At 44.0% G+C, this 144179-nt stretch overlaps 1 protein-coding gene across 2 annotated transcripts; it reads left to right on the forward strand.

Annotated features, from left to right (window-relative positions):
* Positions 1-7287: 7287 nt before the first annotated feature.
* FMR1 (fragile X messenger ribonucleoprotein 1) lies at positions 7288-97763 on the forward strand. Of its 2 annotated transcripts, XM_073543588.1 has the most exons (16): positions 7288-7671; positions 26761-26813; positions 29301-29394; positions 29523-29555; positions 46027-46098; positions 46256-46404; positions 58365-58458; positions 61231-61347; positions 62717-62887; positions 62998-63076; positions 76746-76855; positions 80556-80642; positions 93404-93599; positions 93753-93929; positions 94385-94467; positions 96005-97763. In XM_073543588.1, exons 1-16 carry the CDS (start codon positions 7420-7422, stop codon positions 96164-96166), a joined length of 1929 nt encoding a protein of 642 aa, XP_073399689.1. In that variant the 5' UTR covers positions 7288-7419; the 3' UTR covers positions 96167-97763. The 2 variants fall into 2 exon arrangements, with proteins under 2 accessions (XP_073399689.1, XP_073399690.1); XM_073543589.1 differs by lacking the exon at positions 29523-29555.
* Positions 97764-144179: the final 46416 nt, after the last annotated feature.

A 144179-nucleotide genomic window follows, 5' to 3' on the forward strand; every position in this document is an offset into this window, starting at 1 on the left:
GAACAAAAACCAGCGTTTCATGAATTTCTTTTGGGGGGGTGCGTTTACACCGTTCCGCGTGCGGTAAAATTGATAAAGCGGTTTTATTCTTCGGTACGGTTACAGCGATACCTCATTTGGGTCGTTTTTTATGTTTTGTCGGTTTTATGCAATGAAAACTATTTTATATAAAAAATAATTATTTTTGCATCGCTTTATTCTGCGAGCGATAAATTTTTTATTTTTTCGCTGATGATGCTGTGTGGCGGCTCGTTTTTTGCGGGACAAGATGACGTTTTCAGCGGTACCATGCATATTTATATGCGTCTTTTTGATCGCGCGTTATTACACTTTTTGTTTGGCGGTATGATGATAAATCATTATTTTTTGCTTCGTTTTTTTATTTTTTAAGGGGTTCGCTAAAGGGGTTTTATTAATGGGACAGTTTTATAGGGCGGGTCGTTAAGGACGTGGCGATACCTAATATGTGTACTTTTATTGTTTTTTTTTATTTTCAAGAAATGGATTTGGGGGAATATTTTTTTTTTTTTGTAATTTATTTGGCGATTTTTTTTAAAATTATTTTAACACTTTTTTTTATTTTTTTTTTACTTTATTAAATAGTCCCAGGTGGGACATCGCTGATCTGTCACATCACAGATCACTGTGACAGATCAGCGATCTGTCACAGGCAGTGCTCAAGGCTTCCTCATGCCTGCGCTTTGCAGGCACTGAGGAAGCCAACTTCCTGCAGGCCCCCGTCGCCATCTTGGATTCGGGGGCCTGCAGGAAAGGAGCCCCCGGCAGCAGCGCTGCACATTGCGCTGCCGTGGCGGGCTCAGGGAAGCACGGAGGGAGCCCCCTCCCTGCCGATGCTTCCCTTTAACCCCCGGTACACCGCGATCATGTTTGATCGCGGTGTGCAAGGGGTTAACGTGTCGGGGGCGGTCCGTGACCGCCCCTGACACATTGTGCCGGGTGTCAGCTGTGATAAGCAGCTGACACCCGGCCGCGATCAGCAGCGCTCACCACGTGGGCGCCGCTGATCGCGGTAGACGTACTATCCCGTCCATGGGCATAGGGGCCCGGGTCCCATGGACGGGATAGTACGTCTGATGTCAGGAAGGGGTTAAATAACAGAGGCCTCTTGGTAATTGGCTGGGGACATCATAGGCAGGTGCACACTGATTCTATAAGAACCAGAGTGCCAGTGCCACCCTCCTATTCACACAGCCAGGAAGTATGCAGAGCACGCAAGAGGCATACAGCGTGAAGCTGGCAGCAGACAGAACTCACAGCATGGCCCGGAGTAGTGAGTAAGGCTGGTGGGGGATGGGAGGCCATGCAGTGATGCCGGCAGGGTTGTTACATATGGACTGCATCGGGGAAAAAAAAAAAAAAAACTTTCTTGCAAACAATATTTTAAGGAACTAACATCAATTTAACTTGCCCATTAATTACCAATTTTTTTTGGGAGGAGGTCAACTTTTCCGGATAGCAAGGATCCAACTCACAAATTATTTTCTCCCACAATCTTCTGTTTTTAGTAAGATCACTATGCGAGCGGTCGCTCAGGTCCCATATGGAAGGATTTGAGTGCACCAACGCTATCAGAGTCTCATTTTCAATGTCCAGGGGCTCTTTATCTACATCAAGGTGTCTTTTTTATGGCAGCTTGGACTATGTAAACACAATTTTTTAAAAACAAATCAGAGTGGATGTTCATATTGCGTTTATATATCTGTTTCAGCAATTACATGCCCTTAGACCACTATATGTTTTAACCCCCCATTTTAACTGCAAAATTTTTGGTTTTGGATTTGTATGGTTTGGGTTTTTTTTCTTCATAAAAAGTTGATTTTGAGGGGTTCGCTGCATTATTTGTTGGTTTGGTTTAATGTTATTTTGCTGGAATACTAAACTGGATAAAAAAATTGTATAAAAATATAGACTTTTTGTGAAAATTCTTACCACTGAAACAGGAGGTGATGCAACACGCCGAGGCATTTTTTGCATTTACCTTTTTGCTCTGTTTATTAGCTTGTTTTTTTGGGGTGGCCTGGTTTTCTTCTTTGGCTCTGAAAAATCCTAAAATGTTAAACAGACACATGATTACACTATGCAGAATACCACACCGAGCGGAACTATAATGTAAAGAAGGATTTCACATAAAATGCACATGAAACCCTTCAGTACAATAGAGTGCTATTCAACTTTTTTTGCAAATATTTTTCAAAATGACATAACATTACCGTTTCCAAGGAGGTGGTGGCAGACACGCTGCTGTGGGTAAATCCCTCAGTATTTGACATCTGTGTACGTACAAAACCATATATTTATAGATGACCTCATAGATGACCTCACATCTGACCTAATAATTTTAAGGCCAGAGAACCTCTCTATACTAACTTGGGTTGGAGGCAAAGCTGTAACCACATGGGAACATCTCTAACAATTTCCGGGTATAAAGGAATTGCCTCATGCACAGTCAGTTTTGATGAACGGTTGAATTTTTCTATTTCTTTGAGAGCAAGTGAAACATTTTGCTGAAATATGGTCAATCTGCTTGCTATAAGAGACGGAGTGAAATCTTTTTCCTTGCGGCAACGCTTTGCCTGCTCCATGTCATCCAAATACTTGTCAAAGTCAAACTCATCTGATGAGGATGAAGATATGGCAGCAGTAGCACTGTCAGGACCCAAGTCTTCTTGCAGTCCTCCTGTAGGCCACTCATCCTAACTGCGACCTCAGTCAGAGCTTCTTTTCCTTTAGTAAGCTGTTGATCATCAAGCAGTATACAATGACTTGGGTCCACATAAACAGCTGCCAGAAAAATTTTATTTTCCAATAGCTGTGTCTCTCTCCATTTCATTGAAGCAGAAATGCCATCTGCGATTAAACTTCTTCTTTGGGACAGGCAAAATAGCAAGTTCTTCCACTCCTTTATGAAAATGCCAGGAGTTAAATCCTCAGCTTGTAATTTTTTAGTCACTGTAAGGCTGGTTTCACATTAGCGTTGAAACAACGCTGCGCACTGCGTCGGTAAACCCCGCCCCAATCCGGCTCCCTGCCCGCCCCATCCGGGATCACCGCCTACTATCACATTTGCACGCATGCGATCGGCGCACCCTATCTTTAGCATAGGGTGCGCAGATCATGCGCTGCCAGTGTGAAAGTAGCGTGCTGCGCACTTTTGACCATGCGCGCCGAAATGCAACATGTTGCAATTCTGCACGCACCGTCAAAAGTGCGCAGCACGCTACTTTCACACTGGCAGCGCATGATCTGCGCACCCTATGCTAAAGATAGGGTGCGCCGATCGCATGCGTGCAAATGCGATAGTAGGCGGTGATCCCGGATGGGGCGGGGCTTACCGACGCAGTGCGCAGCGTTGTTTCAACGCTAATGTGAAACCAGCCTAAATGGGTGATTAAGCAATTCCTTCAATTCAGCCACCTGTGTCTATTGACCTTCATTTAGGGTTACCAGAGGGTTCGTCATATCTATAAGAAACGGTTTTAGTTCAGGCAATCGCTCAATCATTAAATAGGTGCTGCCCCACCGACTGGCTTGATCGACAATTGCCCCTTTCCCAGCACGTCTCTTCAAGATGGAATCAATTTTAGGGGTTCTGGCGGCAATAACCAATTTCCTCACTTTTCCAATCAGATTTCCAGCATGTCCCTCTTGTAGACTATTGGCCCCGTCACACACAGCGAGATCGCTGATTTTGTGACGCCAGCGATATCGCTGTGTGACATGGATCAGCTACCGGTCCCCCTGCCGGGTATCGCTGATTGCGCTCGAACGTCCTGGGCCGTTTTTGTTCATTGGGTTGCGTGCTGGCCAGCACGCATCGCTGCGTGTGGCAGCGAGAGACCAGCGACGCTGGTTTTCAAGTTAAACAGCGGGTAACTAAGAGCCGCGCGGCTTAGATACCCGCTGTTTACATTGGAAACCAGCTTGCTCGCTGGTCCTGATCGCTGGAGAGGCTGTCTATGTGAAAGCTCACCAGCGATCAGCTAAGGATGTCCCATCAATCCCATCCACGTCGGATCGTTGGTGGGATCATTGGGACATTGATATGTGTAACGGGGCCTTATCTCTTATTGCCAGCTGCAGCGTGTGCACAACACAGCGCATGTGATGAATATGAAAGTGTTTTGAAGCAACTTCAACAAGATCATCTATTTCTACAGTATAATTTTGCTGGCCTTCTGTTTGTTTGTTCCTCAGTTACATGAACAGCACTGTGGCCTTCCATCTCAAACACACTGAATCCTAAATTTTCTTCTAGCTGTTGTTCATTACTCTCATTCATCAGTTTAATTGTACTTATGTTAGAAGCATTGTCCGTTACAATAGCAAGAACCTGTTCTTGTGTGAATGTAGCCTTAGATCAGGAATAGAACAGCCATTTATAGGGCATTTCATAACTTTCCCAAATTCCCATGAAAAAATATTCCGCACATTCTGCATTGAACTACTGTACCCAATTTATTATATATTTTAGGAGTCGGTCCATTTTATACCGACTCCACAGCCCTGCCCCCTAGTGTTTAAAAGTGGAAAACCGCAAACTTTAAAGGGAATCTGTCAACTCCTAGGACATATATTACCTATTAACCACTTTGCGCCGGAGCCCATTTTCGCTTTTTCGTTTGTTCATCACTCCATTCTTCCCAGAGCCATAACTGTCAATATGGCCATGTGAGGGCTTCTTTTTTGCAGGATGAGTTGTTCCTTTAAACGACACCATTGGTTTTACTATATCGTGTACTGGAAAATGGGAAAAAAAATTCCAAGTGCGGTGAAGCTGCAAAAAGAGTGCAATCCCACACTTTTTTTTTTTTTCCACCATGTTCACAAAATGCTAAAACTGACCTGACATTATGATTCTCCAAGTCATTACAAGTTCATGGACACCAAACATGTCTAGGTCCTTTTTTAACTAAGTGATGAAAAAAAAATCCAAACTTTGTTAAAAAAAAAAATAAAAAATTGTGCCATTTTCCGAGACCCGTAGCGTCTCCATTTTCCGTGATCTTGGGTTGGGTGAGGGCTTATTTTTTGCACTCCGAGCTGACGTTTTTAACAATACCATTTTGGTGCAGATACGATCTTTTGATCACCAATCATTGCGTTTTAACGCAATGATGAGGCGACCAAAAAAACAAAATTTTAGCGTTTTTCATTTTTTTTCTCGCTACGCCGTTTAGCGATCAGGTTCTTTTTTTATATTGATAGATCAGGCGATTCTGAACGCAGAGATACCAAATATGTATGTTTGTTGTTTTATTTTGAATGGGGCAAAAGGGGGGTGATTTGAACTTTTGGATTCTTTTAAAAATTTTTTTTTTTTTTTTTTACTTTTGGCATGCTTCAATAGCCTCCATGGGAGGCTAAAAGCTGCCATTGCTTGATCGGCTCTGCAACAGAGGCGATGAACAGATAACTTCTATGTAGCAGAATGACACACTTGTTATGAGCGCCGACCACAGGCTGGCGCTCATAGCAATCTGGCATCAACAACCATAGAGGTCTCAAGGAGACCTCTGGCTGTCATGCTGACACACCGTTGACCCGCGATCACGTGACGCGGGTCACCGGTCAGCGAATTTCCGGCCCGATGGTCGTAAGCGCTTGTTAAATGCTGCTGTCAGAATTTGACAGCGGCATTTAACTAGTTAATGCTGCTGACATGTCCCAGCTTTGAGGTAGGATCACCTCCGGAGCTCACTTCAAAGGGGGAGATGTGACTTGCACAGTGCTAGTACGGCGCACGTCGTGAAGAGGTTAATATAGGCATGCAGGTAATCGTTTAACATTTCTACCTCTATGCCTCATGTTTCTGGTCTGGTTCTTGAGTAATTTTATAGCTTCTCTTTATGCTAATAATTTCTTCCAGTCTCTGGGGCGTGTGGTGCCTGGCAGAAATCTGTCTCCGGTCCTCATTGTAACACTACCCCCCTCCCATGCACGTCAGTTCTGGCGCTGGAATCCCGTGCCTGTGCCCTTGCACTACCTCAAAAATCCATACCTCTTCCTTCTGTGCAGGCGACTTCCGCTCCAGTGACCTCCGGTGTGCGCACCGATAAGGTGCTCTCCCCACTCCCACCCTGCATAGTCATTGCTAGGAACCATGTGTACATGGCGATGAGGTTAAGTGCACACGTTGCAGAAAATTTCTGCTCACAAACCTGAATCCCTTCCCAGAAACCACACCTATTTTTCCGCGGCGGTTTTGATGCGTTTTTTTTCCGCAGCGGTTTCAAACCGCATGGAAGCCAAAACCGCGGAAAAATCCGCAAAATTAATGAGCATGCTGCGGTTTTTACTGCGATGCGGTTTTTTCGCGGTAAAAGACGCATCAATGTGCACAAAAAGTGCAAAATGCATAGAAAAGACTGGGAAAACCGCGGTAAAAACCGCTAAAAAAAAACCACTGTGTGTGAACACAGCCTGAGTGCGCAGGGAGATAATTGGGAAAGCACCTTATGGTCATGCATGGCAGAGGTCACAGGAGGGGAAGTGGCCTGCACGTGTGTGTGACCTCTGAAAGCAGCGCCCATGGATCAGGGATGGGTTTCGAGGCTTGACGCTAACGGGAGGGGGTAGTATTACAATGAAGGCAGGGATTTCTATCAGCACCGCACGCCCCAGAGCCCGGAAAATTCATTACCAAACAGAATATCACTTCTCCACATCAAGACCATTAGTATGGGCATGCAGGTAGGCCACGTGTATCACCTGTATGCCCATATTAATAGGGGAGAAACAGCCATTTCCTTTAAAATTATTTTCACCGTATTAAATCGGTATTTTATACCGTATTAAATCAGATTATTTTTTTTTTACATTTTTCTATTGTTTCTTTTATATCACGTCCTCTCCAAGGCAAATAACAGGTGTGCCCACTCTCCAGAAGCCATGGCTATGGGGGTCCCAGGGGCCTGTGGGGCAGGTCCTGCTCTCGGATTACACCCTGAAGGTCATCACGGGAGGCCGCGACTATCAGACCGGGGAATTGCACTTTCAACAGTTGCCCACCGAGGCCTACGTCGTACATCGCGGCGGGCCATGCAGCACAGCGTACCGGGGCACACAGGCCGTTCCCGGCGTCCTCGCGTTCCTTTCCCGCCGCCAGACGCGCTCTTCAGCCACACCCCTGTCTGCTCCCTCACCTCCATGGCAACCCCCGGCAGAACGTCCCACCCCCCCATACCTGACGTCATCCGCGACCCCTCCACACACTCCGACTATATAAATAAATAACCAGCGGGGGTGTGCGATCTGATTGGACGAGGCCAGCGAACGTCGCCTTGCTGTTGGTTCCAGCCGCTGTCTATCGGCGCTGACGTCACGGAGCCACTAAGTTAGGCTGCGCCCGCTGTTTCTGAATGGGCGTGCTCGCGGCCTCCGTCACGTGATCGCGTTTTAATGTTTACATTCGAGGCGGGTGTAGGGGGAATCCTTTCGCCAGACGGGGGCCCGTTTCGGTTTCACTTCCCGGGAGGAGGCGGAGAGGGGACGGCCGGCCAGCGGGGCTCATGCTGCGGTCCAACCACTGACGAGAGGAGACAGAGGCCTGGAGGGACCGCCTTATCCGCAGCCAGTGACCAGGGCATCGCGCCGAGCAACATGGAGGAGCTGGTGGTGGAGGTGCGGGGCTCCAATGGAGCCTTCTACAAGGTGAGGCCTGTGCATCCCCGGCGTCCTCCGCGGGCAGGGATCGCGCTCCCGTGTGGCTCCAGGCCCGCAGCTGCACATAATGACTTGCACACTTCCCCTCCCTCCATTCATATGCCGTGCGTGCAGCCGGGCACCGACCCTGCCTCCGGTCTCCTCCCGCCACCTCCGGTCTCCTGCACTAGCACCTACCACTTAACCCTCCCCTTTTAGGTTGTCCGCATATATCCTGTCATTCTCTATACTGGGCAGGGCATGATGCCTGTAAGGCTTTACCCACTGGACTTAACCCCTTCATGGCTAGTGGGATCTGATGGTTTGCCTCCTGCATGTGCAGACATATTTGTAGCCATGTATGTATCTGGCCCTGGGAAAGTAGGGTGACAGCCAATATGGCCGCCCCGGCTAGGTAGTGGCCCAGCTCTGCTCCCACTACCACCATAAATGCATCCTGCAGCTCTAAAGTTGGGGCCTGGAACTACATTTTCTGGTGATTAAAGGGTCCCCATGTTTACAATTTTTTGGGGGGATAAGGCCTAAAAGGCATTGTCCGGGCAACATCAAACTGCTCAGGACACAGGATGTGTCAAAAATAAATCCAGCCCTGCTCACCTCCCTGCACACCTAGACTCGGTGCGGGGTCAGGAAGCCGTGACCTTGCCAGAGCGCTGCTGTGATTGCCTGCATCGGTCAGGTGACTCTAAGCAGCATCAGATGGCGCTGCGTCCGCTAAGCGTTCGGTGGACTGTGGGAACACTGACATCCAGGTGACTGCCGGGAGGTGGCGAGGGCTGTCTTTGTCATTTGTTACATATCCCATTAAAATTGGTACAGTTTTATCCCTTTAAAGGGGTTATTTATTTCTGGGCAGCCCTATATTACAGAGGTTGTTTCCTCATCATCAAAATGTAACATTGCAAAGTGCTTGTTATTAAAAATCCTCTTCATTTTCAAGAACAGAGGGATATTTCATTTTATAGTTTACTACTGGTTGCCCAGGTTACCAGGCATCTCTACCTGGTATCAGCAGTGGCTGATCGCCTTCACAACCAGCGCAGTACTTCCAAGCTCTGTCCTAGAGCTTGTAAGCACGGTCCTGAAGACGGCAGCATCCGGCAAGCTTCAGCGCCACTGCTCTCTGATGCTGCGGAGGCTAAGCTGCCTCATCCAGCAGCGTTCCGGCCGGTGGCACAGTGATGACACTCTTCCCAACTATTAATCAAGCAGGACCGCACCGTCCCTGGCAGGCTGGAGGACTGACGGCAGGGTGGCGGTGTGCTCCGGAGTGAGGACATAGAACAACCCTTTAAATTGCTTGTTTTTGATGACACTTGAATAACAAGCACAGTCCGCGGAAATCAAACAGACCCCAGTGTAGTCAAAGCGGCCCTCCTGCTTCACCTTCTGCTTTGCATCTGTTTTCCAATGGATTCGTTGTCAAAATGAATTCCAATTTTCTGCTCATAAGATGGGAACTCCAGAGGGAGCTGAGTGTTAGTTGCCTGGGTGCCTTCCGTTTTTCTGTATGGACAGCAAACCTACATATTATATTCTACTCTCAGCCCTACCGGTCTTGTGATATTAACTAGGGGTCACTGGTGGGCTGCAGCATTCTCAGTGTTGTCTGAGTGGAATAACAAAAAAGAGGATGCTACACCTGATCAGCAGTCACGTGACATTACTGATAGGTGAAGACCGGCAGAGCCATGACTCTGGTTCAAGGGAGAAATATGTGTATACATGCTCCTCTCTTGAATCGGAGCCATCGCTCTGCCGGATATATATATATATCACTATCCTATCACTGGACGTAGTGTTCTGGAAAAAGTTGCAAAAATAAGTTTTTATATATATATATTTGTTTATTTATTACACTTTTTTTTTTTTTTTTTGTAACTTTTTCCAGAACGCTCTGTCCAGTGATAGGTTGTTCTGCACATCCCGCACTGGCGCTGCTCTGAGCACTGTGTCCAATAGAGATCTTGTGACATTGTCGTGTGAACGCTGCAACCCATCAGCAGTGGACGAGCAGCACCAGTCCGGGATGGAAGTATGTTGTGTTTTTTTGATTTGTGTTTTTTTTAATTTATTTTTTTTATTTGAGCTCATTGGGTCCATTTACGAAAGGGTTATCCTGTAGGGGCCAGACTCTTTCAAGGGAATCCTTTTATCATTACACTTGTCGCTTTCAAACATTTCTAAATAATTCCTAAAAGACGTACCAGTGACAGGGTAAAAGTACCCGGCCATCAAACCACTTACAGATTACATATTCTGGTCATCAGGCTTCCTGTGGAATAAGTAATGCCAATGTACAGCGACATTATTTTACTTTAGTCATTTCTGAAAAGTGTAAAGTGACTGTTCAGTTGTTACTAACATTGTTTTAAGAGTCTGCTTATACTTTGTACCTAGTACTGTGAGTGCACAAGGGTGATCTTTTCTGAATAGTCTGTAGGCCTGAGAACCTCATGATCATCTCCCTATCAGTTGTGGTTTGGTTTGGTTCATTTATATGTTACTAGGCCTCTACAGCCTACCAAAGCTACAGTAAATATTCATTTGCAAAAAATCTTAGAGTAACTTTTCTTTTTCTTTAGTTAATGCTTTAAAGAGGTTTTCCGAGACAAAGTTTGTTGTATAATTGCAAACTATCCTTCAATCACCCTCCCGGGGACCATCAGTGAGCTTTCACCACTGCTCCCAGAGCCTGTTCTTGTCTGCAACTCTGATGTTACATCCACAGTACTGTATCCAACCAGTGAGAACAGCAGCTCGAGCCAAGCTACATGTCGCCACTTTATGCCACAACGCACACCAGGAGCAGCAGTGTTGACTCATCGCTGGACCCGGGGAGGGTGAGTAATGATTGTTTGTTTTTTTACAGTAAACTGCATCTGAGGACAGAAAACCTCTTAAGGCTATGTGCCCACGTAGCGTTTTATTCCGGACACTAAAAACCGGACTCCTTCCCAGAAATCGCGCGTTTTTTTCCACGTGACTTCACTTCGATTTTGCCGCGATTTTCGCGTGCGATATTCAAGCACCTTCCAAGCGATTTGAAGCATCGCTTGGAAAGTGATTGACAGGTTGGTCACACTCGTCAAACATAGTGTTTGATAAGTGTGAGCAGCTTTTTACTATTGAGGCCGCCTATGCGGCATCAATAGTAAAAGATAGAATGTTAAAAAAATATAAAAATCGGGGTATATTTACCTTCCGACGTCCCGCGCTGCATTCCCGGCCTAAGCGTTCCCAGTAATGCCTTGCGAGACCTGTGATGACGTTGGTCTCGCGTTACTATAGCGATCTCGCGAGACCACGTCATCACAGGGCCTTGCCGCAAGGCATTACTGGGAACGCTGAGGCCGGGATGGCAGCGCGGGACGTCGGAAGGTAAATATACCCCAATTTTTTTATTCTTTTTTTTACAGGGGTATGGTACCCAGGGCCTGGAGGACAGTCTCCTCTCCTCCACACCGTGGGTACCAACCGCACATGAGACGCTTAACTTCCCGCATGGTGGGCATAGCCACATGCGGGAAGTAAGCGATTCTCATGCATTCCTATGGGTGCGGAATCACGGCAATTCTTTGCGATTCCGCACAAAAGAATGACCATGCTGCGATTTTTTTTCTGCGATGCGATTCCGCCACGGAAAAAAGAGCAGCATTAGCACAGCATGTGCGGATTGCCATAGGAATGCATGGGGGGCGTTCTGTACACGATTTTTAAATGTTTTCGCGCCGAAAATCGCGGCAAAAACGCTTAAAAATCGCTACGTGGGCACACAGCCTTACTGTAACTTTTTTATTTCTTTTTTTTGATGCTTGACTAGCTGTTGGTTAGAATATGTAAAGACTGAGGAATAATATAATTACCGTATATACTAGAATATAAGTCGAGATTTTCAGCCCAAAAAATTGGGCTGAAAGTCCCCCTCTCGTCTTATATTCGAGTCATATACAAAGGGGGTCGGAGGGGGCGGGGGTGTCAGGTCATACTTACCCGTCCTGACGCTGGGTCTTGAGCCCCCAGCTTCTCCCCGTGCTCTCTCTTCCTGCCTTCAGCGGTCACATGGTGCCGCTCATTAAAACACATGAATATGCGCATATTCATGAGTTTTAATGAGCGGTACCACATGACCGCTGAAGGCAGGAAGAGAGAGCACGGGGAGAAGCTGGGGGCTCAAGACAAAGCGTCAGGACGGGTAAGTATAGCGATACTCACCTGTCCTGCGTCCATGACTGCTTGCTGCTGTCTGTCATCGGTCAGTGACTTCAGACAGCAGAGGGCGCGGTGACGTGGTTAGTGTGCGCCGCGCCCCCTGCAGTCTGAACGTCACTGACTGATGACGTGGCAGATAGCGGTGAGCAGCCATGGACGCAGGACAGGTGAGAATCTGACACCCAGCGACGGAGAGGTGAGTATGTAATTTTTTATTTTTACATGCAGCAGCAGCATGGGGGCAGCATATGGGGGAATCATCTATGGAGCTTCTTATGGGGGCAGCATATGGGGGAACAATCTATGAAGCATCTTATGGGGGGCAGCATATGGGGGAACAATCTATGAAGCATCTTATGGGGGCAGCATATGGGGGAACAATCTATGGAGCTTCTTATGGGGGCAGCATATGGGGGAATAATCTATGAAGCATCTTATGGGGGCAGCATATGGGGGAATAATCTATGAAGCATCTTATGGGGGCAGCATATGGGGGAATAATCTATGAAGCATCTTATGGGGGCAGCATATGGGGGAATCATCTATGAAGCATCTTATGGGGGGCAGCATATGGGGGAACAATCTATGAAGCATCTTATGGGGGGCAGCATATGGGGGAACAATCTATGGAGCTTCTTATGGGGGCAGCATATGGGGGAACAATCTATGGAGCTTCTTATGGGGGCAGCATATGGGGGAACAATCCATGGAGCTTCTTATGGGGGCAGCATATGGGGGAATAATCTATGAAGCATCTTATGGGGGCAGCATATGGGGGAATAATCTATGAAGCATCTTATGGGGGCAGCATATGGGGGAACAAACTATGAAGCATCTTATGGGGGCAGCATATGGGGGAATAATCTATGAAGCATCTTATGGGGGCAGCATATGGGGGAACAATCTATGAAGCATCTTATGGGGGGCAGCATATGGGGGAACAATCTATGAAGCATCTTATGGGGGCAGCATATGGGGGAATAATCTATGAAGCATCTTATGGGGGCAGCATATGGGGGAACAATCTATGGAGCTTCTTATGGGGGCAGCATATGGGGGAATAATCTATGAAGCATCTTATGGGGGCAGCATATGGGGGAACAATCTATGGAGCTTCTTATGGGGGCAGCATATGGGGGAACAATCTATGGAGCTTCTTATGGGGGCAGCATATGGGGGAACAATCTATGGAGCTTCTTATGGGGGCAGCATATGGGGGAATAATCTATGAAGCATCTTATGGGGGCAGCATATGGGGGAACAATCTATGGAGCATCTTATGGGGGCAGCATATGGGGGAACAAACTATGAAGCATCTTATGGGGGCAGCATATGGGGGAATAATCTATGAAGCATCTTATGGGGGCAGCATATGGGGGAACAATCTATGAAGCATCTTATGGGGAGCAGCATATGGGGGAACAATCTATGAAGCATCTTATGGGGGCAGCATATGGGGGAATAATTTATGAAGCATCTTATGGGGGCAGCATATGGGGGAATAATTTATGAAGCATCTTATGGGGGCAGCATATGGGGGAACAATCTATGGAGCTTCTTATGGGGGCAGCATATGGGGGAACAATCTATGGAGCTTCTTATGGGGGCAGCATATGGGGGAATAATCTATGAAGCATCTTATGGGGGCAGCATATGGGGGAACAATCTATGGAGCTTCTTATGGGGGCAGCATATGGGGGAACAATCTATGGAGCTTCTTATGGGGGCAGCATATGAGGGAATAATCTATGGAGCTTCTTCTGGGGACACCATATGGGGGAATAATCTATGCAGCATTTCCCACCCTAGACTTATACTCGAGTCAATAAGTTCTCCCAGTTTTTTGTGGCAAAATTAGGGGGGTCGACTTATACTCGGATCGACTTATACTCGAGTATATACGGTAGTATTTAGAATGCTTATGAAATTGCCCTTAGATGGGATAAGTGAAGGCTATGCTTCCAGCTTTCATTTTATTGTTTCTTTTTTTCTCGAGTTATGATGCTGTTTACATTCCTGAAGGCCATTTTATATGGGCCAATAACTTGTTCTCAATCATTGACCGTGCTCATTTATGGGCTGATCAATGTCGGCAGCATGTCTCCTGTTGTAAAGCAGGCGTGATCTGCCAGCCATATGCAAACTGTCCGGGGCCCTAACGATTATATTACCTGTCGGTCATTCTCCATACATTTGTATCGGCTTGTAAGAGCACTCTTACCGACTTGTTATTTTGTAGATCGAGGGTGTGAAATCTGAACATGTTTAAAAGCATGACTTCTTAGGGTTTGCTCACATTTGTCAGAAGGCTGCACTGCTTAGAATTTACCTCCCTTCCAAAACAATTCATATGATTGTGTAGCCCTTAAACGATAAGACACTTGTTCCATTTCTGACCCCAAAGTTCTCCAGCATAAAGAAATTGTGTTTTAAAGTAGTGACTGATAGTTCATTGGGGCTTGAGGATGCACGAACAGCTCCTCAGCCTCACTCTGTATTTCCCACCTCGCAGCATCCTTCTCGGGCCGATGGACTGGTCAGGGGCCTTGTACCAGAGCAAATGACCTGTAGAAGTGCAACATTGTTTCCCAGTGCACTTCCAGACACCACTTCAGTTTGCTGTTTGTACTGGAACAGTGCTTTGGGGTTTATGAAGGGATGGATTGGGTTATCCTTTAAAGGCCTACACAGTCTGGTTACTGATTTGTTCAGATCAAAGACATCTACTTGCTCTCTTGGTATGATGTTGTCTTATTAGTCGCTTAATATGTGTATTTCCAATGACATAGTCTAGGTTAGAAAGTGAAATCATATTATTCTTCAGGTTCATGGCTACAGGAAGAGGTTTTAGTCCGAGTTTTTCCAGGTCCTACTACAGAAATGGCTGCCGGTATCAATGTGCATCAGATCCATCAACCTTGGAGTCATATCCAGAACCGAGTGGTTCCTGCACCAGTCGAACAGATGTAGAGTCATCATCAAGGCTTCCATGTGACCAAAAAGGGCCCAATGAACGCTGTGTACATATGCTTCTCGAGAGGGGATCAGAGGCAATAATAGATACCCATCATTCATATAGTTCTCGTTAAAAGGATTAACGCTAGTGATGCGCGAACATGTTCGGATAAGAGTTTATCTGAGCATGCTTGGGTGCTAACAGAGTGTCTTCGGCGTGCTCGAATAATATGTTGGTGTTCCCATAGCTCCATGTCTCGCGGCTGTTATGCAGTCACAACACATGCCGGGATTGTCTGGTAGGCAGTCACTGCATGCATTGCACCTGTCGAACAGTCGTGAGACATGCAGGTGCGGGGACTCTATATATTATTCGAGCACACTGGAGACACTTGGTTAGCACCCAAGCATGGTCGGATAACATCTTATCCCAGCACGTGCACTGGTTGCTAATTATCAGAAATTACAAGCTGTAATCATTGACTAGCCGCCCATTGGTTGGGTGCTGAAAATGTGACCCCCATCTAACTGATATTTCCCCATCTAGCTGATTTTTCCAGCCTAGTCTAAGAGTGGGCCAACAATATTATAGTGTCACCAACTCTCCATTCAGATGGGAGTTCCGTGCTCAAGGTTAACAATTGTCCAAGTGGTTGGACCGATCCACAAGTTATCACCTACACTTTGGATAGGTGATAACTTTTAATCGTGGGAAGGGATTTTTTGGGCTGTGTGCCCACGTTAGCATTTTTTAAGCGTTTTTGAAGCGTTTGTCCTGGTCAAAACGCTTCAAAAACGCATAAAAGAAGCATCCCATTCATTTTAAATGAATTCCGCACTTTTTGTGCACATTGATGTGTTTTTTTCCACACAAAGAACGCTTAGCAGTCAAAAACGCAGCATGCTCATTAATTTTGCGGAAAAGTCCACGTTTTTGCTATTTTCTATGAGTCAGAAAACGCGCGGAAAAAAACGCATCAAAAACATGCGGTTTTTAAGCAAAAAACGCCCGGAAATAAAACTCGCGGTTTCTGGGAAGGTGTCCGGTTTTGAAGCAGAAATTTTCTGCATACGTGGGCACATAGCCTTACAGATTTCCTGATTTGAACAGAAAAAACTTTACTGATATTTGATGCAAATTTTGCAACAAAATCTGTATTTGTAAATGTGGACTTTGTTGCATATACAAAGCTTTTCTGAGAAATTTTGCCCTAATCGTTGACATCCAGGTGGTTTAAAATCCATGCCTTATGTCTGTTTTCATTTTTTTATTTTTATGTAACTTGCTGCTACTGTAATATGTTGCGGATTTTCTGCTCTGAAATCTAGACCCGAAAACCCTCAGCATTTTGCCGTCACCCAACCCTAACTTAATATTGACCTCAGCATATTGTGAGATCTAATTTCTATTTCCGAGTTTGGCCAATAAATAGGTGTATCGTGAATTGTAGAGTAAGGGTCTCTGATGTGCTGCATGTCTGTGCCAGGGATATTAGCTTGCCAGGTGTACTGTATATGTTAAGTAGATGGGCTTACTTTAAAGGTTGCTTGGTTCTGCACATCACTTAAATGGAAGAACATTGCTCTATTCACACCTATTTGCACGGCCAGGCCCACTTTTGACATCTAGTGTTCCAATTAAAGGTGCAGGAATTATTACTTCTTTTATCCTTATTTGAATTAAAGGGCCTTGCAGAAGATCTGTAGAGCGTTCCTTTGGGTGACTTTCTGTGGATTGTGTATGTGGTCTTTTTTTTCTTTTCTTACCTATTAGAGCTTACAAGATTCTGAAATCGATTTTCGTTTCGGTGGTACTTAAGATGCGTTGGGCAAGTTGATTTGTCAAGTTTGATTACACTTTCGGCAAATTTAAGAGCATAATTGTCAGATCAATTTTCCCATTGTGTTCTCTTACAAGGTTTCTGGAGAATTGAGAAATATTTTCAATGTTTCTGTGCGCTCCCGTAATCATGTCATCCATCTGTGCATGCCTTGTGCAATCTCTTCTCTCTCTTTCTTGCTGTGTTATCTCTTTGTCGGGATGACTACTTTGCTCTTGCAGGTAGTAAAAGCAGCTTTCCCCCATTGTATAGAAAACGTCCCACGTCTTTCTCCATAAAAGGGGTTTCCTGATCCACGTTGTGTCTGGGGAGCCGGATTCACGCGGAGAATGAATGGGGTGCTGGCCAACATGTTCACAGAAGTGAATCTCGAGAGCTGTCCACATCCGTGGCTACCTCTCCAGTTGACTATCTGCCTAGATGCAGAGGTCATTACAGCAGACAAGTAGGGGGGGCCTGTTCCAAAGACAGAAGTGGGTCCCACCTATTAGACCTGCATCTATCAGACAGCTGGCAGTTATAACATGGCAGTTAGACAGGGCAGGAGACAGGTAAGACACATAAATACATCTCTTCCCTGTACATTTGGGCAACCCCAAATATTTACCATAGGCATTTGTATAATTTATATCCTGGCCATTCACTGCCCTGGCATTAACTCTCTACACTCCATCCATATTGGCCCCTCACTCCTTTCCTCTCCTATGTATAGCACCTACACTCTTTTCACATTGTTAAATTGCACAGATCCATTCAGTCCCACCATTCAACATCAGAGACGCTCTCACAAATCACTTAACCATCTGCTCACTCTTTCTGTCCTCCTCCTAGTCGCAGGAGACATCGCTCCCAACCCTGGTCCTCCATGTTATAGAAAGTCAAACCCCCCAACTGCTACACTCAGAAACCCCTCTAATCTTATTAATATTCCCTGCATGCCATCTGTCTCTCTTAATTGTGCACTTTGGAATTCTCGCTCAGTGTGTAACAAACTCTCCTTCATTCATGACTTTTTCCTTTCTAATTCTCTTAACCTCCTGGCTCTTACTGAAACCTGGATCCAGCAGTCAGACACTACCGCTGCTGCTGTGCTTTCATACGGGGGACTACACTTCTCTCATACCCCAAGATCAGACAATAGAGCAGGTGGAGGCGTTGGCCTGCTCCTATCATCAAAATGTACCTTTCAGGTTATCCCTCAAGTACCCTCACTTGTCTTTCCTTCTTTTGAGGTCCATGCCATCAGACTCTACACCCCCTTCTCCATGCGAGTGGCGGTGGTATATCGTCCTCCCGGCCCCTCCCATCAGGTCCTGGATCATTTTGCCACTTGGCTTCCACATTTTCTCTCCTGTGACATCCCTACCCTCATCATGGGCGATTTCAACATCCCCATTGCTCTTCCCCTCTCCCCATCTGCTACTCACCTTTTATCTCTAACCTCCTCGTTTGGCCTTTTGCAGCTCACTAATTCTCCAACGCATGAAGACGGGAATTCCCTCGACTTGGTCTTCTCTCGGCTTTGTGAAGTGGATGATTTTGCAAACTCCCCTCTCCCGCTCTCTGACCACAACATTCTTTCATTCTCTATCAAGAACTGGCAGGCTGCTCAGGTCACCCCCACTGCCCATATTTATAGAAACATACAGGCCATTAACACCCAGAAACTTATGAAGAACTTGCACACTTCATTGGCCCCTATCTCCTCCCTTTCATGTCCTGATTCTGCATTGAAACATTACAATGAAACACTTCAAAGTGCCCTGGATGAATTTGCTCCTCCTATACATAGAACACCACAACACAGACGGCGACAACCCTGGCACACCCTGCAAACACGTTTCCTGCAGCGGTGCTCCAGGTCCGCCGAACGTCTGGGGAGAAAATCCAACCTACCCGAAGATTTCATCCATTATAAGTTTATGCTTCGAACATACAACACTGCCCTTCACCTCTCAAAACAAACCTATTTCAACACCCTCATCACCTCACTGTCCAATAACCCGAAACGTCTCTTTGACACTTTTCATTCCCTGCTCAATCAAAGAGTGCAGGCCCCTACCACGGAGCTTCAAGCTGACGATCTGGCGAATTACTTCAAAGAAAAAATTGACCAGATCTGACAGGAAATTATCTCCCAATCACCTCATACCATGCACTGTCCTCCCTCCCCCACTGCATCTAGCTCACTCTCTGACTTTGAACCAGTCACAGAATAAGAAGTAAGCAGGCTCCTTGCATCTTCTCGCCCAACCACTTGTACCAGTGACCCATTTCCGTTACATCTACTCCAGACCCTTTCCCGTGCTGTCACCCCTCACCTAACTAAAATATTTAACCTCTCTCTTCTGGTATCTTTCCCGCCTCATTTAAGCATGCCATCATACATCCACTACTTAAAAAACCATCCCTCGACCAAAACTGTGCCGCTAACTATAGACCTGTTTCTAATCTTCCCTTCATCTCTAAACTCCTGGAACGCCTGGTCCACTCCCGTCTTATCCGCTATCTCTCAGAAAACTCTCTTCTCAACCCTCTCCAATCCGGTTTCCGCTCTTTACATTCTACTGAATCTGCCCTCACTAAAGTCTCTAATGATCTACTAACCGCTAAATCAAATGGTCATTACTCCATGCTAATTCTCTTGGATCTCTCTGCAGCATTCGACACTGTGGATCATCAGCTCCTCCTCACTATGCTCCGTTCCATTGGCCTCAAGGACACTGTTCTCTCCTGGTTCTCCTCCTATCTCTCTGACCGCTCCTTTACTGTATCTTTTGCTGGCTCCTCCTCCTCTCATCTTCCCCTTACTGTTGGGGTTCCTCAAGGATCGGTTGTAGGCCCCCTCCTCTTCTCTTTGTATACTGCCCCTATTGGTCAAACAATCAGTAGATTTGGTTTCCAGTTCCATCTCTATGCTGATGACACCTAATTATACGCTTCTTCTCCTGACATCACGACGGCCTTTCTAGAAAACACCGGCAATTGTCTAAACGCTGTGTCTAACATCATGTCCTCACTATATCTGAAACTGAACCTGTCAAAGACTGAACTCCTTGTGTTTCCTCCCACTACTAATGTACCTATACCCGACATTGCCATTTCCGTGTGTGGTTCTACTATTACTCCCCAGCAACATGCCCGCTGTCTTGGGGTCATACTTGACTCTGAGCTTTCCTTTGTCCCCCACATCCAATCACTGGCTTGCTCTTGTTATCTGCACCTCAAAAACCAATTCTAGAATTCGACCTTTTCTTACTTTTGACTCTGCAAAAACTCTTACTGTTTCTCTTATTCATTCTCGTCTCGACTATTGTAACTCCCTTCTAATCGGTCTCCCTCTTACCAAATTCTCCCCCCTCCAATCTATCTTGAAAGCAGCTGCCAGGATCATATTCCTCGCCAATCGTTACACCGATGCCTCTACCTTGTGCCAGTCATTACACTGGCTACCCATCCACTCCAGAATCCAGTACAAACTTATTACCCTCACCTACAAAGCCCTCCATGGCTCAGCACCACCCTACATCTCCTCCCTTGTTTCAGTATACCATCCTACCCGCGCCCTCCGTTCTGCTGATGACCTGAGCTTAGCATCCTCAATAATCAGAACCTCCCACTCCCGTCTTCAAGACTATACACGTGCTGCGCCAATTCTTTGGAATGCACTTCCCAGGTCAATACGATTAGTCCCCAATCCCCACAATTTTAAGCGTGCCCTGAAAACGCATTTATTCAGACTGGCCTATCGCCTCAACATATTAACCTAATCTATCCCTGTGTGGCACAGCCAAAAGTTTTTTTTTTACCATAACCAGGTTCCCCGCATCATGTTCCCACATGCTTTATGCATCCATTAGCCCTCTGCATCCGTACTACACTTAACATTTACACTTACACTTAACATTATGGCTGGTCCATACAATCAGGGCAACTGTTACCACCCACCTTTCGTGTCTCCCCTTTTTCCCTCATAGATTGTAAGCTTGCGAGCAGGGCCCTCATTCCTCTTGGTATCTGTTATGATCTATGTGATTATTGTTATGCTGTAATGTATATTGTCTGTACAAGTCCCCTCTGAAATGTAAAGTGCTGCGGAATATGTCAGCGCTATAGAAATAAAATGTATTATTATTATATTATTATATCAGACATTCTTAACATATCCTGTAGATGTGTCTGAAGTGAGAATACCCTTTTAACATTGATTAACAAGATGTTAGAACTGAGTCTGTCAACGCAAAATACCCGTACAACCCAAGCACAGGCGTTTGGTGCACCCTTGGTGTGGCCGAGCACTTCAGTTCACCTTCCCACCTACTTGTTTTCTATCCTTCGTCCTCCACTTGCTCCTTTAAAGGGAATCTGTGAATCTGTCACCCCATTTTCAGCCTATAAGCTGCGGCCACCGCCATCAGGGGCTTATCTACAGCATTCTATAGTGTAGATAAGCCTCTGATGTAACCTGAAAGAGAAGAAAAACAAGTTAGATTACTCACCGGGGGTCAACAGGGCAGATATAGCATGCCTGTGCAGGAGCCGCGGCAGAAGTAAGAAGGAGGACTTCATCGCTAGAAGATGGGAGGCGTCGGACCAGACCGCAACACCAATCGGACCGGACTGGATCCCTGGGTGAGTATAATCTAACTTGTTTTTCTTCTCTTTCAAGTTACATCGGGGGCTTATCTACAGCATTACAGAATGCTGTAGATAAGCCCCAGATGGCAGTGGCCGCATCTTATAGGCCAAAAATGGGGTGACAGATTCCCTTTAAAGCCAAACTTGTCAATCTAGGAAGAGAAGGGCAGTAATAGATGGAAAACAAGAAGATGGATGGGATGGTTCACCAGACTATTTGGCCACACCAAGGGAACACCGAGCTCATGTGCTTGGATTGAACAGTCATTTTGTGCTAACAGTCCCTTTAAAACTGCAGTTACTTTTATTTTACATGTAAATGAGAAGAAATTACAGATCTTAAAAAATAGATGTTTTGGTGTGAGCTGGGGTTTTGCACCATTTTTGAAGCATCTAATACGTTGAGAATTAAAGATGTACACTAGTTTTTGATTGATGACCTATCTTTAGGATAGGTGTCTGATCAACAGGGGTCTGACACATGGCACCCCCACCGATCAGCTGTTATCTGTGGTGAGGTGGCCGGCAGGAAGTACTCACTGTGGGAGCTGGCCGTCTTCTGGTAGTGGCCTCCTATTGATTTGAATAGCCACTACCAGATGACGTCCAGCTCTGCAAGTGAGTACTTCTGTTTGGCGGCCGACACCAATAACAACTGATAGGTGGGGTGCCGTGTATCGGACCCCTGCCAATCGGATATTGATGACCTATCCGCATGGGGAGTACAATCTGCCTGTGAATACTGGCATGTAAACAACTACCTATCGGCAGACAAGTTTCAGATTGGTGGTTATTGGATGCCACCAATAATTATGGGCAATCATATCCTAGGCTAGGACACAGCAGATATATCCTCCTTTTGTTACTTTTAAATTCATTTTTCACAAAAGAACCCCCCCCCCATTAGGCTACTTTCACACATCCGGTGTGTGGGGTCCGGCGGCGTGCGGCGAAAAGCCGGGCCGCCGGATCCGGCCTGCAGCGGTGACACCGGATGTGTATGCGGCGTCTGATACGGCTCGGACATGATTTAAAGGAGCCGCAGGAGGAACATATACACCGGTGGACGAGAGAGACAGCTGCTGAAGGGGAGGGGAGAGGGGGGTGGAGATAGAGAGAGACATGTGGGGGTTAACACTCAGTGTCCAGGCGAGAGAATCTCTCTCTTGCCGGGCACTTGTGGGGTTAACCCCACAGAGAGATCTCTCTCACCCAGACACTGAGTGTTAACCCCACAAGTGCCCGGTGAGAGAGATCTCTCACAAGTGTCCGGGTGACAGAGAGAGTCTCTCTCTCTTGCCGGGCACTTGTGGGGTTAACATTCACAGAGTCCGGGCATGCGCTGTGGAAAAAGCCGGTCCGGCGCTGACAAAAACCATTGCAGAGAATGTTTTGTGCAGATGCCGGACGGCTAATTTTTGCCGTGTCTGGCAACAACCGGACACGACGCATAACCATCCGGCATGATGCGGCGACCATGAAAGTTTATGGGACAAAACCGGATCTGGTGCTGGATCCGGTTATTAAAAATGTTGCCGCATCGTGCCGGATTACAAAAGCCGGATGTGTGAAAGAGGCCTTACTGCACCATAAATGCGTTTTCTAAAAATTAGACCTTCAAGATATTCAACACAGTAAGCAGAGCTAGCCTAGGTATATTGTTAAAGAGGATTTCTGTGCTGAAAAGTCTGCATGTGAAAGCGGTTCTGCTGAATCATGACTGTGTGCAATGTGCACTGCCAGGATCCCCCTGAATTGGCAGCACAGTTGGGCGGTCACAGACTACATGTATGTGATTCACCTGCTGCTGGTCACAATCTAACTAGATTCTTCTCTGCGTTTCAATAGAACATTGGGAGAAGCGGCTGAGACTCGAGTTGCATGTGTGCAAATTACATACAAGCAGTCACATGACCGCCTATTAGCTCTGTGAATGCAGGGGAATCATGGCAGTGTGTACATTGCACACTCATGATATGACCGTCGCATAGAATACCTACAGAATTTTCTTTTCAGCGTAAAATCCGTTCTGCAAGACACAAAAAAGAGCTATTGTTATACCCACAGACAGCGAGGTGCAGTCCATTGGGCGTCTCTGGTTTTAATCCGGCACCTCCTCTCTTCTTACGATCGCCATCCCCCTTTCCTGCTTCATGTGGGTGAAGCATCTTATGTCATCCACATAGTATCGCCCATTGCGCTCCTGCGCAGTCGCACTTCTCTCTGCCCTGCCAAGTGCACAGCAAAGTACTGTAGCGCCCATACACCAGGAAAGGCCAAAGAGATGCTATAATTTGCAGAAGAAAATGTGTGTATATAGTTTTTACCATTATTTGTACATCTTATTTAGCACTGTTGTGGAAAAACCCTTTAAAAATGTCACTTTTCAATAAAGTGAGATTGTGTCTTGTTAATTTTATTTTTTTTTTTCAGTTTTCTTTTTTTATTTGTTTGCATTTTAAATTGCTTTCTTTTATTTTTTTGAGTGTGTGTGTGTATATATACAGTTGTGGCCAAAAGTATTGACACCCCTGCAATTCTGTCAGCTAAGGCTGGTTTCACATTTGCGTTTTTTAGCGCTGGAAAAAAACGCATATGTGCGCATGCGGTTTTTCCCCTATATTTAACATGGGTGCGCATACCTGCGCGCTTGTAAGCGCATGTATGCGATTTTCATGCGCTGCGTTTTTTTGGGGTGTGCGTTTGGATTTTCCAGACGCAGCATGTTGCATTTTTTGGCCCTGCAAAAAAGCGCATGCGCACATATGCGCACGTTTTGCGCTAAAAATGGCCATTATAGCCTATGGATGCGCATATGTGCGCACTGTCATGCTCATGTATGCGTTTTTTTGCATATGCGTTTTTTTTTTTTAACCATGGAATTTAGGGGTTTGGGTTAGAGTTAGGGTTAGTTAAGGGGGTTTAGGGTTAGGGTCAGGGTTAGGGTTGGGGTTTGGGTCAGGGTTAGGGTTAAGTATGGTTTGGTTAAGGGTTAGGGTCAGGATTAGGGTTAAGTATGGTTTGGTTAAGGGTTAGGGTCAGGGTTAGGGTTAGGGTCAGGGTTAGGGTCAGGGTTAGGGTTAAGTATGGTTTTGTTAAGGGTTAGGGTCAGGGTTAGGGTCAGGATTAGGGTTAAGTATGGTTAGGGTCAGGGTTAGGGTCAGGGTTAGGGTCAGGGTCAGGGTTAGGGTCAGGGTTAGGGTTAAGTATGGTTTTGTTAAGGGTTAGGGTCAGGGTTAGGGTCAGGGTTAGGGTCAGGGTTAGGGTTAGTTAGGGTTTAGGGTTTGGGTTAGGGTTAAGTATGATTTGATTAAGGGTTAGGGTCAGGGTTAGGGTCAGGGTTAGGGTTAGTAAAGTCATGGTTTGGGTTAGTGTGAGGGGCCACCCTTATGTTGGAAAAAAACGCAAACACGGTAAAAACGCACTAAAAACGCATAAAAACGCTGCGTTTTTTTCATGCATGCTCATAAAAATGCTTGAAAAAAACGCAGCAGTTGTATGCTTTTGTATGCGTTTTTTCAATGCGTTTTTTTGCGGGAAAAACGCGCTGCAAAAAAAAGCAAGTGTGAAACTAGCCTTATACTCAGCTTCTTCCTGAAAATGATTGCAAGCACAAATTCTTTGGTATTATTATCTTCATTTAATTTGTCTTAAATGAAAAAACACAAAAGAGAATGAAGCAAAACATTGATCATTTCACACAAAACTCCAAAAATGGGCCAGACAAAAGTATTGGCACCCTCAGTCTAATACTTGGTTGCACAACCTTTAGCCAAAATAACTGCGACCAACCGCTTCCGGTAACCATCAATGAGTTTCTTGCAATGCTCTGCTAGAATTTTAGACCATTCTTCTTTGGCAAACTGCTCCAGGTCCCTGATATTAGAAGGGTGCCTTCTCCAAACTGCCATTTTTAGATCTCTCCACAGGTGTTCTATGGGATTCAGGTCTGGACTCATTGCTGGCCACCTTAGAAGTCTCCAGTGCTTTCTCTCAAACCATCTTCTAGTGCTTTTTGAAGTGTGTTTTGGGTCATTGTCCTGCTGGAAGACCCATGACCTCTGAGGGAGACCCAGCTTTCTCACACAGGGCCCTACATTATGCTGCAAAATTTGTTGGTAGTCTTCTGACTTCATAAAGCCATGCACACGGTCAAGCAGTCCAGTGCCAGAGGCAGCAAAGCAACCCCAAAACATCAGGGAACCTCCGCCATGTTTGACTGTAGGGACTGTGTTCTTTTCTTTGAATGCCTCTTTTTTCTCCTGTAAACTCTATGTTGATGCCTTTGCCCAAAAAGCTCTGCTTTTGTCTCATCTGACCAGAGAACATTCTTCCAAAACGTTTTAGGCTTTTTCAGGTAAGTTTTAGCAAACTCCAGCCTGGCTTTTTTATGTCTCGGGGTAAGAAGTGGGGTCTTCCTGGGTCTCCTACCATACACTCCCTTTTCATTCAGACACCGACGGACAGTACGGGTTGACACTGTTGTACCCTCGGACTGCAGGGCAGCTTGAACTTGTTTGGATGTTAGTCGAGGTTCTTTATCCAACATCCGCACAATCTTGCATTGAAATCTCTTGTCAATTTTTCTTTTCCGTCCACATCTAGGGAGGTTAGCCACAGTGCCATGGGCTTTAAACTTCTTGATGACACTGCGCATGGTAGACACAGGAACATTCAGGTCTTTGGAGATGGACTTGTAGCCTTGAGATTGCTCATGCTTCCTCACAATTTGGTTTCTCAAGTCCTCAGACAGTTCTTTGGTCTTCTTTCTTTTCTCCATGCTCAATGTGGTACACACAAGGACACAGGACAGAGGTTGAGTCAACTTTAATCCATGTCAACTGGCTGCAAGTGTGATTTAGTTATTGCCAACACCTGTTAGGTGCCACAGGTAAGTTACAGGTGTTGTTAATTACACAAATTAGAGAAGCCTCACATGTTTTTTCGAACAGTGCCAATACTTTTGTCCACCCTCTTTTTTATGTTTGGTGTGGAATTATATTCAATTTGGCTTTAGGACAATTCTTTTTGTGTTTTTTCATTTAAGACAAGTTAAATGAAGATAATAATACCAAAGAATTTGTGTTTGCAATCATTTTCAGGAAGAAACTGAGTATTATCTGACAGAATTGCAGGGGTGTCAATACTTTTGGCCACAACTGTATGTGTGTGTGTGTGTGTATGTATAATAGATGTAGATAGAGAGATATATATATATATCTATCTATCTATATCTTTCCTCCAAAGTGTGCAAAACTGTCTCCAGGACCAGATGTTTTGGTGTCCTTGATCATGGGGAGTAGTGGTCTTTTGGATAATTTTGACATTTGTCGACAATGTGAATGCTCCCTTATACTTACATACTACAATTCCTGTTGTACTACAATTCCTGTTGTGTTTCACGTTATCACGCTTTCTGTGTCTTTTTCAGGCCTTTGTGAAGGACGTACATGAGGATTCCATAACAGTTACTTTTGAAAATAAGTAAGTACCTGGGTTCATGGTGTTTGCGGCCAGATGAGCTGAGTCCATGTATAAAACTACACAGCAAGTCTGTACATCCAGCGTTACCCGTCTCAGTCACTAATGGTGGCTTTATACTAGTGGAGTTCTGATTTTTCTTATGTAGTTGAAGCTGCCATGATATTTTCTAGTACTACTAGCGACAAGCATTGCAAATTATTCTCCTATGCTGTAGCTTTCCGCCACGTTGAACACTGATATACATCAGGCAGGAGGCGCTGCCATAACAGGAAGACCACATTAATAAATAAATATATATATATATATATATATATATATATATATATATATAATGTTATTCTTTTTTTTAAACAAAAGATAGCATTTTCCGCTTCCAAACCTAAATTTTGCAGAACATTATTATTATTAATGAGACAAAAGAGGTTCTGCAGCAGCAACTATACTTCTGCTTTCCAGCTACTTTAAATGCGCTTCCAAAGAGAAAAAGAAAAATCACCAAAAATGGTTAAATAGAAAAGTTAAGCCATAATACGTTTCGGCTCCATCTAGCCTTCCTCAGGTGTCCTAATAGCCTTTTTGTTCCAGGCGATAATGTGTGATAATCATCTGCTTGCTTTTGGCAGAATGTTGTGCAACAAAATAAATATTTTTTTTTTCTTTTTTGTCAGACCAGTTCTAGCCTAGAATAAAATCATTAATTTCCATGATATAGTGTACTGAGAAATAGGGAAATAAAATTGACTGGGGTGACGTAGTGGAAGAGAAAAAAAATCGTTTTTCTGTGTTTTTGACAGTGTTCACTGTGCGGTAGAAATATTGTATTTTGGCTGCAACACGCCTGATGAAGTGCCAAAGAAACACATAAAAGATTAAACATATTCACATCAATGTGAAAACAACTTGCTGTGCTCATGTTCCGTCTTTTGGTTTAAAAAGCCATGAAGCGGGTAAAAAAAAAAAAAAGTGACCTGCCGATTGTGACGTTGTCACTGTGAAATCGATAGGAGGCGGATGTGCAGTATCCAGCGGCGGCCACTATCCGAACATGGCCAGCTCCGCAAGTGAGCATTTCCGGCCGCCGCCGCTGACTTTGATAACAGCTGATCGGTGGGGGAGCTGGGTATCTGACCCTACTGATCCGACACTGATGACCTAATCTAACTCTAGATCATCATTGAAAAAGCAGTGGACAACCTGTTTAAGTACCACTTGTGTTTACGCAAGAAGTCTTCCTCTAGCAAAAATTATTCGGGCAAGCCGTCACCTAAAAGATGCCGTTTGTACAAAATCATGCCATGCCAAGTTCATGTAGTTTTTCTTTTTTATAATTTAGTGTTTTTGTATTAATCTGTTGATGCAGCCGTGTGAGGGTTACTTTTTAGTTTTTTGATAATTGGTACTACATTGAGGTACATATGACGTTGATGCCAAGTATACAGCAGACTCTTAGCTTTAGCTAGCTTCCCACGTCCACACTCAAATTTTACCATACATGTAGGGTAGATATTGGGAAATGGGTAATTAAATTCCATATTTTTTTAGGGAACTCCTAATAGCCCCTATTATTATCCTGCTCATTCAGTTTGGACAAAAAAATAACATTCAAAAGCCAGCAATGGAATAGTGAGGGAAAAGCCAGCGTGATCTCTAGGGAGCACATTATCGCTGATCCTTGGGGGGGATCAAATACATTTTTTGGCTTTGTTACGTAATCTGTGTAAGTATACTGCTCCCAAGAGCAAAACTCTCAATACACGGTCCAGTGCGGGAACACTGGAGAACGTGTAGGCCCAGTGGTCCTGAGCGCGTGTAGGCCCAGTGGTCCTGAGCGCGTGTAGGCCCAGTGGTCCTGAGCTCGTGTAGGCCCAGTGGTCCTGAGCTCGTGTAGGCCCAGTGGTCCTGAGCTCGTGTAGGCCCAGTGGTCCTGAGCGCGTGTAGGCCCAGTGGTCCTGAGCGCGTGTAGGCCCAGTGGTCCTGAGCGCGTGTAGGCCCAGTGGTCCTGAGCGCGTGTAGGCCCAGTGGTCCTGAGCGCGTGTAGGCCCAGTGGTCCTGAGCGCGGGTAGGCCCAGTGGTCCTGAGCGCGGGTAGGCCCAGTGGTCCTGAGCGCGGGTAGGCCCAGTGGTCCTGAGCGCGGGTAGGCCCAGTGGCCCGGAGCGCGGGTAGGCCCAGTGGCCCGGAGCGCGGGTAGGCCCAGTGGCCCGGAGCGCGGGTAGGCCCAGTGGCCCGGAGCGCGGGTAGGCCCAGTGGCCCGGAGCGCCTGTAGGTTTAGTAGTCCGGAGCGCGTGTAGGTCTAGTGTCTGACGGCACATGGTGTCAGTCAGTGCGTCTAAGTAACATGGAGGGGAGTACATGTGAAGTCTAGGTGAGTATTATGATGGTAGTAGTTGTTTCAGGGAAAGTCCACCCTGTATGTTGTGTACGTTGCTTGTGGTAACCGTGTTGTATATTCAATCACAAAGAGCCATTGTAATGGACTTTTATTTGCAGCTGGCAACCAGAGCGACAGATACCATTTCATGATGTAAGGTTCCCGCCACCATCAGGTTACAATAAGGACATAAGTGAGAGCGATGAAGTTGAGGTAAGTGGAGCCTTCTTTGTATTAGTCGGATGTTGCGTAGCATCTTTACCATCCCCATCCCTGTGCTGTGTTACTATATCGTTGCGATAATGGATAATAAACTGTTCTTTTTTCCATTTATTCTTTAGTTTTTGAGGGTGAAAGGCGAAGATGATTTCATGGTAGGTTGTGAGGAATGCCAGTTTACTAAACTAAGCCTACTCTTCTTCCGCAGACATGGCATGCGCCATGTATTGCGCGTCTATATTGTGTTTGGCTGTGCGTGGGTTGTGTTGTCGTTTCGCTGAAAAGTCGTTGTTTCGGTTGAAGAATCTGCGTCCTATTTTCCTTAATGTGAAGGGACAAGGGCCATGTATGCTGGACCCACCGGTGTATGATGGGCCCCTATTGTACCAGTGTGCTCCTCATACGCAGAGCCATGCCTTGTATAAGTTTATGTTATGGCATTATTTTTGCCGTTCCCTTATACTTAGGTAGTCTCTTGTACAGTAAGAAAATGTATAGCAGGATTGGGTTATTAATCAGGGCTGTGGAGTCGGTAAGCCAAACCTGCGACTCCGACTCCAACTCCACGACTCCGACTCCCACACATATTGCTTATATTTAAGTGAAAAATTTATTGTAGTACAATGTGAACCTCAGACATTTAATCATTTTTATGATCCAATAATCAAGATATTTAGATAGAACAGAATATATATTGGTGTACTACCCGGTTTTCATTCTTTTTGGTACAGATACGATATGGATAGACAGATATGGATAAATAGATAGATAGAACAGATTTCTAATCTGCTTTTGCTATTGAAAACATTATCTATGAGCTCAAAAACCTTTCAGGTGATGCAGTTTTTTAAAAAGATGATCAGCTTTTGCAGCTGAAAAACGTATCCTCAAAAAATACAGGAAAAACGCTGTGTGTGAATGTAGCCTTAGATCAGGAATAGAACAGCCATTTATAGGACATTTCATAACTTTCCCAAACTCCTATGAAAAAATATTCAGCACATCCTGCATTGAATTACTGTACCCAATTTATTATATATTTTAGGAGTCGGAGTCGGTCCATTTTATACCGACTCCAACTCCGACTCCACCAAAATGAGCACCGACTCCGACTCCACGACTCCGACTCCACAGCCCTGTTATTAATATCTATTTTACTAGAGCTAATGTGGGAATATCCTGAAATCTGCATGCCAAATACGAATCTGTCAACAAGTCTATGATACCCCATCTAAGATTAAAATGATGCAGGGGTAGAGACTCTGATTCCAGTGATGTGTCACTTGCTGGGCTGCTATCTGTAGTTTTGCTAAAATCCCTGTTTTATCAGCTGCAGATCTAGCAGTTGAGCTGTCTAACCCCGCCCACACCACTGATTGGCAGCTTTCTTTGCACACTCTGCATAGGCGAAAAGCTGCCAATCAGTAGTGGCGGCGGGGTTACACAGTGCTCAGCATGTGGAGAACTGCTAGATCTGCAGCTGATAAAACAGGAATTTTTTTTCTCAAACCTGCAGCAAGCAGCCCAGTAAGTGACATGCGGCTAGATTCGAGGTCTCTGCTCTGCTGCTATATCATACTGATGTCAGCTGAGGTAGCAACAGCCTGGTGACAGATTTCCCTTTAGATATGCTTTTTGACCCATTGGTACATAATGTAGATGTATTTTGTTTCTGACATTGCAAGTTTGTAAAGCCACATGTGTTCAGCTGCACATTGAGGCACAGCCGCAGCAAAAACTCCATGTATTGCCCTGCAAATAGGCACCGTGCTTTGTGAATGCGCTTTTAGGATTTTGTTTCTTGCGGGGGGTTTTTCTCTCTTTTTTTTTTTTCCATTTTGTATATTTAGGTGGAAGGGTAAAACATTAATTCAGTGAAGGCTTTCCTATTATTTTTTATTTGCTGATCTGCATATTTAATGTTTAAAGGGGTTGCCAAGGTTTATTATGAAATTCTGCTGTCACTCTGTGTGACTGTCACTCCAGTGCCAGCAACGCGACTGGGATGCATGCTCTCGGCCACATTCCGACTAGACATGTGCAACCTCACTGATATCCTTTGTATTGAGCGAAGCCACGCATGTCTCGTTGGAATGTGGCACGCACTGTGAGGATTCACAAGTCTGCCATCACGAGCGTGTGAATACAGACAACCCTTTAACATCCCTAAGGTTCAGCAAGTTTCTTGGTAGTTATCATTAGGCTATGTTCACAGAGAATTTTCTGAGGCATTCACAAAGGATGATTTTTTTTTTAAGTGAGAACGTCTTTAGTAAAACCTCTGTTTTGGAGAGTGGGAAGTTTTCTAGGAGTCTTTCTTTTCTCCTCGCCACGACAGCACCCACTGAGAGAGGGGATCCGCCCCTAGGAACAGGAAACCTACAGAAATAAAAGGGGTGGGCCCCCTCGCCCCCTCAGTTGGTTTCCTGTTCCTACAGGAAACTGCAAGAAGTAGAGGATACCTGGGCTGGGAGGCTGCCTGTGTGGTGTCTGTGGGAACGGCAGGAGCTGCAGCGTCAAGGGGAGTGCTGCTGGTCAGCCCCCCCTCGTCTGTTGAAGGATGGTGAGAGGCCGCCCTGGCTCACGGGGAAGCGCAATGTGATGGGCACTCATCCGGGAGGGTGTGGGCATCGGCTGCCCGGCTCCTCTATTAGGCCGAGGTCTGCGCATGCCCCGGAAGTAGTTGGACAACTTCTGGGGGGGGCCGGAGGAGGCGGTGGAGTCGGCGCGAGGCTTGGTATGACACCTGCGCATGCGCAGATGAGAAAAAGAATGAGAGCACACTCCTTGCCCGAAAGTAGTGAGGATGACTTCTGGGGGGAAGGGGAAGCTGGGGAGGCGCGGTCTATAAAAAGATTATCATGGAGCTTGGCTGGTGTGCCAAGATGTCCTCCTCAGGAGACTCCGTAGCACACTCGCAGGAGGTAGAGGTGCAGGTGCACAGTAAAGCCAAAAGCAGCAGTGGACGCTTCCGGGAGGGTGACTCAATGGAAAAGAGCTGAAGCAGGAAGTCTGTGAAAACTTTCTCATGCTGTGCTGCCGCCTCAGACATTGGTACCGGCTGACAAGCTTCACTGGATGAGTGTTACAGAACTCTACCTATTAAGCTGCCCCTTTTTTCTGTGTGCCCCTTCAGTTTAAAAAAAAAAAGTCTAAACATAGAGAATGTGCTCTGTGCTTACAGCCCTTTCCTGATAGTTACCCCAAGAGGCTTTGTCAAACCTGTATCAGTCAGACTCTGGAGGAAGAATCGTCCGTCACAGCAAGTGATATAGGGCACATGACAAGAGAGGAGCTCCAGGGTCTCAAGAGCTTGGATGAGGTTGGAAGACATAGATCCAGTGTAAGGGAGGCTTCCCCAGTTTCCGGTCCCTCTTCTGATGAGGGGGAAATTAAATCTACTGCTTCCTCTGGGGCATCATCATCATCTTCGGATGAAAAAGGTCGTTCATGTTTCCCCGTGGAGAGGGTTGACATTCTAGTGAAGGCAGTTCGAGGGACCATGGGGATTATGGACGAAAAGGAGGCTAGGACCACGTAAGAGGTTATGTTCACGGGCCTCTCTCAGAGGAAAAGGCGAACATTTCCGATAATAGCCACAGTAAAGGATGTGGTCAGGAAAGAATGGGAAAAGCAAGGACACAGAGGGTTCCTTCCTTCAAACTCAAAGAGGAGGTACCCCTTTGACGAGAACCTAACAACTTGGTCTAAGGTGCCTAAAGTAGACGCTGCGGTAGCGTCAAACTCAAAGCGCTCCACCCTGCCTGTAGAGGATTCCAGTACTTTGGCTGACCCCTTGGATTGGAAGGCTGACACGCTTCTTAAAAATCGTGGGAGTAGTGTACGGGGGCCTTCAAGCCAGCTATCTCAAGCACTTATACGGCTAGATCAATGCTGGTTTGGGTGGAAGAATTGGAGGAGCAGATAAAGTCTGGAGTCTCTACAGACAGATTACTATCCTCTATCCCTTTAATCGGGGGAGCTATGGTGTATTTGGCAGATGCCTCTGCAGACTCCTTACGACTAGCGGCCAGATCAGATCAGCTGGACTGGCTAATGCTGCTCGGTGTGCCTTGTGGCTAAAGGGCTGGAAAGGGGATGTGCAATCTAAATCAAAGCTATGCGCAATGCCATGCCAGGGTGAGTACCTGTTTGGCAAGGTGCTTGATGACATCCTCACTAAGGCAGGGAAAAGAAGGAAGGGGTTCCCTAACCAGTTTCTCCCGTCTTACAGGAGGGCATTCAGGAAGCAGCTGTTTGGTAGGAAGAGATCCTATTGGAATCAGGATCGCTGGGACAATAGAGAGACCAGGCAGAAAGGTGCCCTTTTCAGTGGGTCTTCCTCCAAAGGCAGAGATAAGTTCCGCTAGTCCTGACCTTCCGGTGGGTGGCAGGTTGTCATTCTTCTGCCAGGAATGGGAATAAATAACTTCTAATCCCTGGGCCTTAAACCTCGTATCATCTGGCTTGAAATTGGAATTCGGTCAAATTCCCCCAGACTCCTTTATATTGACTTCTCTAAAGTCTCCAGCACAACAGGAGGCATTGGAGTTGGAAATTAAGGGTCTACTATCTAAGCATGTTCTGGTAGCGGTCCCGGCGAACCAAAGGGGGAGGGGATTTTATTGTCCTTTATTTCTAATTTCTAAGCCAGATGTTCATATAGAACCATCATTAATCTAAAGAAGTTAAATAACTTCCTACGGTCCCATACCTTCAAGATGGAATCTATAAGATCAGCCATTTTGAAACTTTTGTTTCCCAGATGCTTCATGGCGATTCTAGACTTGAAGGATGCTTATTATCATCTACCAATACATGCCGGGTTCCAGAAATATCTGAGTGGCTGTCATCATGGAGGGTCACATCAGTCTTTTTTCAGTTTACGGCAATGCCTTTCGGTCTATCCATGGCTGCTCGGGTCTTCACCAAATTGATGCTGGAGGTGATGGCTTATGTGCGGCTGAAAGACACGTTAATAGTTCCATATTTAGATGATTTTTTGGTGGTAGGAAAGTCTGCCTCCCAATGTGAAGATTGACTTGCTGACACAATTTCATCCTTGCAGGCTTTAGGTTGAATGATCAACTGGGTCAAGTCCAGACTGGTCCCGGTAACTCTTCAGTCCTTCTTGGGTCTACATCTAGATTCTGTAAGTCAGAGATGTCTCCTCCCAGAGTTAAAGACGTTGACAATAATGCATAAAGTGAGGGTGGAAATAGCCTCTTTTAGAGACATCTGAGGGCTATGTCCCTCCTGGGCTCCCTTACATCCTGCATTCCAGCAGTTCAATGGGCCCAGTTTCATACTAGACAGCTGCAGCATGAGGTCCTCGAGGAGGAGCTGCTGCTACAGGGTAGGCTGGATGATAAGATAGCGTTGTCATTGGAGATAGTTAACTCCCTATCATGGTGGCTAGATCAAGATAATCTCTCTAACAGGGTCCCATGGGTGGTGAGACCTTCGAAAGTAGTTACCACGGATGCTAGTCCCTTTGGCTGGGGGGCTAATTTAGGTGATAACTTAGTCCAGGGACAGTGGTCCATAGAAGAGGTCAATGACTCCTCTAATTTAAGAGAATTAAAAGCTATCAATCATGCACTACATGAATTTCTCCCACAGCTACACGGGTCTCATGTGAGAGTCATGTCGGACAATGTTACATCCGTCGCATATTTAAACGGACAAGGCAGAGCACGTTCAAGGACTCTGATGTCTACTACTCAGAGAATCCTCAAGCTGGCAGAATCCCATCTCTTATCTCTAACAGCCCTTCACATCAGGGGAGGGGACAATTTCAGAGCTGACTTCCTCAGTCGTCATACCTTGCATCAGGGGGAATGGACGCTCAGTCATCAGGTCTTCAGAAAGATAGTGGACTTATGGGGGCTTCCAGAAATAGACCTGTTCGCTACCAGAGCCAACAGACAGGTCAGAAGGTTTGCCTCTCTGAACAGAGCAGACTGACCGGAGTTGGTCGATGCCCTCCAGTCCCCTTGGCATTTCCATCTTGATGTTTCCCTCAATGGTGGTACTCCCGTTGGTCACCAGGAAGATCAGGGAGGAGAGGGCGAGGAGGTGATCCTCATCGCTCCATTTTGGCCCAAGAGGCCTTGGTTTTCGTGGCTCAGAGCCATGTCCATTTCCGACCCCCTGGATCCTCCCATCAGATCTGGACCTACTATCTCAGGGCCCATTCTTTCATCCTCAGGTGAAGGGTCTACACTTGACTGCGTGGAACTTGAGGGGCAGTTACTAAGGTTAATGGGGGTTCTCTAGTAACCTGATTGATACCCTTCTGAAGAGTAGAAAAGAATCCACAGCAAGAATATATAGTGGGGTGTGGAGGAGGTTCCTTGAATTTCATATGGGGACCTTCTCTAATGAAGTGCCTATTACTGCCATTCTTGAATTCTTGCAGAGGGGTCGGAGCTGGGTCTTTCCGTTAATACGCTAAAAGTTCACATTTCAGCTCTGGGAGCCCTGTATGGTCACAATTTTGTGGGGGATAGGTGGGTTGTACGATTTATCTTGGCGTGTGAACGTAACAACCCGGTACACATTACTCGTTTACCCCCTTGGGACTTAAACCTGGTTCTTGATGCCCTGACGGGGCCTCCGTTTGAACCCTTAGACTCACTTTGTTAAAACATATTTCGTTAAAGACGGCTCTGATAGTTGCTTTAACGTCAACTAGGAGAGTGAGGCTACGTGCACACGTTGCGGATTGGGGTGCGGATTTGGCCGCGCGGATTTCGTAAAATCCGCAGGTAAATCTGCAGGTCAAAAGACCTGCGGTTTTACCTGCGGATTGCTCTGCGGTTTTGCCCTGTGGTTTTTCATCTCCTCAATGGAGGAGATGGAAAACCACAGCGGAATCCGCAGAAAGAATTGACATGTCAATTCTTTCTGCGGTTTCAAAACCGCGCTGAAAAATCTGCACCGTCTGCACTGCGGTTTTGTATTCCCATAGGGAATAATGGTTCTGTACACCGCAGCACAAACTGCTGCGGACCCGCAGCGGCCAAATCCGCAGCGTGTGCACACACCCTGAGCGACATTCAGGCTCTGTCAATTGACTCTTCCTTCCTGTTAGTATTTCAGGATAGGATAGTTTTGAAGCCAGACCCTTCATATCTCCCTATGGTGGTGGCCAGATTTCATAGAAGTCAGATGATTTTTCTTCCCTCCTTTTTTGATAATCCTTCTCCGGAGGAGGAGAAATTTCACACCTTAGGCTATGGGTGCACACGGTGCGGATTCTGTTGTGGAATTTTCCGCGCAGATTTTGCTAAAGCTGCAGGTAAAATGACCTGCATTTTACCTGCAGATTTAGTACAGTTTTTGTGCAGATTTCCCCTGCAGTTTTCACCTGCAGATTTCTATAAGGGTGTGTGCACACGTTGCAGATTCTGCTGTGGAATTTTCCATGCAGATTTTGCTAAATCCGCAGGTAAAATGACCTGCGTTTTACCTGCAGATTTAGTGAAGATTTAGTGCAGTTTTTGTGCGGATTTCCCCTGCAGTTTTCACCTGCAGATTTCTATAATGGAGCAGATGTAAAACTGCAGCAGAACTGCACAAAAGAAGTGACATGCTGCAGTTTTAAATCCGCACCAAATCTGCGCCGAAAAATCTGCAGCATGTGCACTGCGTTTTTTGTTTTACATAGCCTTTAATGGTACTGTACATCACCTTGCAGTTCTGCTGCAGTACTGCAGGTCCAAATCTGCTGCAGAACTGCACAGAATCTGCACCGTGTGCACATAGCCTTAGATGTGAGGAGAGCTGTCCTAAGTTACATAGACAGAACTCGTCCCTGGAGGCAGAGCAGGGCTCTGTTTGTGTCCTTTCAGGGCCACAGGAAAGGGTCTGGAGTCACGAAAAGCACCTTGTCCCGATGGATCAGAGATGAATCTGTGGCCTACTCAGCAAAAGGTGAAAGTCCTCAGGATGGGATAAAGGCACATTCAACAGGGGCTATGGCATCCTCCTGGGCTGAGAAGGTGGATATTCCGATTGATCTCATATGTAAGGCGGCAACATGGTCTTCACCATCTACATTCTATAGTCACTATAGGCTTGATTTATCATCGTCCTCTGACTTGGTTTTCGGGAGTTTTGTCTTCAACTCGGTGGTCCCTCCCAGGTGATGGGTCTCTAAAAGTCTCTCAGTGGGTGCTGTTGTGACGAGGAGAAAAAGCCAGATTACTTACCGGTAATGCTCCTTAATGGAGTCCACAACAGCACCCACTCGCTTCCCTCCCTTAGTATTATATTGTTGTACATAGTTCACTTGGGGGTGATGGTATATATGAACATAGATAGACATATATTTAGGTACGTTGAGATGTGATGCTATGGCAAAGGACTGAAACTTGTTTGGCAGTTCCTCTCATTCTCTGTAATCCAACTGAGGGGGCGAGGGGGACCACCCATTTTATTTCTGTAGGTTTCCTGTTCCTAGTGGTGGAGCCACTCTCTCAGTGGGTGCTGTCGTGGTCTCCATAAGAGTGTTACTAGTAAGTAATCCGGCTTTTTCCTGGAGCAATTTTGGAATTTTTTCCTGAAGATTTTTTTTCAGCCTTATAATTCAACAGCTCCTAGTTTGGAGTGGATTCCAATTGGATCTACTTCAGAGAAAGAACATGCGCTTTTATTTTTTCCCCCGTCGGATGTTTTTGAAACCTCTTCAGGAAAAAAGTATGCTCAAAAACTCATCATGTCAAGAGCAAAGTGGATTTCCAAAAGAAATGAGTAGAAAGAGCTTTCCAAGAAAAATAAAAAAAATTTGAATATTGTCTTAGAGTTTATTCACATTCTGCAGAAATTGAACTGTGGTGCAGTCTTTAACTCCCTATGATGTAAACTTATGTTGCAGATTTTCACACCTTTCAGTGTATGGGGTGAAATCCTCAGCAAATCCACAAGTAATGCATGCATATTTTATACGAGATCAGTCCTGTAAAGGCACACCTATAAAGGGTTATTCCCAAAATGACAAGTTTTCCCCAGTCCACAGGAAAGAGGATGACTTGCTGGGGGATTTGTCTGCTGTGACCTCTAGTGTTTTCGATATTGAGGCACTGGAACCTTTGAGAATGGGATTCAGCAGCCCCCTTCTCAGTTGAGTGGAGATGCATATGCTTGAACTCCACTCCATTCATTGTCTGTGGAACTGCTGGAGAAAACTGAGCACAGTACTCCACTATTTCCAGCAGTTTTGTATGCCAGCCTTATGGAATGGTGTGGTAAAGTAAGATTCTTCCCATTCCATAAGAGCGATATGTCTTTTAATGAATGAGTCGCATTTTACAATTTGCCTTGGGCCTACACTACTCCAGCAAGGGCTAATGTACATTTTTGTTGTAATTTCCCTGATGTGGCGTAAATTTTTGTGAAATTGTCGGGTGAGCTTCACCCTGCCACAACCCACATCGGCTCTGTCCACGTTAATGAAGGTACACAAGACTGGCATAAAAACAACCAAAAGTCACAGAATGTGTAGGTGTTTTTTTCCAGAATTCTGTCAAAAACACTGAATAATCGGACCCTGTGTTTGGTGAACCTTTTGATGATATGACATGGGAAAGCAAAGGTAACAAAATAAGTCACCCCAAAAACATCACCAAATATAGACCATGGAGTCCCTATATATTCTGTCAATAAAGAGATGGAGGCCAATATAGGCCAGTAACCAGGACGTAGTTACACTAGGGAGATATACGGCAATCCTGGTTAAAGGGAATCTGTCACCTCATTTTAGCCCTATCAGCTGCTGGCACCGCCATCAGGGGCTTATCTGCAGCATTCTGTAATGCTGTCGATAAGCCCCCGATGTAACCTGAAAGATAAGAAAAAAGAGTTAGATTATACTCACCCTGGCGTTCGGTCTGGCCCGTTGGGTGTCGCCGTCCCGTTCGACGCCTCCCATCTTCATGCGATGATGTCGTCCTCCTTGCTTCTCCCTCGGCTCCTGCGCAGGCGTACTGTACTTTATCTGCCCTGTTGAGGTCAGAGCAGAGTACTGCAGTGCGCAGGCGCCGGACCTCTAACCTTTCCCGGCGCCTGCGCACTGCAGTACTTTGCTCTGCCCTCAACAGGGAAGATAAAGTATGCCTGCGCAGGAGCTGAGGGAGAAGCAAGGAGGAGGACATCATCGTATGAAGATGGGAGGTGCAGGACCGGACCGCAACACCCACCGACCCCGCCCCCCCCGGTGAGTATAATCTAACGTGTTTATCTTTCAGGTTTCATCGGGGGCTTATCTGCAGCATTACAGAATGCTGCAGATAAGCCCCTGATATTGGTGGCCTCAGCTTATAGAGCTAAAAAGGGGTGATAGATTCCCTTTAAGAGACAAGGTTCCCAAGTTGGGTTCCAACTTGTAGTCAAACTGAATGAGGAACTTGGCACTGAAAAGGTGGCCGTGAATGAAACAAGTTTCATTGGCAATCTATAGTTGTTAACGGTTTGGTCCTGAGTATGGACCTTCATCAGAACTGAAAGACTGAATATAAAAACAGTTAAAAGGAGATAAACTAGAGAATATGAAGGCTGGAATATACACAGGGTACATGTTTTTTCACAAAAATGTTCAATAGATTATAATACATTTACTGTATATACTTGCGTATAAGCCGACTCTAGTATAAGCCAAGGCACCTAATTTTGCCACGGAAAACTGGGTAAGCTTATTGACTCTAGTATAATCCGGGTATGCATTGTCCCCCCATCCCTGTCCTGGTATGCGTGGCTCCCCCGTCGCTGTCCTGGTATGTGTGGCTCCCCCCGTTGCTTTCCTGGAATGCGTGGCTCCCCCCTATCCTGTCCTGGTATGTGTGACTCCCCCTATCCTGTCCTGGTATGTGTGACTCCCCCTATCCTGTCCTGGTATGTGTGACTCCCCCTATCCTGTCCTGGTATGTGTGACTCCCCCTATCCTGTCCTGGTATGTGTGACTCCCCCTATCCTGTCCTGGTATGTGTGACTCCCCCTATCCTGTCTTGGTATGTGTGGCTCCCCCCGTTCTGTTCTGGTATGCGTGGCTCCCCCCACCCCCCCGTCGCTGTCCTGGTATGAGTGGCTCCCTCCGTCTTGTCCTGGTATGAGTGGCTCCCCCCATAGCTGTCCTAGTATGCATGCTTCCTATTACAAACAAAAAATAAAAAATCCTACTCTCCCTCCAGCGTACCCTCGCAGCACCTCGTTCCGGCTTCCAGCAGCTCTTCCTGTGCTGAGTGATCCCGTGGCGCCTCTCATTAAGGTAGGGAATATTCCCTCCACGCCTATGGGAGTGGAGATGCGTGCACATTCATTGCCTTTATGCGCGGCGCCACTTGATCGCTCAGCACAGGAAGAGCTGCTTAAAGCCGGAACCAACTAGATTCTGCGAGGACGCCGGAACCAACGAGATGCAGGGTGTGCAGGAGGGTTAGTAGGATGTCTTCTCGAAGCCGGTGGCTGCGGGTGTCCCTGAGCGCACTATAAGATAAATGAATATTCATTTCTCTTTAGCAGCGGCACAGGCTTTAGCCGCAGCCACCAGCTCCTGCCTCTGTGACCCGCCGCTCCCCCTCCCCCGCCAGCTTTCTGGGACTACTGACTTGTGTATAAGCCGAGGGAAGCATTTTCAGCGCAAAAAAGTGCTGCTTATACACCAGTATATATGGTATATTGATCCATGTGGTGAAAGAACATATGTTTGTACACATTCACAAATGCCATCTATAGATGAGGTTAAATGATATAAAGTCTTTACCAAGTGGTGTTAGAAGGTTCCTATAGTGCTGCACACCACACAAGGCAATCCATTCTGATGAAGGTCCATACTCTGGACTTAGTTACAGAATTGCCCATAGCAACCAATTAGAATTCACCTTTTATTTTTCAAACTGGTCTGGAAAATGAAACCTGCAGTGTGATTGGCCTATGAGCCATAGAGTTTTCAGTAGCCATTTGTGGGTGAGGTTAGTGCATGTTTATTATTTATTTTTTTATTTATTATTATACATTTATATAGCTCCATTTATTCCATGGCGCTTTACAGGTAAAAGGGGAAATATAGACAAGTACAATAAGCATGTGTAAGACAAGGGGAACAAAAGTACAGTAGGACCCTGCCCGCGAGGGCTCAGTCTGGTGTAGACCCGTCCTCTGCACTCGTTTTCTGCTGCACTCTCTCATTACCTTTTTATTATGTTGTGCACCTTCATTTTACTGATACCTAGTGTATGGTATATACAGCTCTGGCAAAAATTGAGATCACTGCAAAATGTTCAGTTTGTCTGATTTTTCTCTTTATAGGTATATTTTTGAGTAAAATGTAAATTGCTCTTTTGTCTATAAACTACTGACAACATGTCTTTGAATTTCCAAGCAATAAATTTTGTATTTATTTTCAGAAAATGAGAAATGGTCAAAAGAACAAAAAAAACAGTGCTTGCAGTCCTCAAATAATGCTAAGAAAACAAGTTCATAATCATTTAGAAACAACAATACTAATGTTTTAACTCGGGAAGAGTTCAGAAATCAATATTTTGTGGCATAACCATGATTTTTAATCACAGTTTTCATGTGTCTTAGCATGCTTTCCACAAGTCTTTCACACTGCTTTTGGGTGACCTTATGCCACTACTGGTACAAAAAAAATTAAGCAGTTCTTCTTTGTTTGATGACTTGTGACTATCCATCTTCCTCTTGGTTACATTCCATGGGGTTCAGGTCTGGAGAATGGTCTGCCCACGACAGGGATTTGATGTGGTGGTCTCTTAATTTTTTGCCAGAGCTGTATATAGTGATTTGTGTACCAGGCACGCTTGTAGCTAATTACATCATTGCTTACATTGTCAGACCTTCTTTGGGGGAAAAAGATGGAAGACAGACCCTTTCTGGCCGACATGGCAATAACAAGGGAACCTTACAGACCTCATTATAATTCAGTAGGATTTTTATAGCATCTGTCAGAAAACATCCATTGTAGTTGTCATGGTTCCAGTGTAAATGGAAATCACAACACCAGTGTGAACAGGACCTTATAGATAAAGCTCTAAAGTGCTTTTCGGGTTGCAGGACATCTGTTTGATTGAAAAGCTACCTTTGCCCTTTCCTCTTTTTTTTTTTTTTTTTTTTTTAAATACATGGAGGCTATGTGTGTTTTGTTCTTTTGTTTTTTTTTTTTCTTTAGAAAAGGTGCAAAACCCTTTTATAAGTAGTTCCCAGACTAAGCTGTGTACACTGCAGATACGATTTGACACTGGAAAGTCTGTGTAATTCCGCTATATGTGTACAGAGCCTTTGTTTTGGAATAACATGAAATACAAAACTATTCCTGAGTTTGTGGAGCTCGGTGATACGCGTATCAAATACTCTGGTTTATACTCACGGTTCAGTCATCCAAGTTTGAAACATGGAAATTCCCAGTTAGAAATCTAAAGAGTACGATTGTATTCCAGTTACTGGTGTAATATCGGATTATTGTGCTGTACATACTGGGGTATAGTACTGGTCAAACGTTTGGCCATACCAATTTGTGCACTGGGATCTGTGTTCTTCTTGTAATGTGCACATTGCAAATTCAGACTGAAGACTTCAAAATCACAAAGGCACATGGAGTCTGTAAACCAGCATATGTGATAAACCTTAGATTTCTCCAACCCTTTTCCTCTGATGGCAGCTTTACACCTCCAGCTTCATCAGGTATTCACCTGGAATACTAATGAATAGGTATGCCATGTGAAGAGTTCATTTGTGGAATAGCTGACCTTCAGAAAGTGTTTTGTACAGGCGGTGTTGGTGCGCAGCTCCATACAGTACTGATCTCTAATCCTCAGCTGTTCTAAGCCAGGATATGGCAAGAACCACTCAACTAAGTAAAGGAAAATAACAATCCTTCATTAGGGCTCATGCACATGATCTTCTCATCGGTCTGAGTGCATTCCGACAAAGCATTGGATCTCACTCAGACCAGTGTTATTCTACGGGGCTGTTCACATGTCCATTTATTTTTCCCCTCGGGCAGAGCCGTTCCCAACTCAGCCAAACAGCAAAGTACATGGAAACCATCATACTTCACTCGGATGGTACCTGAGTGCAGTCGATATCCACGGACTGACGCAATGGATAAGATTGAGACATTTTTATCTCCATTCAAGAGACTTTGAGCACACTTTGATGGGAGTGTCATCTGCATAATCGACCCGATTCTCTCGGATGAGACAATATACGCTTGTGTGACCCTAGCCTGACTTTCATACTCGAAGATCAGTCAATCTGTAAAGTTGGTAGAACCTTGGAGGTATCTTCAAGTGCAGTCAAGAAAATTATTACTCACTTTTGGTGAAACGGACTCTCATGAGGACTTCGCCAGAAAGGAAGGCCAAGAGTTACTGCTACTGCAGAGGATAAATTCATCAGAGTTGCCAACCTCAAAAATCACAAGATAACAGGTCTCATAAATGATGCACAGACAACAAGTAGCAGACACATTTCAACATCACCTGTCCAGAGGAGACTGCAAGAAGCTGTCCTTTATGGTCAAATTGCTGCAAAGAAGCCACTACTGTGGACCGCAAATAGGAACATGAGACTTCTTTGAGTCAAGTGACACAAAGATGGAACATAACATCAGTGGAAATCTGTACCATAGCCTAATGAGTCAAAATATGAGATTTTTGGTACCAACCACCATTCGTGTGAGGCATCAAAAGGGATAGAGGATGGTTTCTCCTTGAGTGGACATGGATGTGAAGCATGGAGGAGATGTGGTGGTGTCGGGTTGTTTTGCTAGTGACAGTGTTTGTGACTAAGACACCCTTACCCAGCACTGGTAATTCAGCATTCTGCAATGACATGTCATCTCACCTTGTTTGCACTTTTTTCAACTATGATTTGTGTTGCAACGGAATAAGGATCCATAACAACTCTATATAAAGGGATATGTGACTGAGAACGAAGGGGATGGCGTGCTGTAGCCGAGAACATGGCCTCCACAATCATCCACCTCAACCCAATTGTGATACTTTTGGATAAGTTGAACAACGGAGTGAACTCCTTCACAACTAAGAGAAAGCCATTCTAGGTGTCTACCTGAAAAGATGCTTGAGAGAGAGTCAAGGGTGTGTAAAGCGGTCATCAGAATAAAAGAGGGGTACATTGAGGAATCTAAGGTTTAACACATAATCAGGTTTGTTTTCACACATGTTTCTATATTCCTTGTATCTATATTTGTTCATTCATGACTTTATTGCCTTCAGTCGGAATTTGCCATGTGCACTTTCCAGCAAGGCCATTATGCAAACAAGTGTGTCCAACGTTTTTGACTGGTAATGTATAAAGGCTCATTTTCTTGATGATACTGGTGTGGACATGTACATCTGCTTATTGTATTGCTAATAGGATTTACTGAATGATGGACGTAAAAACTTCATACAGACCTGGTACAGGACAATACCAATAGTTAAATGGCCATAGACAGCTGTCAAGGTGCTCAGATACATGAGATGAATGTCGGCCTAACTTGATAGATATGGTAGAACCGGCTAATAGACTTGAAGGGTGGGCTCGTAATCCTGATTCTTCCCTTATTGCAGATGTTGAGACAAAGAATGGTTGGCCATGTTGGTTTCAGTATGGCCGATTCTATTGCTCTTATTGACAATACATAGTTGCCAGAGGCATCTAGGTAACGACCCAGATGTGTACAGGTATTGGGGGTGTCGAGAGCAGTGGCAATGGGCCAAATAAACATTCAGCCATCAGCTATGATAAATGCACAGCTTACTCTAGCCATCTTCTTCTATCGCGTGGTGGAATATATGTTATTGCCTAGTATTTTACTTTTGAGCCCTGCTGCTGTGGATTTGCCATTTTTGGACCCCCCCAATGCTTCTCAGGGTACACAATGCACATGTTATGTGTCTAAAACTAACCCTGGTGGGTCCACGGCAGAGACATCCAGGCATAAGATTTCACATACACCTACACTTAATAAACGTCCCTAGACTGGAAGGTTGCTTTAAGCCAAGAGCAAATGTGAACCCAAAAAAGGAGCAAAGCATTTAATCTTTCCCTTATACTTCCCTGATTTACAGACAAATGCCCCATTCTATCTGTTTTGACCATACAATATGTTGCATTAGTGTAGAGAGGATCCTGTGGAAATCCACAGCAGGTTTTCAGGCTTGGAAAACTCACAGCATGCCATAAATTTCTCAATTGCTAGTACATTGCCTTGTACGGTGCAATAAATGATCATGGCATTACGTCTCATGTACCGTGCATTATCTGTTACGGAAATGAAATTCCTAAAATTAATGAATGGTTAATGGCACAAAATGTAGAAATTACCTAAAGTGCCTTTCAATAAGCTACTAACCTCTGATGATCTGTGACGATCCAGCTTGTCGTTGACTGTAATGACGAGGCCTGGTGGCATGGCTTTTTTAAAGATGGTTGGCAGTCCCCTACTACATGTCAGCCTATAATGTTTGTGATAGCAGCTCTATTTTTAGTTGCTACTTTTGTTTCCAGAAAAAGTCTTCTGATTTTTTAGTCATTTTCTAAACTCCTTATTTTCCTATGTGTTTTGAGCATTGGTCTTTAATGTAACTTCAATATGTTTTCCAGGTTTATTCCAGAGCTAATGAGAAAGAGCCATGCTGCTGGTGGCTTGCTAAAGTTAGAATGATAAAGGGTGAGGTAGGAATATGTCTACATTTATTTTTTGTCCTATTTGTGCTATAGCTTGTGATTGAATACAGTGAGCTTTGCTCTATTAGCTGGGAAAAACTACCAAAAAAAGAGTTGTCAAGTTAGAAGACGCCTTACATGATTGTTTGTTTTTCATCCTGCCTAGTTCTACGTGATAGAATATGCAGCTTGTGACGCCACCTATAATGAAATTGTCACCATAGAAAGGCTGCGGTCTGTAAATCCAAACAAGGCGGCAACGAAAAACACCTTCCACAAAGTGAAGCTCGACGTTCCCGAGGATTTGCGGCAAATGTAAGTACTGTATCTTTTTGGACTTTAAGGCGAATTTTTAGCAAGAAACATATCTTGTTAAAAAGTGGCGTGTCTTAATAGTCCAGAGGCAGCTTCCTATGATCAAGGACAACCCTGAGACTGCATCCTTCCCGATGAATGAGAGAACTGCTCTCTCCTCATACCCAATATGATCTATGTGATCGTTGCAGGACAGGAGAGGAAGCTACCAGGACCTGCACATCATGATAGCTGCACAGATCCTGCAGGTCCTGACTAACTGAAGGACTTTTCTGGTTATGTGATCAGTCACATACCTGGAAGAAATTTTAAAATGTGGTAACGTATGGAGTGTGTGTTTGTGTAAGGAGTAGAGCTGTGTGTGTGGCTGTGTGTATGTAGCAAAACTGTGTGTGTATGTAGGACAGCTGTGTGTATGAAGCAGAACTGTATGTTTGTGTGTGTGTATGTAGCAGAGCTGTGTGTATGTAGCATAATTGTGTGTGAAACTGAGCTTGCTGTGTATGTAGCAGAGCTCTGGTGGCTGTACGTATGTAAGACAGCTGTGTATATAGCAGAACTTTGTGTGTGTGAAGCTGAGCTGTGTGTATGGCTATGTGAAGCTGAGGTTGGTGTGTATGTAGCAGAGCTGTGTGTATGTAGCAGAGCTGTGTGTATGTCTGTGTGTGAGAAGTTGTGCTTTGTGAATATTTACTATCCATGAAGCAGCGCTGTGTATATGTGTGCACTGCAGAGTGTGTACATAATGTGCAGCTACATATGTATAATACACATGCTGCAGAGAAATATTCACAGGAGAACTACTACCTCTCTGTTAAAATGAGTGGTTTTGACCCCTCCACCTCTTTACGTTTCTAGGGAAGTTTATTAATGAGTATAAAATATGTTTTTCCTATTTATTTTTTGCTATCTAAACCTGGAGTGGGTATTTTAGTAAAGTGCGTCCAAAAGTCAGAACAGTACGGTATACTAAAAGTAGAATTACTTAAAGGCAAATCTGGTGTTAATGTGCAGGTTATTGGCATTATTATCCTGCCTGCGCTTAGACAACCGCTGCTGGGAGAAAAGATGGATTTTTGCTACCTTTGAAATCTTTCTTGGAGCCTTCATTGGGGTATACTGGTAATTATGGGTGTATGCTCCTGTTACTAGGAGGCTGACAGTAGGCAAAAAGAGTTAACTCCTCCTCAGCAGGGTAAACTCGCCAACTGGCACAAAGCTCGTCAGTTTCTGAAAAAGCAGTAGGAAAAGCAACAACAAAAAACTATACACAGTCCCATCATAGGCACAAAACAGGGAAGTTTATGTCCCCTAATGAAGGCTGCAAGAAGCAATTTTACAGTGAGTATCAAAAATTCTTCTTTCTCAAACATGGGGCATCCTTAAGCAGTCCCAAGGGAGGGAAGAGATTATCGTGCTCAAATCAGGTCAGGCGACGGACAACCGCCATTTGCAGCACCCCTCTACATGAGCCAGCATCAGCTGAGGCGTAGGTACCGGGTGAGTCATAAAGGACGGACGTTTTTAAACTAATCATAAAATCGTTAAATATTTATTAAATATAAATGTATTCACAAATTTGGTTACGTATACTAATAGCATTTGACAAATTCAAGTGTGGAAAACAACATCTGCCATGTGGTGGCCATTATCAGTGATGCATTTCCAAAGGCGTTCTTGGAAGTTGGCATCAACACGTTCCAACACAACTCTGTCGATTTGGGCAACTTCCACTCGAATAGCTTCCTTCAGTTCTTGTAATGATCGAGGCTTAAGCTTGTATACACGTGATTTGAGGTGACCCCATAAGTAATAATTGCACATGGACAGGTCTGGGGACCTAGGAGGCCAATTAATATCGCCAAACCTGGAAATGATGCGACCAGGGAAGAGAGGGCGAAGAACGTTCATTGTTGCTCCGGCTGTGTGGGCCGTTGCCCCATCTTGTTGAAACCACACACTAGAGATGGGGATATGTTGCCGTCGTAACTCAGGAACAAAGAAGTTATTTATCATGGCGATATAACGTTGTGAGTTCACGGTAACAGTATTGCCATTATCGCCTTCGAAAAAGTACGGACCGATCACGCCATATTTGCCCATAGCGCACCACACCGTTACCTTAGGGCTGTGCAGCGGTCATTCATGTAATTCTTTCGGATTTTCATAGGCCCAATAACGGCAGTTCTGCTGATTAACCATGCCATTGACATGGAAATGAGCTTCATCACTCATGAATAAAATAAGGTTGTCGTTTTGCTCAATAATTGCTTCCATCTCATGTGCGAACTTCAGTCGCGCTGCGTAATCCCCGCGCTCCAACTGTTGCACAATGGCCAATTTATAGGGGTGGAAATGCAGGTCTAAATGCAAAATACGCCTTACTGTACGATTACTGAGGGCAAGTTCTAAAGAATGTTTCCGAGCAGATCGACTCGGACTACGCAGCATGGCTTGCCTGACGCGTTCCACATTTTCAGGGGTACGTGCCGTTCGTGGAGCCCCCGGTGGTCGTTTGTTCATTAGTGTACCTCGTGTACGGAGTGCTTCAACCCAACGTAGGATAGTGTTACGAGCGGGAACAGCTTGATTTCTGTGAATATTGAAATGACGCCGAAACTCACGCTGAATGGCTGTGATACACTCATTATTCTTGACAAAACTGTCGTACGCAAAAACGCGATGTTCTATCGTCCACGGCACCATAGCTTAAACTGAGACTAAAATAAAAACAATGCTTTCACCTCACAAACATAACCCCGCCTCCCGCACATCTCTACCTCCACCTGGTGGTGAGTTATAGCCACTTCAAATACATCCGTCCTTTATGACTCACCCGGTATTTACCCTGTAGAATCTTGCGAATGTATGAAGCGATGGCCCAGATAGCGGCCTTTCAAATCTGGGTTGCAGAGGCCTTGTGGCAAACGTTCCAGGATGTCCCCACCACACAAGTTGATTGAGCCCTCATTTCAGGACTGGGTGGTTTATCCTTAATTTGATAAGCCTCCAGCATAGTCGAGCGGATTCAGCGGGCTATAGTAGACTCGTAGGCAGTGAGTTCCTTACAATGACCCTCAGGAATGACAAACAAGGCATCCAAACGTCTGAAGGATGCTTTTCTTGAAAGGTAGAGATGTAAGGCTCTGACTAGGTCCAGCTTGTGGAGAGACCTTTCCAGGGGATGGGTGGAAGGAAGGGCAATATCCTCGTTGATATGTAATGGGGAGACTAACTTAGGAAGGAATGAAGGAACTGGTCATAGGAGGGCGATGAAAGGAGAGCGGCAAGAGAGAGCTGTTCATTTTGAGACCCGTCTGATGAAAGAAATTGCAACCAAGAAGGCAACCTTGCAGAATAGTAGGGAAGATGCGATGACCAGAATGGGTTCAAAGAGGGGTCCCTGAATAACGCTCAATAAAGATCCACGGGTCCACAGGAGGACGATATGGTGGTGGCACTGGGTGAATAGCTCCCTGAAGGGAAGTCTTGACCTGAAGATGAGAGGCGAAATTCCTTTTAGAGTGCAGAGATCTGACCCTTGAGAATACGACTGGACTCTAGCCCTGATTGTAAGAACGACAGATCGGATGGAAGGGAAAAAAATATGGGAGCTGTGTGGCTTTTTTCATGCCTGCAAAAGAAGGCCTTCCAGGTCCGATGATAAATGCATGAAGACTAGAGTTTCGTTGCGCTGATCATGGTCTGTATGACCTGAGACTAGAAGCCTCACGATTGCTGCTTCAATGTCATTGCCATTAAAATGAGAGACCAAGAATTCTGGTGGAAGATGGGACCATGAGAAAGTAGGTCTGGTCAGGCTGAGAGTTTCCAGGGTACATCTGTGACTAGGTTGACTACCTCTGTGTACCAGGCTCTTCTGGACCAATCTGGAGCAACTAGGATAACTGTAACTCCTTTTTCCTTGATCTTCTTAATATGAGCCTGGGGATCAGCGGAAGAGGTGGAAAAAGGTACGAGAGATGAAACTAAGACCATGAGATTACCAAGGCATCGTGACAGACCGCCAGGGGGTCGCAAAACCATCCACGTAATGAGAGACCTTGTGATTCATACGAGACGCCAGCTTATCGACGTCAGGAGTGCCCCACCTCTGACACATCTGTTCGAACACAGAGGGGTTGGGAAACCACTCGCCGATGACAGGCCCTACCGGCACATGACGCTCTGCCCAGGCCAGAATCCGTGAGACCTCTAACATGACGGACTCTGCCCAGGTGGTTTATGCCACGGCCAAGCATTGTCGGATTGAATCTAAGCTCTTCGGCCCACTGGACGGTCCTGCCTGTGAAGAAGAAAGAGAGAGCTAAATGTCTCTGATTTACAGAAGGTTGATGGAAAGAGAGGTTTCCTGAGAGTTCCATTGGCCCTGGACTGTGTTGAAGGAAGACCAACCCTCATCCGAGGAGACTGGCAGCCGTCGTGGCTACTTGTCAGTGAAGAGGGAGGAATGATCTTCCGTGCCGAATGGAGGGAGAGAGACTCCACCATTCCAATGACTGCTTCACTCTGAGAGACAGAAGTATGGGGCGATCCAGTGGAGAGATCCTTTTGTCCGCAGCTGAAAGGAGGGCCAGTTGGAGGGGACGGGTATGAAAATGCATAAGAGACAGTTTGCTTCATGGCAATCATCTTGTCTAGTTCTCCCGTGCAGAGTCGAAAAGAGCATGGGGATGGTTGAATCCCCAAATGGAGTGCCCAGATCTTCTCTTGAAGAAGGACTCTAGGGCGAGCAGCATTCAGCAGCATGCCTAGGAAAACTAGGCACTGGGCCTGGATCAGAGATTACTTTCCCGTGTTGGCTACCCAATGTAGATGGGTAAGAGTGTCCATGGTAATCTGTAGACTTTAGTAACCGTCTCGTAACGATGGGCCCTTGATAAAGTCGTCGAGGTAGGAGATGATTACTATTCCCTTGGAGTGCCATGAATGGCCATTGCAGTCGCCATAACCTTTTGTAAAGGTTTCTCGGCTTTCCCCTGGACCACAAAGCCGAGAAACCTCTGATGCGCCACGCAAATCGGAATGTGGAGATGAGCATCCTAGATGTCCACTGAGCAGAGGAATTCCTCGGGTTCCATAGAGGCAAAATCACCAAGTTGAGGGATTCCATCCTGAAATGAGGGAGTGTGCACCTGCCAGTTTAGTAGCTTGAGATCCAGGATAGGACGGAGTAAGGCATCCTTCTTTGGGACCATGAAGAGGTTGGAATAGAAACCTGAGTAGCATTCTTGAGAGGAAACGGATACTATGACCACTGCCTGGAGGAGAGAGGAGATGGCTTGAAAGAAGCCGGGGACTTGAGCTGGGACTCTTGGAGGGCAGAACATGAAGAAATGTCTGCATGGAAGAGAAAAGAATTATATCTTGTAGCCTGTGGTAGCAATCTCCTTGACCCAGACATCGTCGACAATGGAGAGCCACGCGTCCTGGTAAAGAAGATGGCCACCAATCCTGATCGGATTCCCAGGTAGGGGGTGACCTGACATGGGGAAGAGAATCTATTAGATCAGAACCCTGGGGACTTGGTAGAGCGATTATTTGGGCACCATGCCGGGGCGGGTTTGAAGGACTGCTTCCTTCTCTCTCACTGGGCAGGAGACCGGTCTCAGGGGAGGAGAAATGACGAAAGGGACAAAACTGAAGAGAGTGTCTCCTGATAAATGGACGCTTAGGCGTGAAAGAGAGATACTCTTGCCGACGGTGGCATCCGAGATGAGATGATCCATAGAAGGGGAGATTGGTGAGGGACTTTTTGGATGTCAGGTCCACAATGTAGGCCTTGAGCCAGAGAATCCTGAGTATGGCTACATTGTTAGTAACATGGCAGAACAGCTGGCGGCACCAAGAGACGCGGCAAGCAAATATTTACCTGTGTGGGCAATCTGGTCTGCCAGATCAGCCAGTTGATTCAGCAAGGCTACTGATGAGATACCCTGCTAAAGGAGTTTTTCCCAGGCGGAAACTGAGTTGGCCACCCATGTGGAAGCGAAGGCGGGACAGAGAGAGGCTCCAGCAGCCTCAAAACCAGAGAGAAAGGAACCATCAGGGAGTGACAGGAAAGTCTTAGCGGTCTCAGTCATGAAACTGTGGGGTCCACAGCTGGGGAATCTGCCCATTCGCTGAGGAGATCGCGACCAAAAGCGTATAAGATATCCAACTGCTTTCTACCTGGGAAGCGCTTTTCCAGTTTCTCCCACTGTTTGCGAAAGATTCCTTCAAATTCCTTGTGATTGGAAAACACCAGAGGAGGGTTTTTTTTGCCTTTTATGAATGAGAGTGAGTGATCTGGGGAAGGACACTCCTACTCCTTTTAATATTTAGGGTCTGATTGATGACAGATATATTAGATTGTCTAACATATCCGATTCAGACTCTGAATCAAGGTCAGACCCCAGAATGACCTCAGGAGAGGAGGAGTGGGATACCGAGGGCAACTTGAAGGATGCAAAGGGGAAGCAAACAAAGAACTTAAGTGTGCCTGCCTCTTGGACCTTATCCTTGGTCTGCCATACTGAGGGTGACAGATGGGCTGCAATTTTGGCAGGAATCCAAGTCCTGACCTGTAGGCCACTTCTTTTTGCAGAGGGCACAGGCGTAGTGCATGACTGTGGTGGAGAAATACAAGTGAAACCCTCTGGGTCTGCATATGTATAGGCCTTGGGCGTAGATAGGCTGCTAAGGAAAGCTGTAAGCCTAAGAGGGAAAGAAAATAACAGCCTGTACAAAGCCTACCCGGTCCTGGATGCAGAGAAATTCGTCTCAGCAGGCCTGTTCTCCTGTTGTGAAGAGACAAGTTCTAAAGAAAACAACGGAGTGGAGCCGAAGCTGGAGCTGTAATATTGCCGGAGGCAGTGAAGGAAGAGGTGGGCCCAGAAACTATGTGCTGAAACCCCACGCTGTGGGAAATGAAACCAACGCTCCCATAAAAGGGAGCTGATTGACTGGCGCTCAAGAGAGGGCATGAACAAGCCCCCTGAGGAAATTAAACAAGGGTTCTCATAGTAGGGAAAGCGCATGCTGATTGGCTGGCACTCATGTGGGGCTTGAGGCCAGAACAAGGAGAGTGGAGGTCTTAGAAAGCCGGGGACTAAATTTTAAGTGTAGTGTAGTTTTCAGCACTTTTCAGCACTAGTTTTCAGCCGCCTTAAAGAGGAACTGTGGAGAGAGGGTTGTACCTGTCTGTTGAGGTCCTGACTCCTTCTCAATCCATAGGACAGCATTAGGAGCCCCCAGGTGAGAAGGGAGTCACTCTAAAGGCGTTGTCCTCCTCATATCGTCTTGGTCCCAGTTGGTGCAGAAGGCTGTGTCGACCCTGAGGGGGGAGGGTCACTTGAGAAGTGACAACTGTCTTCCTCCCGGCCCGCGAAGACGGGTGGGAAAAAGGCAAAGACTGACTGCCACAAAAAAAAATGCATGCACACGAAATGCGACAAAATAACGCATTACAGTCTGTGGACATGCGTTCATCTGCGTTTTTGTGCGCATGCGTGTTTTGCGTAAACATGTCTAGACACTGGTTTAAACCACCCCCTACACAAAGAAACATTGTTTGATGTCCCATTGGTGGAGTCTGTTTCAAGGATTTTTCAAGGATTTTCCTCCTGTGAAATGCAACACCTAGAGAACGCAAGCACATAAACACAAACACATGCAAAAACGCATGCACGTTTTGCATGCATTTTTACTTGCGCACGATGCGCTGCACACAAAGACGCCAATGTAAAACTAGCCTAAGCCAGGAGATGACACGGTACAGGGGGGGCAAGACTTGGACATGGTCAGTCACAAAGCAGAGTCTGGAAACCTGAGATAGCAGCGCGGTACAGGCAGGAGCAATGGTACGGAAGGTCAGGGACAGGCAAAGGTCATAACAGAGAGGCTAAACAAGTACAGAGTCGGGCAGCAATATCAGAAACAGGAACGGACCAGGTCATATACGAGGAAACATACACAGGCAGACAGTATCCACAGATACACAGGGGTCAGGAACTAAGCTGAGGTCAAAAGTATCACTGACAACAGACAGAGCCCAAATGAGGCTATTTAAAGCCCTCCCAGTACCAGAGAGAGGCCAAAAGCATTAACCCCTGCAGCACTAAACCAGAATTCACATGCAGACTATGACAATAGTGACTTAAAGAGAAAAAGACCGATCTGGGATCAGATTTCAGGTCTGCCTCCTACTGACACTAAGCTAAAAATGACGAGCTTTGTGCCTGTTCATGGGTGTACCCTGCTGAGGAGGAGCTAACTTCTTTCTTTTTGTCTAGTGTCAGCCTCCTAGCGACAGCAGCATACACACATGGTACCTGTGTCCCCCAATGAAGCGATAAAGAAATTAACTTTATTCGTCCATGCAATATTCCGGTTTCAGTCATGGGTCAACGTTGACGCTGGTTGAGTCACCATGCTGATTGTTCAAAGACTGCCCTGCCCGACTTACAGCTGGCTCTCTTAGCAGTTGTATGACCCCCCCATTCGCCATGTCGTTGTGGTCCAAGGGTGGGACTCGTATTTATCAGACATGTGTGGTATATGCGGTGGGTATGAGAATATCACTTTAAAATAAAAAGCTTTCCAAGGCGGGGATAGAAACCTTGGGGAGATCTAAAGACCCTTCCAAGTCACAAAAAGAAATCCACTGGATACCATTTTGTACCCATAGTGACAATGGTATGAGGACTTTGATTAAAAGGCACTGACCCTGGCTGGATATTTACTTAGCGCTGTAAATTTAGCTCTTAAGAGAGAGATTACCCAACTAATCAGATTCTGTCACAGGCAAAATCCACAACATCTTTTTTTTTTTTCTTCTCTGTTCAGCCTAGATTGCCATGGTGCTTCTTCTTCTAGCCATGACTTGTGTTTTGCAGTTTGCTGCTAAAATCTTTTTGCTCTCCCATGTTGAACATGGCCCAAAATGCAGTACTATAGTTCCCCCACAAAATATTGTCATACAAATGGTGCTCCTAAAATATATGGTGCCACATACATAATGCCCCAAAATAATGGTGCCAACCATTGCTGATAATAATTTTACCATACAGTATAGTGCAGCACTGTGCCAACCAAAAATTATTGTAATCCGTACCTAAAAAAAAGTGTCCATACAGTGCCCACAAAATAATACTACCAATTAGGCTATGTGCACACGTTGCGGAATTCACACGATAACTTCTGCGGGAATTCCATTCCGCGGGAAAATCGCATTTTAAATTCCCGCGATTTTCCCGCAGAAAAACTAGCGATTTGCAAGCGTAAATAGCTTGCAGAATGCTAGCCTTCTCCAAGCAATCTGTAGCATCGCTTGGAGAACTGATTGACAGGTTGGTCACACTCGTCAAACATAGTGTTTGACGAGTGTGACCAACTTTTTACCATTGAGGCCTCCTATGCGGCATCAGTAGTAAAAAGATCTAATGTTAAAAATCGTGTTCTATTCACCTTCCGGCGTCCCGCGCAGCCTTCCCGGGCCTCAGCTATGCTCCCGCTCCCAGTAATGCTTTGCGAGACCATTGATGACGTCGCGGTCTCGCGATGCTGTAGCAGTCTCGCGAGGAATAGGGACCGCTACAGTATCGCGAGACTGCGACGTCATCAAAGGTCTCGCATGGCATTACTGGGAACGGGAGCATCGCTGATGCCCGGGAAGGCTGCGCGGGACGCCGGAAGGTGAATAGAACCCGAATTTTTCTTCTTTATTCTTTTTTTTTTTTTTTATTACAGGGATATGGTACCCACAGCCCGGAGGACAGTCTCCTCTCCTCCGGACCGTGGGTACCATCCGCAAATGTACTGCTTACTTTTCGCATGGTGGGCACAGCCACATGCGGAAAGTAAGCAGAACAATGCATTCCTATGTGGGTGGAATCCCCACAATTCCGCAACATTAATGAGCATGCTGCGAATTTTTCCACATTAGCACAGCATTGCGGAATCCCATAGGAATGCATGGGATGCTGTTTTTTTGCATTTTCGCGGCAAAAACGCGCGTTAAAAACCACCACGAAAGTTGCCGTAACATCTTATTTTCGTGACAGAGTTCCAACAAGAAGGAACAGGTGCAACAAGGGTACAAATACCAAACAGTGCAGCAACTGGGAACAAGCTTAGCAATGAATTACCATATAAATAAATAAAGTGACAGTGCAAGTAATAAGTGCCAGAGTAGTCACATCAGTGTAGACATGGTGAGACCCCAAGTGAGGTAATTATATATAAATACACCCCTGACCACAATGCTCACTATGTCTATACTGATGTGACTACTCTGACTCTCTGGTACTTATTACTTGCACTGTCACTTTATTTATATGGTAATTCATTACTAAGCTTGTTCCCATTTGCTGCACTGTTTGCTATTTGTACCCTTGTTGCACCTGTTCCATCTTGTTGGAAGTCTGTCATGAAAATAAGATGTTACCTTTTTAGTGATTATTAATAAAAAAAAGTTTTTTTGTTTTTTTTTATCTTTTGGTGGATTGATTACTCTATTTTTGCATGTCTACAATTCTTTGGGAGTATATCCATGGCTATTGCCGCTGGTGGAAATTGTATTATGCAATTAGTGTTCTCATGTCATGGGTTTACCGTGACAGGAGCCAGAAGACCGCAGCGTCCGATTTCTCCTACTCCTGCACTGATTAGAAGCACTTCACCTTCATATTAAACAGTTTAAATTTCTTTTAGTAGTTCAGGGGGTTAATCTGCTCAGTTGAGAGCTCCTGAAAGCTTTCCTACATTAAGGCTCTCAGCTGTTTAGTTAGCCAATCCCATCTCCTATTTATTCTGGGTCCTGGCTAGCACTCATTGTCAGAGATAGCTTATGCTGCATGGCTGTAGGTCGTTGTTGGTGGTTATTGGAAAAGGCGGTTGGTGGATCTATCTGTGACTTTCTTGGTTTTGGGTGTGTGATAATTCCCTTTCTTCTCCTACTTTGGTTTAACCCCATCCTCCACTCCCTGTTGTTTACCTCTCTTGTTTGTGTGTATATTTGTATGATTGGTATTTTTCATTACTCCTATTCGTATTGCCTTGTTAGTCTGGTTGGTGTATTATGGTACACTACTAGTCCCCCCTTCCCTGGGTGGCGGAAGAGTGCAGACTGAGGGCAGATTCAGGAGCTAAGGCAAGGTACGTGGCCCCAGTGTCTTCACCATCAGAAGTAATCTGGGGAACAAGACGAGCTAGGGTGTCCCCAGCTTTAGGGACGGGGAAGGAGCCCCCTGGTCCCGTCCCGGGACGCCCGACAACACAGTTGCGACATATCCTATGGGACCTTGAACCTCCCACTGATTGGTGAATGCCCACAAATTCTTTTCCCAAATGAATAAAAATAATTTTCCATAGCAATGTTTGCTCAACAGTAATAGTGCCAGTAATGTCAGAGGATGCAGCACAAAGCATCAATGTCATTACTCCTGCATTGGCCACGTGCCTAATGGTCTGTGGTCTCTTGAGCTCCTTCTGGGTGTTCTACTTCATCTTCATCCTAAGGTCAAAGACATGGCTTAAAGTGGCTATTACAAACTGGCCTGATTCACTTAATGTACAGTGGCATGTTAAAGTTTAGGCACACCTGGTCAAAACCCCTGGGCAAACGTTTAGGCCGGTTTGCATCAGAAGCCCATTACCAGGTAGCAGACTACATTCAATCTCATGTCTATCTGACATGTATGGTATCTTGGCATGTGTGTAATGTATATGAGTCACGTGCAGCCTGAATGGAAGTATTGTGGCAGAAAATGGTTTGGTTCAAATAGAGGAAATGCATGTCAGAGCGTTAGATGTCAGAAACACAAGTAATCCGCATAGATGTGGCATCTGCCCTAGTATTGGGTAAATCCCAATAACCTAGCAATGTCTCCTGCTTGTGCATTTTTATTTTAGCATTTATTTTATTATTTTATATTTTAATGTTTTTTTCCTCTCCTTAGGTGTGCGAAAGAATCTGCTCACAAAGACTTCAAAAAGGCAGTTGGGGCATTTTCAGTAACATATGATTCGGAAAGTTGTCAGCTTGTCATCTTGGTAAGCATTGCCGTTATCTGTTATACCAAAATCTAAGAAAATCTGCACTTGTCCTTTTATTGTTGGAACACAAAATATTGCAAAAAAAATACAGGACAAAAAGCCAGTATTTCTAAAGATTCTAGGGCTGCGTATAAGACCGAGGTAAGATCGTCCAATGTTAGTTTGTTTTGTGTCACATATAAAGTTTGCAACATTCCCAACACTATATAACCGTAGGCGAAGGTTTCTGACGAGTGCTGTCTGCTCATCTGTATAAAGGTTGGCATAAAATGACTGTTCAAACCAAGCACATTACTCCCTTGGCGTCACAGTTTCAAGCATCTTTGCATACCATATATCAATATGTACTGTAGATGGTGGGCTGGTCAAAGTCTTTGCAATTTTATTTTACAACCTTATTCCCTAATGCAACCTAACACAGATGACGCATTCAATTCATTTATTGCTCAAATACATCGAAGATTAAAAAATGATATTCCTTTATAATTCTATATCTCCCATGCAAACCTAGGCATCTCCATATTCACAGATAACAAGCCTGTGCAGTTTGCTTCCTTTCATCGGTCCTTTTTGTCTTGCTAACGTATATTAGCAAGAAGTATGGCTGCAAGTTCATCCTAACTAATATCCCTATTTTAGGTGCTAAATATTCTGTTCCCACATAAACTTGCAATATGTAGGTCTAAAAAGGCCCTGAGGAACCTCTTGCCGCTCCTTAATGTATGTATGTGTAGAAGACGCTGAGAACTTTACTCTCTGACGTCTTTATCTAGCAAATTCATCAGGTCAGCACAGTCGCTCTGATTGACAGCTGCTGTGATGAACCTCTGATCTCGGCTTTCTGACTGTTTAACCTCTTAGATGGTCGGATCAGTCCAAATGGTGGCTGTGATGAGAGAGGGACTTTTTCGTTTATAACTTTAGCAAGATTTTTCATTGTTCCTGAGGCTGATTCTTTACTTACAGCCCCCGGGCACTCATTGGAGTCTGGTTTGACATACCTGTAATGTACTATATACAAAAATGTTTTAAAAAAAAATGAAATAAAATCTGCGTGTGTGTATATGTACATGTACAGTTGTGGCCAAAAGTATTGACACCCCTGCAATTCTGTCAGATAATACTCAGTTTCTTCCTGAAAATGATTGCAAACACAAATTCTTTGTTGTTATTATCTTCATTTAATTTGTCTTTAAATGAAAAAACACAAAAAGAATTGTCCTAAAGCCAAATTGGATATAATTCCACACCAAACATAAAAAAGAGGGTGGACAAAAGTATTGGCACTGTTTGAAAAATTATGTGATGCTTCTCTAATTTGTGTAATTAACAGCACCTGTAACTTACCTGCAGCACCTAACAGGTGTTGGCAATAACTAAATCACACTTGCAGCCTGTTGACATGGATTAAAGTTGAGTCAACCTCTGTCCTGTGTCCTTGTGTGTACCACATTGAGCATGGAGAAAAGAAAGAAGACCAAAGAACTGTCTGAGGACTTGAGAAACCAAATTGTGAGGAAGCATGAGCAATCTAAAGGCTACAAGTCCATCTCCAAAGACCTGAATGTTCCTGTGTCTACCGTGCGCAGTGTCATCAAGAAGTTTAAAGCCCATGGCACTGTGGCTAACCTCCCTAGATGTGGACGGAAAAGAAAAATTGACAAGAGATTTCAACGCAAGATTGTGCGGATGTTGGATAAAGAACCTCGACTAACATCCAAACAAGTTCAAGCTGCCCTGCAGTCCGAGGGTACAACAGTGTCAACCCGTACTATCCGTCAGCGTCTGAATGAAAAGGGACTGTATGGTACGAGACCCAGGAAGACCCCACTTCTTACCCCGAGACATAAAAAAGCCAGGCTGGAGTTTGCCAAAACTTACCTGAAAAAGCCTAAAACGTTTTGGAAGAATGTTCTCTGGTCAGATGAGACAAAAGTAGAGCTTTTTGGGCAAAGGCATCAACATAGAGTTTACAGGAGAAAAAAAGAGGCATTCAAAGAATAGAACATGGTCCCTACAGTCAAACATGGCGGAGGTTCCCTGATGTTTTGGGGTTGCTTTGCTGCCTCTGGCACTGGACTGCTTGACCGTGTGCATGGCATTATGAAGTCAGAAGACTACCAACAAATTTTGCAGCATAATGTAGGGCCCAGTGTGAGAAAGCTGGGTCTCCTTCAGAGGTCCATGGGTCTTCCAGCAGGACAATGACCCAAAACACACTTCAAAAAGCACTAGAAAATGGTTTGAGAGAAAGCACTGGAGACTTCTAAGGTGGCCAGCAATGAGTCCAGACCTGAATCCCATAGCACACCTGTCGAGAGATCTAAAAAAGGCAGTTTGGAGAAGGCACCCTTCAAATTTCAGTGACCTGGAGCAGTTTGCCAAAGAAGAATGGTCTAAAATTCCAGCAGAGCATTGTAAGAAACTCATTGATGGTTACCGGAAGAGGTTGGTCGCAGTTATTTTGGCTAAAGGTTGTGCAGCCAAGTATTAGGCTGAGGGTGCCAATACTTTTGTCTGGCCCATTTTTGGAGTTTTGTGTGAAATGATCAATGTTTTGCTTTTTGCTTCATTCTCTTTTGTGTTTTTTCATTTAAGACAAATTAAATGAAGATAATAATACCAAAGAATTTGTGTTTGCAATCATTTTCAGGAAGAAACTGAGTATTATCTGACAGAATTGCAGGGGTGTCAATACTTTTGGCCACAACTGTATAGGTACACAACTCTCGAGTTTCACTTTTTTACATCCACTTTATCTCTTTTCAGTCTGTCAATGAAGTTACTATTAAAAGGGCGAACATGTTGAGCGACATGCATTTCCGAAGCCTCCGCACAAAGTTGTCTTTAATGCTGAGGAATGAAGAAGCCAGCAAGCAACTTGAAGTACGTAGACTTTAATGTCCTTTTCACAATGCAGCCATTATTTTCTGCAAGTCAAACTGCAGCCCTGTAAGGTGTCTTTAGTATAAGATTCAGTTAACCTTTCTTGCTCTGCATTCACATCTGCGTTGCGGAGTCCATGTTTTTTTTTTCTTCTTTTATAGGAGCTTAAAACAATAAATAGGTTGTCCACTACTTTTACATTGAGAATTAAATATCCTAGGGATAGGTCAATGTCTGATTGATCGGGGTCCAACACCCAGCACCTCCGCCGATCAGCTATTATCAGTGGCGGCAGCCGCCGGCGCTAGAAGTACTTGCGAAGCTGGCGATCTTCTGATAGTGGCCACCGCAGGGTACTACACATCCGCCTCCTTTTGATTTGAATGGAAGGAAGATGTGCAGTACCAGGCCCTGTCACTACAGGTAGACGGAGCAGCTTGGCTAGTAAGTACTTCTGGACCGCGGCCGCCGACACCGATAACAGCTGATAGGTCAGGGTCTGACACCCAACACGCCCCACCCATCAGGCATTGATGACCTATCCTAAAGAGAGGTCACCAATGTAAAAGTAGTAGACGACCTCTTTAATGCTGTGATCTGCTGCACACTGTTGGTGCCTAATTGACCCCCGCTACTGAATTTGGGGTCTAGTGGGTTTTACCAAGGTGCCTATAATTTTGTCTGAAAATTTACAGAATTGCAATTGCGACATAAACTTCGATAAAGGTTTTTTAATAAAGCCTCCAACTCAAGTGTAAACACAGCCTAAGGCCAGCGAAAAATGGACCTTGCTTTCATCTCAGTGCCTGGTCTGACCGCCTATATGGCAGGTAGCTCAGGTCAGGAGATCCGGCAGTCTGCCCAGATATGTAAAACTGTCCTTATGTGTACCTTTTTAAAGGGGTTACGTTGTTTTTTGTTTCATTTTTTCTTTTGATGAATTGCATTTAGAACTAAATATTTTTTGCTAAAAATGCTGCAATTTTGCTTCTACAAGCGCTGCTTTGTTTCAGTGCACATTCATCTTTGATGTGGTCATCATTCAGCTGAGAAGAGCTCAGGAAACGACTGATAAGAGTTGCAAATTCCTCATCAGACCATCATCATGAGCTGACTTACAGATTCTCAGTTAACTCGTTCTGCAGCCAGCAAGAGACAGTGCAACACAAAGGCTAGAGAAAGAAAGCGGTGCAAAGTTCTTAGTGGAACCCAATTACTAAAACTATTTTTAGCCCCATTTACATGCATTTAAATTAATCTTTGGGGATTTATTTATTTTTTTATCAACCCTTGTAATGTAATGACCAAGTGTAAAATCTGCTTCCCAGCATGTTGTCGAGGAATACACGGAGTATTTGTGTCTTTGCAGAGCTCACGGCAGCTAGCATCCAGATTCCATGAGCAATTTGTTGTACGGGAGGATCTGATGGGTTTAGCCATCGGCACTCATGGCGCCAATATACAACAAGCTCGGCGAGTTCCTGGGGTGACGGCTATTGACCTTGATGAAGACACTTGTACATTTCATATTTATGGTGAGGTAAGAGTTACACTGCTGGAAATGGCTAGAATCTGAAAAAATGAGCGTAACCCCTAATAAATGACGTTCCCTTTCAGTAACTGCCTTTCACATGGTTCACTTTTCCATAGGACCAAGACGCTGTAAAGAAAGCAAGGACATACCTAGAATTTGCTGAAGACGTAATCCAAGTTCCTCGAAATTTAGTAGGTATGTAAGTTTTGGCTTGAAGCATTTAAAGGCGTATTTTCAGTAGTAAAGTGTATGTAGTCATTGGTGTGCAGACTGTGGCGGTAGGGATCAGGCGGCTGCCACTAGGTAGATGGTTATCCTGCTTAGTCACACTGATTCAGCCAAAAGTGTTGACCACCGGGTGGCAGTCTGCACCAGACATAGCCTAGCCATGTGCATCACAAATCATTATTAAAGGGGTTGTCCGTTCACATCATAACCATAGGTCATCAATATGACATTGGTCAGAGTCTTTACACAGGTATTAAACTTATTGAAATAAAAGCACAAAGTTGTGTAGAAACACCATTCAGAGCCAGAACTGTGACACAGGATTATCCTGTGGGCAGGCTAACAGTATGGTGAAAATATAGATTGAATCCCTAGCAAATAATGCTTATAGTAATCTAAATAATTATATAGTCCAAAAGGTTAAGGAAATAATGCCTAAAAAAGTTGGACTAAAGGGCTGTTCTACGCTATAACGGAGATAACATATAAAAAGAGGCATAAAATGAACAAAAGTACAATACTTTATGAGAAGTGGTTAAAAAGACAAACAGTAAATAAAAAAAATGCCAATATGGTGCATGGTGACGAGTCAAAGAAGATGGGTGGCACCACCAGATGGCAGGCAAGAGCAAGATATCCCAATAATGATGAACATTGTAGGCAAAATGAATAACGCAACAAAGTACCAACATGAGTAAAAATTGTATCCAGAGGAAATACACTAAATGTTTTTTTATTAGCTATACTCCTATATCTCTACAAATAATGGCTACGGCGCCTGCAATACACACTGGATAAAGTGCTGGAACATAGGTGTGGAAACTATTAACTGCCACATTAACATAATGAGTGTAATAAAAATACTTTACCTAAGCCATGCAATAGTGCCACTTCCCCTACGCGTGTTTTGGCGACGTGACTCCCCCTGACGATTTTTACGCCTCTTTTATAGGTTAACAGTATGGTGTAACCAGACAACCCCTTGAAAATACACCTGTCAGAAGTTTTGGCCTATATGAGCTATGGCCACCACCTTTCAGGGCTTATCTACAGCATTCTATAATGCTGTATATGTTTGCCCCCCCAATCTGACCTGAAAGACCAGAAAAAAAAAGCTTTTATATACTCCCCTGCAGGGCGGCCAAACTGATGGGTGTTGCTGGTCTTAGTCCAGTGCCTCCTTTCTTTTTTTTGCCATGCTGCTCTTTCTGTGCTTCCTGTGGATGATTTGTCCCTACATCATCCACACCGTCTCCTCAAATCATGTTCCTGCACAGGCGTATGTCTCTGCACTGACCATGGTAGTACTGCAGTGCGCATGAGCCAGGCTCATTGACCTTTCACGGCACCTGCATACTGTAGTACAATGCTCGGCAATTGTGAGGTCAGAGATGCAGACTTGGGCAAGAGCGTGATGCCGGGGAGACTGTGGATGGATGACATAGGAAAGGGTCATTTATACAAATCAGAGAAGGAGGATGGCATCGCAAGAAGAAAGGAAGGCGCCGACCCAAGACCAGCCTCACACCGGACCGCTCCGCAGGGAAGTATAATGAAAACTCGTATTCTTAGCTTGGAGGTCGGGTTGGGGACAGATATACAGCATTATAGAATGCTGTATATCAGCGCTGAAAGGTGGTGGCCATATCTCATATTTGCCAAACCTGGTGACAGGTTCCCTTTAACATAGTAACATAGTTATTAAGGTTGAAGGAAGACTTTAAGTCCATCTAGTTCAACCCATATCCTATCCTAACCTGCCCTAACATGTTGATCCAGGAGAAGGCAAAAAAAACCCATGCGGCAAACACTGCTCTCCACATTAGGGAAAAAAATTCTTTCCCGACTCCACATACAGCAATCAGACTAGTTCCCTGGATCAACGCCCTATCAAGGAATCTAGTATATATAACCTTTAAGGGTCTTCATCTCCAATGAGGCTTTTTGTTAGGGTTTTTTGTGTTAGCAACCCTGAATTAAAAGAAGTAATACCGTCTATACTTGAGTATAAGCCGACCCCCCCCCCCCTAATTTTGCCACAAAAAACTGGGAAAGCTCATTGACTCGAGTATAAGCCTAGGGTGGGAAATGCAGCAGCTACTGGTAAATTTCAAAATAAAAATAGATACCAATAAAAGTAAAATTAATTGAGACATCAGTAGGTTAAATGTTTTTGAATATCCATATTGAATTAGGAGCCACATATAATGCTCCATACAGTTCATGATGGCCCCATAAGATGCTCCATACAAAATACTCCCCATACAATGCTCCATAAAGTTCATGATGGGCCCCATAAGGTGCTCCATACAAAAATGTGCCCCATATAATGCTGCTGCGATTAACAAAAAAAACAAAAAAAAACCTATTCACCTCTCATCACTGGGGTCAGGTGCCGGTGTCGCTGCTGGCTCAGGCCCCCGACACTTGCGATATTCACCTGTCTCCATTCCAACGCCGAGCGCCGCTGTGTCTTCCGGGTCTCTGCAGTGACTGATCAGGCAGAGGGCGTGCACTAAACACGTCATTGCGCCCTCTGACCTGAACATCACAGCCAGAGGATGCGGAAGACGCAGCCTGATGGTGAAACCGGGAGAGGTGAATATCGCATGGCTCGCCCTCCTTCAGTGCTACTCGCCCTCCTGGCGCTGCTACATCTCATTTTGGGACGGGAGTCGGCATCTCTTCCTGTCTTCCTTCCTGTGCTGAGCGGTCAGTGATACCACTCATTAAAGTAATGAATATGCGCTCCACGCCTTTTGGAGTGGAGATGCGTGCATATTCATTACTTTAACCCTTTACTGCCAGCTGACGGAATAGTACTTCAGCTGGCAGTATCCCCCGCTTTGAGGTGGGCTCCGGCGGTGAGTCCACTTCAAAGCCGCGACATGTGAGCTGTTTTAAACAGCAGACATGTGCCCGCAATAGGCGCGAGCGAAATCACAATGCACCCGCACCTATTAACTAGTTAAATCCCGCTGTCAAACGCTGACAGCGAGCATTTAACTAGAGCTTCTGGCGCGGCCGGAAATGCGCGCATTGTTGAACCCTGTCATGTGATCGGGGGTCAGCGATGCGTTGCCATAGCAACCTGAGGTCTCCTTGAAACCTTTATGATTGTTGATGGCAGATTCCTGTGAGCGCCACCCTGTGGTCGGTGCTCATAACAATGCTGTAATTCAACTACATAGAGGTGATCTATGCATCACCTCTATGTAGCAGAGGCGATCGCGCTATGGCAGCTTCTAGCCTCCTATGGAGGCTATTGAAGCATGCCAAAAATAAAAAAAAAATAAAAAAGTGTTTAAAAAATTAAAAAAGACATAAAAGTTTAAATCACCCCCCTTTCGCCCCAATCAAAATAAAACAATGAAAAAAAAAAAATCAGGGCGTGGCCTGGATCTCACACAGGGAGGACGTGCCTTGCAGCAGCTCCCGCTTCCAGCCATAAAATTAGCCTATTTTGACCCGGACCAAAGTGAAAAAATCAATCTCAGAGCGTCCCGGGCTTGGAGAAGAAGGTGAGGGGCGGTGGAGAGAAGAGAGGGGCTGCTGCTCTCCGCCGGGACACCGGAGCGCAGAACGGCCTCGTGGAGAGTGCTGCGGCGCCAACGAGAGACGGGCGCCATCTTTACATCCCCCTGCAGCGCGGATAAGGCCTGGAAACCGGACCACAGGAGGCCCTCGACAGAGGCGTGAGACCGCGGAATAAGGAGCGGTCTCGCCCGTCGGAGCAGAAGGCGGTGAGAGGCGGCCGTGGCGCGGGGAGCTCCCGGTGAGCTGTCTGTGGGGCCTGCGGGGGATACTACTGCTACTGGCGGTGGAAGGGAGCATTGGCTCTGTGTCCGAGGGGCCGGGTTGTTGACGGCCCTCTGTCTCGCTGGGACGTTTACCTGGGACTGGGACGCTCTTGGATCGGGGGATATCGCTCTCCCCTCATGGGGGTGCTGCTGTCTGCAGATCTTTGAGCCACCGGTGAGGAGGACATTGTATCATTTCTGAGGCGCCGCGGGGGGGAGTTGGCGTTGCCCTGTCCCTACCGACTCCCGCAGATCTCCACGGATGTTTTCATATATTGGCTCCTCACCCTCCAAGCTGCATGGGGTTATTTACATATAGAAAAATGCACTACTAGACTTTTCTTGACGCACGAGTGGTGAATTAAGGGCACGCTTCAATTAAGCAGAATGGTCAAAACTAATAAAGAGCGTGCAAAACCGTTGGCTGCAGAGGCGTATCGAGGCAAGCAGGGTGAAATGGATAAATTTTTGAAAAATAAATCTGCATCGACTAGGCCTAATGCTAAAAGGCTCCCTACAGAGGTTGTGGAAGAGGAACATGTCGAGGACTCAGACTCCAGTGATGATGCTTCAGGCAGCGATGTTACTCAATCGGACTCTGGGAAACTTTCTAGATCGGTTTTTAAAAAATTATTAGCACAAGCTATAAAACCATTAGTTAATGAGATATCTGGTATGAGAGCGGATTTGCTACATATTGGTAATAGAGTGGAGTCCTTGGAGTCATCCCAGTCCTCTATCATTAGCCACTCCAATGCCATGAGAGAGCATCTGGACTACCACAGCGCACAGCTTAACAACTCTTTTCTGGCCTTGGAGGACCAGGAAAATCGGAGCCGCAGGAAGAATATACGGATAAAAGGCTTGCCTGAAAGTGTTTCTACAGAAATATTAGAAAAATCTACGAAGGAGATCTTTGCCCTCTTTCCCACAAGAAAAATGTGACCGAATTGTAATAGAAAGGGTGCATAGATCACTTAGACCAAAGCCGAAGCCAACGGAACCCCCGAGGGATGTGATTTGCGGCTTATTGAGCTATTTGGATACCAATGCTATTTTGTCTGCCTCAAGAGACATTAAAAATCTTTCTTATGAGGGATCTGCTATTCATCTTTATCAGGACGTTGCTCCGTCGACCCTTGCAAAAAGAAGAGTCCTAAGGCCCCTCCTGGAGGTGTTACGCTCACGTAAAATTTTATATAAATGGCTGTTTCCGTTTGGTATATCTATACATGGAGACGGCAGGCAAATAATGGTTCGGACCCCTGAAGATTTAGCCAAAATATGGGACACTTTTGACATTGCCCCTATTGATATTCCTTCCTGGCTACCTCTGGACATGGATCATCGCACGCCTCCCCCTGTCTATGCTTATGCTGGAGGGCAGGGTGACTGGGCCTCAGGAAAGAAACGCTCGACTCCTAAAAGAGGGAAATCTGGAATGGGGAAGGAGATACCCCCCTGAGCTTTCTTGTTTCTTTCGGTTGCATTTTACCACTCCTGGAGCCGGACCCCTCGGTCCACTCGGACATGTTCTAACTCACTTTAGCTTGCTAAGATTGACACTTGCTTATGTGTTGTTGATATCATTCAATTGCCGTATAAGTTAACATGTGCCACTCGTGTGTCGGAAATGTTATTTCCTGCTCTGTTATGGGAGGTATGTTTGACCCCCTGCCTCTGCTACAGACAGGTAGTTGGTTCTTGTTATATTTCTGCTGTTTTATCTTAGTAATTTTTAGGTTTTTTTTTTTTTTTTTTTTCATTTCTTTGTACTTTTTTAATTTCGGTGGTTTAATGGCAGAGGAATCTTTATTATTACTTCCCTTTCCAAGCTATGGGTGATAAGGTGAACTTTGCCACTATGACAGTGGCCTCGTATAATGTAAAGGGCTTACGTTCCCCGAGTAAGAGAAGCCAAGTAATGAATCTTTTGTATTCAAAGAAATCTAGTATAGTTTTCCTGCAGGAGACACATTTTAAAAAAGGGAGAGTCCCAGATACGTCTAGATCTCGCTACCCGACCTGGTACCACAGTGCGGCGGTTCGGCGTCCAGTGGAGTGAGCATTGCTATAAAGAAAAAATGTTCCCTTTGTTTTGAGTGATTGTTTATCAGATTCAGAAGGCAGGTACATTATAATTAAGGGTTTTTTGGCTAACACTAAGATTACCCTGTGTAATTTATATGCCCCAAATAGGAATCAGATAGGTTGGCTGTGCAAAACAATGAACACTCTAGAACTCTTTACTGAGGGTCTGTTGTTGGTGGGAGGGGATTTTAATGTATCTTTGAACCCAGCCTTAGATACTTCGTCGGGCAGGTCGGCTCTTTCTCAAAGGGCACTGAGAAAATTACACCTTTCATTACAAAAATTGCATTTGATAGACCCTTGGAGAACACTTTTTCCTTCGGGCAGAGATTATACTTTTATTCCCATCCGAATAATAGCTATCACAGAATTGACTACCTATTGATACAAACAGCTAATCTCCCATTAGTTAAAAATGCAAATATAGATATCATCTCTCTCTCAGACCACGCTCCCATTTTTCTTGACATAGAGATAAAAACTCTACCACGGCCAGCTGGGTCATGGTCACTTAATGAGACATTGCTGGACTCTGATTCCCACATTGCAAAACTGACAAGCACTCTTGACTTCTTTTTTCAAACTAATTTACACTCAGGCCCGCCCTTGTCTATGGTATGGGAGTCACATAAAGCAGTAATGAGAGGGGAATTTATAGCCTTAGGCTCCTATTTGAAAAAAGAAAGAACAAAAAGGGTTGTGTCTATTCTACATCAAATTAGTTCCTTCGAGAGACTACATAAGAGATCTCAAGTAAACAAGATATTATCTGAACTGACAGATCTGAGAACTTCACTAAAAAACCTTTTAAACATTCAATCAGCGAAAACCTACATGAGAAGTAAACAGAAGTTCTATCTTCATGGCAATAAAAGTAGTAAGCTCATGACATCCCTACTTAAGAAACAAAAAGACAAGACGTTTATTAGACAACTCAGAGCTTTAGATGGCTCTTCAATTTTCGAGACCGCAGATATTGCCAGGGAGTTTAGAACCTTTTATGAAAATTTATACAATTTAAATATACCGGATAGCATGCAAGAGCCAGCCACAGCCTTAGCAAAAATCAAAGAATTCCTGACCCCACTAAATCTCCCTAAAATAACTCTTGAGGGCCAGTCCTTGCTGACCGCCCCAGTTACCCCCAAAGAAATTTTAGACACTCTTTCTACTATTCCGAATGGAAAGGCACCAGGTCCAGATGGTCTCCCCATTATCTATTACAAAAAGTTTATAAAACCATTGTTACCTCACCTGGTGTCTTTGTTTAATTCCTATTTAGAAGGCCAGCTCCCCCTAAACAATCCTTAGAGGCATACATCACAGTCCTCCCGAAGGAGGGTAAAGACCCCAATTTGTGCGCTAGCTATAGACCAATATCACTGCTTAATGCAGACATTAAAATGTGGGCTAAAATATTAGCGGGCAGAATAAGCAATTTCTTACCTAAGCTAATTCACGCAGATCAAGCAGGCTTTGTGAGAGGCAGGGAAGGGAAGGATAATTCTACTAAAGTCATTCAGTCTATAATGTTTGCTAAGACTCGAGATGTTCCCTTGATGCTCCTGTCGACGGATGCCGAGAAGGCTTTCGACAGAGTGAGCTGGAGGTTCATGGAACAAGTAATGATCAGGTTTGGCTTTCCCCCTCAATATATAACAGCAGTTCTCTCGCTTTATTCTCAACCGACGGCCAGGGTCAGGATCAACGGCACCCTGTCAAATAGTTTTGGGATTAATAACGGGACTAGACAAGGTTGTCCCTTGTCGCCATCTTTGTTCATTTTAGTTATAGAAACTTTGATACAAAGCATCAGACAAGACCAACGCATAGAGGGGTTGTCGGTGGGCCGGAGGTCATTTAAAACTCTAGCTTTCGCAGATGATCTGCTCTTCCTTATTTCCAACCCATCCCAAGCATTCCCAATTATCCTTCAAGCCTTTCATCAATTTGGTCTCCTCTCTAATTTTAAAATTAATTTAACAAAATCTGAAGTGTTAAGCGTTGTTCTCCCCCACTCTCAGATCTCCACTATTCGCACGCAGACTCCATTCTCTTGGGCTACTAATTCTATTAGATATTTGGGAATAACAATAACTAGAGATCCCGCCAACTTATTTCAAAATAACTACACTCCTTTAATTCAAAAGGTCAAAAGCCTGATGCAAAAATATAACCTACCCACTTTATCCTGGATGGGTCGCATTAATGTGTTTAAGGCGTATATAATGCCTATTATAATGTATACCATGAACATGGTTCCGATTCAGATTCCCCTGACCTTTTTTGGAACGTTAAAATCCCTTATTGGAAAAATTATTTGGAAATCAAAAAGGGCTAGGTTGCCATATAAGTTTCTTTCTTACCCTATCTCTTCTGGAGGATTGGGGGTCCTGGACCCTCTTTTATACTATAAGGCTATTCATCTCAGTAGATGGTTAAAGGTGGTGTCCTGTGCTGGAAGTGAGGAGGGGGATAGTATTGACTTGGCTCTATTGGGCCTGAGGGGTTTACCATATCTCTGGACTAAAGCTAAACCGCCAACCTCTCTTAGGTTGGATGAGGTAACCACAACTACATTTAGTATTAAAAGTGGTGATGGGAGAGCTCCCGGAGGACACCTTCCCCTCGACATTGACACCGATCGGCTCAATACCCTATCTGTTGGAGTTAGATTTTCAAGACCCATATAATTTATGGTCCAACCTCCCTAGAGAAACGTTGAATGGTTTTTATGGTAATAGAATCCTGCAGGAGGGGTTTTGGCCACCGGGTGCGTTGACTCAACCAACAAATTTTCTCCAAAAACAACACATCAGACGTACACTTTTACAGTTTAGACGGAGATTCCCGTCTAAATCTAATTGGTCCTGGTTAGATATTATGATTAAACTTCCACCCCCACGGCTAAAAATTCTATCCCGCATTCACATCTCATCTCTCCGAATATACATTTTAAACCCTCGTTTATATACTCTTGGGAAATGGAACTTAATACCACGTTTACAGAGGACCAAATATCTAAAATGCTGTCAAATGCTCGGGGTTTTTCCAGGTGTGTACTCCTGCAGGAGAACTCTTATAAAATATTAACTAGGTGGCATTTAACTCCAGCTAAATTATTCCAGATGGGTCTCACGGATAATGACGATTGTTGGCGATGCCTCAATTCTAGAGGACACCATTCACATATATTCTGAAACTGCCCTAGACTGAGGGTTTTTTGGGATGGAGTTGAACTAGTTCTCAAAAAATTAAGACTAATAAAGGTTAATCTTAGAGCCACGGAGGCTCTTCTTTCATGTCCGTCGAAGGACTTTTTACCAAAAAAACATGGTCTTCTCCCACTGATGTTGAGTGCGGCGAGACAGTTAATAGTTGCCCATTGGAAAGATGTAGCTCCTTCCACGTTGGGAGAATGGCATGCTAAAATAAATCAGATCTCTCGCTTAGAGGAGCTGTCTAGCTGGGAAATTTTTAATCATAGATCTTATGTGTTGACTTGGGCCCCGTGGAATAGATATTCAGAAGACAATCCTCCTTAAGGGCATTTTAGTGTCTCATAAGTTTACCTGGATCTGACAGCTTCTGCACTGTGGTTCCTGGCCTCACTGTTCCAATTAGATAGCCCTAATGTAATGTGCTATGTTATTTTCTGAAGTGCACCCATTCAATGTTTTCGCTCATGCCGTCAACCACATTATGTTAATGTTAATGTTGTTGATACTGTTTATGATTATGTACCCTTTTTCCCTTCCCTTCCTTTTTCCCTTCTCTCCCCTACCTACCTTTCCCTTATTTTTTCCTCCCTCTTCGCCCTAAACCAACCCTTAATTAATATTTCGCCAAATGTATCTGAGAACTGGTGTTGTGTTTAATGGTGATGTTTAAATTTCGAAAATAAAGAATTTACAAAAAAAGAAAAAAAAAAAATCAAACCTACACTTTGGTATCGCCGCGTTCAGAATCGCCCGGTCTATCAATAAAAAAAGGATTAACCTTATCGCTAAACGGCGTAGCGAGAAAAAAAATAAAAATACCAAAATTACGTTTTTTTGGTCGCCGCGACATTGCATTAAAATGCAATAACAGGCGATCAAAAGAACATATCTGCACAGAAAGTGGTATCATTAAAAACCAGGGCTGTGGAGTCAGAGTCGTGGAGTCGGTGCTCATTTTGGTGGAGTCGGAGTTGGTATAAAATGGACCGACTCCTAAAATATATAATAAATTGGGTACAGTAGTTCAATGCAGAATGGGCTGAATATTTTTTCATAGGAATTTGGGAAAGTTATGAAATGTCCTATAAATGACTGTTCTATTCCTGATCTAAGGCTAAATTCACACAGCGGTTTTCGTGCGTTTTTTGAGTATACGTTTTTCAGTTGCAAAAGCAGATCAGCTTTTTAAAAAACGGCATCACCTGAAAGGTTTTTGAGCTCATAGCTAATGTTTTCAATAGCAAAAGCAGATTAGAAATCTGCTCTATCTACATATCCATTTATCCATATCTGTCTATCCATATCATATCTGTACCAAAAAGAATGAAAGCCGGATAGCACACAGACTAACACTCCTTTTTTTTAGCACCAGTCAGGTACACCTCATAGCTGCCCAAAAGGACGCCCAGGACAGGCATTGCTCGTCTTCAGTAATACATCAACATCAATTGATAGTTGGAATAAATAGACTGCATTCACCACCACATCTTCTTAAGGTGCAGGCTTTATTTTCAAGTGTAGGGGTGTGCAGTATGAGGCTCTGCAGCAGCTGAGGTGTGCAGTATGAAATTCTGCAGAACAGTATGAGGTTCTGCCCCCCCCCCCCCCCCCCCCCCAGGTTTGATCCTGGCTATGCCCATAGTGTGAATGTAGCCTGAGGATCTAATATATAATATATATATATATATATATATATATATATATATATATATATATATATATATATATACAGTACAGACCAAAAGTTTGGACACACCTCAATCAAAGCGTTTTCTTTATTTTCATGACTATGAAAATTGTAGATTCACTCTGAAGGCATCAAAACTATGGAATTAACACATGTGGAATTATATAATTAACAAAAACGTGTGAAACAACTGAACATATGTCTTATATTCTAGGTTCTTCAAAGTAGCCACCTTTTCCTTTGATTTCTGCTTTGCACACTCTTGGCATTCTCTTGATGAGCTTCAAGAGGTAGTCACCGGAAATGGTTTTCACTTCACAGGTGTGCCCTGTCACGTTTATTAAGTGGGATTTCTTGCCTTATAAATGAGGTTGGGACCATCAGTTGTGTTGTGCAGAGGTCTGGTGGATACACAGGTGATAGTCCTACTGAATAGACTGTTAGAATTTGTATTATGGCAAGTAAAAAAGCAGCTGACTAAAGAAAAACAAGTGGCCATCATTACTAAGAAATGAAGGTCAGTCAGTCTGAAAAATTGGGAAAACTTTGAAAGTGTCCCCAAGTGCAGTGGCAAAAAACATCAAGCGCTACAAAGAAACTGGCTCACATGAGGACCGCTCCAGGAAAGGAAGACCAAGAGTCACCTCTGCTGCGGAGGATAAGTTCATCAGAGTCACCAGCCTCAGAAAGCGCAGGTTAGCAGCAGCTCAGATTAGAGAGACCAGGTCAATGCCACACCGAGTTCTAGCAGCAGACACATCTCTACAACAACACTTAAGAGGAGACTTTGTGCAGCAGGCCTTCATGGTAAAATAGCTGCTAGGAAACCACTGCTAAGGACAGGCAGCAAACAGAAGAGACTTGTTTGGGCTAAAGAACACAAGGAATTGACATTAGACCAGTGGAAATCTGTGCTTTGGTCTGATGAGTCCACATTTGAGATCTTTGGTTCCAACCACCGTGTCTTTGTGCGACGCAGAAAAGGTGAACGGATGGACTCTACATGCCTGGTTTCCACCGTAAAGCATGGAGGAGGAGGTGTGATGGTGTGGGGGTGCTTTGCTGGTGACACTGTTGGGGATTTATTCAAAATTGAAGGCATACTGAACCAGCATGGCTACCACAGCATCTTGCAGCGGCATGCTATTCCATATGGTTTGTGTTTAGTTGGACCATCATTTATTTTTCAACAGGACAATGACCTCAAACACACCTCCAGGCTGTGTAAGGGCTATTTGACCAAGAAGGAAAGTGATGGGGTGCTACGCCAGATGACCTGGCCTCCACAGTCACCAGACCTGAACCCAATCGAGATGGTTTGGGGTGAGCTGGACCGCAGAGTAAAGGCAAAAGGGCCAACAAGTGCTAAGCATCTCTGGGAACTCCTTCAAGACTGTTGGAAGACCATTTCCGGTGACTACCTCTTGAAGCTCATCAAGAGAATGCCAAGAGTGTGCAAAGCAGTAATCAAAGCAAAAGGTGGCTACTTTGAAGATCCTAGAATATAAGACATATTTTCAGTTGTTTCACACTTCTTTGTTAATTATATAATTCCACATGTGCTAATTCATAGTTTTGATGCCTTCAGAGTGAATCTACAATTTTCATAGTCATGAAAATAAAGAAAACTCTTTGAATGAGAAGGTGTGTCCCAAACTTTGGTCTGTACCGTATACATGTACATGTATACAGTGTATTACATATTTACAATTTATTACAGTTTTTTGTGTTCTAAAGTTGTATTCCAATAAATATATATTATGTTCTATCTAAATATCTTGATTATTGTATCATAAAAATGATTGAATGTCTGATGTTCACATTGTACTACAATAAATTTTTCACTTCAATATAAGCAATATATGTGGGAGTCGGAGTAAGGGAAATTGAGGAGTCGGAGTCGAAGGATTGGCTTACCGACTCCACAGCCCTGTTAAAAACGTAAGCTTGGCACGCAAAAAATAAGCCCTCACCCAACCCCAGATCACGAAAAATAGAGACGCTACGGGTATCGGAAAATGGTTCTTTTATTTTTTTATTTTTTTAGCAAACTTTGGAATTTTTTTTCTCCACTTAGATAAAAAAAGAACCTAGACATGTTTGGTGTCTATGAACTCATAATGACCTGGAGAATCATAATGTCAGGTCAGTTTTAGCATTTAGTGAACCTAGCAGCAAAGCCCAACAAAAAACAAGTGTGGGATTGCACTTTTTTTTGCAATTTCACCGCACTTGGAATTTTTTTCCCATTTTTGAGTACACTACATGGTAAAACCAATGATGTCTTTCAAAAGTACAACTTGTCCCGCAAAAAACAAGCCTTCACATGACCATATTGACGGAAAAATAAAAAAAAGTTATGGCTCTGGGAAGAAGGGGAGCAAAAAACGAAAAAAGCTCTGGTCATGAAGGGGTTAATGAGTGGTACCACGTGACCGCTCAGCACAGGAAGGAAGACAAGAAGAGAGATGCCGGCGCCCAGACTGAGATGCAGGGATGGACTGATATGCAGCGATGACGCCAGGAGGGTGAGTATGATGTCTTCTGCTCCCCCGCCGGCAATGACTCGTGTATAAGCTGAGAGGGGCATTTTCAGCACAAAAAAAGCGCTGAAAATCTCCGCTTATACACGAGTATATATGGTAATCTTTAAGATGGGACAGCCCTTGTAAGAATCATTCTTTATCCATGGTTTTGGCTGCTAAACTATTATATTTACTGTCTGCTTGCTTTTATTATTTATTGTCATCAACATTTTTTTAATTTATAAAACATTTCATAGTTCTGTTTACTTGTTAATAGATTTTGTCCGTGTTTTTTTTTTTTTTAAATTTTAGGAAAAGTTATTGGGAAGAACGGAAAACTCATTCAGGAAATTGTGGATAAATCGGGGGTTGTCAGAGTCAGGATTGAAGCTGAAAATGATAAAAATATTTCCCAAGAAGAGGTTTGTGTTCCCTGTTATTCAAGCAGAATTATTTGGTCTTTATGATTTTTTGTTATTTGACAAACCTTGTAAACGTGTGCTGTGTGTACAACGCTGTTGGGGTATGTGCACAAGTTGCGGATTTTGATGCATTTCCGCAGTGTTTTTGGACGAGCGGAATTGCCTCAAATCCACAGTGCAGAGTGCACACAATGTTAATGAATGGGAAATGCAAAAACGCTGTGCACATTTTATTTTCCACAGCATGTGACTTTTTTTTTTGCGGAACCGCAGCTGCGGTTTCCATTGTGGCACATCAATTTTCTCTCTTTTTCCTTTTTTTTTTTTTTCTTTCTTTCTTTCTTTCTTTCTTTCGCTCTCTCTCTCTCTCTCTCTCTCTCTCTCTCTCTCTCTCTCTCTCTCTCTCTCTCTCTCTCTCTCTCTCTTTTTCGTTCTCTCTCTCTCTCTTTCTCTTTCTCATTTTCTGCCAAGAGATGCGGACTCTTCGCAGACTAATCCGCAGCATGTGCACATACCCTTATTGTCAAGTGTGCGGTATTTGAGAATTTTGTTCATTCTGATAAAGATCTGATGCCGTATTCCCATAGCCAATTACAAATGTAAGCTATGTGAAAAATAGTATTTCCCTGGATTTCTTCATCTTCTTATCCTCTGGTGACTCATTGATCACTTTCTTGGCTCAAGATGTTTTTACATCAGACGACTGGGGGGCACTAATCGACCGACGATCAGCTGCTTGCTTACTTAGCCGCAGTCATTTAATCGCCTGTTTACACGAGCAGACCACTCTTCTGTAATGGATCGTTCTGTACACGTAGGCTGCAGTTGTTTTTGACAGCACTTGTCCTGTTTAGACAGGATGATGTGCTGCCGAGAATTATGATCTTTTGTCCAAGCTAAAAGATTATTTCACCCAACGAACGATTATTTTGCTTGTTCGTCAGGTGATCAGCAAGATAATCATGAAAAGAACTTTCCTAGGAATGCACATTCCCGATAATCTTGCAGTGAGAGTGGACCCTTACTATATTATTATGCATTGCTTATCAAGCGCAATCATATTCCATAGCACTTTTACAGACATTATCATTACTGTCCCCATTGGGGCTCACAATCTAAATTCCCAATCCGGGGTATGCCTTTGGAGTGTGGGAGAAAACTGGAAGACCCGGAGGAAACCAGATAACCCGGAGAATACCAATGCAAACCTGAGAACATATAAACTCCTTGCAGATGCTGTCCTTGCTGGGAGATGAACCCAGGGCTGCACTGCTAACCACTGAGCCACCATGCTCTCCGTACATAAGGCAGTTACCTGTCAACAGTATGTAAGACAAAGCTACTTGCCAAGTGGAGTGATAACCTGCCTGTTCATCCATTGTCTTCTATGTCCAGGTTATATTTAATAAAATGTTATTCACACCCCCTCTTTTCCCCTGGAATTTAGCACCATGCTTGTCCTGTGCGATTCATGGGCTCTCTGTAGCATTTCAGATTTACATGATATTTTGGGAATATGTGATAAAACCATTTGAGCGCATTCCTCCAAACCAGGGACACGACTTCTGTATGTAATAAAAGTCATTACGTAATCCTGTGATCACTACTTCATTGAAGCAGATCTATCGCTAGATTTCATAAAAACTAAATGTATTATTAAATATATCTCTTAAACCTGATGAGGCTGGTGGATTTCTTTTGAAAATCCATCAGAATGGTTTCATGATCCATTATGAAAGTTTACCCCAATTTCCTCTCACCAAGTCTGATTGACAATTCAGTGCCCCTCCTCACTGCTGTGCTGACTGTCCACCCACCTAGTCTTCAATGACAGCTCCTCAGTGCCCCTCCTCACTTCTGTGCTGAATGTCCACCCACCTAGTCTTGAATTACAGCTCCTCAGTGCCCCTCACTGCTGTGCTGAATATCCACCCACCTAGTCTTGAATGACAGCTCCTCAGTGCCCCTCCTCACTGCTGTCCACCTAGTCTTGAATGACAGCTCCTCTGTGCCCCTCCTCACTGCTGTGTTGAAAATCCACCCACCTAGTCTTGAATGACAGCTCCTCAGTGCCCCTCCTCACTGCTGTCCACCTAGTCTTGAATGATAGCTCCTCAGTGCCCCTCCTCACTGCTGTGCTGAATATCCACCCTCCTAGTCTTGAATGGCAGCTCCTCAGTGCCTCTTCTCAATGCTGTCCACCTTGTCTTGAATGACAGCTTCTCAGTGTCCCTCCTCACTGCTGTGCTGAATATCCACCCGCCTAGTCTTGAATGACAGCTCCTTAGTGCCCCTCCTCAATGCTGTGCTGAATGTCCACCCACCTAGTCTTGAATGACAGCTCCTCAGTGCCCCTCCTCACTGCTGTGCTGACTGTCCACCCACCTAGTCTTGAATGACAGCTCCTCAGTGCCCCTCACTGCTGTGCTGAATATCCACCCACCTAGTCTTGAATGACAGCTCCTCAGTGCCCCTCCTCACTGCTGTGCTGAATGTCCACCCACCTAGTCTTGAATGACAGCTCCTCGGTGCCCCTCCTCACTGCTGTGCTGAATGTCCACCCACCTAGTCTTGAATGACAGCTCCTCAGTGCCCCTCCTCATTGCTGTGCTGAATGTCCACCCACCTAGTCTTGAATGACAGCTCCTTGGTGCCCCTCCTCACTGCTGTGCTGAATGTCAACCCACCTAGTCTTGAATGACAGCTCCTCAGTGCCCCTCCTCACTGCTGTGCTAAGTGTCCACCCACCTAGTCTTGAATGACAGCTGCTTGGTGCCCCTCCTCACTGCTGTGATGAATATCCACCCACCTAGTATTGATTGACAGCTCTTCTGCACCCCACATGTGCGGACAGACTGAATACACTTAGACTGACGAGATATTTAATTCAATAGCTGGACTTATAAATTGTTCTTTTTAATATCAGGATTATACAGCCATTTTGACATGTTTTTTCAGAGTAAATACAACCGGTTCATCAGGTCTAAGAGCTCTACTTAATATAGATTGTACTGTGAAATCTTATGACAGATCAGCACAAATTTACTCACTTTCTTGAGGGTAGATTTTAGTACGAGCTTTATCTTTTTCATATAATGTTATATATGTGTTCAGCTCATAGAAAACGACAGCGCTCCAAAATTCTGATAAAGCAAAAACAAAATCATTGTTTGATACCTATTGAGTGCTGCCCAACATTGGATGTGGATCAATAAAGGATCTTTTTTTTTTTTTTTCGGTTTCCCTGGATTTTGGAGCGCTGCTGTTCCTTGTGGACTATTATCGGGGACCCGTTGTTGCTTTCCCAGGATTAGCGCCCAACTACTGTCACGGTGCTTTTTTCTGTTTTGTTTTTTTTCTCACATTCGTATAAGATAGAGAGAGGGAGAGAGATAAAAGGAAGATAATTATAACCGCACAAAGAAGGAAAGAATCCAGGTGCAGAGCCCCCCAGGCAAATACTAAACCTCAGTTGAGGAAATCCAGGAAAAATTGGAGTGAAACAAAGAGCTATTTAACTAGCCGCCCAAAAGGCGACGTTTTGGTCCAAACAACAGGAACCTTTCTCGATAGATAGATATGTTATATAATTTTTTTTTTTTTTTTTTTTGTAACCTGTAAGATCCCATAACAGAGTATAACACATGCCATAACGTGAAGGCAGCATGCTAATACTGACATTGTGATCATTGACTTTTAGGGAATGGTTCCTTTTGTATTTGTGGGCACAAAGGACAGTATCACCAACGCCACCGTTCTGCTGGACTACCACCTTAACTACTTAAAGGTAACTTTTTCCGGTGTAATGCACATCATTGTTCCCTAATTTCAGCTTTTCACTCAGTTTTTACTAATCAACATTCTCACTCAACGTCTGGCTTAGGGTATATACAATCTATGCTGAGAATATTTTCTGAAGGGGTTTTAAATGACCACCTAGCTATAGATTGTCTATATGTGTGCGCGTCTGGGCAGGTAGACGAGGATAAAGACTACTCTTTATGCTTAGTATAAAAAGAACATATTTTTGGGTGCGTAGGAGATCTCCAACAAGGAGATCCATATGAAGGTTGAGATATGACTGGGTCACCCAATTAATATGGGCTCAACCTAGCACATACTTGTATAATTATTTAAAATAAGTATGCATGTACTATTGTTTCACCCTATAGAAATCTCTTCATATCAATAGGTAACAAAAAATGGAGCAATACACAAAGAACTGAAAACAGTAAAAAAAAGAAAAGGCCAATAACCCAAACAATTACACACAAACATGAGAGACTGTAATAAGACTAACACCTATCCTCATTTGTCAAACAATTATTAATAACATACAAGGTATCCGTGGGTACGGAAAGTTTTCAGACCCCTTTAAAATTTTCACTCTGTTTTATTGCAGCCATTTGGTAAATTCAAAAAAGTTCATTTTTTCTCAATAATGTACACTCTTGTACCCTATCTTGACTGAAAAACAGAAATGTAGAAATTTTTGCAAATTTATTAAAAAAGCAAAACTGGAATTTCACATGTTCATAAGTATTTAGACCCTTTGCTCAGTATTGAACAGAAGCACCCTTTTGAGCTAGTACAGCCATGGGTCTTCTTGGGAATGATGCAACAAGCTTTTCACACCTGGATTTGGGGATCCTCTGCCATTCTTCCTTGCAGATCCTCTCCAGTTCCATCAGGTTGGATGGTGAATGTTGGTGGACAACCATTTTCAGAGAGGCTCAATTGGGTTTAGGTCAGGGCTCTGGCTGGCCCAGCCAAGAATGGTCACAGAGGTGTTCTGGAGCCAATCCTTTGTTATTTTAGCTGTGTGCTTAGGGTCATTGTCTTGTTGGAAGGCGAACCTTCGGCCAAGTCTGAGATCCAGAGCACTCTGAAAGAAGCTTTCGTCCAGGATATCTCTGTACTTGCCCGCGTTCATGTTTCCTTCAATTGCAACCAGTTGTCCTGTCCTTGCAGCTGAAAAACACCCCCATAGCATGATGCTGCTGCCACCACCATGTTTCACTGTTGGGATTGTATTGTGCAGGTGATGAGGAGTGCCTGGTTTTCTCCACACATACCACTTAGAATTATCACCAAAAAGTTCTATCTTCGCCTCATCAGACCAGAGAATTTTATTTCTCATAGTCTGGGAGTCCTTCATGTGTTTGTTTTGTGGAACTTTCTCCCGTCTCCCTACTGCATCTGAGGAGCACAGCCACAGTGATCTTGGGGTTCCTCTTTACGGCCTCGATCACACATGCGAGGAATACGGCCGAGTCTCACATGTTAATACCCGGCACTGCCTGGTACTCGGGAGCGGAGCTTGCAGCCGAATAGCAGTACATGGAGCCGCACGCTCCTCTCCTGAATGGCGGCGGCAGTGCCGAGTATTAACATGCGAGACGCTGCCGTATTCCTCGCTTGTGAGATCCCCGTCTACCTCTCTCACCAAGGCTCTTCTCCCTTGATTGCTCAGTTTGGCTGGACAGCCAGGTCTAGGAAGACTTCTGGTGGTCCCAAACTTCTTCCATTTAAGGATTATGGATGCCACTGTGCTTTTAGGAACCTTGAGTACTGCAGAAATTCTTTTTTAACCTAGGCCAGATCATTGCCTTGCCACAATTCTGTCTCTGAGCTCCTTGGCCAGTTCCTTTGACCTCATGATTCTCATTTGGTCTGACATGCACTGTGAGCTGTGAGGTTGTATGTAGACAGGTGTGTGCCTTTACAAATCATTTCCTATCAGCTTAATTAAACACAGCCGGACTCCAATGAAGGAGTAGTATCATCTCAAAGAGGATCACAAGGAAATGGACAGCATGTGACCTAAATATGAGTGTCTGAGCAAAGGGTCTGAATACTTATGACCATTTGATATTTCAGTTTTTTTTTTTTTTTTAGTGAATTTGCAAAAATTTCTACTTTTTTTTTTTCCAGTCAAGGTGGGGTGCAGAGCGTACATTGATGAGAAAAAATGAACTTTTTTGAATTTACTAAATGGCTGCAATGAAAAAGAGTGAAAAATTTAAAGTTATTGGCCTTTTTTATTGATTTTAGTATTTTTTGTGTATTGCTCCATTTTCTTTATCGCCTTATTGGGGGACACAGATGACCATGGGTGTATGCTGCTGCTGCTAGGAGGCTGACACTATGCAAAACAAGAAACTTAGCTCCTCCCCGGCAGTATACACCCACCGACAGGCACCACGCACCTCAGTTTGTGCTTAGTGTCTGTAGGAGGCGGACCGGGATCTCCCCAGATCCGCATTTAATCCTTTTCTTTTCAGGTTTTTGTTGTGTTTTTTTAATGATTTCCCCTTTCTTTTTCAGATACAGCTCAGGAAACGGGATGTGAGTTCATCCTGCTTTTCCTATTAATGCGGCTGAGCGAGCAATGTGGTAACGCCCACATCGCAACTCTCAGGCCCGCAGGCAGGACCTTCCCCTATCACCCTCGGATACTAGGGGCCATGGATGGACGGTCCTAGCCGATTCCCCTCCTCACCCCTCTCCCAGGACAGGGCTGAGAGGAAGACGGCGGTCGCCAGCGGTGACGTTTCCCTGACACGGGGATTGGAGCCGTCTTCTGCACCATACGGCGGTGCGGGTACTGAGGATCACCTCTCCCAGCGACCTGCGTTCTATCGCGGGCCCCTGTGGTCAGCCTCTTCAGGGACATCAGGTATGTTTTTCTGAATGTTCCCTGCAGCCATGCGCTCACATGCCAGTCTAGGACAGCAGAGTACCTCTCCTCCTTTTGAATTTCCCGCCCCTTGAACCAGCGCTCTGACAGGCGCGCGTCCCTCTTGTCGCGGGGGTGGGGGGGGCGCTTCCTCCGTCAGCGCTCCCTCCATCAGCGCTCCCCGTCCTCATCAGCTACAGGGAGGGAGCGCTTTCAAGCCCGGGCGCGCCGTCGCTAGTGAAAGTGAGGGAGCACTTTCACTTTCATTTTCAAAAGTTCCTCCCTCTCCCTGCGCGCGCTTTCCCCGCGCGCTTTTTCAGCCTATCTCAGGGCTGCTTTCACTTCAGCCCTGTCACTGTCTTTGGCCGTCCCCCTCCCCTCTGGGGTCTCAGCCAATCGCGCCATGCGGTGGCTTAGCCCCGCCCACCGCCAGCGTTTCTTCCTGGATTGACGATCTTCTTCCTCCTTCTCTCCGGACCTCGCCTGGGGGACACATCGCTTCTGATCCTCGGTAGGCTAGACGCTGACTATCCCTGGCACCTAACTTAGCTCCCCCCCCCCCCCCGCAGTTTCCTCAGGCTGTGTTTTTTCTGCCACTGAGACTTATGCACAACCCCGCAAGGGCCTTCTGCTCCAGACCCACCGCTACTCACTACGCCTGCGCGCGCTGTAAAAAGAAGTGGGCTTCGGGTCAGTCGTCTCCCCTCTGCCTCTCCTGCAGCCCTTCCACCATGTCGGCCCCTCAGGAGCACTCCGAACCCCGGGCGGAGACCACCCCACCCCTGGAGTGGGCCGTGGCGATGTCTCAGTCAGTTTCTGAGCTGACAAAGGTGTCTCAATCGCTGGTCCAGGTCTTAGAGCGGTTACCTCAGTTAGCTGCTGTCACCTGTGCACCGACCGCCTCGCATGGTGAGTCGCCAGCACCGGACCGTGGCCCTCAGACGGACAGACCAAGTCGGGGCTCTAGGAAGCGGGTCCTGTCTGGCTCTTCCTCCGGTTCGCAGGGTCCCTCTGCTTCTCTCAGGCTACGCTCCTCGTCCCCCTCATCGGCAGACGATCCGGGGTCAGACGAGGATTCACTATCTGGATCAGACTCAGAGGCGGACGACGGAGATGGTAGGTAGTCTCATATTGGCTATATACCAAACACTCAAGATTAAGGAGGATAAGGCCCCCCCTCAGGAATGCTCTGTTTCCCTTAAGAAGGCAAGGCCTCCATCTCGAACCTTCCCTAATAAGGATTTCGACACTTCCTTAGCCAACCACTGGCAACATCCTGAGAAACGTTTCTCAGGCCGCAAGTACTTAGATGTACTTTATCCCTTTGATGCGGAGCTAGTCACGAAATGGACCAAAGCTCCCGAGGTAGATCCACCAGTTTCTCGTATTTCCTCTAAGACGGTCCTTTCCCTTCCGGACGGAGCTTCTCTCAAGGACCCATCAGACAGGCAAATAGAGTCGTTGGCTAAGTCTATCTTTGAGGCATCCGGTGCATCCCTATGCCCTATCTTCGCTTCCGCTTGGGTGGCGAAAGCCATTTCGGCTTGGGCAAAAATTCTGCACAGGGGCGTTTCAGCGGCAGCTCCTCAAGACGAGCTGGCAGATTTAGCAGACCAAATTAATCACGCAGGCAAGTACCTTCTGGCCGCCTCCTTGGACGCGGCAGAGTGCGTTGCTAGAGCTAACAGCAACATTGTGGCAATACGCCGCATTCTTTGGTTGAAGTCTTGGAATGCGGATACTACCTCAAAGAAGTCGCTCACCAACCTGGCATTTCATGGCACTAGGCTCTTTGGCGCCAAGCTGGATCAGCTAATCTCGGATGCCACGGGTGGAAAGAGCACTTCCCTTCCTCAGTCCCGTCCTAAGAGGTTCTTTAACAAGAGGGCTTCTCGGCCTTTTAGGTCCTTTCGCCCCTTCTCTCCCACAGACGGTTCATCCCAGCAGGACCGTAACACTGCTTCCAATGACCGGAGAAAGCCATCGTATAAGCCAGCCCCTCGCTGGAGATCCAGGGGTCAGCCTTCCAGGTCCTCAGGCGCTCGATCCGGAAGGTTTTCATCTAAGTGACGGGTCACCCCCACCTGGAAAGCTTTCCAGGGTGGGAGGCAGACTTTCCTTTTTCAAGGACGCGTGGCTATCCGTTGTCGACGACGCTTGGGTCAGGGAAATCATCACGTCCGGATACAAAATCGAGTTTTCTTCCCTCCCAAACAGTCGTTTCTGTCTGTCCCGATCCCCAAAACAGCGATCACAGGTTCCAGGGTTCCTTCAGGCCGTCTCCTCTCTCCTTTCCGCCGGGGTCATCGTTCCCGTTCCTACAAACGAGCGTTTTTTAGGGTTCTACTCGAATCTCTTTGTAGTCCCAAAAAAGGACGGCTCACTTCGCCCAATTTTGGACCTCAAACGGCTCAATCGCCACGTGAAGATCCGCCATTTCAAGATGGAGTCTCTGTGTTCGGTAATAGCCTCAATGGAGCCCGGAGAGTTTCTCTGCTCGGTGGATATACAGGATGCCTACCTCCACATCCCCATTTCTCGCCAGCATCAGAGATACCTCCGCTTTGCGATTCAGAACAACCATTATCAGTTCGCGGCCCTTCCCTTCGGCCTAGCCTCCGCCCCTCGTGTCTTCACGAAGGTGATGGCAACAGTCATGGCCATCCTTCGATCCAGAGGGATCCTTATCATCCCTTACCTGGTCGATCTTCTGATCAAGGGCTCGTCCCGACAAGACTGTCTTCACAGCCTTCACATAACCTTGGATGCCCTCGGATGCCTGGGATGGATAGTCAACAAGGACAAGTCCACTCTGTGCCCTACCCAGCGACTGACCTTTTTGGGCATGGAGTTCGATACGAATCTGGCCCGAGTGTTCTTACCGAGGGACAAGTTTTCAACCCTTCGCAAGGGGATACAGTCCCTTCGGCGCTCGAGGGTCATGTCCCTTCGGTCCTGCATGAGAGTCCTGGGGAGGATGATGGCCTCTATGGAAGCAGTGCAATTTGCACAATTCCACTCTCGCCCTCTCCAGCTGTTCCTCCTGTCAGTCTGGGACAAGACCTCGTTTTCTCTGGATCGCCCCATTCTTCTTCCGCTCAGAGTCAAACAATCGCTAACTTGGTGGACGTTGTCGACTTCATTTCTCCGCGGAAGATCCTTTCTCCCGCCTCGGTGGCAGGTCATCACCACCGATGCCAGTCTCCTAGGATGGGGGGCGGTCTACTGTCAGAGAACGGCCCAAGGGCGTTGGAACGCCCAGGAGACTCTTCTGCCCATCAACCTTCTGGAGATCAGGGCAATCTTCCTCGCTCTCCTTCGTTGGCAGCATCTTCTAGTAGGCAAGCCGGTCCGCATTCAGTCAGACAACGCCACGGCCGTGGCGTACATAAACCACCAGGGCGGTACTCGCAGCAGGCAGGTGATGTCGGAAGTGGCAAGGATACTTCTTTGGGCAGAGCGTCACGTGCCGGCGATTTCCGCCGTTCACATTCCAGGTGTGGAAAACTGGGCAGCCGACTTCTTGAGTCGCCAAGGTCTAGCGTCAGGCGAATGGTCCCTTCATCCCACAGTCTTCAGTCAGATATGCCAGCGCTGGGGCACCCCGGACGTCGATCGCATGGCCTCTCGGATGAACAACAAGGTTCCTCACTTTGTAGCCAGGTCCAGGGATCCATTAGCCGTCGGTTACGACGCCCTAGTAATCCCGTGGTCCCAGTTCCACCTACCTTACCTGTTCCCTCCGCTTGCCCTAATCCCAAGAGTGGTCAAAAAGATAAAGTCAGAGGGCATCCCGGTCATCTTAGTGGCTCCAGACTGGCCGAGACGACCTTGGTATGCGGAGCTGGTGAACATGCTCACGGACGTCCCCTGGAGGCTTCCAGACCGTCCAGATCTTCTCTCGCAAGGCCCCCTTTACCACCAGAGTTCTCAATCTCTCAGTTTAACGGCATGGCCGTTGAGGCCGCGATTCTGAAGGAATCAGGGTTTTCCAACCGGGTCATTCAGACCTTGATTAAGGCTCGGAAGCCTGCTTCTTCCCGCATTTACCATAGGTACTGGAAGGCCTTTTTTCGCTGGTGTGACGAAAACGATGTTTTTCCACTATCGTTCTCAATTCCTTCCATTCTTGGTTTCCTCCAATCCGGCTTGGATGCGGGCCTATCCCTCAGTACTCTCAAAGGCCAGGTATCTGCCCTAGCAATCCTCTTCCAGACGGATCTGGCTTCCTTACCGCAAGTGAAGACCTTTCTCCAAGGAGTCGCCCATGTGGCTCCTCCTCATCGTTCTCCGATAGATCCATGGGATCTCAATCTTGTTCTTGGCGCTCTCCAGAAGGCGCCGTTCGAGCCGATTCAGGACATCCCTCTGTCTTTTCTTTCATGGAAGGTGGCTTTTCTGATCGCCATTACTTCCATCAGGAGAGTTTCTGAGCTGGCGGCCTTATCCTGTCGTTCTCCTTACCTTATCCTCCACCAAGATAAGGTTGTTCTCAGGCCAGTTCCTTCTTTCCTTTCGAAAGTGGTATCCCCCTTTCACATTAACGAAGATATCGTCCTTCCATCATTTTGTCCTGCGCCTGCTCATCCTCTGGAAAAGTCGCTCCACAAACTGGATGTAGTGAGAGCCTTGCGTGTTTACCTTGCCAGGACCGCTTCCTTTCGCCAATCTGATTCCTTGTTGGTCATTTCTGAGGGTCGCCGGAAAGGTCTTCCGGCCTCCAAGTCCACAATTGCTCGTTGGATTCGGTCTACCATCCTGGAAGCCTATCGTCTTCAGGAGAAACGGCCTCCTCCGGGGGTGAAAGCCCACTCCACCCGAGCTGTAGGGGCTTCTTGGGCTGTGCGACACCAGGCTTCGGCCTTACAACTTTGCAGAGCCGCGACCTGTTCATCTTTGCACACCTTCGTGAGGTTCTACAGGGTTCATACCCAGGCCTCGTCTGATGCAGCTCTTGGTAGGAAGGTGCTGCAGGCGGCGGTGGCGCATCGACTGACCTAAGCCCTTCCTTATTTCATTCCTTTATTGCTGTTCCCACCCTCGGGACTGCTTTGGAACGTCCCATGGTCATCTGTGTCCCCCAATAAGGCGATAAAGAAAGAGGGATTTTGGGTTCTTACCGTAAAATCTCTTTCTTGGAGCCTTCATTGGGGGACACAGCACCCGCCCTGTTTAATTAGTACCGTGTTGGGTCTGAGAGTCCCTTGTTGAGTTGGTACATATGTTTATGGTTTTGGTTGCTTCTCCTACTGCTTTTTTCACCAACTGAGGTGCTTGGTGCCTGTCGGTGGGTGTATACTGCCGGGGAGGAGCTAAGTTTCTTGTTTTGCATAGTGTCAGCCTCCTAGCAGCAGCAGCATACACCCATGGTCATCTGTGTCCCCCAATGAAGGCTCCAAGAAAGAGATTTTACGGTAAGAACCCAAAATCCCTCTTTTTGTTACATATTGATACGAATAGATTTCTGTAGGGTGATTCCATAGCATGTGCATACTTTTTTTTTTTTTTTTTTACTTTGTTTAAGCAGTTAAGTTACAGATGCAGTATATTCAGTGTTTCGCTGTGGTTGTATGGTTGCTGCACTGGATCATAATAGTCATAGTCAAAAGTGTTGGCAGTCTTGAAATTGTTACAGAAAATGAAGTATTTTTCCCTGAAAATTATTGCCATTACGCTTGTTTTGTTAATGCACATGTTTATTTCTTTGGTGTAAATTAGAACAAAGCAAAAAAAAAAAAAGAGGGAAAAAAGTTAAATTGATTATAATTTCACACAAACCTCCAAAATGGACCTGACAAAATTGTCGGCACTTTTTACAAAATTGTGGGCAAACAATTTTGTTTCAAGCATTTGATGCTTGTTTAAACTCACTTGTGGCAAGTAACTGGTCTGGGCAATATGAAAATCACACCTGAAACCAAATAAAAGGGAGAAGTTGACGCAATCTTTGCATTGTGTGTCTGTCACTCTAAGCATGGAAACAGAAAGAGGAGAAGAGAACTATTTAAGGACTTGAGAATCAAAATTGTTGAAAATATCAACAATCTCCAAGTCACAAGTTGATCAAAAGAGTTCTTAATGTTCCTTTGTCCACAGTGCGCAACATAATCAAGAAGATTGCAACCCATGTCACTGTAGTAAATCTCCCTGGATGTGGACAGCAGAGAAAAGTTGATGAAAGATTGCAATGCAGGATAGTGGATAAGCAGCCCCAATCAAGTTTCACATAAATTCAAGCTGTCCTGCAGGCTCAGGGTGCATCACTGTTGGTGCAAACTATCCATCAACATTTGAATGAAATGAAACACTATGGCAGGAGACCCAGGATGACCCCAGTGCTGACACAGAGACCTGAAAAAGCTAGATTTCAGTTTGCTAAAATGCGCATAAGCCAAAATCCTTCTGCGAAAGCGTCTTGTGGACAGATGAGGCCAAGATGGAGCTTTTTTGGTAGAGCACATCCTTCTACGATTTACCAAAAATGGAAAAGAATAAAACACAGTACCTACAGTCGATTACGGTGGGGGTTCAGAAATGTTTTGGGGTTGTTTTTCTGCCTCTTGCACTGGGTACCTTGACTGTGTGCACAGCATCATGAAGATTATCAAAGGAATGGGGTCACAATGGAGCGCCCAGTGTCAGAAAGCTGAGTTTGCGTCCTAGGTCATGATTCTTCCAGCAGGACAATAATCCCAAACATACTTCAAGAAGCACCCAGAAATGGATGAAAAAAGTGTGCTGGAGAGTTCTGAAGTGGCCGCAATGAGCCCAGATCTAAATCCAATTGAACACCTGTGGGGACAACTTAAAATTGCTGTTGGGAGACGGTGCCTTCAAATATGAGAGACTGGAGCAGTTTGCAAAAGAAGAGTGGTCCAAAATTCCAGCTGAGAGATGTAAGAAGCTTGAAGATGGTTATAGGAAGCGATTAATTGCAGTTATTTATTCCAAATGGTGTGCAACCAAATATTAAGTTGAAGGTTCCAACAATTTTGCCGGCTCATTTTGGGGGGTTTTTTTGTGAAAAATTTTCATTTTTTTTCTCTTACTATTTTCTTCCGAAACACACAAAGGAAGTAAACGTTTATAACAAATCGTGTAATTGCAATAATTTTCTGGGAGAAATAACGTATATACTCGTGTATAAGCCGAGCTTTTCAGCCCATTTTTTGGGCTGAAAGTCTCCCTCTCGGCTTATACACAAGTCATATACCTTGGGGTCGGGGGGGGGGTGTCAGAGATCATACTTACCCCCTCCTGGCGCGGTCTCTGCTTCTCCATGGTCTCCCTTCCTGCCTTCAGCGGCCACGTGGTACCGCTCATTAAACCCATGAATATGCACATATTCATGAGTGTAATGAGCGGTACCATGTGACTGCTGAAGGAAGGGAGATCGTGGAGAAGCAGAGGGGCTGCAGAGACCGTGCCAGGAGGGGGTAAGCATGGCGATATTCACCTGTCCGGGGTCCATCGCTGCTCCCTGCTGTCTGCTGCATCCTCTGTCTGTGATGTTTAGGCAGCAGAGGGCGCGGTGACATGGTTAGTGTGCGCTGCACCCTCTGCTGGCTGAACAGTCGCTGACAGGAAGCAGGCACACCGCTGTGAGCAGCGATGGACCCCGGACAGGTGAATATCTCAGGTGCCGGGTCCTGAGCAGGGGAGGTGAGTATGGCATTTTTTTGCAGCAGCAGCGTATGGGAGCATAATATATGGAGCATCTTATGGGGGCAGCATGTGGGGGCATATTCTATGGAGCAGCATATGGGGGCATATTCTATGGAGCAGCATATGGGGGCATAGTCTATAGAGCAGCATATGGGGACATAGTCTGTGGAGCAGCATATGGGGGCATATCCTATGGAGCAACATATGGGGGCATATGCTATGGGGCAGCAGCATATGAGGGCATATTCTATGGAGCAGCATATGGGGGCATATTCTATGGAGCAGCATATGAGGTCATAGTCTATGGAGCAGCATATGGGGGCATATTCTATGGAGCAGCATATGGGGGCATAGTCTATAGAGCAGCATATGGGGGCATAGTCTGTGGAGCAGCATATGGGGGCATATTCTATGGAGCAGCATATGGGGGCATATTCTATGGGGCAGCATATGGGGCAAATTCTATGGAGCAGCATATGGGGCATACTCTATGGGGCAGCATATAGGGGCATAGTCTATGGGGCAGCATATGGGGGCATAGTCTATGGGGAAACATATGGGGGCATAATCTATGGAGCAGCATATGAGGGCATAGTCTGTGGAGCATCTTATGGGGGAATAATCTATGGAGCATCTTATGGGGGCATATTCTATGGAGCATCTTATGGGAGCATTATTAACCTTTGTGCAGCATTATATGGGGTGTATTTTGTATGGAGCATTATATGGGGTGTATTTTGTATGGAGCATCTTATGGGGCCCTTCATGAACTGTATGGAGCATTATATAGGGCTCCTGATTCAATATGGATATTCAAAAACATTTAACATACTGATGTCTCAATTAATTTTACAATTTTACTTTTATTGGTATCTATTTTTATTTTTGAAATTTACCAGTAGCTGCTGCATTTTCGACATTAGGCTTATATGCGAGTCAATAAGTTTTCCCATTTTTTTGTGGCAAAATTAGGGGGGCTTATACGCGAGTACATACAGTGCTTCATTTTCTGGAACAATAACAAGGGTGCCAACACTTTCGGCCATGACTGTAAAGAGAGATGGTGTGAATCAACTTGCAGGACCTGGTTGTAATCTGTGGCGGCTGGACAGGAGACCAGCAAACCGCCTCTTACCTGATGATATCCTCTCCTCCCGTCCTCCCGTTTTAATTAGTCAGCTTGGCTCGACATTATCATTGCACTAATATACTTAATCCACAATTTCATATTAGATTTGAATGTATTACCCTAATAATGGAGTAAATATGAGACTTTTGGTTTGTTTAATTTTTCCTATACCTGCCTGTTCTGCCCTGCAGCAATTTCTCATGGCTCAAGTGGTGTCTCCTGCTTCCTTTGACCTCATTTCAACAGAGCAGTTCCTTCTCTTCCAGGCTGCTCTGTCGAAAGATGTCTATGCCGGCATAACGCTGATGGACAATTAACTTTACGCAGTTGGGTAACAAGGAGGCAGTTGTCAGTATGCATGATGTTGCCAGTGACGCCTTATTGACAGAGCGGAAGAGAAGGAACTACTCTGTCAACGTCACTTCATAGGAAGCAGGATTATCGCTGACAGGAGCGGTCCTTGACCACTGTGAGCTTTAAGAGATCATTGCTGGACAGGACAGAACAGGCAACTAATTATTAACTACCTGCCAGTAAGTTCTTAGCCCTATAGGAAAAACCTAAAGTCTCAGATGACCCCTTTTAGCTTTACCGTTTTATGAGTTTAGCAATCATAAAATGCTAATTTCAATATCTTTCAGGGATACTTTTAAAGAGGATCACATAGTCATTCTGATAAGCGTTTCATGGTTAGTACACCAGCCTCATCAAGATGAATGGCTCTATTCAATCTTACGTGCTGTTCGCATTGTGACATCTGGCGATAGATCCTCTTTAAATTGCGCTTCTCATTGCATGCATTTATGGCAGATGTAAATCCTAGCAATGAGATCTGCCTCTGTGGGAAAAGAGGCCCTGTCACTCCCTGCTTTCTGGGGAGAGGTGGCGGGATTCTCCACTGCTATAGAAATAAGGTGAAGCCTTGTACAAGGTGACCTGTGTGCACCAAGTGGATATGAAAACTGCTGCATGTCTTGTACGAGGAAAAAAGATGTATTCACGTATAAAACTCCCTGTATGTTCCTTATCCTGCATATCACTGTGTCCCTTATGTCCTTATTTCTAATCTTCATAGGAAGTGGACCAACTCCGCCTGGAGCGGCTGCAGATTGACGAACAGCTCCGGCAAATTGGCGCCAGCTCGAGGCCTCCACCAAGTCGTCCCGACAAAGAGAAGGGCTATTTGAGTGAAGACTGCAGTGGGATTGGACGAGGAAGTCGACCTTATAACAACAGGGGGCGCAATAGGAGGGGAACCGGTTATGCATCAGGTAGGCCAGCAACCTCTACATGCTGCGTTCTGTCACATCAGCACGATTGAGGTTTCCAATACTTCTGCTTACTTTTATTGTAATGTAATGATTAAAGCCTGGATGTTACTAATCCAACATTTAAAATGAAGCAATAATATGATTTTATTGCAGGTACAAATTCTGAGGCATCGAATGCTTCAGAGAATGAGTCTGACCACCGTGATGAGCTCAGCGACTGGTCCTTGGCACCTGCAGAAGAAGAGCGCGATAATTATATTCGGAGGGGTGATGGAAGAAGGCGTGGTGGAGCACGAGGTCAAGGACTGAGGGGACGTGGGGGGTTTAAAGGTAATTTCATTTTATGTTACTACTTTTTAACTTTGAGAGGACCTTATATCTGTCTCTGGTTGCCCTTTTGCTAAGCGCTATATAAACTCCACCCATATCACTGTGCATAGGCAAAAAGCTGTCAGTTAGTGATGGGGGCGTGGCTAGACTACTTGGCAGCAGGTTTACCAGTCCTCTTGTGATAATCTCTCTTCCCCCTACATCATGCTGCTCTCAAATGTGGTAGCATAAACTTGGTGGTACAGTCCTTTTAAATAAGGCACCTGCTGTGACAGAAGCTAGGTCCTCTTAAGTTTTTTTTTTAAACCAAGTCAAATGCAAAAAATGTCAAATTTAGCAGCAGACGAAGGTTCTTTGGCATATCCCTATTTTTAGAATCCACCATGGGACACTTGTGACATTGTTATAGTATGCAGCTTTTATGACACTGTAATATTTTCTTCTGCATCCTTTAGCAAATGATGACCAGTCTCGGACAGACAACAGACAGCGCAATTCCAGGGAGCCTAAAACGAGGACAGCAGATGGCTCTCTCCAGGTTGGTCAATGAGTTTTTAAAGGGAGTGCAACTGATTTTGTGATGTAATTGTCTATTTGAATAAGATCTTCTATTCATTTCTAATAGATATGGATTAACAATTCTGCTTCCATATCGATCTGTTCCCAGTGTTATAGTATGTCTGAAAAAAAATGAAATGACCCAGATTAGACCAAGTAGTGCATCACATACTGGATAAGACTAATCATGGTATCAGTCATGTGACCCACTGTGTGAACTATGAGACCCCTTGGCATGTAGTGAATGCTCTCTAGGTGAGTGTTTACTTGTAGTATGCAGACTATGGTGCTATCTGCTGCAGTCTCCAGGTAAAGATCAGGACTTGGAGGGGGGGGGGGGGAGGGGAGTGTGCACTCCCTGCAATCCCACGCATTTATTTTGCTGGTATGATGGGGTACCCAAAGGCCAATGAAAAAAAACCATCCAATCCAGTTCCTTAAGCCAACCCTCCTACTATACCTTCTGTCTGTGCACCTACGCAGGGACAGCAGCCTCCTCTGTTCACCTCCCGTCATCTCCACAGTAACAGCAGCCTCCTCTGTTCACCTCCCGTCATCTCCACAGTGACAGCAGCCTCCTCTGTTCACCTCCCGTCATCTCCACAGTGACAGCAGCCTCCTCTGTTGACCTCCCGTCATCTCCACAGTGACAGCAGCCTCCTCTGTTCACCTCCCGTCATCTCCACAGTGACAACAGCCTCCTCTGTTCACCTCCCGTCATCTCCACAGTGACAACAGCCTCCTCTGTTCACCTCCCGTCATCTCCACAGTGACAACAGCCTCCTCTGTTCACCTCCCGTCATCTCCACAGTGACAACAGCCTCCTCTGTTCACCTCCCGTCATCTCCACAGTGACAACAGCCTCCTCTGTTCACCTCCCGTCATCTCCACAGTGACAACAGCCTCCTCTGTTCACCTCTCGTCATCTCCACAGTGACAGCCTCCTCTGTTCACCTCTCGTCATCTCCACAGTGACAGCCTCCTCTGTTCACCTCCCGTCATCTGCACAGTGACAGCAGCCTCATCTATTCACCTCCTATCATCTGCACAGTGACAGCAGCCTCCTCTATTCACCTCCTATCATCTGCACAGGGACAGCAGCCTCTTTTGTACACCTCTTGTCATCTTGTTACCTCTTGGATGCCAGGAGGTAACAGGCTGGTTTCATCTCTACCATCTAGCTACAGATCACCGACATGATTGATGATCATGAGAATGAATTTGCACCAACTCTAATATGCTTAGTTTTTTTAGGACCTATATACTGTATTTTAAGAATATTCTGATCTTCATTAATAAAGACATTGGTACACAAAAATGGGAACTCTTCCTTCAACAGAATAGTAAAGGCTGGGGCGTTGTGGCAGTGGAAAGAAAAATTGCATGAACCGGCCTTTACGTTGCTTTTCTAAAATGTTGCTAGCCTCCAGGAAACCACACTAATTTTGCATTCAGCTCGAGTCGGACCCATATAAAATATTTTGACGTTGTATATCAAATTTAACTCTTTATTTCAGATTCGAATTGACAGCAATAACGAGAGGAGTGTACATACTAAAAGCATGCAGAGCACACCCATTGAGGGTAATCGGCTTCGCACCGGCAAAGATCGTATTCAGAAGAAAGAAAAGTCTGAGTCGGTGGATGGGCAGCAAGTGCTGGTTAACGGCGTACCGTAACTTTACATGTCTCCTGTCATCCCTTAACACTCTAAGAAAATTCTAAGATTCATCATAATTCACGTTATAGAAGCCTGTTAGGCCAAAGACAAATAGGCGAGAAGACACGGGGCATGAAACTGAGCGTTCCTGTTAGCCTTATTTTGTTAGTATTGGCTATAAAACAGTTTTCAAAAGGTCAGAGATTGGAAACTTATTTGCATTAAATATCAAACCTTCTGAGGCTTTCAAGTACATATTGCACTTGACTTAAAAAAAAAAAAAATAAAAAAAAATAAAAGTATTTTTTGTTTAAAAGAGAAAATAAATGAAAAAATACTAAGCTGTGTGTTGGTATAATTGTGTTCAGTTGCACTATTTTCAGGCAGCTGATTCGAACAGTAGACAAAAAAAAAATCCACTGCTATACTGAACTCATGTATTCAGCCAGGCTCATGGTCCCACTCATGCGATATGTCATTCGTCATTCCGTCACCTCCAGATCATTGGACAATATCTTAGTAGGACATATAATTGTGCAACGTAATGGCATTTCTCATTTGGTATAAAAAGAAAAAGAGAAAAAAAAAAAAATAAAAGTTGTATGATCTGTGCCTTTTTTATATCTCAACTTGTATGGCTAGTATTTGAATTCAGGAATCGGGGGAGAAAAGTGTATGTGTAAAATATATGTAGCAAATCTTTAAAACCCAATAGGACTCTTAAGGTGAGTGCATGCTGTCCATACATACGTAGACATAAGCCTCAGCCGCAAACGGTAGACATTTGGTTCTGCACTGATCTACTAGCAATTATTAATCATGCCAGGTACCCGGTGACAGAATAGATGGGACCATTTTTTTAGGATGTGAACGATGAGATAATCAAGGATTTGTATCTGACGTATGCGTGAGAACCTATTTAGTATCTGGACTTTTTTTTTTTTTTTAAATGTCCCCTCATCCCCCATGCAGGAAGGGTTAGTAGATGCTTGTATGCACCCGAAGACTTTACGTTGGATGGTTTTCCTATATCTGTAAAGTAAATCTGTCCCAAGAATGAGTTGTACCAACAATCCAGCTTTACCATGTAGCTTCTGTCCTTCTAATTTCCTATGCTCCGTTTCTTTATTGCCTATGAATTTGCATGTTCGGAATACGAGCTTCTCCTTATCTCCATGAGACTTCCAGATAAGCCCTGCTTCTTCTACCCGGATCCCATTTTGGTTTGGATTCCCATCTTCTTGCATACAAGTGAATACACAATGGCAAATTGCTGCACTTAATTTAACAGATTTAAAAAAAATAATAATAATAAAAAAAAGGAAAGACTTACAAGTATTGCCAAACACTAATTTTAGTTATTTATTTTTTGGGAATGTATAGTATTTGGAAACTGAATGAATTGGTACATTGCACACATCATCTCTACGCTGGTTTGGTTTAAAATACTGTAGATAATTAACCAAGGTAGTCTAACCTTGTAATTGCCCGCGTGGCATCCTCCTCTGTACATAATAGCTACAATATATCGGACTTTATGTTGACATTTGTTTGGTTATAGTGCAATATATTTTGTATGCAAGCAGTTTCAATAAAGTTTGATCTTCCTCTGCTAACTGAATTGGGTTGACTGAATTAAAGCCTTGTAGCCCCTTTTTTTTATTTATTTTTTTTCTTCAATTAGCAGCTATTGTGCCGTCTGCTCTATTCCGCTACCGGATGTCAGTCAATCTACTTATGCATTGGGAACTGATGCAAAAGGTATAAAGTACAGATAACATAGAGCAGAATTTGTCACATGACATGACTTATTGTTTCTAAATACAGAAGAAGTTCTGTACTGATTGGTTCTGTAAAATACCTTAGGAGTTGGTGTTTTTGATTTCTCTTCACAAGACCCTATAGCATCCATGTTACACCCACAATTCCCAGCCCAATCGCGAGTCTCTTGACCTGAAATAAAAACCTGATAGGCATTTATGAGGCTCAGGAGACTAGCCTTCGGGCAAGGAATTGTAGTCATAACAGGCATCATCGAACACACTTCGGCCTCTTATCACACAGCAGTATCTTGCATTCGTAGGTCAAAACTAGGAGAGGTTACAGACAAAGATGGTGCGCATGGAATTAGAGGACCTGGGACAGTAACCCGTGGCCACTGGACGGGAGTCCTGCCAACTGCCTCCTACCTGGCAGCATCCGTGGCTCCTCTTGATTACCCGGCCTGCTACAACATCCCTCGTGCATCAATAGTGATGTTGCACCAGACCAACAAATCAAAAGAGGAGCCTGGGATGCCATTAGGTAAGAGATTGTTTGCCAGGCTCATATTTGGTGGTCACAGATTACTGACATGGCTGCCTAACCGGGTACTGTGAATAGAAACTCACTACCATCTTGACTACGAAAGTCCAAAAGAGGTCTGTATATACCGCCCTCCCTAAATACCATAAATACCCAAAAAAACAAGGAAATAAAGCGCATCAAAAATGAAAATAAATGCAATACATTTTTATTTAAGCCCATATAGCATAAACAAGGAGAAGAAACAAACAGGTGTGAACATCACCCAATGGTATACATAAATACACATCAAGAGGGCCACATGAAAGGAGCCATATATGCCATACATGTGCTCAATGAAGCCCATCTACAATAATATAACATAAACACATGTTAGAAAAAGGCTCCTGAAATACTCCAAAGGAGAAAGAAGTAAGTCAATAGGCAAAAGACCTTAAATAAGGTATTTTACACAAAAACATAAGCCTGAAGATGAATACATCCAAGGTGGTAGCTGTAGTCCACTAAAAATGACTGAGCAGTTACTGTAGAGAGCAGTTGAATAAAGTGCCATGTGCATTCCTAAGTGCATTGTGCATAGTACATTACCATTTTCACACAAATATAACAGCAAAAGTGCTGAATGGAACACATGTCGTATAAAAGACCATGTATGCTGTAAAAATATATATTGAAGGTCACAAAGACCAACACAGGGTAAGTACCCAGAGAAGTACATATACTAGTAGTGGTACATGGGGTTAATACGCAAATATGTGATTGTTAGCGCATAATAGATTAACCCCTTTCTGACATCAGACGTACTATCCCGTCCATGGGACCCGGGCCCCTATGCCCATGGATGGGATAGTACGTCTAGTGCGATCAGCGGCGCCCACGTGGTGAGCGCCGCTGATCACGGCCGGGTGTCAGCTGCTTATCACAGCTGACACCCGGCACTATGTGTCAGGGGTGGTCACGGACCGCCCCCGACACGTTAACCCCTTGCACACCGCGATCAAACACGATCGCGGTGTACCGGGGGTTAAAGGGAAGCATCGGCAGGGAGGGGGCTCCCTCCGTGCTTCCCTGAGCCCCCCACAGCAGCGCAATGTGCAGCGCTGATGCGGGGGTCTCTCCCTACAGGTCCCCGGATCCAAGATAGTGACTGGGACCTTCGGGGGCCTGTAGGGAGCTGGCTTCCTCAGTGCCAGCAAAGCGCAGGCATGAGGAAGACTTCTGCACTGCCTGTGACAGATTGCTGATCTGTCACAGTGATCTGTGATGTGACAGATCAGCGATCTATCACAGGACAGTGATGTCCCCACCTGGGACAACCTAATAAAGTTAAAAAAAAAAAAAAAAGGTGTAAAAATAATTTTAAAAAAATCCCTAAATAAATTAAAAAAATATATATACAGTGGGGCAAAAAAGTATTTAGTCAGTCAGCAATAGTGCAAGTTCCACCACTTAAAAAGATGAGAGGCGTCTGTAATTTACATCATAGGTAGACCTCAACTATGGGAGACAAACTGAGAAAAAAAAATCCAGAAAATCACATTGTCTGTTTTTTTTTCATTTTATTTGCATATTATGGTGGAAAATAAGTATTTGGTCAGAAACAAGCAATCAAGATTTCTGGCTCTCACAGACCTGTAACTTCTTCTTTAAGAGTCTCCTCTTTCCTCCACTCATTACCTGTAGTAATGGCACCTGTTTAAACTTGTTATCAGTATAAAAAGACACCTGTGCACACCCTCAAACAGTCTGACTCCAAACTCCACTATGGTGAAGACCAAAGAGCTGTCAAAGGACACCAGAAACAAAATTGTAGCCCTGCACCAGGCTGGGAAGACTGAATCTGCAATAGCCAACCAGCTTGGAGTGAAGAAATCAACTGTGGGAGCAATAATTAGATAATGGAAGACATACAAGACCACTGATAATCTCCCTCGATCTGGTGCTCCACACAAAATCCCACCCCGTGGGGTCAGAATGATCACAAGAACGGTGAGCAAAAATCCCAGTACCACGTGGGGGGACCTAGTGAATGAACTGCAGAGAGCTGGGACCAATGTAACAAGGCCTACCATAAGTAACACACTACGCCACCATGGACTCAGATCCTGCAGTGCAAGACGTGTCCCACTGCTTAAGTCTGTACATGTCCGGGCCCGTCTGAAGTTTGCTAGAGAGCATTTGGATGATCCAGAGGAGTTTTGGGAGAATGTCCTATAGTCTGATGAAACCAAACTGGAACTGTTTGGTAGAAACACAACTTGTCGTGTTTGGAGGAAAAAGAATACTGAGTTGCATCCATCAAACACCATACCTACTGTAAAGCATGGTGGTGGAAACATCATGCTTTGGGGCTATTTCTCTGCAAAGGGGCCAGGACGACTGATCCGGGTACATGAAAGAATGAATGGGGCCATGTATCGTGAGATTTTGAGTGCAAACCTCCTTCCATCAGCGAGGGCATTGAATATGAAACGTGGCTGGGTCTTTCAACATGACAATGATCCAAAGCACACTGCCAGGGCAACGAAGGAGTGGCTTCGTAAGAAGCATTTCAAGGTCCTGGAGTGGCCCAGCCAGTCTCCAGATCTCAACCCTATAGAAAACCTTTGGAGGGAGTTGAAAGTCCGTGTTGCCAAGCGAAAAGCCAAAAACATCACTGCTCTAGAGGAGATCTGCATGGAGGAATGGGCCAACATACCAACAACAGTGTGTGGCAACCTTGTGAAGACTTACAGAAAACGTTTGACCTCTGTCATTGCCAACAAAGGATATATCACAAAGTATTGAGATGAAATTTTGTTTCTGACCAAATACTTATTTTCCACCATAATATGCAAATAAAATGAAAAAAAAACAGACAATGTGATTTTCTGGATTTTTTTTTCTCAGTTTGTCTCCCATAGTTGAGGTCTATCTATGATGTAAATTACAGACGCCTCTCATCTTTTTAAGTGGTGGAACTTGCACTATTGCTGACTGACTAAATACTTTTTTGCCCCACTGTATATTCCCTAATAAATTCATTTTTTGGAAATAGAAAAAATAAATAAAAGTACACATATTTGGTATCGCCGCGTCCGTAACGACCTGCCCTATAAAACTGTCCCATTAGTTAACCCCTTTAGCGAACCCATTAAAAAATAAAAACGAGGCAAAAAATGATTTATTAACATACCGCGGAACAAAAAGTGCAATAACGCGCGATCAAAAAGAGGAATATAAATATCCATGGTACCGATGAAAACGTCATCTTGTCCCACAAAAAATGAACCGCCATACAGCATCATCAGAGAAAAAATAAAAAAGTTATAGCTCGCAGAATAAAGCGATGCAAAAATAATTATTTTTTATATAAAATTGTTTTTATTGCATAAAAGCGCCAAAACATAAAAAAATGAATGTTCATTCTGCGTCCCAAAAATCGGAATAAAAAGCGATCAAAAAATGTCACGTGCCCGAGCATGATAACAATAAAAACGTCAACTCGTCCCACAAAAAATAAGACCTCACATGACTCGGTGGGTCAGAATACGGAAAAATTATAGCTCTCAATATGTGGTGATGCAAAACCTATTTTTACAATAAAAAGCGTCTTTTAGCGTGTGACAGCTGCCAAACATAAAAACCGCCATAAATAGTAAATGAAACCCCCCGTTATCACCCCCTTAGTTAGGGAAAAATAATAAAATTTAAAAAATGTGTTTATTTCCATTTTCCCATTAGGGTTAGGGCTAGCGTTAAGGCTGAGATTAGGGTTAGGGGTGTGTTGGGGTTAGGGCTGGAGTTAGAATTGGGGGGTTTCCACTGTTTGTTGCACATCAGGTGCTCTCCAAACGCAACATGGCCTCTCAATTCCAGCCAATTCTGCGTTGAAAAAGTCAAATAGTGCTCCTTCCATTCCAAGCTCTGCCATGCGCCCAGTGTTTTACCCCCACATATGGGGTATCAGCCTAATCAGGACAAATTGGAACACAACTTTTGGGGTCCTATTTCTCCCGTTGCTCTTAGGAAAATAAAAAATTGGGGCAAAAATATTTTTGTGGGAAAAAAATATGATTTTTTTATTTTCACGCCCGGGTGTTATAAACTTCTGTGAAGCCCTTGGGGGTTCAAAGTGCTCACCACACACCTAGATAAGTTCCTTAGGGGGTCTAGTTTCCAAAATGGTGTCATTTGTGGGGGGTTTCCACTGTTTAGGTACATTAGGGGGTCTCCAAAGGCAACATGACACCCGCAGAGCATTCCATCAAAGTCTGCATTCCAAAACGTCACTACCCTTCCGAGCCCCGACGTGTGCCCATACAGTAGTTTTCTTCCACATATGGGGTATCAGTGTACTCAGGACAAATTGGACAACAACTTTTGGGGTCCATTTTCTCCTGGTACCCTTGGGAAAATAAAAAAATTGGGGACTAAATGATCATGTTTGTGGAAAAAATACGATTTATTTATTTTCACGCCCAGGCATTATAAACTTCTGTGAAGCTCTTGGGGGTTGAAAGTGCTCACCACACATCTAGATAAGTTCCTTAGAGGGTCTAGTTTCCAAAATGGGGTCACTTTTGGGAGGATTCCACTGTTTAGGTACATCAGGGGCTTGTACTTTGAAACGCGTTGAGAATAAATCCACAATTTGGTCTGGATCCTGAATTATTCAGCAGTGCAGATTAAATCCACATTTACCCTTTTTTTTTTTGTTATCCGTACAGAACCTGGTATGGGCAGGGTTAGCTTTCTCAGCTTTGCTTCATTCTAAATCTAAAAGCTCTGATTGTGTGAGAACAACTGCACCAAGTAAACGAAGTGATACATCGTTGGATTCAGCTTCTCTTTGCCTACACCAGATGAGGTAGCAAAAACCAGCTGACAGATTCCCTTTAAGACAATCCGAAAGTGGCCTAAATAGAATTCTGACACTAGCGGGAGCTTATAAGTCCATGGTATAGCTCCTACCGAAACCAATGATAACCCCTAAATGTGAAATTGATCTCAGTGCCAGTTTCAGACTCCTGATCAATGTGAGTTGTATATGGCACTTTTATTCTTTTGCTGCTTTTTTGTCTTGGTTTTGTGCTCTAGATGTCAAAACGAAACCTAGAAATGCGCTACTAACAGAACATTTTTTGTGACTTTTTTTCACACTTTTGTGATCCCAGGTTTTTTTTTTTCTTCAAAATAGTCATCACAATCTTCAGGACATGACCTTGGTGGGACCTGCAAGCAGTCTTAATTTAACTCTTCCTGACTGGGCAATTTGATCTTTTTGCACTCTAATTTTTTAATCCCCTTCTTGCAAGAGCTACAACTTTATTTCACTGCCAACTACGGTAAGTCATATGGGTGCAATATACAATAAAATGTAATATATATTTTGACTTTTTGCAGGGCGAGTTATATTTTTGAATGACATGCATTTTACCATATAGTCTACTGAAGATTGGGAAAAATCCAAGATTGGTAGACTGGTTTAAAAAAATATCACAATTCTGACATTTTTGTGGGGGGGGAGGTTGTTTTTAAAACATTCTTTGTGCAGTACAAATTACCGTGCACAATGACCTGCCATGCCCTCTATGTCTGTGTGTTCATATGGTTACTTCTTGAAGAAGTGTGTTGTACTTTGAAACGAGTCGAGTAAAACCATATGTTGAATACTTCCTGACAGTTGACATCTTTAATAACCAACATAGTGAAATAAGTACGCAAATCTTCCATATTTCCATAAAATCATACACCACCTAATAACTGATTTGACCCTTTGTGATTTTGTAGAGCTGTGCAAGATGATAGACTCTGCCATGCTGCATTTGTAGCTCGTGCTATAGACGTGCCCGCTAGTTTCTATTGTAATATTGGGCTCTTCATCCAAAGGAACGAGTGCCTCGATCAGTGGAAGTGATAGGTGCAATCAGAAAGTTAATTTATAAGATGGGAAATGTTGAATATTCATTTAGTTGTGTATTTGTAAAAGAATGATTCACGATGCCAGACAATAATTGCTTTATCTTTCAGACCTGGAGTGGTGCTTTAAATGTAAGTCCCCTGCTCCCAGTATTACACTCGCACTCTGGCCGCTTTACCTTTTACTGGTGCTGTTCTGGTCTCTCAGCGCCATCTTGTGCCCGTGACTTATGACTGGGTGGAAGTCAGCTGTTACGTCACAAGAGCTCAATAAAAGTCTAGGAGAGCTAAAATGAGGCCAGAACCAGGCTCTCCTAGACGTATTGAAACACTGGAGCAGCCAGCAGGTCACTTTTTTGCTGGGGAGTGACACTGGAAAACAAAGCAGGTGGCAGATGAGTATCAAACAAGGAGGCAGGTGACTTACTTTTAAAGCACCACCCCAGCGGTGCAATAAAAAGAAAACGCTGGAATGGTACTTTTAAGTTTTATGTTGCAACTTACTAGGAACCTATGACACTTCCCATCACTTAAGACATTGTTATAATGATATGTTTTGTGCAAAAGTATTCCTGTGTAGTGATGAGCGAGTGTGCTCGTTACTTGAGTTTTCCGAGCATGCTCGATGACCGATGAGTATTTTGGGCGTGCTCGGAGATTATGTTTGAGTTACCGCAGCTGCATGATTTGCGGCTGCTAGACAGCCTGAATACATGCAGGGACTGCCTGTTTGTTAGGGAATCCCCACATGTATTCAGGGTGTCTAGCAGCCGCAAATCATGCAGCTGCGGGAACTCAAACATAATCTCCGAGCATGCCCAAAATACTCAGACACCCGAGCATGCTCGGAAAACTTGAGCAACGAGCACACTTGCTCATTACTATTCCTGTGCTATTTTTACATCTAAAGTTACAGAACAAAGTTGCCGAGGGCAGAGTTGCATAGTGCATGAAAGTCACTAATGTTCTTCCTGCTCAATCTTTGCAAGGTTCCAAACTTTCTCTGGAATTATCAGAACACAGGTTTTGTTCTTTTTACAGCTTCTTGGCATGGATTTATGTGACCAAGCAGCTGCATGCAAAGCTTTACATCACCAACACAATGCCAGGCATCAGATGGAGTGGTGTAAAGCACTCCTCCACTAGACTCCAGCAGTGGAAACAAGTTCTGCGATAATCTACAAGGAGATAGTTTCTGTAAAGGTTAAAGCTCTTCGAGGGTGATTTAGGGAGGCTACAGGAGGATAATTTACTGTGAAGGAGTACAGAAGAGATAAGCAATCCATTGAGCACAAATTACTGGGTTGGAAATCATCTCGCCGGATTTTTGATTGTCTGGTGAAGAGCAAGGTCTGGGGTGGCAGTCTACTGCACAGGGATTTGGGATGATTTTGCGCACAGGATTTTTGGTACTGTTTCTATGCATTTATACATTCTGAATCGTGATTTGTAAAATTTATTTTTAAATCACGTCACATTCTAAACACGTGATTTCCATGTACATATGCAATGTAAAGACTCGGGGTCTTTTAGGCCCCTTTCACATGTCCGTTTCTCTGGTAAGTGTGGTGACAGCTTTCACTCGTACCGGTGTGGGGAGGAGGACCCCCATGTAGTGATTGGGCTGGAACCGGGGAGACCGCCATCAGGGTTATTGAAGGAGCCACACCAGGGGGATTACAAAGGGAGACATGCGAATGAAGTTGTCAGGGCAACAGGGGGCGGGGCTAGGAGACAAGGAGCAGGGGGCGCGCTGAGGTGGCAGTTGGGAGAGAGCGAGAGTGAAGGCAGGAAGCAGGGTGACTTGCAGGGGCACCGACAGGAGCCTGTGAGGAGAAAACCGCATTTACCGACAAGAGAGACGTGAGAGACTGTTACAGGAGACTGCTCCCTGCCCCCGTTCTCAGAGAATCATCCCCGCTGCCCCCCGCCTTTGTGGGCGAGAATCTTTACCTCAGGTTGTGGTCGTGAGTACACGTAACCAGGCCACAGAGGCATGGACACTTCCCCCCAGCCTTCCCCCACCACGGCGACCCGGCCGTCACCGGCCTGAAGATACGCCACCTCGTCATAGGCGAGATTAAAGGCCTATTACCCCGGCTTTCGGAGAGACTCCTTGATAAAGGGCGGCTACAGATCATCTGGGGAACTGCGTCATCACCGCGCGCCATCAGCATCGTTTTCTTCAGGGCCTGTTGCGCCCCACCGGCATCGCTTTCTTCAGGGCCTGTTGCGCCCCACCGGCATTGCTTTCTTTAGGGCCTGTTGCGCCCCACCGGTATCATCTTCTTCAGGGCCTGTTGCGCCCCACCGGCATCGTCTTCTTCAGGGCCTGTGGCGCCCCACCGTTCAGCTTCTTCAGGGCCTGTTGCGCCCCACCGTTCAGTTTCTTCAGGGCCTGTTGTGCCCCATCTTTCCAGTTTCTTTAGGGCCCATTGCGCCCCACCGTTCAGTTCCTTCAGGGCCTACTGCGCCCCATCGTTCCGGTTTCTTCAGGGCCTGCTGTGCCCCATCGGTCTGGTTTCTTCAGGGCTGGACGAGCCCAAGTCCTTACGGGAAATCATGGATTACAAGGCAGCCACATCTGCAATCCCTGAGTGGTCGTATCTGTGAACTCGAGCGACGCCCGGAAGGCTAAGTGTAATATAGAGAAATAAGGACCCTTTGTTTTGTATGTTGTTTTCCGAGTCCCTGCGAGGACAAATAGGTGTTACCCTTTTTTTTCCATTAAAACCATTTTAGCCCTTGCGGCTTGAAATTTATAAAAGTTTATTTCACACCACATTCAGTCTCGTGTCTCGTCACTGCATCCTGTGAGCCTGCTCGAACCCTACATTTGGCGTGGTCGGCAGGATGCAGTCTCCGAGCGCGGACAGTGGTGGCCCAGGTCAGGGGGAAGCTGAAAACTCTGTAAATAATGAGGGCCCCCGTACCAGCATTTCATTGGGGGCCATGCTGAACAACCTGCCTAGATTCTCCGGCTCCAATACTTTGCTATGGAGCTGGACAGAGCGAATGCTGGGGGCTCTTTCGGATGCACCCAATGACCCCTGACCTGGAAGCTGAAGTGGCACTCTTGGCCCTAGACGGGGAGGTGCGGAGGTCAGTGATGTTGAAACCTCCGGGGCATGGCAACACTTTTGAAAAGGTAGCAAAAATAAACAGATTGACCTGCGCTATAGGACTATAGCGCAGGTCAATCTGTTTATTTTTGCTATCTTATGTAGTTTGGGCTGACACCGACCCCTATTTGACCTCAGCAGCTGAGGACACAGTTCTCTTTTTTGCTGGTAAGCACTTGTGTGATTTTTTGTTCTTTTAACTTTTGAAAAGGTGTTACAGATAGTGGAACAGACCCACGGGGATCCCACTAATGTGGGAGAGTTAAGGGCCCGTCTGTTTAGTCGGATGCAGGCAGAGGGGGAGACGATTACTCAGTATATGAATGTACTCCAAGAATTGCATACGGCTATTGAAAGAAAAGACTGGGTAGGGGTAGGACCTGTTGACATTACCCTACGTGACCTACTGGTGACTGGACTGCGAGATCCACTGATAAAGCAGGCATTACGGGAACAGATCAGAATGAATCCCCAAATAGACTTTTCAGAAGTGGGAAGTCAGGCACGGGTTCGGGAGCAAGAGCAGGGGATGGCGGTCCCCGTGGGGAAGGTCCGAGGTGTGGAGGCCTCCTCGAACACAGTTGAGGAACCTCAGTGGGTGGAGGAGATGAAGCAAGAATTGAAAAATATTAAGAGCGAGTTGGCTGAAGTAAAGAGAAGAACCGAACCTGTGACTGGACGACCTAGCGTTAATCCCGGTCCCTGGGGGTCACACTCTCTGCAGGGTGGTCAGTCTATACCGGCCCGGTGTTGTGAGTGTGGAGAACCAGGCCACTTCGCCCGAGAGTGTCCGCGGCGTGGGAGATACCCACCCCGGCGGCCATTAAACTAAAGGGCTCCGGGCTGGGGGGACGCCGCTCGGAGCCGAAAACCACAACTAGGGGTGGTGGAAGTCCCGAAGATTTGGTAGCAAAGTGTCCGGTAGTTTGGGCAGAAGTAGAGGGCCGGGCCGTCCGGTGCCTGGTAGAGACGGGGTCACAAGTAACCACTATGCCCGTAACGTACTTTCAACAAAACTTTCCGGAGGCAGCAAGGCCTCAATGGGGGCCCATGATCAGACTAGTAGCCGCTAACCAACTGCCGGTCCCGGTTGCCGGAGTAGTGTGGGTGCAGGTGACGTGCGGTAAACCCCTTGGCCGCAGATGGGTGGTGCTGACTCAAGGAGAAGCTGATCAACGACACCCCGTCACCCTAGGCATGAATATTTTAAAAGAGTTTGGTAACCTGTTGCTTAATGATCCCACACAAAAGGTGCTGAAGCAGTGGGGTTCTCACACAGCTCAGGGACAAGTATTCCAGCAGCAGGTGCGCGGGTGCATCAGGACTGCCAGGAGGGTGAGGCTCTGGGTAAGGTCATCGCGTCAGCGGCTCCCCTGCTTGTGCTGCCTCCTGGACAGACAGTGGTGGACCTGCCAATACGATCCCCGATACCTTTGGAGGGCGTGGAGGTGCAGGCGGAGCCGTGTCACTCAGAGCACTTACCTCCTGGCATACTGGTGGCCTGTTCCCTCGCTACGGTGCAAAAAAGAACCGTCCTGGTACGCTGCGTTAATCTTGAAGACCGAGACACCGTTCTGAAAGCACGGACTGTACTGGCCAAACTAGTGAGGCCTTTAGAAGAAGTGCTGCCAGCCCCTGCGGTTCAATTACGAGTACACCCTGAGGATCCTTGGGAAGTAATAATACAAACCTTACAGGCCCTCGAAGTCTCGGCACAAGAGAGGGGCCGAAATATTTTGGAGCAGATGCGGGCTGAGCTTTCTGGATTAACTGCAGCCCAACTCTCACAGATAAAAATATTGCTTGGACAGTCATGTATTTGCTAGCCATGAGGACGACTTTGGGTGTACCACCGCCATCACTCATGAGATCCCCACAGCAGGAGCGGCCCCTATCCGAGAACGATATCGACAGATTCCGCCACAACTCTATCAAGAGGTGAAAACTTTGCTGGCCCAAATGCTGCTAAAAAGGGTGATACGGGAAAGTCAAAGCCCCTGGGCGGCCCAAATCGTGTTGGTCCAGAAGAAAGATGATACACTACGATTCTGTGTGGATTATCGTAAACTGAATGCTTGCACTATTAAAGACTCATACCCACTGCCCCGCATAGAAGAATCCCTGTCCGTGTTGGAGAATGCAACATATTTTTCGACCCAGGACTTGGCCAGTGGGTACTGGCAGGTGCCCATGTCAGAAGAAGATAGAGCTAAGACGGTGTTCATTTTGCCCATGGGACTGTTTGAGTTTAATCGGATGCCATTTGGGCTGGCCAACGCCCCCGGGACCTTTCAGCGATTGATGGAGCGATGTCTGGGGGATCTCAATTTTGAGGCCACGTTAATCTACCTGGATGACATCATTGTCTATGCCGCCTCCTTCGAGGACCACCTGAAGCGGTTGGGGCAGGTACTCAGCCAGTTGCAAAAGTACGGGTTGAAGGTGAAGCCTCAGAAATGCCATCTATTTCGCTCTCAGTTTGAGTATCTGGGTCATGTCATTTCGGCAGAGGGTGTGAGGCCATCCCGGGAGAAGGTTGCTGCTATCCAGGAATGGCCTACCCCCGAGACGGTGAAAGATGTGCGGGCTTTTCTGGGGTTAGCTGGATATTACCGTCGCTTCGTAAAGAATTTTGCATGTCGAGCTCGAGCCCTGCATGACCTGCTGAAGGGGGCTCCCGCTGGGGCCAATGGGCGAAAAATCCAGTGGCAACACCCTCAGGAAGAGGCCTTCCGAGACCTCTAGGCTGCACTTTCGGATGCCCCAGTGTTGGCTTATGCGGATTTCTCTCAGCCGTCTATCCTGCACACTGACGGGAGTCTTCACGGGCTGGGGGCAGTGTTGTCACAGGTTCAGGATGGCCGGGAGAGAGTGATCGCATATGGAAGTCGCTCACTCCATGACTCTGAGCGTAACCCTGACAATTACCACTCTTTTAAGCTTGAGCTCCTCGCAGTGGTGTGGGCTATGACGGAGAGATTCGCAGAGTACCTAGTAGGCTCCGAGGTGGTAGTGCAAACTGACAACAACCCACTGGCACATTTGGAAAACGCCAAATTGGGGGCTTTGGAGCAGCGATGGGTGGCCCGGATGGCGAAGTACAATTATAAGATTATCTACAAAAGAGGGGCCGAGAATGTCCATGCAGATGCCCTCTCCAGGATTCGACATACAACTCCCGGACAGAATCGAGACGAAGAATTAGAAGGAGAGGAAATACCGTTCGCTCTTACTGCTGCCGTGCTCAACAATGTTGATTCAAAAGTATCCTCCCCAGAGGCCCACAGGGGCATACTGGAACAATCTCGGGATAAGTGGATACAACAACAACAGGAAGATGAAGAAGTTGGACTTCTCCGGACATGGGTCGCCGCTGGTCAATTACCCACTGATACTCAACGTCAAACTTTGACCCAAGACCTGTCGCTGATGCTGCGACAATGGGAGAGGCTAACTATCCGAAAGGGACTACTGTACCGTAAAATAACATCGCAAACAACCTCAATGACGGTTTGGCAGGTGGTTACGCCCGGAGCTCAACTACACGAACTGGCTCGAGAGGCTCACGAAAAAGGGGCCCACTTTGGAGTTAAAAAGACTTTGCAATGGTTACAACAGAAAGTTTATCACCCACGCTTGTCAGCTGCTGTGGACGAAATTTGCCGTACCTGCCGCTTATGTGAATCGGCCAAACCGCCCGCTCAGAGAGCCGCAACACAGACTATTGTGACTTCAGCACCCTTGAGCTTCTGATGGTGGATTATTTGACCATTGGCCCCGCATTCCAGGGATGCGAACACTGTCTCGTCATGGTGGATCATTTCACCAAGTTCGCTGTGGTCACCCCTACTCGAGACCAGACCACGGAGTCGGCCGCTTCCGCCATTTGCAGAAACTTTATACAAGTGTATGGCTGTCCTCAACTCGAGACCAGACCACGGAGTCGGCCGCTTCCGCCATTTGCAGAAACTTTATACAAGTGTATGGCTGTCCTCAACGTATACATTCCGACCAGGGAGCATGTTTTTTGGGGAAAGTTATGGAGGAACTACATCATCTCTATGGGATTGACAAATCCCGGACCACACCGTATCACCCGCAAGGAAATGGGGCTTGTGAACGATTTAATCGGACATTGATTCAAATGCTGCGTACTCTGGAGAGTGACAAGAAAGCTCGTTGGCCTGAATATGTTTCTGAACTAGTATGGGTCTATAATAACTGGGTACATCGAGTTACGGGCTATACGCCTTATTCCCTGCTGTTTGGATGAGAGGGTAAAGGAATCACGGAGGTTGAGTTCGCCCCTGAAGAGCCTCAGCCCTGGACCGGAGTGTCGTCCTGCGTCCGAAATCATCGCCACAGGCTGCAAACTCTTCACCGAATTGTACATACCAAACTCCAAGACTGGGAACACCCAGGGAAGAATACAACTTCCCCTCCTCATCTCCAAAGCGGGGACCGTGTACTGGTACTGGAACAACGCCCCCAGAACAAGTGACCAGAGTCACGTTGGGAAGAGAGTCCTTATCGGGTACTACGCCGTATCCACCCAGAAGGACCTGTGTACGAAATACGGCCCGAGCAGGATGAAACACTGCCCACCCGTATTGTGCATCGTAATATGTTATGCCCGTGTATTTCCACTGACCCGAAACAACTGGAACCCATCCCGTTGACATCCGAACCGGAGTCCAGATGCTGGGACTTGGACGACGAGGATTTCCCTCCAAACCCCAAAGTCCCTCCACTCAATAATGAGCCAGTTGACCCAATTAACCCGCCTGCATCATGCAGCCCCCCAATGTCCACCACCCCAGAAGATTCCACCCCAGTCGAACTTAGACGCTCCGAGCGGTCAACAGCCGGCAAACCCCCCGAACGGTATGAACAAGACCAGTTCATATGGCAACGAATATCGACACCCTTACAGGCCAAACTCAATAGACTAACACCCTCGCCTGAGGACTGGCGAGCTTACAGGGTAGGGGGAATGTGGGGAGGAGGACCCCCATGTCGTGATTGGGCTGGAACCGGGGAGACCGCCATCAGGGTTATTGAAGGAGCCACACCAGGGGGATTACAAAGGGAGACATGCGACTGAAGTTGTCAGGGCAACAGGGGGCAGGGCTAGGAGACAAGGAGCAGGGGGCGCGCTGAGGTGGCAGTTGGGAGAGAGCGAGAGTGAAGGCAGGAAGCTGAAGGCAGGAAGCAGGGTGACTTGCAGGGGCACTGACAGGAGCCTGTGAGGAGAAAACTGCGCATTTACCGACAAGAGAGACGTGAGAGACTGTTACCGGAGACTGCTCCCCGCCCCCATTCTCAGAGAATCATCCCCGCTGCCCCCCGCCTTTGTGGGAGAGAATCTTTACCTCAGGTTGAGGTCGTAAGTACACGTAACCAGGCCACAGAGGCATGGACACTTCCCCCCAGCCTTCCTCCACCACGGCGACCCGGCCGTCACCGGCCTGAAAATATGCCACCTCGTGATAGGCGAGATTAAAGGCCTACTACCCCGGCTTTGGGAGAGACTCCTTGATAAAGGATGGCTACAGATCATCTGGGGAACTGCATCATCACTGCGCACCACCAGCATCATTTTCTTCAGGGCCTGTTGCGCCCCACCGGCATCGTTTTCTTCAGGGCCTGTTGCGCCCCACCGGCATCACTTTCTTCAGGGCCTGTTGCGTCCCACCGCCATCGCTTTCTTCAGGGCCTGTTGCGCCCCACCGGCATCGTCTTCTTCAGGGCCTGTTGCGCCCCACCGGCATCTTCTTCAGGGCCTGTTGCGCCCCACCGTTCAGCTTCTGCAGGGCCTGTTGCGCCCCACCGTTCAGTTTCTTCAGGGCCTGTTGCGCCCCATCGTTCCAGTTTCTTTAGGGCCCACCTTGATTTAACATGTCTCCTTTGTCCCATTATTTTTAGGGACAAAAAAAAATAGGGTACCATCATTTCTGTCCAGGCCTATTTCATGAGTTTTATTTTTTGTTTTATTCTGTGGAAGTATGGTTGGAAAGCAATGTACGACTTTCATTTGTTCATTTTCATGGATTTTTTAATTAAAATTACTTTTGTCAGACTCAAGTTATTTCTTTGACTATTGTTGGTTTTTCTGTCATTAAACGAGGAGTACCAACAATTTTGACCAAGTGTGTATATATACAGTGGGTACGGAAAGTATCCAGACCTTTAAATTTTTCACTCTTTGTTTCATTGCATGCATTTGATTATTTTTTTTCTCAATAATGAACACTCTGCACCCCATCTTGACTAAAAGAAAACAGAAATCTAGAAATTTTTGCGAATTTATTAAAAAAGAAAAACTGAAATATCACATGGACATAAGTATTCAGACCCTTTGCTCAGTATTGAGTAGAAGCACCCTTTTGAGCTAGTACAGCCATGAGTCTTCTTGGGCCTTCCTAATATCAGCCCACAGCTGTCTGCATAGTCTTTGCTGGTTTTTAATTATAGGGGAACCCCATGTAATTTTTTTTTGTGTCCTTCATTTTAATAGCCAGTAAATGTTAAGTATACAGTTGTGAGCTGACATTAATAGCCTGGGAAGCTCCATGGGTATTTCCCCCTTCCCAGGTTATAAACTTCGGCCCCCAGCAGTAGTAAGGGGGCTGTATTACTCGTCAAAAAGAAATCTGACAGGTGCCGTGCCCCTATCAAAGTGTATCAAACACGCCCCTTTTATACAATTTGATATCAAATTGTTATAAAAAGTTGTGTTTGATACACTTTTATGTCAATTTGATATAAATTTGATATAAAAGGTATCATAGGACAAAATATTTATATGTCCAATTATTTTCTCTTTTATAGGCCTTTTAAGAAAGTAGAATAATAGTAGAATAAAAGGATCGTGATTGAATCACTTTTATATCAATCGCTATTGTTTGATATAAAAGACTGTGTTTGATACACTTTTATATCAATTTCCTTTAATAAAGGAAACATTTTATTTGAATTGTAAATAAAAATGAGACGCTATTTTTATAAAAAAAGATAATAGGGTTTATTGAGCAACAATCAAATACATTTTATAGTGTTTATTGAACAACAATCAAATACATTTTTATAAAGCATTATATTTGACATTTACACTGTCATTTTATTTATCACACAGCGCTCCAGTTAATCAAATCAATATATACATATATATATATATATATATATATATATAGAAACCTGTGTGTATTTTCTGTGTGCTTGCACTTCAGGAATCGAATGCAGAGGACAGGATGGGCCATTACAATTGACAAGATGATAAGTTGTTAAGGTATGGACTTACATTACATTAGGGTCTATATATTTTAATTGAACAGACCAGAAAGGTCACTCTTTACGCCTAGCTCAACAAAAAAAACAACTGATAAGCAGCTGTCACTGCATCCTGGACATTTCCCATGGCTAACTTCAATTTCCCATGGCTAACTTCAATTAGAATTGTTTCTTTAGCTTTTATAATAATAAAAGAATCACACACTAATTGTAATATGTGTAATATCCTACATATTACACAGTGATAAGCAACACTGCTTAAATATAAAAGAATGTTTGCAGGGGGAACAGTTTGACTCAAGTAAATCTTGCTTTACAGATTTATATACTAAATTATCATTATGATTTAAGTCACCAGTAAAATGTTGCAAAATCTCATGGATTGAAAGGCCCCTTGCAAGTTTCTTTAGGATATACACGCAATAATGGCCGCACACAGTACTATAATTATTTTGAATTTGCCTGTCTTCATAGCAGAATAATTTGCTATTTCTTTTTAGGAAGATTATAAATTCATCCGGAAAAAGTATGCTGTCTGGTGAGAGTCCATAACTGTCAAAGAATATCGCATTTTTTTCATAGCAAAGTAAAATTAATATCCAATGTTTGCCGCTCTGATTGGATCGGTCTGTATTTACAATGTACGCCGCAGGCCTCTGAGTTACTCTATTTGACGGTAGCAAGTCACACGGATACACCCCATAAAATATGGCCTCTGTATAGTGATTGGCTTTCAATAACGTAGTGAGCTGCAGGGAATCCATCATCAGTAGAAATCATACAATACTTCACGGCGGTTATTAATTTCTAGAATAGATGAATACACGCCGTATACCACCATATTTATCGTATGAGGTGTGGCTAGCGCAAATCGGACTTCAGAACGCAGGTTCCCAGTTTTTATGAGAGAAGTGACCTCCAGGTTCTTGGTCGGCTGATAAATCAAATGCAAAAAATGTATAGCCGTCCATAAATTCTTCTCGGTCAATTGCCAGCGCACAATCAGCCTTCTGCTTTCCAGAAATATGAGCGAGAACCATATACTCTCTTACAGCTAATTCAATATTGAAATTAGGTTGGAATGGCTGGGAGGGTATCTGCTGACCATCCAAATATAAAGCCGCATGGATTACATTATGATGAAAGTACAGTGGATTTTTATTATACGTTCCGCTAAAGGCCTCATTATCTACAAAACCCAATATAATTACTCGTGGGATGGCCCCTAAAAATAAGTTCTCTATATTAGAAATTCGGCTGCCGGCAGAAATGCTGTACACTTTCATACACGCCCTATCAATAGCATATTTTGCTGTACCAGATAGTAAGGCCTGAGAGTGACCAATCCTCACAGCGGGAGCCACCTGGACTCTTTTTACATAGAGACACGCGTTCAGTATCTGTACTTTGAGTGGGTCCGGGTCAGCGGACATTAAACAGAAAGCGTCTTTATTTTGCGTCAGCTTGATTTTAAGGTCAAGTCCATTCAATATAAGCTTCGGCTGATTAAAAATATTGCTAAAAATTTGTCCGAGCAAATCGACGGGCTTGGAGTGAGCTACTGCATGAGCCCGCTTGTTGAAACCCACATTCGCACCATCCAGGATTCGCACATCATGATGTCCAGCGGTATCTTTATAGAATAATCCTGATGTGAATTGGGAGGCTAAAGTCTGTGCGCTGTAATTTAGCAGAGTTTCAATGTAGGCCCTATAGCTATATAGATTGTCTGATTGTGAGATGAGGCGATCACCCAGGGTGACATCAACTTGATTAAAAAGAGTCGCTAATGGATAGTTAATGAGAGCTACACGGGCTCCATCCGCGATGGCAGAATTATTTTGTTTTACGACCCGGCAACTTATGTAAAGTAGGGTATTATTTAAATCATAATAATATTCACCACTTCCCGATATGAAAAATTCCAGTGGTGCATTGTCCGCCAGAGCCGCAATAGGCTGAACTTCTATAAATATTGATTTCTCGACAGAAACCTGCGCAGGAGGTATTTGAAAAATATCCAGTTCTGATTTCATGCACTCCACCGAAGCATCATGTATGAAGGCCACTTTATATATAATATATTTATTTTATATATTTTCCTAAAAGATGTCTTCAACACAGCGTCTTACTCTTTTCTGGCGTTTTCGTCTTGCGGGTGTGATTTTATTCATGAGCATTGGTGGGGGTGAAGAGCGAACACACCTTTTTCCTTTTTTCTGTTTTTTAGCAACATAAACAATACCGGAGCCTTCCTGAGGAGGGGTGTTTAGCCTATTCATAGCTGATGCTGAGAAAGAGGTAATGGCGTCCTTAGCAATATTTGAAACAGCTGTCTTTACATGGGGCTTTACTAATTCGAGTCCTTTTCTCAATAGAGGAACCGCTTTTCTAAATAAGCCTCTAAATATTCCTGCAAGCCCAGCCCCATACATGTACTCATCGCCGCAAAAACCCTCTAAACCGTGGCCCGTCTGAGCAATATAGTAGCGGGCATAAATGGTCGGGTCTCCGTAAACACGTTGCGACACCATTGTGACGTGTCAATCACGATGCGGCCTGAAATGTAATCGCAAAATAGTTTTTCCGTACTTGAATTTAACAGGCGTACCCTGATCAGTCAAGATAGAGATGCTTACAGAATCAAAGTGCTGTTTGCATAGAGGTACATAATCAGGTCTTGTGTATTGAAGTGTGATGATCTCCCCACTTTTACCAGTCACCTGCGCAGTTCTCAGAAGCTGGACATAAGAATCTCCGACTAGTTGATGGTTAATAATGTCCGAGTAATCAAATAAGGTATAAAATCCGTTCATGATATCTGCGTAGTTCTTCTCCTTGGGTCTAATCACACTATTATCATAGGCCTCAATATAAGGTGGTAGCCCTAAAATATGAGCCAATTTTGGGCCTGGAGCAAAATGTATCGTGGGTGAATCCGATAGAGTAACACTTCTCTTCACTTCATCGTAGCGAAGTTTAAAACCTTTGGACGCAATCTTCAAGCTGTCAATATGCTCATTAATAGCCCTTATAAGATCTGAAATATTTAAATAATAGCCTGCTTTTACAAAATATTCTCTTAGAACATCTCCTCGTTTTCCAAGAAAAAATGTGCCTTCGCTATTTTCGAAAGTAAACCAGGTGTGGGGATACTGAAATTCTGTGAGGGCAACTTCATATGGACCTACAAGATGTACAGGCTTTGCCAGCTAAGTGGTAAAAGTTGAAATCGTGTTGTCTGGGAATAGCTTACTTGACGCATTACACGCTAGGGTAATATAAAATGATCCAGAATCCAAGATTAGAGGTCCGTCAGCTGGTTTTCTTTAATCCAAGTATTAAATTTTTCTGGATATCCCTTCCATTCTACGAGATACAGGGTGGACCCTCTGACGCGCTTTTTTCTTAATACTTTTTCTATTTTGTAGATGCGATTGTCATCCACTGTGACTTTTTGCAGTTCCTCCTTATAAAATGACCCAATCACAGGTTCTCCGTATAAATCCACGATTTTGTAGAGAGGAAAATGGAATTTTGTGTTAATTTCGGTTATGATAAATATTTCATCGGTATATGATTGTTCATAAGCTTTCATAAATGTACGTTTATATTGGACCAAACGTACATTGTTGCCAATTTTAAAAGAAGGCTTAATACGTTTATTTTTCATGCTCGAGCCATAAATATTTTTCCATATTTGTAGTGAATTTTTGCTTGTAACATCAATTGGTCTACATCGAATGGCAGAATGATAGGTTCGATTGTAGCTATCAACCAAATCTGGTATAATATCAATATACCTATTAGTGTTATTTTTCGTAAAATACCGCCACATTCGAGTTTTTAATGTACGATTAAACCGCTCCACAATAGAGGCCTTAACTGCGTTATTCGTCAGATAGTGCAGAATATCATACGTTTTACAAAGACGATTCATCGATCCGTCTGTAATTTCTTCGGTATGCGCTTATCATTTTGAAATATCAGTTCGAATGAACTGGCTAAAGCGGCACCAGTCTTGTTTGATAAGGCAACGCACCATGCAAATTTTGATAGGCAATCAATCACGGTAAGGACAATTAAACTCACTAAATCTCCTTGCCACAATGCATCCATGTTTGAGACCATGATCTTATTTGTCAGAAATCTTTTTCTCACGGGTTTGTGCAACAAATAGCTATCCTGGTTATTTAACCAATCACGCACAATTGTTTTTTTTAATTCCGTAATCTCTAGTTTCTCTATATAATTTATCAATGCCGCCGTATGATCCTGATGCTTTAGGTGTAAAATATTGTTTCTCTAATATTTTTTCATCGTGTGTAGAAGACATGTTCTCATGAACGAATGCCGTCTTTATCAGGAAATCAAAATGTATAAAATGAAATTAAATGTGGAAAGTAATACAAATATATCATGATTGATATCAGTATAATATGAGTATATCATGATTGCTTGGGTCGCATGATGGGCTGTAACTGGGAGGCTCTTGTGGGTGTTAACTGGAGGTGTAGACTTTCTGCTGATTGCTTGAGACCTTTTGGTGAGGCGGAACTGAGATGTGAATGTAAGTTGAGTAACCCTGCTGTGTGGCTTTAAAACAGGCATTTAGGTGATGTCCTTACACATTCAGCATTAGAGACAGTTTTCTGTTTATACTGGGCAGCAACTTCTACTCTTTAAAATAGTAAGTATTAACACATTATTTAATTAATATTATTGTCAATTGTTGTATAGTAATATTTATTATATAGGATATAATTGTATTTTCCTTAGTATAGATTTACTCATTTAGAAGAAATTTAGATATTTCATACAATATTTATTTGATGTATAATTATTTAATTGATGTTCGCCTATAATTTTATTTGCCTTTTGTATCATTTATCATATAGTATATAAAATGTATTTCTTCGGCATAGACTTAGATTATAATTTTATATGATAGTACTTTCCACTGCATAGTTATAGTTAATAGTTTTAAAAGTATAATAGTATTCACACTTTTAATCATTTTAGTTAAGATGGAAGCCTACGATTTTGAACAAGCCGAGCCTCTTTTTAAGAGCACACAATGCCAACAATTAGGTAGGACTTATATTGAATATAATGAACGGAGTGTTAGACAATCTGATTAAAGTTTTGCTTTGTATATTAATTATATAATATTTTGTTCTTTTTAAGAAGAGTCTACAGAGAGCGCCTAACCTGAGATGTTTCGGACTTTGGATTTGGATTCCATAAATGAAGGCCCTTTAGCGCCTTTTAATGCTGGCGGAGAAACAAGCGCTGCAATTTCACATTATCCTATCATCACTGGTAAGCTGTATATTTGTATAATAACTGCTTTAATCATATGTAGACGTGAAACTAAATACAATTTCTCATACAGATGCTGAGATGCTGCAAGCGGCCGGTAAGCAAGAAAACGGCCATGTTACTGAAGAGCCTGTAAATCTGGCGAATCCGCTGCGGAGGCAACAAACATATCAAAAAGGTAAGAACATATGGAAAAAAGTAACATCTCTTTGAAAAAAGAGTCTGTATGTATGCAGGGATGAAATTTCCCCTAATTTCTTATACAGGTAACCAACACTTGAAAGACTTCAATAATGTTGATGGGCGCATGGTTTCTAACAGTCCTAAAAAGCCACGGAAACCACGAAACACATCGCTCAAGATTAGGGCTCCCAGGGTTTCTATCAGGCCTAGCGGGAAACCAAAAAATATGGCGCTGCTGTTTCGAAAAGGTAATGTGAACTTGAAAAACAAAAGATAATCAGTACCGTGAAGAAAATCATTTCAGGACTGTGTAATAATTTTATTTTATTTACAGCTGATAAACGAGCGGCCAGAAAAATGCTATATTCAAATGAAAATGCATCCATCCCACTGACGGTGAATAGTGAGACGACTATGAACCCAGAGCCTGCAGAAGACCAATACCCAGAACATTCTTGTAAGTATATATTTAGTTTTCTGTAATAATGATAATAATCTTTATTTATATAGAGCTTACATATTCTGCAGAGATTTATAATTCAGTTATTCATAGACATCCAGGCATAAGTAACAGTTATCAAAACAATAATTAAAGCAAAATTAATGATGCCCCTGCTCATAAGGGGTACAACCTAAAATACTATCTTTATACAAACACATATGTGTTTCTTGACTATCTGGTAAGTGTAACATTTCCATTGTTACTCAAGCTTCATGGACATCTGACACATGTAACTTTTTTCTTTTAGATACAAAGAATATGCTAAAAAAAGATGCACAGCCATTGCTGCAGCCTCAAGTACTGCAGGAGCATACTTACGGTCCAATGCAGAACCCCCCCATAAAGAGTTAATCCAGCTGTGAGATCAACTCCGCTTTCAGCAATCATTGTTCTGTCGGATGAAGAAAGTCCTGTGAAACCCAAGCAACCTAGGAAGGCGGTACCGAAGTCTTCAGCCCGAAAATATAACGCCGACTCAGCTGCACCCAATATTACACATTCAATCATTTCCGCGGACGGTGTGCCACAAGCTGAACGTGAAGCCATCAACAGAGAAATTGATCAGCTTGCTGAGGGTAAGAAGACCTCTAATCTGGACAATATACGTGTGTGTCATACTATACACCCTGCAGATATTACTTTTGCAGGAACGTCTAATGAATTTGCAATTGTAAATCCTTTAAAGAGACGAACAGTATCAACCCAGACCCAGAGGGCAAGTATAAAACAAAAAGTACTCAATACCCCAATTACCCCTGGGTGGCCTGAAGAACAGTATAAGGTGTTTCATGATATGGGAACTCAGTACCTAAATTACAAAAACGCTATTGTTCAACTAAAATATTTCTGTGTCACTTATGAAAGGTTACAAACTGCGGCCCCAACACTTGACATTGTTGATGAGCTATATGCGTTCAAAAGAGACTGTGCAGATGGTCCATCAGTCTTTGTGAAATCAAATAAAAATAATTCAATGTGACTAGGCTTGGTTGGTTATGGTCTGAAGAAGTTGTCTAAAATATCTCCACAAAGGGGTTATAGATCGAGAACAATTAAACGTGCTCGAAGGCTGTTGGTTAGTGCAAGATGTTCACTAGCAGCTAGAAGCCTGTGAGATTCAACTCACAGACCGATAACTACACAAAACCCTCAGCTGTTGATACATGCACAGAGTCCCTCGTTTCACAGCCATGATCCCCCTAGGGGTGTTAGCACCAATGTGTCTCCAATTGCTCAAAGCTTTGAGCCTCTTGAAACACAGGCTGAAAATGTACATGATGTTGCAGCTGATGGTCATGTTGATGAAAATGTACAGGACGTAGATGAAAATGGACATGATGATGCATCTGATGGTCATGTTGATGATAATGTACAGGACGTAGATCATTCAGTATTTTTACAACATTTTTATCACCATCAAAGAGATGTCCGCAATTTCAAAGCTCGCATGTATATTGATCATTTCAGATTTGTAAATTTAGACCGCATTCAATCATTTGTAGAGGCCCTAAACATCATCCATGGAGCCATTCCGTCTTTACTGGACAGAGTCATCAGAGACATTGATCCTGGAGACTTTGTTCAGTTAAGGCTTGAAGGCAGTGACACGTTAGATCCCATTTTCACTACAAAACAGACAAGGGAGGATTTTAGTTCTGAAGCATTCTTAAATGCCATAGCTTGCACATTGCAAAGCAATGCTGAATGCTTAGCAAACAGCTCCATGAAATTAGTCGTAACAATTATTAAAAACAGACACGGAGGCATAAAAAGACGTCTGAAATCTATAGCGAGTAGTCAAATCATTAAGCAAAAGCAACGATGGCTTTACGACTATAACAATTACAGCACAAATCTGTGCTTTGCAGCTAGCGTGTGCGCCCTGATCACCGACACTGATGTTGGTGATACAGTTTTACTAAATCGTGCTAAAACCATACACGCGGCCCTGGCTATCCCTGAGGACCATCTTATAAGTTTTAGTGATATTGAAGCTTTTGAGAAACATCTGGGTATCAACATTAAAGTATTATACTACAGTCAGGACGACTGGCGATATTTTCAAACAAGTAATACCCGTAGTGCTAGAACTATTTTCATATTGCATCATGATAATCACTACTACGGTATCAAAAATATGAAGGGTTTTATCGGTGCGGATTACTTTTGTGAAAGATGCAATTCGTTGTTTCATCACAAATTTAATCATTCGTGTCAATATTTTTGCAAAGCTTGTCAAAGGGAGAGTTGTGTGGAGAGAACCGACATGGATCAGCCACCTCGCTGTCCAATTTGTCGTGTGTTTTGTCGGTCCAGTGAGTGCTTAGATCACCACACTCATTTATCTGCAGATAATCCAACATTCTGCAGACTTAAAATATTTTGTGATAAATGTCATCATTTTGTCCCCAGAGAAAGTGATTCTGAACATAAATGTAAAGGATTGCGTTGTCCTGTCTGTCACAGACGTTTAAACAAATTTGATGAGCACCTTTGTTACATGCACCGGTATGTACCAAAGGAGGCGACAGATCAATATATATTTTATGACTTTGTATGCAGGAGACAGGTACTCACATCCCAAATTATATTTATGCTACAACTCTGTATGGTAGCCCCTCCTGGGAGTTTGAAGGTAAATCAGCAACTCATGATTTTGTGCAATTCTTTACATCCGGTAAATTTTCTGGATATACGTTTTAGCCCACAATGCTGGAAGATACGACGCATACTTTATTGTTAAGGAACTGATTTCTGAAAAACTCTGTGTGAAATTGATATCCCGAGGTGGCCGTCTCTTGTGTGTAACGCTGCCTTATTTGGAACTGAGGTTTATTGACTCCCTAAATTTCATACCGATGAAACTTAGTAAGATGCCGCAGGCTATGGGATTCTCAGGTTCAAAAGGACATTTCCCCCACTTTTTTAACACCGAAGAAAATCAAAACTATGTGGGTCCCCCACCAGCTGTAAAATATTATGGGGTAGAGTACATGTCACCTAGAGAGAAAGGGGAATACATGGAGTGGTATAAGACGCAGGAAAATACAACTTTTGACTTTAATTCTGAGCTAAAGTCTTACTGCAAACAAGATGTTGAGATTCTGAGACACTCTTGTGAACTTTACAGAAAGCGTGTCATGGAAATGATGCAGAAAAATGTTAAAATACTGTAAGCGAGAAAAGAAAAAAATTTAAGTGTCCAGATGTGTTGATCCTTTTCAACTCGTAACCCTTGCATCTGTATGTATGACAATGTACAGGTTTAAATTTCTTCCAAAAAAGACCATTGCCATTTTACAGGGTGATAATTATCACAAGACAAAAAAACGCTTTTCATCACCCGCTATACAGTGGCTCATGTATGTATCCCACACAGAGAACATAGCAATCCAACATGCTTTAACTCCTTCACGACCTTTGACGCCACGTAGGCATCATGACAAGTCGTGCCAGAACGACCCATGACGCCTATGTGGCGTCATGACTTTAAAGCCCCCCTGCGGGTCGGGTGATCTAGGTCACTGAAAGGTCACCCGACCCGCAGATACAGGGGGCTTTGTTCTTCACCACAGGGGGCGTGGGTTTGCCCCCACGTGGCTACGATCGCTCTGATTGGCTGTTAAAAGTGAAACAGCCAATCAGAGCGATAGTAATATTTCATCAATGAAAATTGATGAAATATTACAATCCAGCCATGGCCGATGCTGCTGTAGCATCGGACATGGCTGGAGACACCGATTCCATCCCCCCCACTGGCGATTGCCCCCCGCAACTGAATGACAGCGGCGATCTGCCGCTGCTGTCATCACCTGCCCCCCTCCCATTCCCTCTGCTCCCCGCCAGCCTCCGATCCCCCCTCACCCCCGGTACCTCCTGAGTCCCCCCGTCCCTCCTGGTGTCCCTCGGGTCCGGATGATGGGCGCTGCCACCTTGGAAAATGGCGGGCGCATGCGCAGTGCGCCCGCCCGAATCTGCCGGCTGCAGATTCCATTCTTTCATTTTGATCACTCTCACAGTGATCAAAATGAAAGAAAAAGTAAATAAACCCCCCAATTATCACCCCCATAGGTAGGCACAACTAATAAAATAAAGAAAATATTTTTATTTTTATTTTTCCATTAGGGTTAGGGTTAGGGTTGGAAAGAGGGTTAGGGTTGAAAAGAGGGTTAGGGTTAGGGTTGGAAAGAGGGTTAGGGTTGGAAAGAGGGTTAGGGTTAGGGTTGGAAAGAGGGTTAGGGTTAGGATTGGAAAGAGGGTTAGGGTTGGAAAGAGGGTTAGGGTTGGAAAGAGGGTTAGGGTTGATAAGAGGGTTAGAGTGGAATTAGGGTTAGGGTGGAATTAGGGTTAGGGTTGAAATTAGGGTTAGAATTAGGGTTAGGGTTGGAATTAGGGTTAGCGTTGGAATTAGGGTTAGGCTTGTGGTTAGGGATGTGTTGGGGTTAGGGCTGTGGTTAGGGGTGTGTTGGGGTTAGGGTTGGAGTTAGAATTGAGGGGTTTCCACTGTTTAGGCACATCAGGGGGTCTCCAAACGCGACATGGTGCAACCATTGATTCCAGCCAATTTTGCGTTCAAAAAGTCAAACGGTGCTCCCTCCCTTCCAAGCCCCGACGTGTGCCCAAACAATGGTTTACCCCAACATATGGGGTATCAGCGTACTCAGGAAAAATTGCACAACAACTTTTGGGAACTAATTTCTCCTGTTACCCTTGGGAAAATAAAAAATTGGGGGCTAAAAAATTATTTTTGTGGAAAAAAATGATTTTTTTCATTTTCACGTCTGCATTATAAACTTAAGCACCTGGGGGTTCAAAGAGCTCACAACACATCTTACATACGTTCCTTGGAAGGTCTAGTTTCCAAAATGGGGTCACTTGTGGGGGGTTTCCACTGTTTAGGCACATCAGGGGCTCTGCAAACGTAATGACGACCGCAGACTATTCCATCAAAGTCTGCATTTCAAAACGTCACTACTTCCCTTCCGAGCCCTGACTTGTGCCCAAACAATGGTTCCACCCCACATATGGGGTACCAGCGTACTCAGGACAAACTGGACAACAAATTTTGGAGTCCAATTTCTCCTGTTACCCTTGTGAAAATAAAAAATTGCGAGCTAAAAAATCATTTTTTGAGGAAAAAAATATATTTTTTATTTTTATGGCTCTGTGTTATAATCTTCTGTGAAGCACTTGGAGGTTCAATGTGCTCACCACACATCTAGGCAACTTCCTTATGGGGTCTAGTTTCCAAAATGGGGTCACTTGTGGGGGGTTTCCACAGTTTAGATACATCAAGGGCTCTGCAAATGTAACATGATGCCCGCAGACCATGCCATCAAAGTCAGCATTTCAAAATGTCACTACTTCCCTTCCGAGCCCTGACGTGTGCCCAAACAGTGGTTCCCCCCACATATGGGGTACCAGCGTACTCAGGACAAACTGTACAACAACTTTTGGGGTCCAATTCATCCTGTTACTCTTGTAAGAAAAAAAAATATTTTTTTATTTTCACGGCTCTGCGTTATAAACTTCTGTGAAGCATCTGGGGGTTCAAAGTGCTCACTATGCATCTAGATAAGTTCCTTAGGGGGTCTATTTTCCATAATGGGGTCATTTGTGGGGGAGCTCTAAAGTTTAGGCACACAGGGGCTCTCCAAACACAACATGGTGTCCGCTAACAATTGGAGCTACTTTTCATTTCAAAAAGTCAAATGGCACTCCTTCCCTTCTGAGCCCTGCCGTGCGCCCAAACAGTGGTCCCCCCCACATATGGGGTACCAGCGTACTCAGGACAAACTGGACAACAACTTTTGTGGTCCAATTTCTCCTGTTACCCTTGTGAAAATAAACAATAGCGTGCTAAAAAATCATTTTTGAGGAAAAAAATGATTTTTTATTTTCACTGCTCTACGTTATAAACTTTTGTGAAGCACTTGGGGGTTCAAAGTGCTCCCTACACATCTAGATAAGTTCCTTAAGGGGTCAAGTTTCCAAAATGGTGTCACTTGTGGGGGAGCTCCAATGTTTAGGTACACAGGGGCTCTCCAAACGCGACATGGTGTCCGATAACGATTGGAGCGAATTTTCCATTCAAAAAGTCAAATGGTGCTCCTTCCCTTCCGGGCCCTGCCGTGCGCCCATACAGTGGTTTATGACCACATGTGAGGTATTGGCGTACTCAGGAGAAATTGTCCAACAAATTTTAGGATCCATTTTATCCTGTTGCCCACGTGAAAATGAAAACAACTGAGGCTAAAAGATAATTTTTGTGAAAAAAAAGTACTTTTTTTTTATGGATCAATTTGTGAAGCACCTGGGGGTTCAAAGTGATCACTATGCATCTAGATAAGTTTCTTGGGGGGTCTAGTTTCCAAAATGGGGTCAATTGCGGGGAAGCTCCAGTGCTTAGGCACACAGCGACTCTCCAAACGCGACATGGCAAGCGCTAAATATTCCAGCATATTTTCCATTCAAAAAGTCAAATGTGCTCCTTCACTTCCGAGCCCTGCCGTGCACCCAAACAGTGGTTTATGACCACATATGAGGTATCAGTGTACTCAGGAGAAATTGCCCAACAAATTTTAGGATCCATTTTATCCTGTAGCCCATGTGAAAATGAAAAAAATTAATGATAAAAGAAAATTTGTGTTGCAAAAAATAAAATGTCCATTTTTTCCTTCCACGTTGCTTTAGTTCCTGTGAAGCACCTGAAGGGTTAATTATCTCCTAGAATGTAGTTTTGAGTAGCTTGAGGGGTGCAGTTTTTAGAATGGTGTCACTTTTGGGTATTTTCTGCCATATAGACCCCTCAAAGTGACTTCAAATGTGAGGTGGTCCCTAAAAAAAATGGTTTTGTAAATATTGTTGTAAAAATGAGAAATCGCTTGTCAACTTTTAACCCTTATAACTTCCTAACAAAAAAAAATTGTTTCCAAAATTGTGCTGATGTAAAGTAGACATGTGGGAAATGTTATTTAGTAACTATTTTGTGTCACATCACTCTCTGGTTTAACAGAATAAAAATTCAAAATTTGAAAATTGCAAAATTTTCAAAATTTTTGCCAAATTTCTGATTTTTTTCACAGACAAACGCAAAAATTATCGACCTAAGTTTACCACTAACATGAAGCCAAATATGTCACGAAAAAACAGTCTCAGAATTGCTAAGATGCGTAGAAGCGTTCCAGAATTATTACCTCATAAAGGGACACTGGTCAGAATTGCAAAAAATGGCCAGGTCATTAAGGTCAAAATAGGCTGGGTCATGAAGGGGTTAAGAGGGGGTGAAAAACGAGTTGGGAAATATTTTTTAGACGGTTATGCCTGTGTTAACGACAGACATATTGCATTCGAATTTCAGGGGTGTTTTTATCATGGGTGCCCAATCTGCTATAATGAATATGATGCAAATAAGGTCACAAACACCTCCTATGTTCAATTATATTATGCCTTTTTAGCTAAAAAAACGTTTCCTGCAGTGGTGTGGCTACACAGTGAGAGTCCTGTGGGAACATGAATGGAATGAAATGATTCAAAAAGATTCTAATCTTCAATCATTTCTTCTCCAAATGGAATTCCCTACCCCTTTAGACCCCCGCGATGCTCTTTATGGGGGACGTACTAATGCCATTAAACTTTATCACCAACTGAAACCTGGGGAGACATTACATTACTATGATTTCACCAGCTTGTATCCATTTGTAAACAAAACTAAACAGACCCCGTTGGTCATCCACACATTATCTATGAGGGTTTTGGGTTCATTAAAAATTACTTTGGTATTGCCAAAGTCAAGGTCTACCCTCCGAGGGATTTATTTTTTCCTGTTCTACCGGTAAAACTCAACAAAAAATTATTGTTTCCTCTATGCTACACATGCTCTGTAAATTCGCAGAGGAATGTACACATAGTGATGAAGAGCGGGTTCTGACAGGTACATGGTGCACTATAGAGCTTGAGATGGCCTTAGAGAAAGGCTATAGGATAGCCCACACCTATGAAATTTGGGATTTTCCTAAAACCAGTGACCGTCTGTTTTCTCGGTACATTAAATTACATCTTAGGGATAAGCAGGAGGCCTCAGGCTATCTTAGCTGGTGCACTGATGACAGTAAGAAACAACAGTATATTGATTCCTTTCTTGACAAAGAAGGGGTGCAATTACGCTCTGAAAATATAGGAGAGAATCCTGCTAAGAGACAGATCTCCAAACTTTTCTTAAATTCTTTATGGGGAAAGTTTGCCCAGAAATCTAATTTACCATGTACCAGCATTATTAGCAATCCTGATGAACTTTTTCAACATGTTTTTTTACCGTATTACGATGTTTCGATGTTGCATTTTATTGATGATGAAACCGCAACAATAGATTGGAAATATACAGAAGGGCACCACACCATCAACAAGAACACAAACATTTTTATAGCCTGTTTTACAACAGCGTATGCTAGACTGGAGCTCTACTCTCTGCTGGACAGGCTGCAGGAAAGGAGTCTTTATCACGATACTGATTCTGTTATCTTTGTGCAGAGAGAAGGTGAGTGGAGTCCTCCTTTAGGTGATTACCTGGGGGAATTGACCAGTGAGATGCCTGATGACACTTACATCACTGAGTTTGTATCCGTAGGTCTTTGGACCAGTGAGATGCCTGATGACACTTACATCACTGAGTTTGTATCTGCTGGTCCAAAGACCTACGGATACAAACTCAACACCGGTAAAACTGTCTTAAAAGTGAAGGGAATAACATTAAATGTTGGTAATGCTCAATCTATTAATTTCAGCAGTCTAAAAGATCTTGTTCTGGACTACCCGCGTAATTCCGATTCTGAAACGCAAAAATGTATTGTCGTCGAGCAGCCCGCAATTGTGAAAAATAAAAAGTTCTGGTCCATTGAGACAAGGCCATTAAGAAAAACCCAAAAGTGTGTTTACACAAAGCGCAGACTATTAGACGATTTTACCACCATGCCATTTGGATATTAATTGTGATCATTTGTAGATGATGAATTATTCCCTCCTGAAAAGGTAAATTTGACTATTGTTGACGATCTCATGGAGAGTGCTAGTGATAACTGCGAAATAGAAAAAGCATTTACCAAGTATGTCCACCACAGAAATCTCAGCATTTTCTACCTGGTATAAAACATATTTTGTCAAGGAAAGAAAAGCCGCACGATAAATTTAAACACAAAGTACATGGTCCTTTCTAATAACCCTCGGGATAAATTGCAAATTGTAACACTAGCACGACAAATGTATCCAGGAAAAACACGCTATTTCTTAGAAGCTTTTGAGGATGCCACGCTGGTGTCTTATGGGTATTTGTTGCTAGACTTAAGAGCCGATACCCCTGAGGATCTTCGCTTGAGGACGGGCCTGTTTCCTCCAGCGTTACCAGCTGTGTATGTTCAAAAGAAAAATACTTCTAAAAAGTGAATTTTAAACAAAATCAGACATTCTACATTGCGACCATAGTGTTGTAAAGATGTCGGAGAGAATACGGCATAACTGGAAGCTCTTAAAAACACTGGTGAAGGCCCCGCCTTCTATCAGAAAATCTATTTTATGCAATGCGAGTCATGATTTAATTACAGCTATAGGGGAGATTGCGTTAAACATCTTAAAAGGTCGAATCCCTCTGAAAGAGCGACAAAAAATATGCTAAAAAAGTGGCAAAAAGCTATAAAAACCATGAGTAATAAATCTCACAGCATAAAGAAAAAGAAGCAGCTACTAAAGCAGACTGGTGGCTTTATAGGTCCTCTTTTAGGCTTTGCAATCCCAATAATAACAAGCCTGCTTACCGGCAAATAATGGAACATACCGAGAAAATGTATCTTGTTCCCAAGCAGGAGCTAATCAAACTTCGGCCCCCTATTACAGACATTCGCCAAAGCGTTTTCCAACGTCTTGATGGTGAAATTAGTGAAATTTTACAGTGTCGTGACATGCCGGATGACGTGAAAATTAAAAAATATAGTGATGTACTGCAGAGATACTTGGCTCATGCTAAACAAGATGCTAAGGAACTATCAACTTTAAAGATCATTAACACTCCAGATTCTGATCACCAACAATTGTCAAATTCACCCGTTGATAAAAGTCCCGCTGTCAATGAAATTGTAAGTCATGTAAATCCACGATATAAAAAGAATGTAGAACTTCTACTAAACAAGATGTTGCAAAACACAAATATTACATCGTGGAATGATAAAAGCGAGTTTATTTTCAAAGGAACTGTAATACCCGACTCTAATATGCTGGATTTGGTGCGTAACACAACTCAGAGCCATGCCCTAACTGGCAGGAACTTACCAAGGGGCTGGAATACATTTATGCACGCTATGGCCGAGTTAAATATGCCATCCACAGTTGTGAGTAATTCCACTACTAGAGCACATTTAGATAAATTAAAACTGCCCATGAATGAAACTGATGGCGTGTATAATCCTCGAACCCTATCCACCCCCAGTCAGGTGACCCGCCCTTTACACTTCTCACCATTAGGTATCACACAAGGTCCACTGATGCCTAAAAAAAGTACTGTTCCGTTACTACAATCCATGTGGCTCACTATGTAACATTGGTTCTGTTCAATTGTAATGCATTAAATTATTTTGTAAGAAATATGATATATATATTTATAATATTAAATATGCAAATTGTTATATATGAATGTAACGCTCTTTGTAACACTTTATACTGTCCTGTATTATGTATATATATATATATATATATGAGAACAAGGAAGAAATCCAGCAAGGACTCAGCAAACCAGGATTGGAGTAAAATAATAGTTTTCTTTATTTCTTCAAAAAGTTTAAAAAGACGACCCACAAGGATCAGGAACCAGAGTGCATGGCAGAAATAAACGCAAATGGGGCTACGCGTTTCGGCGACTTAATCCGCCTTCTTCACGGTCCAAACCTGATCTGCTCCTTGTATGTGGAGCCATATAAAAGGCAATCTTGAATAAAATTAGTGCAAATAATTACAAACAAATGTGTGAATAAAAAAGGGAATGCAGAAAAAGGGTTTAACCAATTTGCTACTGAGGATTAACTAACAGCATTGCTGTTAGTTAATCCTCACAGAGTGAACAACTTTTTCTTATGTAATAAAAAATACAAATAAACGTCCTAAATAATGACATGATAATGTATAATAGGATGATAAAAAAGAATATACAACGCGGAGAGGTTTTTAAAAAAAAGAAAAAAATCGTAAACATTTTTGAAAAAAAAAAAACTCCACTGAAACCTCAATAATGTAGAATAATATCTGTACGGCTATTAAATCCTAAAGGAGTTCTTGTACCCATTTCAAAAATCCATTTGCTTTCTCTAGCTAAAACCTTCCTACGTAAGTCCCCCCCTCTAAGAGGTTTTTTTACTTGTTCAATTCCCATGAAGGAGAAACTAGATAAATTACCACTATGAATTTTAGAGAAATGGTGTGAAACAACTGAAGCTCCAACCAAAGGTAAATTTTTAGCATCAGACATATGTTTTCTCATCCTGGTTTTCAATGAATTCATAGTACAACAAATATACTGAAGTCTACAAGAGCTGCAGCTAATCAAATAGATCACATTTTCAGTGTTGCAGTTTATAAAAGATGCAACACTAAACTCTTTGTTATTAGAAAATGAAGAAAAAACTTTTGATTTGTTAGCAAAGCCACAGCAGATGCAGACATTAGCTCCACATTTGAAGAAACCCACAGTTTGTATAGTTTATAACCAATTATTGGACTTCTTATTCTGATCAATAAACATGCTAGGAGACAATAAAGACGCTAAGGTAGGTGCCCGTTTAGCTACAAACGCCACATTATGATTATTCACAATATTTTTTAAGACATCATCCTGCGTTAAAAGTGGCAAGTACCGTTTTATAATGCTAACTATGGTATTGTATTGTGGGCTGTAATTAGTACTAAAAACCACCTTCAAATCAAATGAGTTCATTGAACGTCTCAGTTTTCTCCTGAAGAAGTGAATTTCTATCAATATTATTAACAATTCCTCTAGCTCTGCTAAGTGACCACTTAGAATATCCTCTTTTTAATAGGTTAGTGCAGGTTTTATTAGCTTCCATCTCAAAATCCGTATCCAAGGTGCTATTTCTTTTTAATCTAGTCAGTTCACCTACTGGAATATTTTTTATAACACGTTTGGGATGGTTAGAAGTTGCCATAAGAATGCTGTTACATGCCGTGGGTTTCCTATAAGGGGCCACAGTAACTTTATTCCTACTACTGTCTCCAAATAGTTTTAAATCCAGAAAATTGATGGAACACATGTCACTAGAACTAGTAAAGCGTAAATTGAAATCATTGTTATTCAGATAAACAACAAACTCATCCAAAGATAAAGTATTACCCCTCCAGATAAACATCAAGTCATCAATGTAGCGTCCCAGCCATATAATGTTGTCCTTAAAGGGATTATCATCAATATATATTTTTCCTCCCAAACGGACATAACGATGTTGGCTAGGGACGGAGAAAATTTCGCACCCATACTCACACCCTGTATCTGGAGAAAATACCTCTCATCAAAGGAAAAGTAGTTATGCATTAGTAAGAATCATATGGCCTTCAAAAGGAAAGTTTGAATATGTGCTAGATATTTGCTGTACTTAGATAGATAGTATTCAGCACAACTTATAGCAACATGATGGGGGATAGAGGGATATAACCCTACTACATCACAAGAGAGCCAAGAATAATCAGCCTGCCATTGAATTTTCTCTAATATAGAAACAGTGACTTTTGTGTCTCTCAAATGACTTGGTGTCAAAGGTACCAAAGGTTGAAGGTAGTGATCCACCCATTCCCCCAGCCTCTCACTAAATGAACCTATCCCTGAGACTATTGGTCTAAAAGGAGGGGGAAAGATTTCTTTGTGTACCTTGGGGAGTGAGTGGTACACTGGAATAAAAGGTGAATCACAATAAATATACTTTTGTATTTTTTCAGAAATAGCACCCTCGTTAACACCCTCTTGTAGCAGCTGGGATAATTTTAAATTGAAAAAGGAGGTCGGATTAGAATGTAATTCATTATAAACGTTAGTATCTTCTAAACTGGAAAGATTCATTTTTTTATAAAGTCCCGAATTGAGGATCACAATAGCTCCCCCCTTGTCAGCCGAAATGACAAGGAGGTCACCATTTGCCCTCAGCTCACGGATCGCCCTGTGCTCAGCTTTACTTAAGTTGTATTTAACCCGAGCTGAACCCTCAGCGTGATATAATGAAACCAGTTCATTCTCAATGGCTTCCTGAAAAAAATCTAAAGAAGGTGGCCTGGATTTAATTGGATAAAACTGTGTATTATATGTTTTAAAGTCATTATTTAAATTGACCTCGCTTAATATGTTATTATCACTATCCAGTTGTCTAAGATTTTGCAGGGTACATTGATCAGAAAAATACAAACAATCAGTATTAATGCTGGTAGCAGGTAAAGCAGAATCATAAGCAGATTGTACAACTTCTTTGTTGAAATGAACTTTCAGAGTCAAGTTACGCACAAATCTGTTGATATCTACTATAGTGTCATAAAGATCAAATTTTTTACAAGGTGAAAAACCCAGTCCTTTTGATAGCAGCGATATCTGCGGTTCTGTAAGAATATCACTCGACAGATTAAAGATAGGAATGTTCATATTTTCCGCTTCCTTGTTCTCAGACATGAGCCTATTGGCCCTGTGTTTTCTGCCACCCCTCCTCCTCGATCGTTTTTTGGCATGGCTCCTTCTTGCAAAAAATCTCTTTTGTAATGTTTTTTATTTGTATTCTGATCAATAGATAATGCGGAAATAGAAGAGTCCGTTAGTTCATCAGAAGTTTCTCCAAATGAGGTGTCTGAAATAGCAGATGAATTGCTGAAGGAGACTTTGGATTTTTTAAAACAAGACTTTTTTCTTTAGAGTATAGATGGAGGATAATGAGACCAGTTGTAAATTTTGTTACTCTTGTAGTCCACCAGATCTCTTATGAATTTTCTTTTTTTGGTGGATACTATGGAGTTCTCCCTTCTTTTTAAGTTGTTATGCATTCTCTCCAAAAACTTGGCTTTTTTGTCTGATATAGGCAAATCATTAACAGACTTTTTCACCACCTCAATATCAACATTCAGTTTATCCAGCTCTTTAGATTCCTCATCTATGATCAGTTTATTTAATTTTAGTGAACATTCACTTAAAACCTTGTTCCAATTGGTCTGGAAATCCATACCATAAGATGTTGGGGATTGTTTATTCAAACGCAGTCCACGGGGGATCATGTTTCTCTCCAGATAACCATTAAGAGAGTTGTGATCCCACCAAAGTTTTTGTTCCTTTTTTAATAGTTGATCCAGCTTATGCAGCATGGAATCAGAATCCACTTGTATGGTATCCCCTGAAGATAATTCATCCTGAAAAATACATGCCAATTTATTAAGACGTACCGTATTGTCCTGAGTGTCCAACGTTGTAACAGTAGGTGGCAACATGCTGAAAGTCTAGATCCACATAAAAATCTTGCCAAACTGTATAAAGGGTTCCATAGAGCGAGCACGGACAAATCTCCTTCCAACAGCAGAGTATGTGTGTCAATGTCCAGCTGCAGCAATGAGACTCATGGGTCTTTCCCACCTGGTGATCAAGTTCCTGCACGGACTGGATTAGGAGTAAATCCTTCAATAGGAGAACAAGGAAGAAATCCAGCAAGGACTCAGCAAACCAGGATTGGAGTAAAATAATAGTTTTCTTTATTTCTTCAAAAAGTTTAAAAAGACGACCCACAAGGATCAGGAACCAGAGTGCATGGCAGAAATAAACGCAAATGGGACTACGCGTTTCGGCGACTTAATCCGCCTTCTTCACGGTCCAAACCTGATCTGCTCCTTGTATGTGGAGCCATATAAAAGGCAATCCTGAATAAAATTGTATATTCTTTTTATCATCCTATTATACACTATCATGTCATTATTTAGGACGTTTATTTGTATTTTTTATTACATAAGAAAAAGTTGTTCACTCTGTAGCAATGCTGTTAGTTAATCCTCAGTAGCAAATTGGTTAAACCCTTTTTCTGCATTCCCTTTTTTATTCACACATTTGTTTGTAATTATTTGCACTAATTTTATTCAGGATTGCCTTTTATATGGCTCCACATACAAGGAGCAGATCAGGTTTGGACCGTGAAGAAGGCAGATTAAGTCGCCGAAACGCGTAGTCCCATTTGCGTTTATTTCTGCCATGCACTCTGGTTCCTGATCCTTGTGGGTCGTCTTTTTAAACTTTTTGAAGAAATAAAGAAAACTATTATTTTACTCCAATCCTGGTTTGCTGAGTCCTTGCTGGATTTCTTCCTTGTTCTCCTATTGAAGGATTTACTCCTAATCCAGTCCGTGCAGGAACTTGATCACCAGGTGGGAAAGACCCATGAGTCTCATTGCTGCAGCTGGACATTGACATACATATTCATATATATATATATATATATATATATATATATATGTATATATATATATAGATTTGATTAACTGCAGGGCAGTGTGATAAATAAAATGTAATTGAATGTACTGCTTCTAAAATGACAGTGTAAATGTCAAATGTAATGCTTTATAAAAATGTATTTTGATTGTTGTTCAATAAACACTATAAAATGTATTTGATTGGTGTTCAATAAACACTATTATATTTTTCATAAAAATGGCGTCTCTCATTTTTATTTACAATTCGAATAAAATGTTTCCGTTATTAAAATATTGGCCATATAAATAATATTCCGAATGAATCGATACTAATTAAAGTATAAAATGTCTATAAAAGGCAACCATTTGTTTCCTTAATTAAAATATTGGCCATATACATAATATGCCCAATGAATCGATACTAATTAAAGTATAAAAAGGCTATAAAAGGGTCCCTTTATTGGCCATATAAAAGCGTATCAAACACAGCCTTTAATATTAAACAATAGCGATTGATATAAAAGTGATTCAATCGCGATCCTTTTATTCTACTTTTATTCTACTTTATTAAAAGGCCTATGAAAGAGAAAATTGGATATATAAATATTTTGTCCTATGATACACTTTTATATCAATTTGACATAAATTTGATATAAAAGGTCTCAAATACAACCCTTTTATAACAATTTGATATCAAATTGTATAAAAGGGGCGTGTTTGATACACTTTGATAGGGGCGTGGCACCTGTCAGATTTCTTTTTGACGACTAATACAGCCCCCTTACTACTCCCAGCAGTCAGCTTTCCCTCTGCTGGTTCCGAAAATTGTGCGGGAGCATGCGTCATTTTTTTCCGAATAATAATCTTTTATTAATTGAATACATGTACAGTAAGCTGCACATACATTGTACTAATTGTATTTCTCACAGACATCTATATATCTACCTATTCTATGTGTATTTACTGTATGTAATCCATCTCTTCTATTCTGTCGGCTCCTGCAGTGATTTTACACTATGCGGCTGGTGAATTGCCGTCTTTTCTTCTATCTATGTAATATATATGCATATATACATATGTGTGTGTGTCACTGACATCTATATATATAGTAACATAGTAACATAGTAACATAGTTATTAAGGTTGAAGGGAGACTTAAGTCCATCTAGTTCAACCCATATCCTATCCTAATTTGCCCTAACATGTTGATCCAGAGGAAATAAAAAAAAAACCCATGTGGCAACAGTAAGCTTCACATTGGGGAAAAAAAATTCCTTCCTGACTCCACATACGGCAATCAGACTAGCTCCCTGGATCAACGCAATATTAAGGTAACTAGTGTATATACCCTGTAATATTATACTTTCCAAGAAAGGCATCCAGTCCCTTCTTAAATTTTAGTAGGGAATCACTCATTACAACATCATATGGCAGAGAGTTCCATAGTCTCACTGCTCTTAGTAAAGAATCCGCGTCTGTGAGTATGCTTAAACCTTCTTTCCTCCAGACGTAGAGGATGCCCCCTTGTCCCCGTCACAGGTCTAAGAATAAAAAGATCATTAGAAAGGTCTTGGTATTGTCCCCGCATATATTTATACATTGTAATAAGATCACCCCTAAGCCTTCGATTCTCCAAACTAAATAACCCCAAGTGTAATAACCTGTCTTGGTATTGCAGACCCCCTAGTTCCCTAATCACCTTGGTCGCTCTTCTCTGCACCCGCTCCAGTTCAGCTATGTCTTTCTTATACACCGGAGACCAGAACTGTACACAATATTCTAAGTGTGGTCGCACTAGTGACTTATATAGAGGTAAAATTATGTTCTCCTCATGAGCATCTATGCCTCTTTTAATGCATCCCATTATTTTATTTGCCTTCGCAGCAGCTGCCTGACACTGGCCGCTAAATGTGAGTTTGTCGTCCACCCATACACCCAGGTCTTTTTCAGTGACAGTTTTGCCCAGTGTTTTACAATTAAGCACATAATTATACATCTTGTTCGTTCTACCCAAGTGCATGACCTTACATTTATCCCCATTAAAACTCATTTGCCATTTATCAGCCCAAGCTTCTAGTTTACATAAATCCTCCTGTAATATAAAATTGTCCTCCTCTGTATTGATTACCCTGCAGAGTTTAGTGTCATCTGCAAATATTGGAATTCTACTCTCTATGCCTCCTACAAGGTCATTAATAAATATGTTAAAAAGAAGCGGGCCCAAAACTGACCCCTGTGGTACCCCACTGCTAACTGTGACCCAGTCCGAGTGTGCTCCATTAATAACCACCCTTTGTTTCCTATCCCTGAGCCAGCTCTTAACCCACCTACACATATTTTCCCCTATCCCCATTGTTCTCATTTTATGTATCAACCTTTTGTGTGGCACCGTATTAAAAGCTTTTGAAAAGTCTATGTACACCACGTCCACTGCATTCCCTTGGTCCAGTCCGGAACTTACCCCTTCATAAAAGCTTATCAGATTAGTCTGACAGGAACGGTCCCTTGTAAACCCATGTTGATATTGGGTCATAAGGTTATTCTTCTCCAGATACTCCAGTATAGTATCTCTTAGAAAACCCTCCAGGATTTTACCCACAATTGAGGTTAAACTTACTGGCCTATAATTTCCAAGTTCAGTTTTTGTCCCCTTTTTAAATATTGGCACCACATTTGCTATACACCAGTCCTGTGGTACAGACCCTGTTATTATGGAATCTTTAAAGATTAAAAAATATGGTCTATCTATGACTGTGCTTAATTCCTGCAGTACTCGGGGGTGTATCCCATCCGGGCCCGGGGATTTGTCAATTTTAGTGATTTTTAGATGCCGCCGTACTTCCTGCTGGGTTAAGCAGGTGACATTTAACGGAGAATTTTCATCCCTGATCACGTTATCCATCATGGGATTTTCTTGTGTAAATACTGTTGAAAAAAAGTCATTTAGCATATTGGCTTTTTCCACATCCTCATCCACCATTTCACCCTGACTATTTTTAAGGGGACCAACACTATCATTTTTTAGCTTCTTACTATTTATGTAGTTAAAGAATATTTTGGGATTATTTTTACTTTCTCTGGCAATGAGTCTCTCTGTCTCAATCTTTGCCGTCTTGATTTGCTTTTTACAGAATTTATTTAATTTTCTGTATTTATTTAATGCCTCATCACTACCTACTTGCTTTAATTCTCTAAATGCTTTTATCTCTTATTGCGCCCCTTACAGCTCTATTTAGCCATAGTGGTTTCCGCCTATTTCTAGCATGTTTATTCCCATATGGTATATACTGTGCACAGGTCCTATTCAGAATGCTAATAAACGTCTCCCATTTTCTTTGTGTATTTTTATGTCTCAGGATATCGTCCCAGTTAATTCCACCAAGATCATCTCTCATCCGTTGGAAATTTGCTTTCCTGAAGTTTAGTGTCCTTGTAACCCCTCTACTACACATCTTATTAAAGGATACATGAAAACTTATTAATTTGTGATCACTATTACCCAAGTGACCCTCAACCCTTACATTTGATATGCGGTCTGGCCTGTTGGTTAATATTAGGTCTAGCAGTGCCCGCCCTCTTGTTGGGTCCTGAACCAGTTGTGAAAGGTAATTGTCTCTCATAGTAGTCAAAAACCTATTACCTTTGCTGGAACTGCAGGTTTCGGTTCCCCAATGTATTTCAGGGTAGTTGAAGTCCCCCATAATAATGACTTCTCCTTGAGTCACAGCTTCATCTATTTGCTTTATGAGGATATTCTCTGTTGCTTCCATTATTTTTGGAGACTTATAACAAACCCCTATCAGTAATTTATTATTTTTCCCCCCTCCCCTTATCTCCACCCACAGGGACTCTACATTTTCATTAGACTCATATATATTATCACAAAGGATGGGTTTTAAGGATGATTTTTCATATAAACACACACCTCCCCCTCGCTTATTTGTTCGGTCATTTCTGAACAGGCTATAGCCCTGTAAATTAACCGCCCAGTCATGGCTCTCGTCCAGCCATGTCTCAGATATCCCCACCATGTCATAATTATGTTCCAACAACATTAACTCCAATTCCTCCATTTTGTTGGCGAGGCTTCTGGCATTAGTTTACATGCACTTTATGTATCTCTCTGTACCTCTATTCTTTCTTAAATTATTAACTGTTCTAACCCCACCCCCCATGCCACCCCCACCCCCAATGTCATTATTTGTGCCCAGGTCTCTATCTGCACTGTCTTCCCCTCCTATAAAAGGAATACCCTCCCCCTGTCCCTAGTTTAAACACTCCTCCAACCTTCTAGCCATTTTCTCCCCCAGCACAGCTGCACCCTCCCCATTGAGGTGCAGCCCGTCCCTAGCATAGAACCTGTAGCCAACTGAGAAGTCGGCCCAGTTCTGCAGGAACCCAAACCCCTCCTTCCTACACCAATTCCTGAGCCACTTATTAACTTCCCTAATCTCCCGTTGCCTCTCTGGTGTGGCACGTGGTACAGGAAGTATTTCCAAAAATACCACCTTGGAGGTCCTTGCTTTAAGCTTACAGCCTAATTCCCTGAAATCATCTTTAAGGACCTTCCACCTACCTCTAACTTTGTCATTTGTGCCAATGTGCACCATAACCGCTGGATCCTCACCAGCCCCTCCCAGTAATCTGTCAACCCGATCAGCGATGTGTCGGACTCGAGCGCCAGGTAGGCAGCACACCGTTCGACGATCCCTGTCTTTGTGACAGATTGCCCTATCTGTTCCCCTAATAATTGAGTCTCCCACTACCAGAACCTGTCTGGCCTGCCCTGCTCTCCTATTTCCCGCCTTACTGGAGCAGTGCACTAACACTCCCCTCATCTGCCAACTTAGCAAACTTATTGGGGTGTGCCAGATCAGGACTAGCCTCCCTGGTGCTCTTCCCTCTACCCCGCCTTCTAACTGTCACCCAGCTAGCTGCTTCATTGTCCTGCAGCTCCAACCTAGCATCCCCCCCATCTATCCCATTGAGCGTCTGCTCAGTGAGCAGAAGACTCCTTTCCATATTGTCTATGGATCTCAGTGTTGCCAGCTGCACATTTAGATCCAGTATCTGGGCTTCCAAATGCACAACGTGCTCACATCTTGCACAGCAGTATGCACCCTCGACCGGCTGTTCAAGGATTTCATACATGCGGCAAGACGTGCACTGGATGGCATTGGCAATAGTGGAGCACATCCTAATGGGGATTGCAACAGACAATAAGATAAGCAAAAATAAATTTAAAAACAAACAAAAAAAAAAGTATTAATATATGTATTCTATGTGTACATATCATATTCTAACCTGTCAGTGTGATTACTGTACGCGGCACATGAATTGCCGGCTTTTCAAATGCGATTGTTGTGTAAAAATCGGATAGCACTCTCATGGTCCAAGTGCTGTGTGATTTTTTTTCTTGCACCCATTGACTTCTATTGCAGGATGCGATCCGATTTCCGATTACAATTGCAGAATGCTGGGACTTTTTTCAGTCCGATCATGATCCGATCCGAGATGGAAGAAAAAACGCAGGTGAACACATAATCATTGAATAAGATTGGTCCGAATTCAATCTGATTTTTTATTGGATTGCATGCGTCCAATTTCAAGAGGGAATGAGCCCTTATTGCCAAGTTTTCATGCAAATTACAACTATTTGCTGAAAGCTGTCAGGTTTCCAAGGCCACCATACTACCACCAGTATCTGTCAGAGCTCTTTTTCTGCATCTAGTGCTTGTTGTTTCTTAATTCTGTTATGAGCTCCAAAAAGGATTTTGTATAAGCAGTAATTCAAATATTTTTGCCACTCGTATTATTAGATTATGAAAGTCGTACATGTACGGTACTCGTTGGGAACGGATATATGGAGCAGGCTCAGGAGCTGTGCCTGCACCATTCCTGAGACATAACACCTTTGCCTCTGCCTCTGGCAGCTGCTGGTGAAGCTAAGACTTCTGTTAGCCTGTTAAATGCTGCTGTCAATCTCTGACAGCAGCAACTATAGCGTGTGGCCTGAGGCCGCACCATTCCACCTACCCATTGCGACCCCATGACTCTACTGAAGAACTCTGTGCTTGTCATGATGGTACTCATATGAAAACTTAATAGGAGGCTGTGATATTTATTATATATAGTGGCATGTAAAATTTGGGCACCTCTGTTCAAAATTACTGTTATTGTGAAGTTAAGCAAGCTGAAAATGAAATTATCTCTAAAAGGCCTAAAGTTAAAAACGACACTTTTCATTTGTATTTAAGGCAAAATATATATATTGTAATTTTTTTACATTTTAAAAATTACAAAAAGGAAAATGGGCCGATGCAAAGTTTAGGCACCCTGTATATTTAGTACCTAGTAGCACCCGCTTTTGCAAGTATCACAGCTTGTAAATGCTTTTTGTAGCCAGACAAAAGTCTTTCAATTTTAGTTTGAGGGGTTTTCATCCATTCTTCCTTGGAAAATTCTTTCAGTTCTGTGAGATTTATGGGTCGTCTTACATGTACTGCTATTTTGAGGTCTAGCCACAGATATTCAATGCTGTTCAGATCAGGGGACTGTGAGGGCCATTGTAAAACCTTAAGCTTGTGCCTTTTGAGGTCATTTATTGTGGATATTGACGTGTGTTTAGGAACATTATACATTTGTAGAAGCCATCCTCTCTTCAACATTAGCTTTTTTACAAATGGTGTTATGTTTGCTTCAAGAATTTGTTGAAATTTCATTGAATGCATTCTTCACTCTACCCGTGAAATGTTCTCTGTGCCATTGTCTGCAACACAACCCCAAAGCATGATTGATCCACCCCCATGGTTAATGGTTGGCGAGATGTTCTTTTCCTGAAATTCTATGCCCTTTTTAATCCACACATACCTTTGATCATTGTGGCTAAAGAGTTGTGTTTTAACCTCATGGATCCTCAGGACTTGTTTCCAAAATGCATCTGGCTTGTTTAGATGTTCTTTTGCCTACTTCTGACGCTGAATTATATGGTGAGGATGTAACGGGGGCCAGGGTGTCAGTTGTGGCGAGGGGGTTTAACTCTTCCACACACTGACGCTCCGCTACTCTAAAATCAGAATGTCCATTTTGTAATGTACCCTATGTGTGCGGTGCTTCTCCCACCTGTGGGCCACTGTTCTCTGAGTGCACGGCTCCTTTTCTTCTCACGCACACACAAACATTGTCAGAGTCTCTTCATTTTCTGCAAAACTTTACTTAATTTGTTCCCATGTACAGCAGTTATAGTCTAGTATTTTCAACATGACACAGAAACTTCCTTCTCTAGACTCTCCATAATACTGTCTTCTGGCACTAGATCTGGTTCCCAGGTACCCAGTACCACAGCTAACTGAGATGACGGTCCCACTTCTTCCAGGGGCTCCACGTTCCTCTTCCATTCAGGAAAGTCTCAGGAGCTGCCCAAAAGCTGCGCCATTTGTTTCCTCAGGCTGCCCAGGCACACTTGTTTCCTGTGGACAGTTTCCATCTTTTCTGTAACCTGAGCTTTCACTTCACGGTGTCTCCTTCTCTGGCACTGCTTCTGTTCACTTTTCTCTTTACCTCACTACTCTCCACATCTCTTTCCAGAACAATCCAGTTACCTCAGAGCTAACTGCTCCCACTAGCTAGCGTCCTATTGGGTTTAACATTTAACTATTACTACTCTGGCTAAAACCAGTTAACTATCTTATCTTACATCTAAATCTACATCCCTGACTCTATAGTGCCCCCACTGCACTAATCTTCACATAACCTCAGACTATGCTAAACATTAGGCCTAACTATGTTGTTAACTGTCCCTACCTTAATCCCTAACACAATACAGGTATATAAACATTACATCACATGTAAATGTATACTATAAATGACATACATGCATAAGCACATTAGCAAAACATCCACAGCGTACCTGGTTTGATTCAGCAGATATGCCTCGAG

The sequence above is a fragment of the Dendrobates tinctorius genome, unplaced genomic scaffold, assembly GCF_039654945.1.
Source record: "Dendrobates tinctorius isolate UK_male_01 unplaced genomic scaffold, ASM3965494v1 ptg000133l, whole genome shotgun sequence".
NCBI classification, from domain to species: Eukaryota; Metazoa; Chordata; class Amphibia; order Anura; family Dendrobatidae; genus Dendrobates; species Dendrobates tinctorius.

Bases quoted from the DNA above. Each gene is read 5' to 3' on its own strand.
- FMR1 (XM_073543588.1), top strand. From the start codon at position 7,420: ATGTTTACATTCGAGGCGGGTGTAGGGGGAATCCTTTCGCCAGACGGG. The intron at 29,395-29,522 runs GTAAGTGGAGCC...TTTATTCTTTAG, and splicing joins GTGAGAGCGATGAAGTTGAG to TTTTTGAGGGTGAAAGGCGA. The intron at 61,348-62,716 runs GTACGTAGACTT...GTGTCTTTGCAG, and splicing joins AAGCCAGCAAGCAACTTGAA to AGCTCACGGCAGCTAGCATC.